The 110471-nt window shown below is 38.4% G+C and overlaps 2 long non-coding RNA genes and 1 pseudogene across 2 annotated transcripts; all 3 read right to left on the bottom strand.

Moving 5' to 3' along the window:
* Window positions 1–46749: 46749 nt before the first annotated feature.
* On the bottom strand, window positions 46750–104362 carry LOC143664489 (uncharacterized). The gene is made up of 3 exons (XR_013166443.1): window positions 104320–104362; window positions 88990–89126; window positions 46750–46843 (listed from the first exon to the last, which is right to left on the bottom strand). It is a non-coding gene; the product is annotated as an uncharacterized LOC143664489 (long non-coding RNA).
* On the bottom strand, window positions 79025–80211 carry LOC143664720 (histone-binding protein RBBP4 pseudogene; annotated as a pseudogene).
* Window positions 98528–102933, bottom strand: LOC143664488 (uncharacterized). Its single transcript, XR_013166442.1, has 3 exons — window positions 102656–102933; window positions 102393–102566; window positions 98528–98620 (listed from the first exon to the last, which is right to left on the bottom strand). It is a non-coding gene; the product is annotated as an uncharacterized LOC143664488 (long non-coding RNA).
* Window positions 104363–110471: the final 6109 nt, after the last annotated feature.

A 110471-nucleotide genomic window follows, 5' to 3' on the forward strand; every position in this document is an offset into this window, starting at 1 on the left:
TGTATTATTCAGTAAGGCATATATTTTTCGGCTCTTAAAAACACAGTCCAAGTTTAGAGCAGATTCAGACCTGGACCTGGATATGGGCCAGAACTACCCACTTTGATCGTTCATGGAAAGGAAGTCCTGATGAGCAGATGTGACAAAAAGGCTATTTTAGTTTTTAAGGAGAATTATCGTATAGGTCTAGCAAATAAGAAAGTACCCCCACCTTTTTTTTTTTTTTTAATTTCTTGCCTCATTAAGAGTGACAGATGGCCAATAATGAACATTTCCATTAGTCATCTAGTTACACATTTAGGAATAACCTATTTTGCTATAGATAGATAAAATTTAACTTTGAAAGAAGTCATGAATGAGCCATCTTATAGAAAGCAGTGAACTGCAAAATTAGGTAAGACGTGATTTTATGTTAATGAAAATATTTGAAAACTCTCTGAAACATTTCTTTAAATCTCTAAGTCACAAGGATTTCATTCATTCAATAATCAACAAATATCTACCATCTACTTCATTACTAGAACTGGAAGACAGTGGTGACCAAGACAGACAAGGTCCTCGCCTTTAAGAAGTTTAACCTCTAATGGGGGTGGGGAGTTGATGGTGGAGAAGTGGAGATATCCTGATAAACACAAAGAAGAAAATATAGCATATAAATGGACAGGGAAGTGACTGGGGGAGAGTGGGACACATAGATTAAGTGGCACAGGAAGTCCTTTTTGAAAAGGTGATATGTGTGTTTAATCCTGAATGATGAGAAAAATTCAGCCATGACATAAGCCAGGGAAAAGACTTCTGGAAAAAGAGACCATCAAATGAAAAGGCAATGAAGTAAGAAAAATGCCTGGCAAATCAACTGAAAGAAGGTCAGTGTGGCTAGCGTGAACTGTAGTCCAAGATAAAGGCAGAAAGGTAGGCCTGCCTACGTCACGTAAAGAACTTTTCTTTACATGGGGGCATTTGCACAGTAGAAGGGTAGATCTTTTTGGAACTCTAAATGAGGGGTTGGCAAATCACAACCCATGAGCTAAATCCAGCCCTTTGACTGTTCTTGTAAATAAAGTTTTCCAATAAAATGGGCACATCCATGCCCATTCATTTATATATCGTCTGTGACTGCTTTTGCACCCTAATGACTGAGTTCTGTAGTTGCTGCAGAGACCATAGAGTCTGTGAAGCTGAAAATATTTACTGTCTGGCCCTTTACAGAAAGCCTTGCTTTAGAGCATACATTCTTGATGGATTTGTAGATGTTGCATTTAGGTTATACAAAGCTGTCTATTATTTAACCTCCACTCTCTCAAAAGACCCTAGATGTTGTTTTTAAAATAGGAATATTTAAGAAAAGAAAAAGTTACCTTGAAATAGGCATCAGAATCACTTGCATTAGGTGAAATATATTACTCAGCCAAAGATTACTTAAGAGGAGCCCTTATCTTAAATAGCAAGAAGTCTATAGCATAAGTTTGTTTATTTTAGTGGTACAGCATTGTCATCAATGCTTACTACTATCCTTCTGATCAGCTGCTTCAGGGTGCAGGAGAGCTCACCCCTCATGGTAGCAAAAAGGCTTCATGGGTGCTAGGAACGAATTCAGGCTATATGAAGACATCTAGCAAAAGAATAGATTGAGGTTTCTCTCCCCCAGGTCTTTTGTTTCCCCCATGCCTTTTTATAGGGGAGAAAATTCCTTCATGGTCCACATCTGCTATCCTCTTATATCTCATTGGCTGGATTAGTCCATGTTTACATCAATATCTGATATGCACTTAAAATGATTGGTTATCATTTTGTTATCCGAGAATCTGCACACATAACCATGGAAAATGAACAGGTAGAAAAAGAGTTCTGCCAGCAAGGAAGGCAAACACTGCCTGCTCCAGGATGAGGTCTTTGTAAAACGAGCCTATGTCTCTCCAAGAGCACTCAGAGAATAAGGATGAAAGGCAGAGGTCAGCAGAGAAACAGAAACTGAGCAAATCTTCCCAAAGGGGCATGGAGGGTAATGGTGGAATATTGTCAACTGCATAGTTGTTCCTTAGATTTAATGCAAATACCATGCATTGCTCCTACAACAGGTTGAGTAATCATCACCACATGTGGATATCTTGATCTCAAGGCAACATTTACAATTTCTCTAGCTCACTTCAGGTTCCCAAGGAAATTCTTCCCAAACACATCTCTTGTAATTTGCATTCTTCACCTCTGCAGTTAGCTGGAAATCACAGCCATCTTAAGGGTTCTTTTTTTTTTTTTTTTTTTTTGGAGCGCACTCTTCCCCACACCCTGGGAAAAAAAGTACACTTGCTTCTTTGGCCTCATGTCTCTTCCACACATATTTATATAGTGTCTGGCACTTTGCCCTGGTGGAGCCTAAAGCTGGGTTCTGAGGTGGTTGAATTAGTAACATTGCTAATGACATTTTCTATGACATCGGTGAAGTTATGAAGAGACAAATGTTAAAGTCAGGGGAACTGAAACCCAGCAAAGGCTAGACCAGAGAGAGCTGTCTTGAGGACTTGGTCGTGCTGTATTAGATGAATTTACACAATACCTGTGTTTTTGTTTTATTTTGATTTTAATGGGAGCTCTTACAGCATCAGGAGAGTGACAGAAGTCCTGTGATAATTGTGGAAAATGACCAAGGCCAGCTCATTGGTTTTTAGAGCAAATCCCTCGGATTGAACTGATGTTTATAAAACTCAGTCCATGGCTTCAACTCCACAAAAAGCCAAAAATCTTATTTCTAGTCTATGGAGTCAGATTACTTATTTTTTTACTTCAGCAGGTGTCATACACACCTTCTTTCGTTCTTTTGTTCATTCATTTATTCCATAAGGAGAACGCTTATTGTATGCCAAGCATTACATTTGAGAAAATAAATGAATACAATACTTATGAGGCATACGCTCAAGCCCTCAAGGAATTCACAGTGCCATGGGAAGACTGGCATCTAAACACTAACTCTAACCTGGTGAAAAGAAGTTTAAAGGGCACAGGCAGACTTGGCTCATAAATAAGATGTGAGATTGAATGCCAGGTGGACTTTGAACCAATTACCCAGTTTCTCCAAGCCTCAGTTTCTTCATTTTTAAGTGGGGATACCACCAGGGCACATGCCACGGTTAGCATGAATACTGAAGGAGATAATGCCTGTGAAGTTCTTAGCCCAATACACTGTATATGTTAAGTAATCAATACCTGTTAGTTATCAATGTGCACCAGTGGGAGCATGGCAGTTATGTACACAGATGGCTTGAGAGCCAAGCTCTAACACCTTCTGTTTTGTGACCTTGAGCAAGTTACTTAACCTCTTTGCCTTAGGTTTCTCCTCTAACATGGAGATAACCCTTTAATTCATAGGGTTGTTTTAAGACTAAATGATGTAATGCATGTAAAATACTTGGCATGATGATTGACCGATAATAAGCTCTATAATTGTCAACTATCTTACGACAAGTGCTGCTGTTACTAAAACAACAAGGACAATGGGCACGCAATCTCTAGGGTCAGAAAACACTTTACCGAGAAGGTGACTCTTGCAAATGCGGGTCATAGGTTGTCAGGGGCAGAGGTCAAATCCGTCAGCCTCCCTGACTATGAAAACAATTCTGCACCTGTTTTGTGAATAGGGGATAAGTGGCATCTTGTTTGTGTAGTTCAGACAGGACATTAAATTATGGAAAATTTGAGAGTTGCTGCCTCTGTGTTTTCGTTGGATAGCGTAGGGTGTGGCCAGTCCAGGCTCCAGCCTCTCTCCTTCCTAAATGTGAGGTGCTCAGCATTTCCTGAAGTGTTCTGCTCAAGTTGTAGAAAACACGTTCAAAATCACTGTGGTGAGAACACAGCACTGACCGCTGCTGTCCTCCCTCTGATTTCCGAAGCGCGGCTTTACCCACAAAGCCCTGATTTTCATCTGCGGACAGCTCTGTGCTCTGGCAGTAATTCCAGGAAATGGGTGTGAAGAAAGCGAGTGGCTGTCAATCTGGATGCCATGAGGAAAGTACAAATCCTTGGGTGTTCCCCAGACCCTTCACGGCTGGAGGAAAAACAGTTTCCCTTTCCTGACCCTATTTTATGGCCATGCAGTGTTTTTTTTGCTTTTTTTTCTTTTGTTTTGTTTTGAATTAGAAATGTTCTGGGTTACAAAACAGTCATGCGTAAAATATAGGGTTCCCATATACCACCATCACCTTGCATTGATGTGGTACATTTGTTACAATTGATGATAGCGTGTGTGTATGTATGTGTGTGTATATATGTATTTTAACATGCACAGGCATCAGGAATTGAATGCAGATCTCTGGCATGGCAGGTGAGAATTCTGGATAGTGTATTTTTTATAATTGGACTATTAAAGTTCATGGTTTAGCTTAGGATTCTTGGTTTGAGTAGTGTAGTTCTATGGATTTTTTAAAAAATTTTATTCTGTTACTATATATGTGTGTGTATATATATGAAATATTTCCCCTTTTAATCATATTCTGTTTTATATATCTCAGTGCTGTTAATTGTGTTTGCAATGCTGTGTTATCATCACCACTATACATTATCAAAACATTTCCATTGTTTGAAATAGGAACACTATACATTTTAAGCCTTAATTTCCCATTCCCTACCCCCCACCCAAATCCCCTGGTAGTCTATATTCTAGATGCTGACTCTGTGAATTTGCTTATTCTAATTGTTTCTAATCAGTGAACTTATACGATACTTGTCATTTGTGTCTGGCTTATTTCACTCAACATGTTCTCTTTGAAGTTCATCCATATTGTCACATGTATCAATACTTCATTCCTTTTTATGGTTGAATAATATTCCACCGTATGTACATGGCACGTTTTATTTATTCATTCATTGGTTGATGGACACATGGGTTGCTTCCCTTTTTTGGTAACTGTAAATAACACCACTATGAACATCAGTGTGCATATATCCATTTGAGTCCCTACTTTCAATTCTTTTGGGTATATACCTGGTAGTGGGATTGCTGAATCATGTGGTAATTCTACACTTACCTTTCCGAGGAATAACCCAACTGTCTTCCACAGTAGTTGCACCATTTTACATTACCACCAGCAATGAAGAATGTCCTTATTTCTCCACATCCTCTCCAACTCTTGAAGTTTTCCATTATTTAACAGACGCCATTGTAATGGGTATGAAATGGTATCTCATTGTGGTTTTCATTTGCATTTCTCTAATGGCTAATGATATTCCATATCTTTTTACGTTCTTTTTGGATATTTGTATGTCTCTGTCTTTTTGTTAAATTGAAAAATTTCTTTATATATACTGGATATTAATCTTTTATTGGATATGTGGTAATCAAATATTTTCTTTCATTGTGTAGATTTCCTTTTTTTTTCATGAGAAAGTTCTTTGAGGCACAATTTAAAAAATTTTGATGAGGGCCCATTTATCTATTTTTTCTTCTGTTGCTTGTGCATTGGGTGTAAAGTCTAAGAAACCATTGTCTGACATGAGGTCGTGAAGATGCTTCCCTTCATTTTCTTCTAGAGGTTGATAGTTCTAGTTTTATATTTAGGTCTTTGATTCATTTTAAGTTGATTTTTGTATATGGTATGAGTTAGGATTCCTCCTTTCTTTCTGCAAACAGAGGTCTAGTTTTCCCAGCATCATTTGTTGAAGAGACTATTTTCTCCCAGTTGAGTGGTCTTTGACCCCTTGTCAAAAATTAGTTGGCCATAAATACGAAGGTTGATTTCTGAGCTCTCAATTCTATTCCCGTTGGTTGATATGTCTGTCCTTTGATAGTACCAGGGAAGGCTATGGGAATCAAACCCAGGTCTCCAGCTTGGCAGCCAAGAATTCTTGCTGTTTTGAATACCGTGGCTTTGTAATAAGTTTTTAAGGTTGGGAAGTCAGAGTCCTCCAACTTCATTCTTCTTTTTCAAGATGGTTTTAGCTATTCAGGGTCACTTACCTTCCCATATAAAATTAATGATTAGCTTTTCCATTTCTGCAAAGAAGGTTGTTGGATTTTGATTTGAGATTACATTGAATCTATAAATTGCTTTGGGTAGGATTGCCATCTTAATGATATTTTATCTTCCAATCCATGAACATGGAATATCCTTCCATTTGTGTAGGCCTTCTTTAATTTCTTTTAGCAATGATTTGTAGTTTTCTGTGTACAAGTACTTTACATCCTTGGTTAGATTTATTCCTAGGTATTTGATTCTTTTAGTTGCTGTTTTTTTCTTGATTTATCCTTCTAATTTCTCATTGCATATACAGAAACATTACTGATTTTGGGGTTTGATCTCGTGCCTGACCACTTTGCTAAATCATTTATTAGTGCTTGGAGCTTTGTTACAATTTTTCAGGATTTTTTTTGCATATAGGAGCATGTCATCTGCAAACAGGGAAAGTTTTACTTCTTCCTTTACAATTTGGATATCTTTTATTTCTTTGTCTTGTCCAATTTCTGTGGCTAGAACTTCCAGTGCAATGTCAAATAACAGTGGTGACAGCTGACATTCTTGTCTTGTGATCTTAGAGAGAAAGCCTTCAGTCTTTCACCTCTAGGTAGCCGTGGACTTTTCATACATGCTCTTTATCATGTTAAGGAAGCTTCCTTCTATTCCTAGTGTTCTAAGTGTTTTTATCAAGAAGAGTATTGGTATTTGGTCAAGTTAATTTTCTGCATTAATTGAGATGGTGATGTGTTTTCTTCCTTCATTCTGTTAATGTGGTGTATTACATTAATTTTCTTACGGTGAATCATCTTTGTACACTTGGGATAAATTGACTTGATCATTGATTGGTGCAGATTCTTTTAATGTGCTGTTTGGTTCAGTTTGCTAGCATTTTATTGACGATTATTGCATCTATATTCATAAGAGATACTGGCATGTAGTTTTCCTTTCTTGTGGTGTCTTTTATACTTGTTACCACTTATTTCTTTGTACATTTTATGTCCCCAAAACCGAGATTTATCATTACTTTGTATGCATTTGTATTTTAGAACCTACAGGTAGTAAGAAGTAGAGTTACATACCAAACAAAACAATGCAATAATACTGGCATTTATAATTACCCCAAAAGTTACCTTTACTGAAGATCTTTATTTTATATGCTTCTTTGAACTGCTATCTAGTGTCCTTTCCTTCCAGTCTGAAGAAATCCCTTTGGCATTGCTTATAGGGCTGGTCTAGTGCTGATGAACTCCCTCGGCTTTTGTTATCTGAGAATGTCTTAATTTCTCCCTCAATTTTGAGAGTGAGTCTCCCCAGATATAAAATTCTTGGCTGGCAGTGGCTTTCCTTCTGCCCTTTATTTCAACCCATTGCTTCCTTACCTCTGTGGTTTCTGATGAGGAATTGACCCTTAATCTAATTGGGATTCTCTTGTATGTAACATGTTGCTTTTTTCTTGCAGCTTTCAGAACTTTCTCCTTTTCCTTTGCATTCAGTAGTGTGATAATATATAATAGGTTGTACTTTTCTTCATATTTATCCTGTGTGGTGTTCTCAGAGCTTCATGGATATGCATACTCATGTCTTTCGCTAAGTTTGGGGAATTCCCTGTCATTATTTGACTATTTCTTCTGCCCTTTCCTCCTTCTTCTCCTTCTGAGATTCCCATAATGCATATATTCGTGTGCTTGATGGTGCTCTGTAGCTGTCTTGTGCTACCTTCACGTTTAATATTTCTGTTTTCTTTCTGGTCCTCAGCCTGATTCATTTCAAGCATCTAGTCTTCAAGCTCCCTGTAGCTTTCTTCTGGCAGTTCCAATCTACTCTTCAAACCCTCCTGGGCATTTTTCATTTCAGTTATTGTGGTCTTCAACTCCAGTCATTCTGTTTGATTGCTTTTTAAGATTTATTTTTATAAGGCTCTCATATTGCTTGTTCACTTTTTTCCTGATATCCTTTAATTCTTGATACGTAGTTTCCTTCATCTCCTTCAGCATTTTTAAGATAATTTTTTTAAAGGCCTCATTCAGCATGTTCACATTCTTGTCTTCTTTGTCGCTATTTTCTGCATTTTATCCTCTTCCTTTGATGGACCATCATTTTTTTTTTTTCTTTGCATGGGCAGGCACCAGGAATCGAACCCAGGTCTCCGGCATGGCAGGAGACATTTCTCTTTTCTTTATATGCCTTGTGCTCTTTTGTTGCGCAATATTTATTTTAACATGTTAATAACTGGATCTGCTCTCTAGGATGTCTGTTTCTTCTTTTCGTAACCGTGTGGTGATAAAGCAGAGGTGTTCCTATCAGGAGAGCAAATGCGGTGTGCCGGTTTTTTGCTGTCTTTCTGGGCGGGTGTCTGGTCCTGGGCTTTTGCTTGTTGACTATTTTGGAGCCCCCCTGTTCTCAGGAGTTTGATTGTCCCCTGTTTCCCAGGGGACACACCTTCCTCTCCCATGTATTTGAAACAAGCAGGCCTTTGCTTTAGGCTGAAAAAATCTGGGCTTGTAAATTCAGTTCATTGTCTCACATGGCTTAACAGGAGGCCAAATTCTGGGAGGAGGGTCAATCTTGGGAAGACATTCCCAAGTCAGTCTTTCCCAGCTAAAACAGGGTCAGGGACCCACAAAAGGGGTCCAAAGTGCCCTGTGGAAGGGGTCAGGGAGAGCGCCAAAAGCTTCTCTGATGGTTCCCCAAAGCTGGGCTTTCCTGGCCTGTCCAGCTAACGCAGCCCTTCAGCTGACTGACCCCACAGCCCTGTGGGAACATTGTGTCTTTAAATCTATCCTGCTTTGTCCCCGTCTGGGGAGGATTGAAACAATGGCTGTTGCTGCCTTTGTCTGGGGCCAGCTGAAACAATAGCTGCCCTGATAGCTGGGGCCCAGGGATCTGAATTTGCTAATCAAAAGCCATGATTAGTGATAGCCTGTGCCCATCCCTATTCCTGGAAAAGAGAGTCCCTTTTTGTCACCCATAGCTAGTCTGACCTGTGGGAGCCTGCTGCAAGAGTGGGGGATGGATACCTGTAGCCACTGTCCGTGAGAGCAACTTATACTTGTTTACTGTCATTTATCAGCCTCTACTTCCTGCTCTTCCCTGGATGCTGTGCAGAGTGCTTCTGGCTTCTGGAGATTCAAAACAGTTAAACAGTAAGGAACTGTCTGAAACAAGAGGTGTTTTGGTGAAAGGACTGAGAATTGAAGCTCCCTACTTTACCATCTTCCCCTGAAGTCCCAGTGTTCTTTTGGTACAATATCATCTTTTTTTTTTCTTAGTATATTCCTCTCCTCCTACTCTAAGTTCAAGTGCTTCAGCAGAGTTGAGTCCACTGTAAATAGCTTGCTTGGCATGGACATCTGGCCCAGGCCTGAGAACACTGCACTAGGCAATTCCTTTCTGCTAGCCCTGGTGATTGGTTTAGAGAAAAGCATAGGCTCTATTCAGGCCAACAAGTCAGATTGAGGATTCTAGTCCTCTTTTTAAGGATATCCTTCATCCTGGAAGGATGTCAGCCTGGGGCTTCCAGGGAGCACCAAGGCATACATGAGAATGAAAAAAGTCAGTGGAAAGAAGGAGAGAGAGATGTAGAAAAACAAGGCCTGGTGACGTTATGTAAGCCATTGAAGCCAGCCCAACCCCTAGACTTTTCAGTGACATGAGCCAATAAACTAACTTTTTTGTTTAAGCTAGTTTTGAGTTCAGTTTTCTATCTCTTATAATCCAGAGGAATGCTAATGCATTCAAAGACAGTGTCTAAGGTCCCAGCTGACACTTGTAGAAACTTAAAAAATGCACTCTGTTGAGTCACTGATAGGCTGACATCTCTTGCTTGGCCAAAACTTGCAGACTATAACAGAAAAACATCCAAAACCACTTTGTCAGCCCAAGAAGGAGTTCAAAGGAGCAGTGCCAAATACTCTGCTACCAATTAGAATCCTGGACAAGTGGTCAGTTGGTGACTTGTCTTTTGTGTCCCCATTTCTATCCTCATAAACAGCAGCCTTCCCAGGGATGATCTAGAGGGAAAAGGATCTGCACTGGTGTTGGCTCAAGTCAAGCATGTCCCTGGAAAGGAGAGTCTTTGGAATTAAGTTTTGTACCCAGAGAGCAAACTGTTTTCAGGAACCATATGCTGAGTTCCTTTGAAAAATGAAGAGTTACTCTCTTTATCCTCAAAGCCATACAGGGCTGTTCCCTATTGGGTTGAAACAAGAAAACAGTCTGGCTTTAAGCTTGTTTCTCAGATTACTTATCAGGTTGTTTATCCCCAATTTTCTTAACTTCAGAGCGTTACTCAATTTTAAGAGTATTTTTTTGGAGGCGGGGAAGAAGCAGCAGCAACAAAAACAACAGTGGCCACGTATTAAGCAACTGCTTTGTACTTGGCTTAAGCCAAGCGTGTCATATATAGTTCACACATTCACACACATGATCTTTATAAAGGCAGGTGTGACTATTAGTCCAATTTACAGATGAGAAAACAGAGCACAAGGGAAATCTAGCATCCTGTAGACTCAGAGATTTGACTCCCAAATCCTTAAACTCCACTCTACCTTCCCGCACATGCCTTTATAAGGTGAATCATAATGTCCATCATTTGTTTAGCATGATACTAACAAACACAAAGGTTACAAAACTCCCTGTTCTGTGACTAGGCTGTGGAGGAGGTTGGGGTTGTGGCTCTTTGGTCAATTGGGGTTTGGTTTTTATTTCTCCAATGCAACTGAAAGGTAACTGAGAGACAGACATATTTTGCTTTCTCCAGACTGGTAGGAGATTATACAGCCTAATGCACACAACAGGTACTAAATCAATGCTGATTAGCTGTCTGAGATAATTATGCAGAACTACAATCTCATGAATCCTGAATGTTGTTGATTATTAGAATAAAAGAGACATTTAAAAGACCCAACAGATAATTGGTTTAGGATTCTGGGCTCTATTTTTTTCCTGTCTTTAACCATGAAGCAATCTGGGACATGATTTTAGTCGTCTCAGAATGGAGAAGACTGGCTCCCAAACTTTGAATGCCATTCTTGGGACAGAAAAATAAATGAGAATACTTGGTTTAATTATTATGGATTAGTTAAGGAAAGGGGATGCAAATTGCTAAACCTATCTGATATACAGCATCAGCCCTGCCTAGCCATCACCTACCTTTTAACTTTATGAATGGCAGCACAATGATTCTTTTACAGATTTCAATGCCCAAACATTATTAAACATATAAAAGGCCAATAGACACACAAAAAAGTTGAAGACTGCAGTGGGATAAAGCTGCAAAAGCAAACAAAATGGGGCGGGGTGGGGGCAGCAGTTATGTAATGGGGGAAGGAATTATGTAGTGCTTAGCTTAATCTTGTTCTCTGCAAAAGTCACAGACTTACTGGGAAGCAAACAGCCAAGCCCTGTGCTGGCAGCAAACTCTTACTTCCTCTATCACTCAATGTGCACATCTGCTAAACAGGCCCCTGAGAAGTACCAGCCCACTGTCTCCCACCTTCTAGACTTCTATCTTTCCAGGTGTAGTTTTGGTTCCATAAACCAATGAAACTGAGGCTGGGAGAGGTTTACGCTGTGGTTCCCAAGCTGTGGAATATGGCTTCAGAGAGTGTGTAGTTTCATGGCCTCTCAGGATACATTTGTGGCTAAGGAGTATTTGCCATGCATATGTAGGAGCTCAGTTATACGTAGGTGTGATTATTTGGTTATATATACACGATGCTGTGCAGTTTTTTCTGTGTATCTGTGACGTATGATGATCTTTCAAAGACAGGTATTTGAAGAATGAAAAGCTAATGCTTTCCCCCTAGATACTGAGTTCTTAAGAATATTTGACCTGGTGCTTTTATGTTTTATGCTATGGATTTAAATTAAACAGAATGTTATCAACAGCTGCTCGTAGGTACATGTTTTAGTTTACTAATGCTGCCAGAATGCAACACACCAGAAACGGCTGGCTTCTAGAAAGGAGATTTATTTACTTACATTCACAGTTTCTCAGAGGAAAGGCAGCTGGCTTTCCTCTGGCTTTCTCCATCACATGGGAAGGCACATGGTGACACGATGTCTGCTGGCCTTCCCACTCAGCTTCTGGGTTCAAACAGCTTTCCCCAGGGCAATTCCTTTCTGTATCTCCAAACATTTGGGTCTGAGCTGGCTCTGAACGCTGAGCTGCATTGTGCTGGGCTATGCTGAGCTGCCGGGCTGTACTGAGCTATTTTTCTTTCTTCCGACCTCTCTTTGAAGCCTCCAGCTAATTAAATTAAACATTACTCATTGTGGAAGTCACTCTCCTTGGCCAACTACAGATGTAACCAGCTATGGATGAATTTCACATGCTGATGATTTAAGTCCACAACAACAGAACAACTGGGCACCATCACCTGAGCACATTGACATGTAAACCAAACTACTACAGTACATAACCCCTGACAAAGGAGACTGAGATTTGGGTGAAACCAGGCAACCTATTCTATTGATAGGCTCAGCTTCATTCAAAATTACAAAGGGATTGGGAGGGAGCATTTGAGAAATGCCAATATATCATGTGATGCTTTAGGTAAACTGCAAGCTCCATGAAGAGGGGAACCATAGGTGTCTAGAATGGGGATTGGCAGACTGTAGTCCATGGTCCAAGCCACTTGTTTCTGTATATCCTATAACCTCAGAATGATTTTAGCATTTTTAAATGGTTACATTTCATATGGTGATATAAATCTCTGCACAATAGCCTTGATTTTACTTCTTGGTCTGCAAAGCCTAAAATACTTACTATTTGGCCCTTTAAAAAAAGGTTTTCCAATCCTCTGGTTTAGGTCATCCTTTTCACTTCAGGGTCTAGCAGGATGCCTGATATAGGCATTAGGTTGAACCAAATATTTGTTGAGTTGAATTATCTGGAATTCACAATATTGACCAGGCAGTGATAGGTACTCTCCAGCTTAATGAATTTAGGAATGGATAAGACTGGCTTAGTCAACTAATTAAAATGGAAACTGTTAAGGGGTCATTCCGGGGTTGAGGTGTAACATGTTAGATTTCTGCAATGGTCTGTTACCTGTTCTTTGTTCTTTAGTCACTAATGTTTGATTTCTTGAAGTTAGAAGCTGTTGGTACCAGTTAGCATCTTGCTCAGGTTGCTACTTGCGGGTGTTGAATCCTGCTTCTCAAAGTAAGGATGGCAGATAGCCTCACCAAGGTGAAAAGCAGACACCTGAGCTCCAGCCCAGACCTTTTGAATTAGAACCTCAGTTTAACAAAATCTCCAGATGGTCTACATGCACATTAAATTTGGATGGCATTGGTTGTATCTCACGCTACATAGTTAAGATACGATCTGGGGTAGATGGTCCAACCCTCTCCCACATAGTCCAGGTAGCTGGGGTGAACTGACCCAGGTCCCAGCTGCAGAGGTGGCCTGTTTGGCCTGAGGGTGTCCTCATGCTCCTTGCCAGTGATTGCCTCAGGAAAGACCACATATCCCAATTTGATGAGTGACCAGGTTGGGGCAATGTTTCAATTGAGAAGTTTTCTGGAAGCTTCTGGGAAAGAGCTTTCAGATGGATGTTGCTGTGTGAATGAAAGGCCCAGAACTGCAGCAGATGAAGCCAACAGGTGAAAGGGCAGGGACAAGAGGGTTGCAGGGAAATAGCACTTCTGGGTCAAGGCAATCTGACCTCTGGTCCTGTGAAATGGGCCAGTGTGTTTTCTTGTTGTTTCAGCCTGTTTGAGATGCATTGTTGTATGGATTTAGTTTTTTATTTTACATCTTGCAGTCCAAAGTACCATGTTACAAGAGAGCATGTGGATTAGTACACATCCCTTATCACCGACTTTCAGACTCCAACTCTGAGCCCAGGGGCAGCTTGGGTGTCAGCCATGCCAATGCTAAGGTCAGTGCACCAATGCAGTAATCCTGAGCTCAGTCTGTTCCTCTCTGTACCTCCATCTGCTACTCTGAAAAATGAGGATAAGAGCCACTATTACCTCCTAGGATTGTTGCATGGATGGAAGTGGAGAATTTATGGAAAGCAATTATACATTCCTGGAACACAGTAGGTACCCAATAAATGTGAAAAAATAATCAAGGAAAGAAGAAGCTCCTGACTAAAGCCTGATACCTAGTGCTGGGAAAACTCAGGATATGAGTTGGCCCATGGTCACCTGACGCTTGGAAGTCAGGACACATGCCTGAAAAATGGACTAAAATGTGAGTTTGAGTTTTCAGTGCCAAAATAATGGTGTGGCTACCAAATGCTTTAGAAGAGGGGCTGACACCTTGAGCTTGGATTGTCAAGGAAGGCTTTTTAGAGGGCATAGGACATGGGCTGGGTCTATGACAAAAATGGTGACAAACTCAGATAACATTTTATTATTTTCATGATTTAAAAAATTTTGTAATACCTATGATTATGCCATATCCACACTTCTATTTATCTACATGTAACAAATGTTAAAAAGAGGACATTTTCTACCATATTGAAGAAAGTATACTTCCTTTATGCTATTTTTGTGTTTTAGAAATAAGAGAATGTGAAAGAAATTAAATGTATGTATTTCTACCTACCTTATCCCAAGAATTATTTTAAAAAAAACACCCATAATCCTACTTTCATAAATTAACCCTTTTCATTTTTCCATGTTTTCTTCTGGCCATTGTCCATTTGCATATACAGGTGTTTTTTTAAATCATTGTCTTAATATTTCATACAGATATATCTTATATTTTATTTCTTTCACTTTATACATTCACCATTGTTAATGTGACTAATAACCCTCTACTACCTTTTTATTCTGTGGCAGGCACTGGATAAGAATATTTATTTATTATTTATTTGCATGGGCAGGGTCCAGGAATTGAACCAGGACCCCAGCACAGCAGGAAAGAATTCAGCTACTAAGCCACCGTTGCCCACCCTGGACAGAATTTTAAAGACTTTATCTCATTTTGTCTTTAAAATAATCTGTGAAAAATATATATTCCCCATTTGCAGATAAAAAGATTGAGACTCAAATATTAAAAAAAAAAAGTGGTTATAGCTGGTAAGCGAGAAAGGTATGACGCCCCCACCCTGGTCCTATTCCAAAGTCAATCATTTACTACTAACCACTATTCCATACTTCAGCTTTCAACTCTGATGTTATTACTGTAATGCCGATATTATGCATTAGATTCAGAAGGAGAGGTTTTTTCCTGACAGCTTATTTTGCATTTGGAAACACTGTTAGAAACAGAAACATTTTCTTAGTATTCCTAATTATGAACTTACTCTAACCTACACAGGATTTTTGTTTGTTTTTTTAGAGCTCTAACACAACCTACACACCATTTTTGTTTGTTTGTTTTTTAAAACAGAGAAAAGATAACATTTTTATTAGCAGATGCAGATAGGGTTATATGGATCTTCTGGTGTTATCCATTGTTAAGTTCTGCTTTTTGGTAAACTGCAAAGTTTTATTACAGTATTAAATCACTTGGACCCACATGTTTTCCAAAGATGAAAAATAATGCTATTTTAAGACATTTTATTAAAAGCAATTGTCCTTTTTGAAGCCCATTTCTGTCTACTGTATTTTATAATGAATATTAAATTTATTTTGCTTTTCTTGTGCAAACACAAATAAGAAATGTTGCTCAGTCAAGTTAATTTCCAGGAATCTCTTTGGCACTTTGTGAATAAGCAGTTTCAAACCATGAGGATGGCATTTGGCAACTTACTGCTGAATTAGATAGCCAGAGATGAGAAGGTAGGTTTCTCCCAGGGACAATATAGCAGAGCCAACTTTTTTTAAATTAGTGGATGAAGGATAAAAAATTGTTATTATATCAGAGTGACACCCCAACCAAACATTCTGCTTTTCTACCAGTCAAATTCAGTCAGAAGAACCAGATCAGAAGTCTGCTATCCAGAGACAGAATCCTTGTCTTTATTTCTGTATGTAACTAAAACACTCACAACCAAATGGTACTGAAATGTCCTCTGGCATCCCTTTGGCTGGCTCTGGGGAGATTGGTGTTATTACCAAGTTTCCAGAGCAGAAAGTTTTCTATCTCAGAACTGTTAGACTGTTAGGCTAAATTCTGCCAAACATATTTAAATAAGCCCTGTTTAGAATACATTAACCTTAAGAACCAAAAGAATGAGTCAATAACATTTATTTGTTGCCCACTGTGTGCAGTTTCTAAGAGGGGGTGGAAAGGCACAATTAGAAGAGAACAAATGGTTTGTAGGTATGGAAAAATATTTCATAAATGAAAATGTCAGCTATCAAATTGCAGAGCTAAAAGAATTTTAGAAAAGCATTCCTCAAATTATGTTCTAGGAAACATGAGCTCTGTGAGTACATAATAAGTGCTCCAGAGTCAAATAAGTTTGAAAAATGCTGGGTTAACAGGTTTCTTCATACAGGACCTCATGATGCCTTTAACACACTAGAGTGCATTGAAAATCTCCAAGTATAGCACTGAACTTGCAGCATTTCCTATTTGGGGTCCTGCTTTGTGAAACACCAATTCACATTTAACAGAATTAGCATTTTACAGGCCAAATTTGGGAATAGCTTCCTAGAAATTAATTAGTTCCCTTTCATCATTTTATAAATGAAGAAAATGAAATAAAGTTACTTGTCTGAGCTCACACAGCTGATTAGTGGAGAGCCAGGGGCAAATCTGAGCTCTTCTCATTTTGAATCTAGTGTTCTCCAATAGGTCATTGCAAAATCCTGATTTCACAATATATGTGAGTGTGTATGTGTATTTAAGTGCTTGCTCCTCATCTCACTGAAATAATTATGTTCTCATATAATCACAGATTAGTAGAGTAGAAAAAGTTCGAGGATTTAGGAGATCTGAGCTCTGGCCTTGGATTTCTTTCTATCTCAGAATCATCTGTAAGCATTCTTATTCTCTTTGAGTCTCAGTTTCTGCAACAGCCTGATGGGAATATTATCATCTGTCTGATTGAATTGAAGCACCTAAAGTAGGGGCAGATGGGTTCAGATTATCTATAGCCTTGGTGAGCTCTGCTTGGAGATGAATCTTATTCCAAGTGCAACAAGGGTTTAACAAGGGCAGGGTCGTGAATTTACTCCGATTGGAAGCTCTTTCAGGAAAAGGGTCCATTGAATTCTTTCCCCACAGTGTCTGCTCCAATACCTTATACTCAGTAGAATTGACAAAATATGACAAGATAATGCCAGCATGAATAAATGCACAACTAAAACAGCTTTACCTTGCTGTACCTGCAAAACTATATATGGGGTACTAGAGGAGATACTATGAATGGCATTGCTGTATTATGAAAAGTATGTTTTACGAATAAGATTTGTCTCTTTCAAGTTCTATTTGGTATTGGAAATTGAAACTTGAGCATGTTTAAAAATAATTTGGGTCCTGAACTGCTTAGGCCCAGGAGGGTAATTAATAGTACTTAACAATGTAGTTAAAACTAATTTCATTTCCCTAAAGTGGATTGCTTTTCCAGTGACCTGGCTGGTTACCCATTTTATAGGTCTTCAGATGCAGAAGTATTGACTTTCCCAGGACTGGTTATAGAGTTGGTTTGTTACCTTATTTGAAGGACGGGAAAAATAAATTTACTGTCAGGAGTTTTGTAGAGTAATTAACTCCACTCTGCCTTTTCAAAATAAATATGCCAGCTTTAATTTCTTGTGCTGGTGGTTCAATTATATCCAAAAGTTCATGTAACCCTTCTTGGGAGATGAATTTATAGAAAGAGCTGTGATGTGAGTGTCAAACCTTGCCTTGCGTAATTCCACAGAGCTCAATTCCCCAGCTCTGTGTGGTTGGGAAGGCAGATAAAGAGAAAAGGTACAGAAGAGGGAATTTTTTTACTTTTGGTTGCTTTCAACACAATTTCTATGGGCAGTCATAACCATTTACAGCTAGAAATAGTAAAGACTCTAACAGTGGTTCTGGAGCTTCTAAAACACTCTTACAAATAATAAAAAAAAAAAGATGCAATAAGCACAAGCCTTTGGGAAAACTAACCATAAAGGGCACTGAAGCACATGCAAACATGCGCAGCTCTACCCTGCCAAGAGGACATTCTCTTTGAAGACTGAGGATCTTGTACTTCAACAAACCAACTTTACCAACAGGCCTCTGTACTGCAAGAAGCTTTCTTGTTAGACCACAATCTTTCATTGTCCTTTCAAGACATGATTAAATATTCTTCCAACATTTGTAAGATGTACTGCATTAAGTATAACAAAGAAAAAATAAACATGTTTCCAAAAACATTATAAAAAATAAGTATGTTACATAGTGGCTCACCATTGTTTTAGTTAAAGGGAAAAACCAGGGACAGGAAACTGATATTTTTAGATGTTTTCAATGATTTGGCCTAACCAGTATATTTGTCTTGTTTTGTTAATGCTCTAATTAAAGTCATGCTAAATTACCAAACACTGAAGCATCAAGGAAATGTGATCTACTAATTGTTTTCTTTGTATTTCTCCGTATTAACTTATGTGTTAGAATAAGATATCTAAATGGTTTATCTTTAGCCATATAATATGAATTTGTGATGAGAGAGAGAGAGAAAGACTTTCAACAATTAGTGCTTGGAATTCAGAATTGACTTGACTTTCTTTTTACAGAGTACTTCTCCTAAGGAATTCAAAGAACCTAATGCTGTTTATTCCTTAAGAATCTCAATTTATCTCTTGTTGGGTAGAAAATCCCTACTTGGGGAAAATGAGATAGAGGAACAGAAGGCTTCATGATGATGTGGCCTAGTTTTGCTGACTCTCCCAAGTTGCAGCTGGAGATGGGAGCAAAATTTTGAAACTGTCCTGGCTTCCTCCTGCTCTCCAGTTGACTGGGCTGGAAAATAGATGCTTAAGTGGAAGAAACATATGAGTATGGTCACTTAAATCAGGAATAAGACACAGATCTATCTCAAATGGTCAAGTTTGGATACAGAAGCTGATTAGAACCAGGACCAGAGTTACAAAAAGCATCATTCGTTTGTTCATTCATTTATCCTTTGTCTATTTAAACATAAAGGGAAACTACTATTTGCCAAGGAATTGGGCTTGGTGCTGGGGATCAGTGGTGTCCAAAAAAGACATGGACCCTGTTTGAAAAGTATTTATGGTAGATAGAACAACATATGCATAGACCAGAGGGATGTGTTATGCTGCAGGCATAAGACAAAGGCCCAAGATGAGAGGCTCAGGGAGAGGTGGGGTTGAGGCTGGGAGGCAGCAAAGGCAGAGCAGGTAGAGCTTGGAAGCTAAGGCAAGGAGGTGCAAGGAAGTAAAGTTCATGAATGGTTCCACCACTTTCTCTTCTGTACTTCTCCACCGCCATCCTACTGCTGAAGCCCTTATATTTTGTGCCTGCCAAGTGACCCTGTGTTCTTTGCCTTGGCATTATCTGAACCTGTCCTATCCCATTAAAGCAGACTGAGGGTCAGTAGTGCATAGTACAAGGGTATTGGCTCTGGAGTCAGACAGCCCTGGATTAACAAGTCCAGTGACCTTGGATAAACTGTTCAGCCTTTGCAATAGAACTTTATAGGGTTATTGAGAAGATTTAATAAGATAATGGCCATAACATGCTTAGTGTCTTGCTTGGAGTACATATATGCTCAATAAATGATGCTTGCTATTATTGTTTTCTGCTACCAGGGGAACCTTAGTCATTCATCTCCTAACACTGATAAATTAATATGCAATGGACCACTTTACAAATACTCTTGGGAGGAGAATTTTAAAATCAGGAGTAATGCCTAAACCCACAGAAATGATTATCCTTTGCTGGGTATGGCAGGGTAGAAGCAATTTTGTTGATCAAGATGGCGGCATAAAATGCTCTAAGGTGCCATTGCCCCACAGAATCTTTGACCAACTAGCAAATATAGGCAAATCCATCTTCCCCCCAAATTTAAGAACAGTTAAAGGGTTATAGTAACTGCATGAATGCTTCAAGAAAAGACAAGTTTAAAAATGGTGGGAGAAGCTCCTGTCATACTTGGTGGTCCCTTTTATACCTTCTTCCCAGTGCAGTGTGGACCCTGCCGGTGGCTCATTGTGGGGCCCTGTTCTGGAGGGCGCAGAGTAACTTCTACACGTACTCCGTGGTGCCTGCGTGTTGGTGCTAATGTATCAGTTGGCTGCCTGAAAGAATGAACCAGGAAGCTCACCTGTGGTTCACGCTAGCAGAACTTGCCCTGCAGGCAGAAATAGCTCTCCATCAGCTAAAGCTGTAAAAGAGACAACTGAATCAAAGTGGTTTGGGACAAAGTGTTACTGGCTTTAAGATACATAATTGAGCACCCAGGAAGTGGGGTTGGGGGGAAGTTTATCTCATAGGGAGTGGAGGGGATATTTGGATCACTGCACATGGAGGAATTCCTTAGGACACAAGACAGCACAAGTCCAGGACAAGACCCAGGTTCAAAAAAGATGGAGAGGACCATGCTACCTCACTTTCACCTGAAGCTGCTCTTCGCAGAAGGACTAACTCTGTAGAAGAACACCAACCAACACACAGCTTGTTCTTTTTACATTGATTTGTTTTTGTTATCTCCTGACATTAAAGGAAATCTATCCTATCATAGCTGAATACAAACTTAAGGAGCAGACCACATAGGGACATTAAAGTATGAGTGTGCACCAAAAGATTACAAGACAAAGAAACAGGAAATGATGGCTCATCCAAAGGTCTAAGACAAAAATTCAGAAACCATCAGTGAAGATCTGACTTTGGACTGACTGGAGAAAGACTTTAAAAAATGATCTTCAGTCTGCTCAAAGAGATAAGGGAAAACATGGAGAAAGAACTAAAGAATATTAGGAAAATAATGAATGAACAATATGAGAATCTCAATAAAGAGACAGAAATTTTAAATATGATCAGACAGAAGTAGTGCAGTTGAACACCACAATAAATGAAATGAAAAAGTCCCTAGTAGGTCAACAGTAGTTGGGAGCTGGCAGAAGAAATAATCCATGAACTCAAAGACAAGACAATTGAAATGATTTAGGCTGAAGAGCAGAAAGAAAAAAGAATGAAAAAGAAATGAACAGATTTGTGGGACACCATCAAATGTACCAATATATGCAGTATGCATTATGGTGTCTCAGAAGAAAGAGATGAAAAGGGGCAGAAGGAACATTCAAAGGAAACAATGGCAGAAAACTTCCCAGGTTTAATGCAAGACATGAAAATACATATTCAAGAAGCCAAATGAACCCAAACAGCATAAGCTCAAAGAGAACCATGCTCTGGCACACAATAGCCAAATAGTCTACTGCCAAGAACAAGGAGAGAATCCTGAAAGCTTTAAGAGAAAAGCAACGTGTCACACACAAGGGAATCCCAGTAAGATTAAGCTCTAATTTATCACCAGAAACCATGGAGTCAAGAAGGCAGGGGGAGGAAATATTTAAAGTGCTGAAAGAACATAATTGGCAACCAGGAATTTTATATCTGGCAACACTGCCTTTCAAAAAGGAGGGAGAGATTAAGACATTGCCAGATAAACTAAAGCATCATACAAACAATGCTAAAGAGACTTTTCAGACTCAAAGGAAAAATACTATGCATCTTCAATCCACTGTGTCAAGAAATAAAGACCTCCAGTAAGGGTAATCAAATGGCTAGTTATAAATGCTAATAATACTGTATTGAATTTTTTGGTGCATAACCCCAGTTTATACTTGTTACAGTTTTTAAAATGCAAACAAGCACAAATCTCTGGTTTGTTTACAATGTACAAAGATGTAACTTTTAACAAGTACAACCAAAAGGTAGGGGCCAGAGGGGTCTAGGAACAGTGTGTATAGTATTGACATAAAGTTGGTATCAAATCAGCTCATTCTTAAACAACCAAAAGGTCAAAGAAAAAATAACAAGAGAAATTAGGAAATATTTTGAGGCAAATGAAAATGAAAACACAAAATAACCAAAAGTATGAGATGCAGCAAAAGTAGTGCTGCGAGGGAAATTTATAGCTCTAAATGCTTACATTTAAAGAAAGAAAGTTTTCAAATCAGAGACCTAACTTCACAAATGGAGGATATAGATAAAAATTAAACCCAAAGTGAGCAAAAGGAAGAAACTAAAGAGTACAGTGGAGATAAATGGAGAACTAAAAACAACAGAAAGAATTAATGAGACCAAAATTTGGTTCTTTGAAAAGATCAAAAGAAATCAACAAATTTTATAGCTAGATAGAACAGCAAGACAGACAGACGGACGGAAAGAGAGAGAGTGAGAGAGAGAGTGAGAGAGAGAGCGAGAGAGAGAATGAGAATAAATGAATAATGATGATGATGCAGATAACTAAAATCAGAAATGAAAGGGGGACAGTACAACAAACTCCACAGAAATAAGAAGGATAAGAGACTACTATGAATAAATATATGAAAAAGTTAGAAGCATAGATGAAATGGACAAAATCCAAGAAACCCATACTACCTAAGGTGCCTTATGAAGAAATAAGATTTCAACAGACCAATAACAATAGATTAAATTAGTAAATGAAAACTTCCTAACAAAGAAAAATTCAGGACTAGGTAGCTTCACTGGAGAATTTTACCAAACATTCTAAGAATTAACACCAATCCTGCTCAAAATTTTCCAAAAAAATAATTTTACGAGTTGAGTATCACCGTAATACCAATCAGATAAATGCATCCTATTAAAAGAAAATTATAGACCAATATCCTTTATACATGTAGAGCAAAAATCCCAAACCAAATACCAGCAAACTGAATCCAACTACACATTAAAAGAATTATAAATCACCAAGTATGCAAGGGTGGCTTACCATAAAAATATCAATTAATGCTATATATCATATCAATACAATGAAGAGAAAAAAAGTACATATCATCTCAATTGAAAAGTTGAAATGGTATTTAACAAAATATAGCACCCCTTCTTGATAAAAATCACAGAACACCAGGAAAAGAAGGAAACTTCTTCAACATGATAAAGAACATATAAACTCTCCCACTGCTCACATCCTACTTAATGATAAAAGACTGCAAGCTTTCCCTCTAAAATCAGGAGCAAAACAGGGATGCCCACTATTACCACTGCTATTCTACATTATGCTGGAAGTTCTAGACAGAGCAATTAGGCAAGAAAAAGAAATAAAAGACATCCAGATTGAAAAGGAAGAGATCAAAAGTTTCCTTATTTGCTGATTACATGATCCTACATGTGGAAAGTCCTGAAAAATCCATAGCAAAGCTCCTAGAGCTAATAAATGAATTCAGCAAAGTAGCAGGTTCCAAGATCAACAGGCAAAAATCAGTAGTATTTCTATGCAAGGAACAATCTGAAGAGGAAATCAAGAAAAAAATCCATTTACAATAGCAACTAAAAGAATCAAATATCTAGGAATAAATATGACCAAGGATATAACGGACTTCTACATTGAAAAATACAAATAATTGCTAAATGAAATCAAAGTACTAGATTAATGGAAAGACATTCTATGTTCATCATAAGAAGACTAAATATTGTTATCAATTCTACCCAAAGTGATATACAGATACAACTCAATCCCAACCAAAATTCCAACAGTCTTCTTGACTGAAATGGAAAATTCAATAATCGAATTTACATGGGGGTGGTACAAAGGTGATTCAGTGGCAGAATTCTCTAAAACCATCTTGAAGTAGAAGAAGGAAGTTGGAGAAATCACATGTACCAATTTTAAAATGTATTACAAAGCTAGAGTAATCAAAACAGCATGGTACTGGTACAAGGAAAAACATTTAGACCAATGGAATAAAACTGAGAGTTCAGAAATATGAACTCTCACACATGGCCAATTGATTTTTATTATTATTATTAATATTATTTTTACATGGGCAGACACCAGGAACTGAACCTGGGTCTCCGGCATGGCAGGCGAGAACTCTGCCACTGAGCCACTATTGACCATCTAACCAATTGATTTTTGACAGGCATACCAAATTCAATGGAAAATCTATTCCATAAAAAGGAGTAACCTTCTGATGCACATGACAACCCGGTTGAACCCCCAAAACATCATATTCAGTGAATTATACCAGACATAAAAGGACAAACATTGTCTGATCTCAATGATATGAAATAATTAGAATAAGCAAATTCAAAGACTCAGAAACTGAAGAATAGGGAGTAGGGAATGTAGAGGGAATTTCAGTTTGAGGTGTTGCAAAAATGTTGGTATTGATGGTGGTGATGGCAGCACAACATTGTAAATGTAATCAGCACCACTGAATTATATATTTGAATGTGGCAAAAAAGGGAAATGTATTTGCAAATAGGTTAGCAGAAAAAAAATTAGAACCATAGGATTATTCAGTGCATTGAACCATAATTGAAACTAGAGACTCTGGTTTATAGTATAATTTTAACATTATCTCATCATTGGTAACAAGTTACTATCCTGATGCAAATTGTGCATTAATGTAGAGGGAAAACTGTGAAAACTGTTATGTATGGAACATGGAAACTATTTCCTATATGTTTTTTTACTAAATCTAGATTTCTCCAATTAAAATAAATTTTAGGGCAGGCCATGCTGTCTCAGTGACAGAGTTCTCGCCTGCCATACTGGAGACCTGGGTTTGATTCCCAGTGCCTGCCCATGCAAAAAAATAAAAATAAATTTTAAAGTAAGGGAGGCCAGTTGGAAAAAAGTCTTTCTTTTCTTCTAATGTGTTCAGGTGATAAGGTAATGTGTTAAGTGCTCTGTATATTCTAATTTAATTTCCACAATAAATCTGTGAGGTGTAGCCTCTACCACTATCTTTCTACAGGTGAGATAAGACCAGTAACTGGCTTTAGTCATTTAGCTATCACTGTAAGTAAGGATTTTTCTAGACTCTTCCCCAAATGAGACTTTTAGGGTAAGAGATCCCCGTGAATTAACTCATGGTATCTGCACATGTGTGTGCCACCTGACAAACAGAACATGCAATTCCAGTTGGAAATTTCCTTTTTAGGGAAGTAATAACTCACCCAGCTACAGAGTCTCCTTGAAATATTAAGCAGTTTACAGGTTTTCATGTCTGTCCCATTACCTGCTCTCTAGTCTTCCCAGACCTTTTGCTTTTTTCACCACCCTGGTCTGACTACCACCCAAACCCTTCCCCAAGAATCATGTGGCCCAAGAAATGTTTACTCTGAGAGTACTTAAGATCTTAAGTAGCTTTGAATTTAGCAAACAGAAATTTGAAAAATTTTACCCATGACTCCCAAACAAAAACACAGCTACACTTATAAAAAAAAAACAAAAAAAAACCCTGGCTCTCTGCAGGCTCATTCTACCTAGCTAGGGAGGAATATAGGAAGGTAAACAAACAAAGCCACTTCATCTTGGTTTCGGGCACAGAAAAGCAAAGCGAATAAAGGACAACAGTGACCTGAAATGTCCCCAGCGGTGAAAGACTTGGACATGAGTGCTGGTAGAGAAACAAGCGGCATATTTTGGGACCCAGATGAATTTCTGGGCACATAATAATGATTCCACATCAAGTGACCACCCTGAAAGTAATTGAAGATGGTAGAAGAGAAGAGAAAGATGATTTTCCTGTGTTTTGTCAAACCAGCCAGTGAATTCAAAGGGAGAGGAAGGGACTCGCCTGGAGTGGACCGGGGTGGGTGTGGGGAGTGACGGCGTAGGGTGGGGCTGGAAAGAAACAGGGGGAATATTAGTTTTAAAAAAGTGCACATTTGATTCAAGTATTTGGAGACTGTACAGGAGCAATGGTTAAATGCACGGTCAGGGTTTAAATCCTGGTCCCCCCCTCCTTACTAACTGGTGGACTCTGGATAAGCAACGACCTGAGATTCGCAGTTTCCTCAGTCTGTAAAATGGGAATAGTAATTGTATCTATGTCTTTGGGGGGTTGGATATAGCCCATAACAAACTATCTGACACAAGAGTAAGTGTCTCATAACTGTTACTGTTATATTATTTGCACATTAACCATTTGCAAGGCACTGGGGGAGGGCATTAAAGTGACAGAGGCAAGACCCCAACTCTGACCTTACAATCTAGTGGAGTTAAGACAGGTATGCAAATTCTGCCTTTGACTGTAGTTTTTAAGTTTCATAAAAGTTACAGATAGAAGAGTCAATAGAATTGCTCGAACAACAGTGCCAAAGAGATACTCACAAGCGTCTTTTCTTTATAAAGAATGGCCAGATAGCAGGACTTGCCATAGGATGCTCAGACTGATGGAGTACCTTCTTGGGCAAGGAGGTCAGAGAGAGAGAGCAACCCTATTCTTACTGGTTATCTTCTTACATTGTCTAGATTTGTACATGCGCATTTGTTTTTGTTTCTGGAGCTGGTTTAGGGTGGAGATAATTAGGTGCATGGATTTAGAATGACCAAAGTTGTCTGTTTCATGTCTCTAATATTAGGTTCCTAAGCAACAGCAAGCTGCTCTGGTCAGATATGACTTATTGGTGTATTGAATTCCTTCACATTATTGCTCAGACCCAATTTAAAATGTTGTTCAAATTATGTAAGAAGCTGGACCATGGATGAGCCCCATCTATGCCAAGATTCTAAGCTTTGATGAAAGTAGCAGCAACCAGAATCTCCATGAAGAATCACAAGGTTGTTGTCAAGGTCGTTAAAGCCCAAATTTGCAACTGGAACTCCTGCTGAAAGCACCTGGCCAGCTTAGGAGGCCATGTAAATTGGGAGAGACTTTTGTCCCCATTCCCTCTGAGTGCACTGGAGCGTAGCCCTAAGGGAAATCCTATTGACGCTCTTTTTCCACTGTTCCAGGGGCTGCTCGCATCTGTTGTTGTTAAATCTAGAGTTTCAGCTTTCCCATCACCTTTAACACTGTTGGTGTGATCATGACATTTTACAGCTGAAGGAAGGCTAGCCCCTTCAGGCAGCAGGGACACATGCCTGACACGATGAAAACCTGAACCCTGCAGGCATATTTGTTGGTCTTTTAAAAAATCTCTAGGTAGTACTTAACATAAAGGAGGAAACTTTTGCCTTTCTCTGCACACCTTTAATGGCTGGGTATTATGAGGTTAAGGCTAAGGTCAAAATTAAAGAATTAGATTTGTTTTCTCATTATAGGAATATGGGTTGCATCTCTTGATTCTTCTTCAAAATCTCTGATGGTACAAGTGCCATCTTCCAAACTTCTCTGGGCTGTATCAAGTCAGTTTTGGAAAACTCCTTTTCACAGACAAATTTGAGTCTCATTTAGGAGTTAGCAGAGCACAAAGCTTCAGAACATAGATGCTGGGAACTGTGCAGACCTGGGTTTGATCCCTGCACCCACCTCCTACTTACTCGCTCGGTGACCTCAGGCGAGGAGCTTACCTTCTACAAGCCTCATCTCCTTATCTGTAGGGAAAGTATAACACACTGCCTCTGTCTGGAAGGATTCTTTTGAGGCCTCAACAAGACCATAATTATAAAGTCTTTATCCCAGTGCCAAACATATAATAAACAATGACTACGTGGCAACAAATTATTTTACCATCACAAATGAAACCCAAACAAAGCCCATGAGCAGATCTGTACAGTCCCTTGGGAATTTCTTTAAGGCAATAAACACTTATTTCTGCAGTTTAGGATGCGATAATTAGATAAACAAATGTTTCCTGGAGAGAGAGAGAGAGTGCTCAGTAAAGCCTACATGATGTGTTTGAAAAATGCTCCTTATCAGGTGCACAAAAATTCACTAGGTTCAGAATGTCACTCTCATTTGAATTGTCCTTTCTTACAAAATTTCCATTTGAAAAGGCAATTTACTACAACTAGTGGATCATTCACAGGCTAGACTGGCAGAATAAGTCACCCAAGCCACCTGGACCTCTGTTTCTCTCTTTCCCTTTGTCCAGAAAAGCACCGATTACATCGCACGTGAAGAGGTTATTTACTCCTCAAAGTTTCATTCTGGGCTTGGGTAGACCTAGGTTCAAATTCCAGCTCCACAACCCACTGGCTGCATGATGGATGATTTTGAGCGTCAGTCTTATGCCTCTAGGGGCTCGGGAATTAAGTGGGGTACCTTCCTGATAGGGTTGCTGTAAGAATTAAATGGGAATGGGTGGAAAGTGGCCTGAGCACAATAGGAGCTCAGAAAATGATAGCTGGTCAAGGTGGTGATGGAAAGCATTCTCAAGCTTTTTGCTCTCAAGGCCTTTTTATTCTTTTAAATTACTAAGGACCCCAGAGAGCTTTAGTTCATGTGTGTTTCATCAATAGATACTCAACTTATTAGAAATTAATTGAGAAATTTTAAAAATATTTGTTTGAATTCATTAAATATAACAATAAGTCCTTTAAATGCTAACATATATTACATTTTTTGGGGGGGGGTACATGGTCTAGGAATCAAACCTGGGTCTCCCACATGAAAGGCAAGCATTCTAATAAATTACATTTTTAAGGAAAAATAACTATATTTTCTAAAACAAGAGAAAAAGGAGAGAAGAATGTATTGTTTAACATTTTCGCAAATCTCTTTAATACCCATCTTAATAGATAGCAGCACTATTCTTATATCTATTTCTGCTACAATCTGTTGCAATATCACACATCATGAAGCTCCTGGCAAACTCCACTTTACACTTAGGACAGAGTGAGAGTGACAAAAGGCAAATAATATCTTAGTATTTTAAAAATAGTTTTGATCTCATGGATTCCCTGAAAGAGTCTCAGGGACTCCCACAGTTTGAATACCACTGACTTAGAGCAGCTGTATCCAAAATGCTCTGCAGCAGTTGATACACAGGTCTATGTGGAAAAAAAGAGTGAGGCCAGTGCCTTAGAAAATGAGAGACCATCAAGTCCGAAAATGTTGTCAATCTGAGGCCCTTATTTCTGAAAATAAGGTTGTCCTCAAGTAGGAGTCGGAGGAAAGCAGGAGCTCAAATGCATCTTACAGAAGCAGGCAAGTCTGAACTATATTGTCAGAACAAATTAGAAACATTCCTGTGATGGCAGGAATATCCAGATATCACAGATTGCTGTTTCTGCCTCCTCCTCCTTCTCCACCACCACCTCCTCTACCTCACCCCAGAATGGCAGGAAAATGCCAAGTGGCTCCTTGGATTACCTGACACAAGGATGGTGCAGTTACATCCCACCAGAAGCATCAGGGGTACCATGGCTAAGAGTGTGGGTTTTTTGTGCTTACAGATCTGGGTTCAAATCCTGGATCTGCCACTTAGGAGCTACATGATCTTGGAGAAGTTAAATTTTCCGATTCTCAGAATCCTAATGTATATAATGGGGATAGTGGTGGAGTGAAAATGGCCACACTCTTTGCAGCCCCTCCAATCAAAAAAGTAAAGTCGAATTTCCCTAAAACTGGGCTGGTACTGTGTTTTGCTTTTTGACAGATAAAATATGGCTGAAACAACACTGGAAGACTTTTGAGCAAAATCTCGAGAAGCTTGGGATGAAACATTTCGTGGAGGGAGAGGCTCAGCCATTCCTGCTGAGGTCCCAAACACATTAATTTAGCCAGCCCCAGCCAGGCAGCTGCACAGGTGCAGCATAACCACCACCCTGTCAGCATAGTGTTAGGAGAGGTGACCATTTAGCTTAGGCCACTAAGCATTAGAGCAGTACGGAGGGTGATCAACTTGTCCCACTTTGCTTAGGACATTCTCAGTTTGAGCACCTAAAGGCCTGTATCCCAGGAAACCCCTCGGTTCTGGTTGATCACCCTGTTTGTAGCACAGCCTACAAACAACTGACTGAGAGATTAAGACACATGCAATTTAAAAAGAGATTAAGAATATATAACTCAGTGTTCCTGAGAGAATTAAGTAAAAAGAGGCAGTTGGAGGCCACACATGAAGCTCATAAAATGAAAGATTTTTTGTTTCTTGTCTTCAATTTACAAAATAACTCAAAATTTCTATAGCTAAAAAATGCTGGATCTGTTCTCTCTGTGACTATCATTGAGCTTCTCATTCAGGGGTTCTTATTGATTCAAATATGCTAGATAGCATTCTCTACTGGAAGAATGCTCCATTTCAAGCTGAGCACAAAGGTAGCAAGCTCCTGGGAAATCATGAACAAAAAGGGAAAGAAAACATTAGACTTAACTAAACTCAAACCGGCTGTGAGTTCCAAAACAGTATCACTGTTGACTATGGAAAACACTTAACATTATGTCATTCTGGGTGGGTCCAGAAATGGGCTTTTTTTTTTGGATAATATTTTTCTCCAGGGCCATATCTAGTAAAAACACAGTCCAAAGAAATGATCTGCAGGTATGCTAATACAACACCAGGAGAAGACAGCATTCTAGGAGCCATTGGGTACTAAAGTAGAAATCTTTAAAAATTCTATTTTAGAGCTATTGGGAAGAAAATGGGAGGTGGGGGTAGAACTTTTGTAAAAATCTGTAATTCATTAAATGACGGTGCAATCTTTTCCTCATGTCATAATTATTGGACCTAAAAATGTATTATAGTTGATCAAAAGATAACACATCTCTGTTCCTAACTTAAATTGCCTGTTATTCACACAGTTAAAGTAGCCTCCCCATCATAGAGGCCGAAAGAACTTCATACTGCCAAGAAAATGACCGTCCTGGACACCATTGAAGAATTCTGACTCTGCAAAAAACACATGTGAAATCATTTAGCAGACGGGCTGGCAAATATGTCAGTCTTGGAGAATTTAATCAAGAAGGTATTTCCTCCTGCAGACTTCTGACAGCCAGCAAGCCGAAAATGGGACCAGACACATATGTATGGCGTGTGTCTTCTTTGCACAGAAACACATCATGACAGTTGAGAAAGACATTTCTGTTGCTTTGCAAACAAGTAAATGCCCGATTCTTAAAAAGGATCAAACAAAGATTCAAGCAGCCAAGTATTAATTACCATTACCACTGCTTCTTGGAGGGAACAAGCAGATATAGAAAGAACAGAGATTTCAACTTTTTAAGCATGGAAGGCAAGTAGGACCCTACGTTGTTACTCAGTCTCTAAGAGCAATAGCCCCCCCTCCCTTTAGCACAGATTTGTATATTTGAGGATATGGATTGATGAATGGTCATTAATATCCATATCTGTATTCCTATCTTATATATCTATATCTGTATATATAGCTATCTATTTATCTATTATCTATATCTGTATCTCCTCTATCTCTATCTTTAATTTGATACTGTTAGAGCTCACTTCACCGGATACTGAAAAGTATAGCGGCTTTATTTTAGAATGCTAGATTCTCCCCAAACTTAACAAATTCTTCATTATCTTGGCAATCAGAAAGCCATTACAATTGCAACTGGGGACAGAGTTCAACATTAGAGAGCCAGGGGTTTAAATACTCATTATGATTTGCCATACCTTATTAGATGCAGTGCCAGGAGCTAAGTTATAGACTCACTGGAAAAGATTTTCTATCCATTTTCTAGACATTTTTAAGCTTTTGTAGAATTTCAACACTCATGTTAAAAATGAAATACTTCACAGTTGACTGGCATAAAGATATATACAAAGATATGTGAACAAAGAACACCAACCAAAAGTCTAAATTTCACAGGATAATGCTTAAAAAGAACTAAATGCAATAAAACAAAAGTATGGCGAAAATTATGCATTTAAAGAGAATAAAAAAGGGGAGTGGTATATATTTGAAAGTTGTAAATTTAATTATAAAAGTTTACCCAAGTAGCCACTCATGCCACTAATATGATAAAATATTAAAACCTTTCCCCCATTCCCATCTTGACTTGCCTGAATGAGGACCCTAGGCTTCTAAGTAGCATCCCTTTTCCTTACAATCTGTTCTTCTCATAGAAGAAAGATCTTTAACAACAACCCCAACAATTGGTTCCATTGGCTTTTCCACTAAACACTTCTCAATGGTTTTGCATGGTTTGGAATAAAAATCCAACACCTTACCTTGGCCTACAAACCTCTAGGTGACCTGACCCTGGCCCACCGTCTGGCTTGATGTCTAACATTCTGCCTCTTGCTTATTGTGTGCCAGTCACACAGCTGTCCTGGGTTGCTTCTGGAAAATATCAGAATGCATCTTTTTTAGGGCATTTAATGTTCCTCTTCCTACTGGAGAAGGGCACCCTTGGCTCTTGACATGACTACCTTGTCTCATCCTTCAAATGTAACCCAACCTCATCTTCCTGAGAGGCTGGACTGGCCACCTTAATTTAAGCCTCCTCCTAGCCACCACCCTTTCTTTATCACCTCACTCTTCTTTTCACCTCCATGACCAAAGTCTGAAGTTATTCTTTATTAGTTTGTTTGTTGCCTGTTTGCTGCTAGAAGGCAAGTGCTTTGGCAGTAGGTGCTCTGACGTGCCTGTTTGCTTCTGGATCTCCTGCACCCAGACGGTGCCTCTTTTAGTTTTTAAGAAATTGCTTTGATATCTAGAGAACTGACTGAAAGAGGGCAGAACTGGAGTAGGCAAAACAGTCAGGAGGCTACTGCAGTAACCTAGGAGACATATCATGGTGGCCAAGGTGGGGAGAATGAAAATAGAGAAATGTGGATGTTTAGGAGACAGAATCAGCCAGACTTCATAGTTGATTGGATATGGGAGATTTTAGGGTTGGTGTCAAGGTTTCACCCTTCATTGCATTCCTTTCTCCATGAGGATTATAGCTTAGGTTTTCAGTGTAACCACACTGCTAGTTGGCTGCAGCTGATGTGTTGAGGGAATGATGTACAACACATGATACCTATGCACAGGTCATATGTAGGAGCAATAAATGTCATTTTTCCTGGGGTCACCCTAGGCATTTAGAAAAATCAATTACCTCTAGAATTATCTAGTATGAACTCTGCCCAGTAGGAGTACCCAGCATTCAATAGTGGCCAATCCAATAAAATCTAGCTTTTCTGAAAGCACAAATGCTAGATGGAAAAGAGAGGGTAGCAATGCCCCAGAAGAGGTGAAGCCTCTGTCAGGGAGGCCAGATGCCTATTCCAGAGCTGAAAGTCAGTGACAGCCACTGTGAGGCTGAGGGACTCCCCACTCCTTGATCCCAGACATTCCTGAAGGCTACTTCCATCACTGACAGCCATTTAAGCTCATCTGTTCCTTACCATTAATGAGGTTAAGTGACAAAATTGCCACTCTAATGGAGCAGAAGTGTTAAACAGCTGGTATGTAGGCTTCATAAGGACGCAGATATCATCTATATAAGGGTGCACTGGGAAGATGATGATAAAGTACTTGGCCTTGGCTGGAAAGTCAAAGAAGTCAGGAAGACCAAAGACTTGACTTCATGCTATATTCAAGATGTCAAGTGACCATCCAATGTGGGGAGGAGGGAACAGAGAAATAAACTCTCCCCACGATCTGCAACAGGGAAGGAAATCCATAACCAAAGTATTGTTAAAACACATTTGCAAACCCTAGGCTTTTAAGATATTTTAAACTTAGAAAACAAATAGTAATTTTATAAATGATGTTAATGTTAAGACCTCATGGCTCAATATTCTAGAATCAATGTAAATTTCTCTTTTGCTTAATTCTTGGCTTTCAAAGGGCCATTTGTCTATAAATCATTGAATTTTACCTTCTCTCCCCACCTCTACATCTTTTTTGTTGAAAAAGAAGGAAGTTATGAAACCTCCAGGCATTTCCTTAATTAAGACTTAATTAAGACTGGGTAATAATGGGATTTAATCGATGCTTAATAAAGCAGTCTAAGGTTTCAAATCCAAGATACACTGTTTTGAGTAATTGAGAAAATACATTATATGCTCCCATACTCTAGCTTGTGGAGTTTATTTCATATAGCTGTCTTCCTAGAAAATGCTAGTAAGGCTCCAACTGCCTAGAAAGAGAAGCCCAGCACTGGGATGGAAGTTAGATTTTAATTCTACTGAAAGTGTAAAAGTTTTTTCAAAATGCTCCCTATACAAGGAGACTCCTTGACCATAACTCGATTCGCTAAGAGGCAGAAAACCTGAATGATAACCAGCAACTTAAAAAATTGGCAGCTCTAAGGATACAAGCTTAGACATTGAGAAAAGGAAATTAGATATTTAGTCCCAAGTACTGGTGACTGATACAACTTTCTATCCAAAGGTACACACACACACATACACACACAGAGATGTTATAATGAAAAGAAAACAAAAAAGAAAATGGTACAACAATAAATTGAATAGGTCCCCAGATTTTGGTAACCAATAAAAAATACTGCATTATTTTTTTACTGAAGAATCATTGGAATGGGCAGTACTGACATTTTCTCTCCTTTCTTTATCCCCTGTGATTTTTTCTTCCCTTAAATTAAAACTCACAGGAAAACAAAATCTCTGGCTAGCCTCTGAGGAACACTCTATTCATTTTTCCTCCTGACCTGGTTAGTCAGAACATCTTTCAAATGATTAGTTTTCAATTTTGCTCCACTGCCAGAGAGAAAGACCCCCAGATTAACGGCTGCGTTGATTGTTTATGCCTCTGAAAGCTATCTTTTTAAAAATTCAGTAATGCTACAAGAAATGCTGATCTTTGGAAAGGATTTATTTAATGGATTTTTTTTTTTAAATTAAGAGATTTGAAAACTTGCCAAAAGTGTGTTTAACATTCCACTTACAAGTTTGACTATCTAGAGAGCTTATATATGCGAGTTTTGTAATTTCTCAGTGCAATAAGCTTCAACCTTGGATTCTGAGACACTTGGGGATCTGGATGGAGCCCTAATTCTGGCTGAAATGGCGGGCCCATTTCCATTCCTTCCTGGCTTCCTCTTAATAATAAGTACTCCCCCCCATCACTTCCCCAAATGTCCTTCCTGGGTGTTTTTTTTCTCCCTCTGCTTTTGGAAGAGACACTGAAAAAACTCAAGAGAAAAGGTTCCTACAAACATTGGTTTGTTTGGCTGGCACAGAAGGGATGGGAATTTGCACAGAGCTTTTGTTGGGCAAGTTTCTCTTAGGTCTCTGCCAGTGAAGTTCCAGTGCTGTGCCTTAGATGGAGAAAGGTAACAACAGACTAGACTGCTATTTCTTCCATCCTACATTTATTGTAAAGCACTGCAGTATCTATTTGCAAGAGGGGAAGGACCCCATTAGAAATAAGCTCAAAGTCTCCCATTTTGAAATTAGCAAATATGATTATGTAGACTGTGGCTTTTTCATGATTGCAGCATACACAAATCATAGCTCACTGCAGACTAATGAACTATGTTCAGGGGTGAGAAGGAGAGTAACTTTCTCTGTTCTTATTGAGATTTGATTCCTATGGTTTATGCTATGGCAAATGAGATTTCATTAGATATGGAAGAATGCCATTTTTTAAAGTAGTACTGAATGTTCATTTTTCTCCATTTCAATCTTATTTCCTAAACTTTTTTTTATGAGTTCCTGAACTAGGCAGTCATACTCCTTCCCAAATGTCTCTTTGTAAATGCTTTGACCTACCTTGGTACACAAAAGAGGTATCAGTCTCCAATGGCATCTTATTTGAATGAAGTCCAGTGACAAGAAGAGAGAAGTCAAAAACCAAGAGCTTGTGGAATGCTAAACTGGTGAAGGCAGACGTAAAACTGATAGTCTGAGAATTAGTATCTAGTATTTGGAACCTAACATCCACCCCTAAAAGGATTCCTGGGTTTAGACCTGCTATTGGTGGGTCAGCACAGTCAAGATTGCTTCATATAACTGCAAAGTAAAGACTCAAACATTTTTCAGAGTAGCGGGGAATTGAAGTCATCACCTACAAGAAGCCATAACCAAAACACCGATCCCATGTTTCATGTAGATTACAATAGGGTTCATCTGCTTTGTCCCCTACCCCAAACCATGGCAGTTTTTCTAGAACCACTGCTTTGCCCTGTTGGCATTAATACACCTAGGGCCCTGATCACTTCCTTCCAAACACAATAGAAAATTCTGACATTTGCCATTTGAGTTTCATGTCTGTGACACCAAATTTATCTAATCTGTGGTCATATCTCAATAGACTCTACCTAAGGTCATTTCCCATTCTTGTTTCATATCTGTAGATTTGGAGTTTGCTATCCCCTTGACCCAACACATGAACTAGTTTTCCACCTCTTGTTCATTATGCCACCTCTCTCAGTTCCTTTTAAAATCTCAAGAACAAGTTCTTGCATGAAGCCTTCCTGGAACTATTGGTTCCATTTTTCAGGCCAGAAATAATAGCCTCTGGTTTACTTTCCTGGGCAATGCGCTCTTATGAATTCTGTGATTATGTTTCCTTGTATGGCGTGTCTCCTATTACACTGAAAACCCTTGAAAATCATCTTTAATGGATATTTAAGGTATCTGGTAGTGTACCACACTGGCTTGGGGCTGGGGCTGGGGAATTTTTGTGTGAACAATTTGTTCTTATGGAAAGAATTTGATCACCTTCACTGTTTAGAATGCCAGTTATAATAATAACAAAAAGCAGACAAACTTTTATTACTTTTATTATTGTTTTTAAATTCCTTCCAGACAATGTGCCCCCTGATGACCCACCACTAGGCCACCAGTGTTCAAGGAAACCCCAAATTGACCAACTTCTATTCAGAAACAAAACACTTCTGAAAATACCCCTTCCCTCAAAAAGGCACATATTTCCTGACCTAGTCAAAGATTTCAGAGACTATAGGAAAAAAGAGCAGAATTCTCTATGTACTCAAGTAATTGCAGCTACTCTTATGTGCACATGGACTTTCAATTGCAAAAGACACTTGCATGGCTTTCGTGCCCTAGATTTTTCCTTCTGTGTTAATACAAATGAAATAAAGAAACTAACAACTATTCTTAGAACCAAGTCTGTAGAACCTTACACTGGCCAAATGTGGTAGCTTTGCCTCCACTGTACTTAGCTGAATCTCTCTTTGGGCCCCCCACCTCATTTAAGTAAAACTAATTGCTATTAATAACAAATCAAGCTAAGCAAAAATAGTTTTTCTTTGCTTTTCTCTGGGGACGTTCCTGAGACCCAAAGCTCTCCACACACAAGGTTATGTCTCAGGGTTATTTGACAGCTTAACTCTACGATTTACCTTATTACTCAAAACACTTTCAAAAACTCAATGTCCTTCTCAGGTACTAGTTAGGGGAGGCCAAAGAGCACGGCTGTGTGTGCAGAGATGGGTATATGGGAGTCACTGGAATGTCAACACCATTCTTTTCAGATTCCATTAGCAGAACTCAATCACTCACCCCACCCAGCCACAATGGAGGCTACAAAATGTAGTTGAGCTGTCAGCCCGGGAAGAAGCAGAAACAGACACAGGTAACCAACCAGTCAGTGGTGTCTACAACACCATCAGGCTATAGGAGCCATGAAGGCAAAGCATGTTCAGTCTTACCACAGCTGAAACCTTGAGCCTGATATTGTGCCCCACATGTTGGAGATTCTTAGTAAATATTTACTGACTGGATGAGTGCAAAGGATTGTGTGGAAAAGAAGGAAAGGATTGGACCTGGAATAAAATTCAAAGACTTTAAGCAAATCATACCATTCATAAATTGATTGATCTGCTACAAAACCAAGAGGAGACTCAGCAGATCCCATGAATACTGAATTTTTATTATTTTGTTGAGAATTTTCAAATCAAGGACAATTTAAAGCAACTCACATAAAAATTGTTGTACCCTCTGTTAAGTTTTTAAATAGTGTAAAGTTTATACACCTCTATATATGTACACATAAGCTATTTGCATGCATATATGTATTGACAGAAAAAAAAAAAAGTTTTATGTGATTTCCAGAGACCAAGGACATGACATACAAACATGTACGGTGAATGAGCAGGGCCTAAATTCAAGATCTTGGTACAAGAGCCTCTGGAATAATTGGGAGAAAATATTCTGTGTGTTTTGAGCTTCCCTTGAAGGACCTTGCTATCGTATGTCATTCAGAAAGCCTAGCAACCAATCTATAAGCCATCAAGAATCAATCACAGCTAGGCAGTGACTGGCATTGTGTTCTAATTCTAAGCATTTCTACTTGTGCCAGAAAGGAACACCTATACAAAAGCTCTGGAAATGTGGTGAATTCTTTCATGTACAATATGAGAACCATGATGACTGATGGGTTATATTCTTAAGGTCACTAGACAACTGTAGATTAACAAACAAATATAATTATCACAAAGTAATAGACCTTAGCAAACCAGGGCACAGCAGACATGGATTGCTCCTACATGCCAAAGAAATGATTAAATCATTCCTCTTTCCATGCTCTTACATAAAGAGATGAAATACACACATTACAAGAAAAATTAAGTGATGGGTCCATCCTTTTATTCAAGAGTGTGCTGTTTTCTCTCCTGATGATGGACAGACTATATTATCCGAAGCATAATGTAGTTAAGTCACACAGCATCAAATCATTGCTTAGACAGGATGTTTCTGAACCATTTAACCTGATACTACTGAATAAAATGTATGTAATCATCAGGCACTTTTATAAGTCAATCAATCAATCACCAACGAAATGGCTCTTCACTTACCTCCAGAAAGTGCAGATTCTATTCATGACAGTTCATCAAGGTTGCTCAGTGGCTCCACGTGGATCTTGGAATCTAGATCAACAAATTCCTAGTTATTGGTTGTAGGACACATTTTGTATGTGGAAGTGAATTATGGGGAATGTAGCAATAACTTCAGGATTGAAACACTGCTCAGACCCAGGACCTAACCAGTAGGTTTAATTTACAATAAACCTTAAATAAGTGATTCGCAAGCTTTAGAGAGCATAAAAATCACCTGGGTTGTACATTAAAAATGGGAGTTCTGGTCTCCACTCCCAGAGTTTCTGATTTAGACCTGGGGTGGGGTGTGAGAATTTGCATTTTTAAGAAGTTCCTGGTTGATGCTGACGAGCAAGATTAACCTTTGAAAGCCAATGCATTAAATTAATAACCAATAAACCTGATTGAAGATCTTCCATATACCTAGGAATACAGGATGAAGTAGATTTTTTGCCCTTAAAGGATTGAGAATATTATCTACATCATTGCATTTTCACAGGGGTACCTGTCATCTTTACATTTATTAAAAATTTTACACTCTCTCCCCCATCAACAAAAGAAGCAAAAAAGTGAACTTACCCCTTCCTCATGTCCTTGCAGCAAAGATTCCTTGGAAGCTTCACCAAAAGAACTACGTACTTCTTCAGAAACTTTTTTCAGTTTTCATTACATTCAGGAGAAAATAGGCTCTTCTTCCGTGTCATGATGCTTTCAGCTAGTCTGTGAGAAGGGCAGCACTTTGCCACGTGCTCCCAGTGTAAGTAACAGAAATAAAACCATCAACTTCTTCTATCAGGGCTCCTCAATGTCCTCCCGATACTGGTCGAATCCGAGTAGGCCTTGTTGATCCCCAACAGTTAAACTCTAAATTAAAAGTTATGGCTATGCCCTAGAGATCATCTACCCGGGGTTAAATTCACTCTGCTTTGCTCGCATGGTACAGCAGGAAGGACTTCACTGAGGGTGCTCAGGAGGACATAACCTCCAGCAACTTCACCTGTTGACATCATTGCCTGGTCCCTCCGGAGTGAAATTGACAGCACCTGTGAAACCCTCCCATTTAGCAAGTGGGGAAATCAAGGCTTGAAGAAATTAAACATGCTTTTAGCTAGAGCTGGAACAGGGCTACCACCCACAGTTCAAAACTCCCTTTTTACCCTTTTTTTTTTCTGCTTTCCCTCCTTTGAGGGTGCTAACATCCAACTTAGGCAAGAATTTGACCAATATCATTCATCTTGCTCTCTCTTATACTTACGAACACAAATACCCCAGTCACTCACTTCAGCCGAGCAGACACTCCTTTCCTCTCTAACATCGTACCCTCCTTTGGTGTGTTTTGGAAGATGTTGAGACTCCACCTCCCATTTTTAGGTCTATGAAGAAAATATTATGTAAACGTGTCCAAGGTAAAAGAAGTAATTGGAGTACTAGCCTTGGAGTCAGCGACAGAAATGGTACAGTTTTTCACAGAGGCATTCTTTAAAAAACAAACAATAAGCAAAAAAATAAAAATGAAATTAAACTTGAAAGAAAAAGTCCACGGCCCAGTTTGGATTTGAAGACATCTTAAAACTGGAGGAGGCAAACCAAGATTCTCCTTGGCTTGCCTTAATTTAGTCTGCTTGAGCTAGTCTCCAAATTCCTTTCGTTATCATTTCAGGGAGAGCATTCACCTGTTTCAATTTGACCATGTTCTAACTCTTGACAGCCAAGCAAGGGACAGAGGCAGAAGAGCCAAAAGCAGTGAGTCTCAAAATTAAGCACATATAATAATCATCTGGGGAACTTGTTGAAGATGGAGAATCTTTAGCACCACCTGCAGAGGTTCCTGGTAGTTCTGAAATCTGCAAATTTCACCAGCACCTCCAGGTGATTCTGAAGCTGGTGGTCCTTTTGAGCACACTTAGGGAAATGCCTTGTGCTTTAAAGCAGTACTTCTCAAACTTTAGCGTAGTCCCCCCACCCCTGAAAATGGGCAGCTTATTAAAATGTATATTCTTGATTCAGTAGGTCTGAGGTGGAGCCTCTGATTCTGCATTTCTCACAAGTTTCCAGAAGATACTGAGGCTGCTGGTTCAGGAACTGCTCTTTGAGTAGCAAGGGTTCAACGCTCTGATGTGACACCAAGTCATGTTGCTTGGGTTCAAAATCAAGTGGGCTTTGCCTCTTAATGGATGATTTGCAATTTAACTTCTCGGGCCTTCACTATCTCCTCCACAAATGGGACGCACTACTAATACTTACCCACATGGTTGTTGTGAGGTTTCAACAAGATAATACATGTAAGGCTCTTAGTGCAGTGCCTGGCACATAGGGAAGCTTCACACATGTTACCTATTGTCACCATTCTTGGAAATTATGTTTTGATTCCTATGCTTGATATATGCACAAATCAGTAAGGAATTTGATAGCATCTCTGACTGGTCACTTAGATTCAAAGCCCTTTTCTCTCTACCTTCTTGTCTTTCTTTCCCTACAGAAAGCACATTCTGAACATGCCAAAATGGCCATTCTCTTCTCTCAAATCAGAGATTCTTGGATAGCAGTTAACTAATTGGCAATCTATGTATTGCCAATACATAGAAAAAGAACATGAATTTTTAAAATATCTTTATTGAGACATAATTAATATACTATAGAACTTGCCCATTTAAAGTGTACAATTTACTGTATTCTTAGATATGTACAGCTAGCACCACAATCAATTTTAGAACATTTTCATCACCTTAAAAAGAACTCCCCTCCACTGCATCCTTTAATACCACCCCCCACCCCTGCTTCCCCAACCCCACCCTTCTCCCAGTCCATTTACTTTCTATCCCTATAGATTTCCCTATTCTGGATTTTCATATGAATGGAATGATAGAATAAATGTTCTTCTTTCACCCAGCTTAATATTTTCAAGGTTCATTCCTATTAATAGCTAAATAACATTCCATTGAATGAACATACCACATTCTGTTTATCCATTCATTCAAACAATATTTGAGTTGTTTCCACCTTTTGGCTCGTATGAAAAATTATTAATGAATTATGAATAATACTGCTATAAACATTTGTATATAAGTTCCTATGTGAACATAGTTCCATTTCTCTTGGATATATAGAATACCAAGCTTTTGAGCTGTGCTCCTTAATGGATTACCAACTCCTTAAAGAGGTATTACATCTTCCTGGAAAAACAGAATTCTAGAATTTTTCCCTTAAAGCATCATTTACAGTTACAGGCTTCCACTAGCTCAGTTCTCTTCTGCAACCACCAAGAGTATTTTCCCTCAGAAATCAATAAAATTGCCTCCATTCCTGCCGGGTCAGCTAAGAGAAATCCCACTGGCAGTCCATCAGGTTCCAAGGTACAGATGTTGAAGAGGTGAGCCAAGGCTCAGACTGTTTCCCTCCTGGCCCTATTTGCTGTTACAGTACTGAGACAACACATTCACGACCTCCTGGAGTGTCACCTTTGCAATCCATAGGAGAGAGGCTAGGACGGCTAAACCACAGCCAGGCTGAGTCTGATCTTTTTCTTTAAATCAATGATTCTTACACCTTAGTCTACCAAAGGACCTTTTGAGATATTTTCAAAACTTGTAGATACCCAGTCCATATGTCACACAATGCACATAGAGTGGGTCTGGTAGGGGAACTAGAAATCTGTATTTTTTAACTGACATCCAAAATGACTCGGAACATGTGGTCCATTCTCTGAGAAGCAAAGCTTTTCAAAGAATTTGAAGGAGAGATGCTTGGAAATGGAACACCTGCCCTAACCTTAGTGTGAATCATTCAAATCCCTTGGGATGGTATCACTAGAAGGTACCATTTATAAGTGAGCAGTTATCAAGTGCCAGCACTTTGGGTATATTTGCCTTGACACAGCCGGGTTATTAGCAGTGACACCCTGCCAGAGCTGTGTGATGTCTTGGTTGGGGGAGTTTAAGCACCTTGCCTAAAGTTTTATAGTGACTTAGATCCAAAGCTGGAACTCAAACCCACATCTCTCTGACATTGAGTCCTATGGTGCAATAAAGCAGAACTTCACAAACTTTTGTGTGCATCCCAATCACCAGGACAGGTTGTTCAAAGGATGACTGGGCCCCATCCCCAGGGTGTCTGATTCAGTAGGTGACAGGTGGGCTTGAGAATTTGCTTTTCCAATGATTTCCTGACTGGTGCAGATGCTGCTGGAGTTTGAGAACCACTACTCTTTTAGGACTGTGAACCCATCTTTTTAACAATCCTAGTTGCGCACCCAGAACAATTTACAAAAGCTTTCTTTGTCCTTCAACTATTGCTCAGCCAATAAGTCCATGACAAATAGCCAATGAAGTTGCTGTTGAGCCAGTTCCTAAGTGTCTTCAGGTGTTTGAAATTGTCCTAAGCCATCCTCTCTCCTCAAGCTGAAAGAGCAATTCTCTCTTTGTGATGACTCTTTCCTTAGAGTTCTTATGCTCTACCTTTTCTTTCTCTGCTTTAAAACTATTTATTTGTTGTACTGTGCCTCTATTCCAGGTAAAAAAGGGTTAGTAAAATGCTTTCCAATTAGCTTCATGCCACCAGATGCTAGGAGAATGTCTTTTTCCTCTCAGTTTGGTGACAGCAGTCCACCTGAGGCTTGGTTGTGTCCTTCCATTATGTTAATGGACACTGATTTTCTCCTGGGATTTCCTGAATTTACTCATACCAGGGCAAGCACAAACTGCTTTGTCAGAAGGGCGTATTTTAGGGCCTGTACCCTGTCACCAGGTGCAGCTCCCTGTTTCTTCCCAAGGAATTTCAGTATGGCCTGCTGAACTAGTCCCACAGCAAGTGGAGAGAACACCAGCCAGCGTCAGGCTAGAAAGATGACTCTGTGACCTTGTGAAGTTTCATAAAGGATATGACAACAGTTCTCTTGGGCAAGCTAAGACAGTAACCTCAGAGCCATAAGTCCCCAGTGATTTCATCTGTTCTCTCCTCATATGCTGTGTACATTCTACAAATCTCCATCCCACCAATGAAGCCACACCTTTGAGGTCCCTCCTTTTGCAGGATTCAAACCACATTTTGATTCGGTGGATCCCGTAACAATACTTCCACTGGATAACATTTCTTCACTTCGTAGGCCACCAGTCTGGAACATGAAAACAATCCCTGTCTCTTGCAAACCTTCCTAATGTTCCTTTGGGGTTATGTAATGGAGTAATGGAGAGAAGACCTGGTGCAAAATCCTTCCTGCTACTTACCATAAGCAACGGCTGTCCACTCTGAAGGTCAGCGTTCCCGATTGTCAAACAGAGGTATTTACACCTACTGTGTGGGGCTGTGTCCAGGACGGAACGAGATATATTTCATGAAGGTGCCTGGAAGGTTTAGACTCTCATGGAATAGTAGAATCTGAGCAACCACTACACACCTAGCTTCATTTCTCTAATCTTTTTCTTTGAGGGAAAACAACATTTGTAAATGGAAACAAAATTTGACTTAGAATCAGCCAAGTTCAGAGTGTACATCAGCGGGAAGCAGTTGAGCTTAATGGCTAATGACATGAGTTCACATCCCTGTTCAGCTGTTTACTAATGGTGTGAACTTCATGAGGTAGTCCACGTTTCTAACTTTCAGGGTGGTTTTATTTATTTTTTCATAGCGTTGTTGAGAACACGCAAGTGTTTTGTATTAGGCTCGTAGCATGATAATGCATAGTACACACTCAATAAATGAGAGCTATTTATACTGATAACCATTTTTGGATCTCAGACCCTTGTGTGAATTTAATGAAAGTTGAGGCTCATCATCCCCCAAATATGCAAATATATATAAACCACAACATTTTATTGTTTTTATAATTTTGTGTTATAATTTCAGGGAGTTCCTGGATTTCCATGGGGTCCAATTTATGGAAATGGGCCCCTATTATATACGATATAAGGTGTTTTCCACGTATTATATGAGTGCTCCATCAGCACATGGACTGCGTTTTACTCAATCCTCAGGTGACAGGTTTATGGTCTTTCAAATGTACCCTTATGACCAACTGATTGTGAAACCCCAGTGCAGCCTGGAAGCCCCTTGGCCTTTGCAAATTTGGTCAAACTCAGCCTGGACCCCAATTACATGGCCTGTGAGAGGGCAAAGCTTTTCCTAAAAGTCCCTGTGGCATTGTCCCTCCTGTTTATCTCTGGTTCCTCTTGGCCTCTGCTGATCTGTTTCATCCAACTGTCTGCCGTGCCCTGCGACACCGTATATATAGAATTCACCTCCTTTACTGTTATTCACAAGAAATACACACTGAGCATTTTGTGATTTGGTGAACAGTTGATTGTGAGTCAGCTTTTCATTCTTTTGACCCCTTCATCCTGTGTCCCCTCTTCCTCTCTGGCGTACCGAAAGGATTTCTCCCTTTGCCTCATCCATAGCATTCATAGCTAGGCCTGTCAGGGTGTCACTTTCTGTCATCATTAATGCTTTTTTTTTTTTTCAAACAAACACAATTCCTTTCCTAAGAGAAATTTTGTGAGACAATTCCCCCCCTCTTATTCGATATAAATGAATGTCATTTGTGACTGTGGTGTCTCATTCTTTTTTATTTCCCCAGTGCCTGGACAGGAACCATCACATAGTAGAAGCATACCTATTGACTGAGGTAGGAATGAAAGGAGGCAGGCAATACCCAATCTGGTCTTGCATTGGATCATGACTGCATTAACTAGCTCAGAGATTATTATCTAAGGTACTTGTCGTTCTATTTATTACTGCTGAGTAGGGTTTACCCTATGTTCTTTAATATCTAGTATCTCAGAGTTTATTCCCAAATCAATTTCTAGCCTTAAAAATGGATTGATGCTGTGGTTCTTTCTTTTTCTTTCATGAAGAAAGGGACATTCATAATTCATTCCATAATTCCCTCACATGTAATTAATGAGCTCACAGGGCAACCTCAAGAAGCCAGAAGCAGCCTGGCTTTAGTTTTACTTTCTGAGTTGTTCTTCTTTCTATTAAATTTACCTCTCCTCAGTCAGGGCAAACATTATTTTGTGACCCTCTATCTCGGGGAGTCATTTTTACTTCCCACAATTTTTTTTCCCTAAAATAGTCATATCCTCAGTTCCTGTGAGTTATAATCTTCCTCAAGTGGCTTTTTTTATTTTCAGAAAGAATTCCCTGGCACCTGGGAATCCTCTGCATGGGGTTCTGGTTAAGCCTCACCCACTGGATTACCCTGTCACATTGGGGATCACCCTCAGATGGAGGAAGCCTTGGTGAATCAAACAAACCAAAAAGGAAGGAGACAGTTGAAAGAAGCCTGGGGCAACTTCTTGTTTTTCTGGGGGAAGGAACTTGATTTCAGCTTTATACAACTACACTCTTTCTGCATCAACCACAGGGTGGGGCTGAGAAAATGAAACAAGGGTCTTTTCATTATAAAGTTGGAGTAATATGTTCAGATAGGTAAACTGTTTTGACTCACCAAACCCATAGCCTGTAACATAATTACTTATACAGGATGTACATCTGTCCGTACTTTGTATGTTGTGTAAATCCTTTGCAGGAGGGTCAGGAATTTTCATTTCTGTATCTCAAGCACTTAGCAAGATGCTTATCACATAGTTAGAAGTCAAACTATTCCTTGAGTTGACTTGGATTGGTGAACACTTTCTTGAATATATGTAGGGCTGAGGACACGACAGTGGCTGGCTACTTTCAAGATGTAAAAACGAAAACTGCTTTCCAAGGTTGAAAGAGAATTTGAAATATGAAAGAGGATCCTCCTCAGAGCCCTTGGAAGATTTTGGTGGGAAGATGTCAGATTGAGTTTTTCTTTGTGTCAAACACTACACTACATGATAAAGGTTAAATGAAAAGAAGACTCAGTTCTGGACTCCCAGGGTTCCATAATCTAGAAGGGTAGAGAGAGAAGTAAACAGGTAATTCAAAATATATGATGAGATCATATGAATTTCCAGCAGAGAATTAAGAAAAGTTTTCTTAGTGGGCTAGCATTAAAATGATGTTTGTATTCACTTTAAAACTACTCACAAGATAATGTTATATTGAAAAGCACAATAAAAATTTTATATAAGGGCTGTGTTTAAAAAAAAAAGTTTCACTCTCCCAACTAAAACCCTTCAACATTTCCCCCTAAGGGATTAAAACTGACCTCCTTCAGTTGAAAATCCCCAAGACCCTCCTTTACTGGCCACTGCCTCCCTTTCCAAAGTCATTTCTCCCACGTATCCTTCCTGTCCGCACACTACATCACACCCAACTGAAACTCCTTCAGAGCAGAAACAATTCTGCTCCCTCATTAACATTATTTCAGGGTAAAAGTGAAAGAATGTGACAAAGGGAGTGAAATTGTAATTGCATTTTCCCCAGTCCAACGAACCATAAGGTCTTCAGGCTTTTTCATCACCCCACTCTACTTCTGCTCCTTTCATTGAGAAGTCCTTGGGTTTGAAGCATCCCTAAATGAGAGAAAATTTGAGACTAAGTTATTCAAAGAAAGTCTATTTTCCTTTTGTTCTTGAGCTCTATTTTTTTAACCCTGTGTATCTTTATAGCTCACCTTCAACTACAATTGGAAACAGACATGGTTTTCTCCTTGACTGGCTTGAGATCAAAGACAAATGGGGAAGGTTTGAGGATCTGGAAGAAGTTTGCTTACGTTTTTAACCACACTCTGCATTGTGCCAGCCTTTTTAGCACAGGCAGGTGTGAATGTGGTGAGGAGAACCCTACCACAACTGTAAACAGAACAGTGAGAAGCTCACTAACTAAGATGCTAACATACAGACTTACATCAAATTCCAGATTCCACAAAGCTCCCCTGACCCTCTGTTAGTGATAAAATAAATGTTCCTCCAAAGTAAGCCCCTCCTTTGCCTTTCAGAATCACCTCTGCCCTCTCGACCTCATTGAGCAGGACTGATAACTAAACACATCACACCACTGAGCTCCTTCAAATGAACATGGGCATGGACCATCATACTACTGTCCCTTTAACATTGGGAATTTGGTCAAGCCCCCATGCCCAGCGATAAATGTAGAATGTGAGTCAGGCACCCTGACTGACTCATCTTTGTGTCTTAGGACCAAGTAACATATCCAGCCAGAAGGCTATTAATCAGCTGGTCTGTTGCACAAGTAGCTGTGACACCAAACAAAAGGGTCACTTAAATGGCACTGCACATGTAAAAATACAGTAGCTTCTCAGGAAGCCTACTGTACATAGCCAGAGTGGCTGTTCTACAGAGCAGTTTGGAGAGACAGTGGGTGATGTACACTCACAGTAGACCACTGCCAAACAACGATCGAAAACCCATGGCCCCAATTCTCTGCAGGACTTCACTTGTGCAGTAGGGAGAAGGCAAGTTCGGGTCCAGAGTTAAATTGCTTGGCATGTTAGTGCCGCTACCAAGGTCTTCATTCCCTGCCTTGTCCCATGCAATTTCCTGCTTCTCTGCTAAATAAATCTGAGCAAATAAATATTTAGAAAATTTCTATTTAGATACATGTTAATTGTCAGCCTTTCTATAGTGCCAGCACATGTTTTGATCTCATCATGACAGCCAGATAGATGTGGGGGTTGGGGCATTCCATGTGAGAATGAGAATTATTCTCATTAATTCAGCCTGCTGAAGGGACACCAATAGGTGAAGAGTTCAAGAGTTAGGACAAACTTAAAGAATTAGGTTAGATTATTTTCAAATTCCCACTGTCAGGAACTGGTTGCGGGGTTAGAGGGGAAGAAGGGAAGGGGGAGGAGAAGCCATGTGTCTTAGAGAACCCTGTGAATGTCTTAATCAATAGATAGGACTCTTGTTCTCTTAGCGTTTTCAAAATTAGAAAGCAAATGGGACCTAAGCAGGGCTTGCAAACCACATGTTCTTTCCTACTAAAGGTGAGGAGATTCTCCAGACAGAAGAATGTTCAGAAGTTATGACTGGTGTGGGAAAGCATTAATATTGGGTAGGGCAATGTCTCAGAAGAGACTATAAATGATTAAGCTGGAAAGCAAAGGAGATCACATTAAGCACAGAGAAGAAATATAGTTCCTTTGGAAATTGTGAACACAGGTAGGAAAGAATCATGTTGATGGTTAAACATAAATTCCAACTGATTCATTACCCCACAATTAATGTGATTTGAAATATGTCTACTCAAAGGTGAAATATTTATTTTTGGAATAAAGGAGATAATAGCCTTATTTAAAAAAAAAAAAAAGCAAAGGAGAATTGATTTCTCCTCAAGTGCCTTCTATAGTTTTATTTAATTCTGTGTACAAAATGTTAGAGCAAACTCAACAGTATCTCATTGCCTATTTATCAATTCCTACTCATCCTTCAAATCCTACTTAGAGCCCGTTACCACTGACCAAAAAATTGTTTCCCACCCTCCCACCTTAGAGAGTCCACCTTTTCACACAGTGGCCACTCTTACCACATTGAGTTGTCCTGTATTAATCTGCCAGCTCTCCTCTTGGATAGGGAGTTCCTTGAGTCCAGGGATTGGTTTCATTTATCTCAGGGTCCTCACTGTAACCCACAGTTTGGTACAATGCAAATATTTGGTATATCTCTGCTTGATGAATAAACACACTTATCACAGTACAGTATTTATTCTGAAATTTATGGTGGCCATGAATAAATATTGCCATGATTTTCTTTCTGGCCTGCGGGTCATGGGTTACTCTCATCTAATTAAATTGCCTCATGGAAGACATCAGTGAGTTGAAATAATTCTCCCAAAGCTAGAGAACTTGTTTATGGTCCAGCCAGGACAGGACACAGGTATTCAAAGACATAGGTACTCTTATAACCGCCAAAGCCTGGTCTTCTTCTTTGTCCAAAGAGTGAGGATAATCATATCTGCCTGTGGGGTGGTAGTAAATGTTTAAAAAATAAGATACTCTAGGCCATCAGAAGGATGCAAATAATAGTCATATTGTTACTTGTCTTCAAGGTTCATCCATGCTATTGCATGAATCAGAACTTTATTCTTCTTCGATACTGAATAATATTCCATTGTATGTTTATACCACATTTTGTTTATCCATTCATTGGGTGATGGACAGTTGGGCTGCTTCCATCCTTTGGCAATTGTGAATAATGCTGCTATGAACATCAGTTTGCAAATATCTGTTTGAGTCCATGTTTTCAATTCTCAAAGTATATACCTAGTAGAGGGATTGCTGGGTCATATGATAATTCTAATACTTACTTTTCTGAGGAACTGCCAAACTGTCTTTCACAGCATCTGCACCATTTTAAATTCCCCCCAGCAATGAATGAGTACTCTTATTTCTCTACATTCTATCCCAAACTTAAAATTTTCTGCTTTTTTTAAAACAATAGTAGCCATTTTAGTGGATGTGAAATGGTATCTCCTTGCAGTTTTGATTTTCATTTGTCTTCTTGCAAAGTGATGTTGAGCACCTTTGCATGGGCTTTTAGCCATTTGTATATCCTCTTTGGAGAAATGTCTATTCTAGTCTTCTGGTTGTTGTCTTTGCATTGTTGAGTTTTAGGATTTGTTTATATTCTGTATATTAAACCCTTATCAGATATGTGTTTTCCAAGTATTTACTCCCATTGAGCAGTTGTCTTCACTTTCATGATAAAGTCCTTTGATGCACAAAAGTTTTAATTATGAGGAGGTCCCATTTATCTATATTTTATTTTGCTATTTTGGGTGTGTGCTGGCTTGAAAGGATGCATGTCCCCTAGAAAAGCCATGTTTTAATCTAAATACCATTTTGTAAAGGCAGAATAATCCCTATTCAATACTGTATGTAATTAGATCATCTCCCTGGAGATGTAACCCAATCAAGAGTGGTTATTAAGCTGGATTAGGGAGATGTGTCCCCACCCATTTGGGTGGGTCTTGATTAGTTTCTGAAGTCCTACAAAAGAGGAAACACTTTGGAGAATGGGAGATTCAGAGAGAGCAGATAATGCTGCAGCACTGTGAAGCAGAGAGTCCATCAGCCAGTGCTTTGGAGATGAAGAAGGAAAACGCCTCCTGAGGAGCTTCATGAAACAGGAAGCCAGGAGAGAAAGCTAGCAGATGGCGCCGTGCTTGCCATGAGCCTTTCCAGATGAGAGAGAGACCGTGACTGTGTTCACCATGTGTCTTCTCGGATGAGAGAGAGACCCTGGACTTCATCGGCCTCCTTGAACCAAGGTATCTTTCCCTGGATACCTTTGATTGGACATTTCTATAGACTTGTTTTAATTGGGACATTTTCTCAGCCTTAGAACTGTAGACTAGCAACTTATTAAATTCCCCTTTTTAAAAGCCATCCTGTTTCTGGTATATTGCATTCCGGCAGCTAGCAAACTAGAACAGGGTATAAAAAGTGTAGCCAATCATTGCCTGATAAAAGATCCTGAACATGCTTCCCTATATTTTCTTTTAGAAATTGTATAGTCCTGTTTCTTATATTTAGATCTTTGATCCATTTGGAGTTAGTTTTTGTATATGGTGTGCAATAGAAGTCCTCCTTCATTCTTTTGCATATGGATATCCAGTTATCCAGCACAATTTATTGAAAAGATGATTCTTTCCCAATTGAGTGGACTTGGCAGCCTTGTCAAAAATCAACTGGCAGGGTGCATGGGTAGTTCAGTGGTAGAATGCTCACCTTCCATGTGGGAAACTCAGGTTCGATTCCTGCCCCTGCAAAAAAATTCACTAACCATAGGTATGAGGGTCTATATCTGACCTTTCAATTTGATTTCATTGGTCTATATATCTACTCTTGTGCAAGTAGCATGCTGTTTTGACCACTGAAGCTTTAAAGTTAGGAAGGGTGAGTCCACCAACTTCTTTCTTTTTCAAGATGGTTTCACTATTCAAGACCACTCACCCTTCCAAATAATTTTGATAATTGGCTTTTCCATTTTTACAAAGTAGGCAAATGGAATTTTGATTGGTATTGACATGTATTTGTAAATCATCTGAGGAAGAATTGACGTCCTAACAATATTTAGTCTTCAAGTCCATCAGCAGGGAATGTCTTTCCATTTATTTTGATCTTTGATTTCTTTTAGCAAAGTTGTATAGTTTTCCATGAATAGTCCTTTACATTCTTGATTAGATTTATTTCTCGGTATTTGACTCCTTTAGTTGCTATTTATATAAAATATTTTTCTTGATTTCCTCCTCAGAGTGTTCATTACTAATATATAAAACACTTCTGATTTTTGTATGTTGATATTGTACTCTGTGCTTTGCTGACTTGTTCATCCTCTCTGTTTTTTGTTTTTTTTTTCCTATTCCTATTTCATCGATTTCTGCTCTAATCTTTGTTATTTCCTTCCTTTGGCTTGCTCTGGGGTTAGTTTTCTGTTCTTTTCCTTATTCTTTCAGGTGGGCAGTTAGGTCTCTGACTTTTGATCTTTCTTCTTTTTCAGTGTATTTAGGGCTATGAATTTCCCTCTCAGCACTGCCTTTGCTGTATCCCATAAGTTTTTATACATTTGATTCTCATTTTCATTCATCACAAGCTATTTACTGGTTTCTCTTATAGTTTCATCTTTGACTCACTGATCATTTAATAGTGTATTATGTCCATGTACTTGTGGATTTTCCCATTTCTTGCCTGTTATTGATATCTAGCCCCATAACATTATAGTCAGAGAAGATGATTTTTATAATTTCAATCTTCTAAAATTTACTGAGACTTGTGACCTAACTTGTGGGCTACCCTGGAGAATGGTCCATGCACACTTAAATAGAATGTATTTCCTGCTCTTTTGGGTTGCAATATTCTATATATGTCTATCAGGTCTAGTTCATTTATCATACCTTTCAAGTACTTTCTTTCCTTATTGATCTTCTGACTTGATATTCTATCTATTTTTGAGAGTGCTATATTGAAGTCTCCAGCTATTACTTAGATGTGTATATTTCTCCCTTCAGTTTTGCCAGTGTTTGTCTCATGTACTTTGGTTAGGTGCATAAATATTTATGATTGCTATTTCTTCTTGATGGGGTCACCCTTTTATTAACATACAGTATCCTTCTTTGTATCTTGCAACAGCTTTTGACTTAAAGTTTTCTTTGCCCTATATTAGTATAACCACTCTAGGTCTTTTTTTGGTTACTATTTGCATGGAATATCTTTTTCCAGCCTTTCACAATCAATCTGTTTGTGTCTTTGGGTCTTAGGTGAGTAACTTGTAAACAATGTATAGTTGGATCATGCTTTTTTCGTGCATGCCTTTATTTTATTGCTCATCTACCCATTAACTGAATAAAGGGAGTGTTAGTCACATGGTTTTTACAATTACATGGTCATATGATAAAAGATATATAGTAATATAATCATTATCAAAGATCAAGTCTATTGGATTCCAGTTAAAATTTTTCAGGTATTTCTTTCTGGCTATTCTGATATACTAGAACCAAAGAAAAATATTTGTATGAGTCAGGAGTCATAATCATTTGTTAAATCCCAGTTTCTCAGTTACACCTTATCCTTCTTATTTGATCATTCTCTCAATCTTCAGGGATAGCTGGGCAATGACCATTTCAGCTTCTTCATTCTGGAAAGGAGTGCTGATCTTATGGCGAAAAAGAATGAAACAGGTTGATGTTGTTGGAGAGACTGGTACCTCTGGTTTTCAGGGCTTATCTGCCATAGGAACAATCTGGAGGCCTTAAGTATCTGGGAAAAAACCCAACTAACTAAGCAAAATATTGATAGAGTCTTAGATATTCTTTAGAGTTTTCAGGAATACTGTTGTCTGGAGTTGGCGTGCTATGGCAATTTGTAATATCTGGCTGAAACTTGCATAAAAGTAACTTCCAGAATGAACCATCGTCTCTATTTGAAATCTCTTAGCCACTGAAACTTTATTTTAATTCATTTCTTTTCCCCCTGTTGGTCAAGAAGTCATTCTCAATCCCATGATTCCAGGGCCAGGTTCATCTCTGGGAGTCATGTCCCACATTGCCAGGGAGACTTACTGCCCTGGGAGTCATGTCAGGGTAGTGAGTTTATTTGCAGAGTTGGCAGAGAGAGGGTGACCATATCTGAGCAAAAAAAGGGGTTCTCTGGGAAGACTCTTAAGCAAAATTATAAACAGGTTTACCTTTTATTGTAGAAATAAGTTCCATATGGGCAAGCCTCACGACTGAGGACTTGGCTTTAAGGTGGGAGTTCCTAATGCTTGAGAGAAGATCAGGAATTCTGCTGGCGGTGGTTGTGGGGAAATCATGCTTTTTAAGTCCATTCTGTCAATCTGTATATTTTGATTGGGGAGTTTAATCCATTAACATTCAGTGTTATTACTCTAAAGGCAGTTCTTCAGCCATTTTGTCCTTTGGTTTTTATATGTCAAATCTTTTTTTTGCCACACCTTTTCTTTATTGCAATCTCTTTTTTTATATAGTTGATCTTTTGTTATGTGTCTGGCTGATACTTTTCTCAATTTTTCTGTATATTTTAAAAATACTTTGCATTTGTATTATATTATATTATATTATACATCTTAACTTGGGATTTCATTATATAACCTATATATAACCTATATCTATAAGCTTCTAATTTGAAAGGATATCAACTTAGCTTCAATGGCATACATTCTGCTCCCATATCCCTCTGTTTCCCCTCTTTGTGTTGTTTTTGTCTCACATCACCTGCTTATATTTTGCATGTCCACTGCCAGGAAATATGCCTTTATCTTGTTCAATTATATTCTGACTTTTATAGGAATTAAAGAGTAGATTTCTATATTGAGGATACAGCATTATTGGGTTTTGCAATTACTATTTTTGTTACCTTTATGGAAGATCTTCATTTCTTCACATTATTCCAAGCTCCTCCTACCTGTCTTTTCCTTTCAACCTGAAGAACTCCCTTTAGTAATTCATGTATGGCAAGTCTTCTGTGGACAAAGTCTCTCAGTTTCTGTTTATCTGTGAACTCTCCCTCACTTTTGAAGAACAGTTTAGCTGGATAAAGAATTTTAGTCTGCAGCTATGGCAGGAAGGCCCCAGGCTGTGCTGTCTCTGGCAGTTTCCAAGTTGTACAGGACCCAGCGAGGGAGAGGGGTCCTGACCGGAGCTCTGGAATGGAAATATCCTACCTGGACTTGGAGATTATTATTATTTTTTCTTTGATTCAGCATTTGTGGATTCCTTCTCCAGTCTCTATCTTCCACCAGAGTTTCAAGCACGTGGGATTGTCCTTTTATTAGTTGATTCTGAGGGAAGACTTTTCCAGGGGATGTCCTATGCACTGTGTTGATGATACCACAGAGGGATTTAGGTTTAACAACAACACTTATGAGAATGGGAAATGGCCTATCTTGAATGGGCTTATCTTGCACACAGAGACAAGCTATATAAAGTAAAGGTGTCAGGTGGTCAAGCTGTAAGGAAGAAAACAATGTGGGTAGATGAGGAATGACAAGTGAAACTACTCACAATATCTGAGTAGCAAGGGCAGCAGTGAGACTACAGGACTCTCCATTGCAACACCAGCAATTATTACTATTGGGGACTGCAGGCCAGTGTCAACATATCTTTTGTTTTTATTTTTATTTTTCTAGAATAAACACAGGGTTTTGTGTTACTTTTCCTGATTTTTGATATTGGCAACTAGTTCAATGAAAAAAATACAACGTGGATCAAATAAAATACATCTGTGGACCATATTTCATCTTTGGACCCTCAATTTGCATCTTCTGTCTTAAAATCTGAATGACATTCATTAATGTTCTGGATAAACTTGTCACACCAGGCCCCCAATTTCTAACTCTGGATGAAGTAATAGAGTGAAAAGAGACAAATTCTTCTCTTGTAGTCAATTATATCATTTTCATTTGAAGTAATAGCTTTGGCTACGGCCCAAGGGTTCACTTCTGGAAACCAGCACTCTCTTCTTGCCCTTGTTAATGTTTTTAACTAATCTTGATGGAAATTAAACTGGTTTGGAACACATTGAAATGGCTACTCAAGGGCCAGTCCCAGGGCTTTGTAGAGCCTTCCTTACGAAGTGGATCCTAAATTGAAATTTATTCTCTTTCCATTTCTTTTATCTAGACTTCTCAGAGTAGGATGAGGTGTGACCATTCGACACAGCATTTCATTTGGCTAACAGAATCGGTGAGATTAATCTGTTCAGTTAACAAATGAAAAACACTTCATGGCAACATTGTAAATATTGTTTGGAAACATATTTACACAGCTGTTAAGAAGAATTATTTCACATTTCAACCCTTACTCTTGCTCTATTCATTTATTTAGGCAACACTATTCATTGAATGTCTATAACGTATTGGGTGCTATTTTAGCTGCTGGGATACCGGGGAGACTAAAACAGACAAGGTCCCTAGACCCCTGTAAGTATAAATCAAATATACCATAGTACATTTGGTGCTGCTTCTAATACATACATTCAAGGTGGAAAAGGCAGACAAATATAAAACTCCAGTCTACCCTATGCTCAAAAGTTCAAGAAAAAGACTGCTGCCATCCTGGAGAGACAGAGAAAAGAAGCACAGAAAGACGGAAAGAAAAGGGCAGTCAAGAAGTGAGAGCAGTGAAGAGAGTGAATGTAAAGTACCTGCAGATACAGGTGAGCCTAGACAACTCTTCCAGCCAGGTGGTAAGAAACTCCTGGGCTTTCTTTCATTCATCTCTGGTTCTCAGCTCTGTCTTCCCCAAATAAAAAATTGATTTGCAGAAATGGCTACTTTTGTGAAGTTGAACTTATGGTTCACTGTGGTTGTATTAGGAACCAACCTTCCCAGGCTGAGTTGAGTGAAAATGCTGATTGGAATGAATTAGTCAGTAAAAAATGTCCGAGTATTATTAACAGCTTAGTTTTAAGAGGCAGTAAGGATTAAACATAAGACTGAGACATTCTGGATGGTGTTTGCTTACCTAAACATCTCCAGCAAAAGAAACTTGACAATCTGGGTTCAAATATAGTTTGGTAACTGTTGTGCTGCTTGACTTTATCTTTCATATCATGCTTTTTCTGAAAAATGCCCTTGGGGAAAATATCAATATTTTGGCTGAGATCATGAAAGCAAAACTGTTTTCAAGTCAAATTCCCCCATCAGCTGGCTCTCCCAAGGCAGATTGTAGTGTTTATCTCAATAAAGACCAAATTAAACAGTCCCATGTACTTCTGCAGGCAAGCCTTAAACTGCCAAAGCCAACAAGCAAGGAAACTTTTTTTTTTAAAGAATTGAGACATATTTCTCCCAGATTACAAAGAGACATTTGACCACAGCTTTTCTTGTTCCCCTACAACTCTGTCTGCTAATAGGGAAATAAAAAATTTTTAAGACCCAACTTTATCAGGTCTAAAAATTTTTATTTTTCTGTTTAGATATACACTCATGAACAAATCATTGAATGAATTATCCCGATAGCCTTGTCATAACTACAAATCAATTTCACTTGAAATTTCTAAATAATTGAGAACACCATGCTTTATTTTTGCTATTTTTGTTGAGATACTTTAGCTTTTGCTTTCATTTAGTATGCATTGTACTATTTTATAGAACCTAGAAAAATTTTTTTAATATATGGGATTCATGGTAAATGACAACATCTGAATACTAAAAGATGGCTTCAGAGTGATCATTCATTGAAATACTGATTTGAACCCTTGTGGCCCAGGTGCTGAACATGACATTGACGATACCGTGATGAATAAAAATGGAAGTGGCCCTTACCCTATGAAGTTCATAATCTGTATGGGAGTTAGACAATGGAGACATTGTGAATGAAGAAGTGTGGAACTTAAGGGAGCGTAAGGGAAGGAACCTAGACCGAGAGTCAGGATGTCTCCTCCAACAAACTTCTGCTGAGACTTAAGTGAATAGAGAAAGGAAGAGGGAAGTGGGTGAAGCCAGCCTGGATGTTGCAGCCCACGTGCCATCTGACTGCAGCTGTGTGAGAAACCCAAAGCAAGACTAACATAAAAGCCATAGAGTTGAGCCCAGTTGACTCACAGAATCATAAGCAATAATAAAATGGTTGTGGTTTCAAGCCATTCAGTTTTGGGACAATTTGTTATGCAGAAATAAATAACCAAAACACGAGAGCTTCTATTTAGCAAGTAAAAGTGATCTTTGTTGATAGTGGATCCTGATATTTTAAGGGCCCAGATTAGCCTAAACTTGGAAGCCCAGTATGACAATATATGTGGCCCCCAGACATCCATTTCAGGGGAAGGAACAGGGTCTGAGGGAGAAAGCTTTATGTGTAGGTGCCTGGATATAGGAAAATCTGGTGGTGAAGGCATGGAAATCTGGTGCTTCTTCCTCAAACAGTCTTTCTAACCTATGTCCAAGATCCCAAGAGGCTAAAAAAAATAAAATAAAATAAACAGAAACTGCCTCTTTATAATTCCTCAGCCACTTTTGCCTTATGGAGGTTGGAACGATATCTGCCATCAGAGCTAGCTCCCCAGTGATCTAAAATAGCTGGTCAAAAGTAGCCGCCAGCCATCAGACCACACATCCATGAAGTTTGGAGGACTACAGCCCACTTTCACACCAGCAAGCTGCACCTGAGCCCAGGCTGCTGTCCCCCTTGCTGTCTGCCATGCATCTGAGGGGTGGACAATGGTAGCTATTGCACTAGAGGCTGAAATTCATGAGTATTTAGTGAAAGTCACTGGTCTCTTCCCCAATCTCTTTCCTGGATGTTATATGCTATGCCACTAGAGTCAAGAGTTTCAAAATAGTTCATTCAGACTGTTTCTGCCAGTTTAACCATAGTTTTGGTGGAGGTAATGATTCTTGGAGTGTCCTACAATGTTATCTTCTCACAATCCTCCTGTATTAATTATATTTTAAACCAGACACTAATGATAACCAAATCAAAGTTATTATACTTAAGCAGAAGGAGGCTAAAAGTATATTAAGAACATCATCCAATAAAAAATTAATACCAGTGAGGAGGGCTTATACATGATATGTGTGTGAGAGTGTATGTGTATGGGGCGGGGGAGCTAGGGGCCAATGCATTTGTGTGACAGTCTGACCTCATCCAGGAGTCAAACTCTCCCTTTGTGAACTGGAAACTCAATGACCGTGAAACTATGAAATTGCTAGTTTTGGATTTTTTTTCATAATAAGCAGTTTAGTGGGCTACCATTTTATTGGGAATATGGTTTGCTTACCAAATTTTGGCATGTTACTAATTGGTCTTGGTCACAGAACCAACTGGCAATTTGGTCACCAATGGCAAGATATTATACAATCATAGAATATTAGAATTTCTTCCAACCCTTATTAATATTAGTATTCTTCACTTTATAAATAGACATACATACAATATTTTAATTATACCTTGTTATACTTTAAAAAAAGGTTATTTAAAGAATTGAGGAGAATTTAGGAAAATAACCTTGATATTATAAAATCTTCCTTTGTTGATTGCTGTGATCAAGAACAAAAGGGGCAGTGTGACCGTGGCTCAGCAGGTAGAATTCTATCCTGCCATGCTCGAGACCCAGGTTCGATTCCCGGTGCCTACCCATGCAAAAAAAAAAAAAAAAAACAGTACAAAAGGAAGAAAAATACACTTACGTTTCATATCTGCCTTTGGAAATTTCATAGCTTCCTTCTATAATTGGTTGAAATTGGCCCATAATTTCCCTAAAATGTCTTTTATCAATGTTAAAACATGATAATCTATCTAGCATGCTTGACAATTAGTATAAAGTAGCTATTTTAAGGACGTTTGCAGAGAACGCCATGCTGTAATCAAGGCCTATACTAATTTATAATAGGATGGTACTCATGATAGTTGGCAGAAAAAGGAGAACTGGCTAACACGCTGTATTTTTTTTTTTCTGGGAAAACTGTTTAAAATTATTTTAATAACTGGGCTCATTATTTCAATATAGCCAAATATCAAAATATTCAGCTGTGAATACAAATAACGTGTGGACTTTATGCTTCTATGGCCTTTAAGGATATGGAACACCACAGTCGTCTGGAACCAGATGAATCTCAAAAGCAGGTTTTAAAAATCGCTCATGAACTCTACTCACTAAAGACTTGAAATTTTCTATTTTAATATCACATAATATTGACCTAAATCTTCATTTCTTTTATTACTTGAGAAAAGTACTGTGTAGGTTAAAGTCAATTTTGACAGCTGGCTGGATCTTAAATATTTATAATTTCTCATGTCATGTGCAGATCTTCAATTATCATTACGCATATTTTCAATCTTCAGTTGAAGAACATCACTCTGCCACTTGGCACTTAGAGATGGAGGCTTTGAAATTGTAATTCATTATATTATTTCAAGTTTCCTGCTCTGTATCAATGGAGAAAGTCAGACCCAGACTGTTGAGAAATATTTAAGATTTTCCGTTTCTTTGTGTTTGAACAAAATTTTGGATATTTCCCTAATGTCTAAATTTTTGTGAGATTATTGAGATAATTCCAAGGGGAAAAGTGTTCAATGTCATGCAAATTTAATAATTCATAGCTTTATGGACATTCAACGCTTCTTAGAGATTCATAGTTTAATGAATAATAAAAATATGATCTACTTGTGAAGCAAACAAAACAAAAGTGAATTTCTAGCACTGAAATATCAAAAGAAATCTACACCACCTTAAAGGACTCTGGCACTTTATGCCTAGAAGCCGAATTTGGAAACTTCCAACAGCTTGACTCCAAATTGAACTCTGAAGTATTTCCACAGTTTCTTAGCAAACAGCTACAAAATAATATAGGAGCAGCTTGACCTCGGCACATATTAATACCAAACAAATGGGTATATTAGGAAAGGAAAAATAAAACAATTTTTAGTTTTCCAAATGCTTCAATAAAAAAGCTTCTAAAGTTTTTTGAAATAATTCTTTTTCTTTCCATTTGTTAATGCATTTTGGTTTACCTGAAATTTTCACTGAAAAGTGGGACAAATTAATAATAATTGATTCTCTAAGTCATTCTGAAATTCTTAATTAAAAATATTTAAATTTCTAACTATGCAATGTACCATTATGGTAGAAATAGAACCATCTAAATTATAGAAAGATTGTTACATTTTTTTGAAGAGGCAATGCTCTTCAGATAACTGGGGGAACTCCCTGGATAATCCCTAATTGAAGGAGTTCCTGCCAATGTCAGCTCTGCTTGGGCAATTCTCTGCTATTAGCATCCAGGAATTAGTGTTTACTTCCTCTAAAGGCTATACCACTAGGGGCTCAGTATGGAAAAGTGAATCAACTACTGTTTTAAAGTATGAAGACATATTAAGAAAAAATATAATTAGGGAAGTCCTGCATCCTCAATTTAAGACCAGGTCCAGTTTTTAGTTCAAACCGGAGCTCTGCTGTAACTTTGTGGTCATGGAGAAGTGACTTATCTCCCTGGATTTGCTCCATCCTTTCTGGGTTGATACCAGTCTCTGAGAATTCATCTGGACTCTGGCTTCTGTGTTCAGAATAGCATGTACCGAATTCTTCTTCCTCTGGCATATGATCATACTGTTTAGATGGTGAGTCATTCCAATTGGCTGCTCCAAACAGCTCTGGGACTTAATTTCTATTCACGAATCATCCTGTCTTTTGGGATCAACTGAACCAGTTTCTCCAAAAGTTTTAAACTTCAACTCGAGAACATTTATTGTTTGTGGATCCTCTATACAACAATGACTATCCTAGACATATAAATCTAAATAAATCTGGTTTCTGTAACACCTGAGGGTTACTGCCATGAAAACAAATAACTGCAGCACACCGTGCTAAGTGCTATTTATGAAGCTGCTGGGAAGTAACAAAGAGAATCATGAGCGATCAGACTCAAATATTGGGCTCTAGGGCTTACTTGCCTTTTGTGTTGCATAGGTTTTGTGATTTCTCTGAATTTCAGTTACTCCCTCTATAAAACTGGGATAATCACATCACACACCTAATTGAGTTATTGTGAAGTCTAAATAAGATGACAAAATAGGCCTCTCTTCATGGTGCTTAGTGTATAGGCATATGTCATTAGGGGTCAACTACTCTTACATTTATACTGAATAATACTTTTCAGTTATCTAAGTGTGTTTATTAGAAGATTTTAAAGCTGACTGACTGCAGAAATCATGCAGCCCAATCATAGACACCTCTATCAGTCAGGGTCTAAAGAGGAGGCAGAAATCCCATCAGCTATTTGAACAATTAGAATTTATCATAAAGAATTGCTAACTAGGTAAAAGTTGCCAACTAAGTAGCCAAAAGGATTAAAAAAAAAAAAAAAAGAAAGAAATCTTGAAGGCAGCAACTGCAGGATGCAGCTCAGGATGCAGCTACTACACCTAGGGCAGGACCATCAAAAAGAGTCCATTTTAGAAGCTTGGTGGAGGAGCCCCAGAGCTGACACTCAGACTTCTGAGAAGAGAAAACTGCTTAATCTTCTTTGAGCTCAGAGGACGGACTCCGTGGGGCTGGCACCCACCTCTGAGAAGGAGGTACCGGCCGGCTGGTGCTGGGAATGATGCTTTTGAAGACGATGCAATAAAGCTGGTTTTACATATGTTAGAAAAACAGAACACTGGATTCAGCAACTGCTATTGGAGTTGCTGCTGCTGCCCGCATGAAGAAGCTACTGCTGGGACAACACTTCCATGAATAGGAAGGAAAGAAAATGCTATCTAGCTTCCTGGTTCTAGTTCTTACCAGAGTTAGTTACATCTTGACCTGATGTGAGATTCAAGTCAACCCCACGTCCTTAAAGTAAATCCTCCATTCTTATTTAAGCCAACTAGAATCTCTATTAATTGAAGAGAATACGTCTTAACTAATACAAATCATGTGAGTCAGAGAAGCAAAGTACCATGTTGTTTGAATGCAGTGTGCTTTAGACCAGACCACATCCTCCACGTGACCACACATTTTTAAAAATCCATGCTAAATGTTAGAATTATCTTAGGGAATACTGATAAAGGTTTTGCCTATATAAATTCAGACATGACCCCAGACACTGGCCAGGTATTTTTCTTGGATTCACTGAGATGGCATCTCTGAATGTGCCATGCACATGAAGCGATCAGAATAGCAACAGCAATTTGGAAAGACTGACTCTGACTCTTGCCAACCATTAGTCCCACCTCATACTTTCAGGGCTCGTAAATGAAATCCTAATTTCTTAAAGAGAATGACAGCTCTCCTTAAAGTGAATGAGGTAACAAAATATGTTCATTTTGCATGTCAGGTTTGGTGGCATGGTTTCTTTCAGCTGATGCTTCAATGCATCTAACTGTCTTGGCATCACTATAGTCAAACCTTTCTGGTGCCAAAAATGCCTGGAAAAGCCTGTTGCATATGCATAGCAGTACAAGTGATGAACATTCATCTGGAAATTGTGAGTAGAAAAATAATGGGTCCCCTATAACCATCAAGGAGAATTATTTTGGATGATTTATTAGGTGGGACATGCTGCTCAACACAAAATCTGTTTGGCACTAATAGAGGTAATTGGAAGAGAAAGCAACTAACAATGTGAATTAGCAGCACAGTGTATTAGTTAATCATTTGTTTTCCTTCAGTTTCCTAATGCTTTTCTGGTAGAGATTTCTCTGAACTGCAGGGTATGTGTGGGTAAGGGATGGGAGAGAGAGACATAGAAAAGGAGGTTGAAGCTAAACTAAAATAAAATATTTGGCTTACAAGACAACGAGGGATATGCTTAACATAACTTTTCCCCTTCTGTTCTTTTGTGTGTCTGAATGTACTTGTGTCTTAATTTTGTAGCTATAGGCACATGCACTGATGTCAGTTCAAAACTTTTTATAGAGACCTTTGGTACCTGTATTAGAAAATGCATAGTTTATCATCATATTATTTGTATTTTCATGGTGCTGACTCATACCACTTGTTTAGGTTCTTCTGAGATTTAATCTTGCCTGGATATATTCTTCTAGAATACCTCAGTTCATTTTATAAGCCAATTCCTTTTCTTTTTGCATCCTACATTTCACTTAGGATTGGCATTTTTTTAAGCATTAGAGGAAAATGCAATGATGACAGAGAAAGCCTTTAATTGAATCTGGATGAACGGGTCCCATCATATTAGAAGTCTAAACTGTTTAAGTCTGAACATCATAGAAGTTGTACCAGTCTGGAGGCAAAGAATTTGTGGTGTTTATTAGGTTTAGTTCCTGATTTCATGTGATATGAGAGCACCTCTGAGCATTTCCTAGGTGCTCTTCTGGATCTACCCTACCCTAAAAACCTCAACCCCAGTTGTCAACTTGGTGTGTCACAGTAGATTCCGAGAGGGTGGTGGTTTACAGTTCAGGGTTCACAGCAGCAGGGCTCACAATTCTTCCCAACATACAGGCATAGACAATTTTGAAATTTCTCAACGTTAGTCTTGCCTCATTAGAATCCGTTTTTATAGTATCTTACTTTGGAACTGCCAACACAGGTTTTAAATTCAACAGTGATATAAAAGTTACCTTTCCATCTACCAAGTCTTTTGGCTTTCATTTATTTTTTCTTTGTTTAAGAAATTGTTTTCCTCTCATGCCAGAGATACATCTATTTGAGAAAATAAATATATAATGAAAAGAATTCCATTAGGTACTTTGGGTTCTGAATGGTCAATTTCCATCTCTCCTTACTTAGTTGGAAGAAAGGCTAAAATTCACTAACTTACTGGAAAGCAAAACAAAATAAAAACAAAAACATTCAGAAACTCCTTACGTAGCAAAATATATTGAATATAGTGATGGTGAACATGGAGCTAAAGATGCATAGGCTGAATCTTTCATTAATATAGGATGTCTTGGTTAAAATTCATCCAATTTGAGTGTTCATTTATTACTCCTCCTGTAATTGTTATAACTCTTAAGACTTTAATGAAATTTCCACCCATGATGTTGACGGGGTAGTTTTACTAATAAGGAAACACTAGAAGAATAAAATTCAAAGCTAAGAGTTTTGACTATTCAAGTACAGAAGCATATAAACATATTGCTTTACTTATATTAGTGCAAGCCAAGTACATTTGTAAACCTTAAATTTGCTTCAATTCAGAAGAGAACATTAAAAATATTCTGCTACTTAGTTTGTTTTCACATATCAAGACCAAAGAATTATTCTTAATTAAAACCTTAGCTTGCTAGTGATTTCCTGTGGTATGTATCTAGCATGTCTGCTAACTTTTTGCATGTCCTCTGAAGACATTGTTTACCATAACCTGCTCTTAAATGTGAGCTACATAATTTCAAGTAACACTAGATGTGAGGATTGGCCAGTGATATGGGTGGAGGAGAATCATCATTTTCATTTATCTAAACATTTTTCCTTCTTGGAAATGGATATACACCTTGATTTAAATTTTATTAATTGCTTTCCTTAAATTAAAATATATATATATAAATATATATGAATATTAGGAATGAAAATTAAGTGATTAGGTTCCCTTTTAACATTTCACAAATCTACTTATTTCTGTAACTCAATACAGGCACACTTCATTTTTTTCTGCTTCACTTTATTGTATTTCACTGATATCAGGTGTTTCTACAAATTGAAGATTTGTGGCAACCCTGCATTGAGAGTTTATCAACATCATTTTTCCAATAGCAGGCGCTCATTTCGTGTCTCTGTGTCACATTTTGGAAATTCTCACAATATTTTAGACTTTGTCATTATTATTACATTTATTATGGTGACCAGTGATTAGGGATCTTTGTTGTTATTATTGCAATTTGCCATATTAGATGGCAAACTTAACAAATGTGTGCATTCTGATTGTTCCATTGACAGGCCATTTCCATCCCTCTCCCTCTTCTTGGGCCTCCCTATTCCCTGAGATACAGTCATATTGAAATTAGGCCAGTTAAAAACTCTACAATGTCCTCTAAGTATCCAAGTAGAAGGAGGAGTCACACGTCTCTCATTAAATCAAAAGCTAAAGATGATTAAGCTTAGTGAGGAAGACAGGTCAAGAGCCAAGATAGGCTGAAATCTAGGCCTCTTGCACCAAACAGTTAGCCAAACTGTGAATGCAGATAAAGAGTTCTTGAAGGAAATTAATAGTGCTACTCCAGTGAACACAGGAATGATAAGAAAGTGAAATAGGCTTACTGCTGATATGAAAAAAATTTTAGTGGTCTGTATAGAAGATCAAACCAGCCACAACATTCCTTTAACCCAAAGCCTAATCCAGAACAAGGCCCTAACTCTCTTCAACTCTATGGAGAATGAGAGAGGCGAGGAAGCTGCAGAGTAAAAGTTTGAATCTAGCAGAGGTCGGTTCATGTGGTTTAAGGAAAGATTTCATCTCCGTAACATAAAAGTGCAAGGTAATGGGCCATGGTGGCTCAGCAGGCAAGAGTGCTTGCCTGCCATGCCAGAAGACCCGGGTTTGATTCCCGGTGCCTGCCCATGTAAAAAAAAAAAAAAAGAAAAAAAGTGCAAGGTAAAATCTAAGTTCTGATATAGTAGCCACAGCAAATTGTCCAGAAGATCTAGCTAAGATAATTGATGAAGGTGGCTACACTAAACAATAGATTTCCAGTGTAAACCAAACAGCCGTATATTGGAAGAAGCCATCAAGACTTAAATAGCTGGAGAGGAGAAGTCAATGCTTTGCTCCAAAGCTGGAGGACAGGCTGATTCTTCTTGGGCTAATGCAGCTGGTACTTTAAGTTGAAGCCATTGCTCATTTACCATTCAAAACTCCTGGATCCCCTAAGTGTTTTGCTAAATCAACTCTGTCTTTGCTCTAGAAATGGAAATACAATGCCTAGAAGAAAGTGTATCTGTTTACAACATTTTACCGAATATTTTAAGCCCACTACTGAGAACTTTTGCTTAAAAAAAGAAATTTCTTTCAAAATATTGCTGCATATTTATAATGCACCTGATCACGTAAGAGCTCAGATAGAGATGTACAATGAGACTAACGTTTTTGTGCCTGCTAATACAGCATCCATTCTACAGCCCATAGATCAAGGAGTAATTTTGACTTTCAAGTCTTATTTAAGAAATACATTTCATAAGGCTATAACGACCATAGATAATGATTCCTCTGATGGATCTGGGCAAAGTAAAAAGAAAACCTTCTGTAAGGCATTTACTTTTCTAGATAGCATTAAGAAAATTCATGATTCATGGGAGGAGGTCACAATGTCAACATTAATGGGAGTTTGGAAGTTGATTCAAATGACTTTGAAGACTTCAGTAAGGAATTAACTGCTAATGTGGTAGAAATGTCAACAGAACTAGAACTGGGAGTGGAGCTTGAATCACTACAATTTCATGATAAAAGTTTAACAGATGAGGAGTTGCTTCTGATGAATGAGCAAAGAAAGTAGTTTCTTGAGATAGAAACTACTGCTAGTGAAAATATTGCTGAAATGAAAACAAATGATTTTGAATATTATAAACTTAGTTGATAAGCAGAAGCAGGGTTTGAGAGACTGTAATTGTGAAAGAAATTCTACTTTGCGTTAAATACTATCAAAGAGCATCATGTGCTACAGAGAAATCATTTGTGAAAAGAAGAGTCAATGTGGTGAAATTTATTGTTGTCTTATTTAAAGAAATTGCCACAGTCACCCCATTCTTTGCAACGATTACACTGAACAATCAGCAGCCATCAAACATCGAGGCAAGACCCTCCATCAGCCAAAAGATTTCAACTTTCCAAAGGCTTAGATGATGGCTAACATTTTTAGCAATAAAGTCTTTTTAATTAAGGTATGTACCTTGTTTTTTTTTTTAGACATAATGCTAGTGTACACTTAATAGATATATAACTTTTATATGCACTTGGAAACCAAAAAAATTCATGTCACTCATTTTATTGAAGTAATCACTTCACTGGGGTGGTCTAGAACCAAACCTGCAACATCTCCAAAGTATGCCTGTGTCACTCTTCTATTTGTTGTGTATTCTGGGACTTAAAGCACAATTCATTATTGTAATGTAAATTATCTTTTTAGGACTATAGGTTTTCCTTTTCAAGAATTATTGTTTTTTTCCTGTTTTGTAATAATGTTTGAAATAATTATGTAAAGTTAATTCTATATTTCAATGGCATTAATGTTCCTTATTACTCGTTCTTGGGCTCTCTGTTTTGATCCATCTTTTGGTTAGTATATGTACACGTGCTGATCTCATTTTAATAATTTTACTTGTTATATGATGAATACTTCTGATCTGAAAATTTAGCTCTTCAACTCAGGAAGTATTTTTCTATTGTTTCTTTAACCTTTGCTTCTAACTTGCTAGCTTCTCTCTCATTTTCATCTGTGCATTTATCTGGGAGAGTGACTAAAAGTTTTCCTTTGTATAACTAATTCCATTTTCTACAATAGTGATTCTATTTCTTTATTGGTTATAATGCACTTTGAACTTTAGCTATCATCACATTAGCTTCTTCATATTTTTCACTCTCTACTTAGTTCTCTTTATTTCTCAATCTGTTGACTATCATCTCAGCTGTATTTTTTGCCTCAGAGGGTGTTTTATTGGATTTTATTGTGAGCACACAAAAGAATGTTTCTGAACTTTACATTTCACTGGTAATTTTATTTCAGATGATGCTCTTTCTCTACTTCTTGATTGCAATGTTGTCTTCCTTTATTATGCAGAATCTCTTTATAGATTCCATATTGTTTATCCATCCTTGAATGGGAGGACATTTATTTAATCTTGATATTGACTCTAATCAAGCAGATGGGCAGATCCCACATGGATCCTCATGATAAATCTCATCATGTTTAAAAAGTGTTAAGTGTTTAAGTTGGAGGGCTTGCTGGTACAAGCACCCATTATTAGTTTAGTTATCCCACAGCCTTTTGGGAATAGGGGGGATTTAAGGCTGTGAGCAGGTCCAGAAGAACCACTTTATCTCTGGACCATTTCTTCCCTGCTTTAGGTAAGGAAGTAGAACAAGGAGTCACCTTCCTATCTCTATTGCCCTGTCTTTCCTAGTTTACACTCCTTATCTACAGAGTGTATAAGTCTGCTCTCATTACTGCTTTCCATATTACTTAGGTGAGCTCCACTACATTAAGAAGATACCAGTCAGTCTAGACTTTTCCTTGGGTGAACTTGCCCTTACCCTTAACCTTCCCCAAACAGCTGCTTTGGAAAGTGTTTGATGTATGGTAGTGAAGCTGTTCCTAATAGTGAGTTCTCCATCTGTTCTACTTCCCACCTTTGCCTCCAATCCCCTACTCTTCCATTTGCAGGATGTGGGTTGGGTTCTGCCTATTTTCTTTAAAATTATTTGTTAAATTTCATCATGGAATTGCCTTCCTACAATTTTAAATAAAAAGATGCCTCCCACCAATAAAATAGACCATAAAATATCCTAGAAATATAGCTTTTGTAAATGACACATTTGATAATCAGTCTAACAACTTTGACAATAACATTGCTTGAAGAAATCCAATGTACTCATTCCTCAGTAGCAAATTTCAGGTGGCGTACACACTGGTAGTAGTAGTCATTGTTTCATGTTAGTGGATAGCTTCCTCCTCTTAAAGGAAAAATGACCCATGCAAACACTGCAAATGCCCAACATAGGGAGATTATCAGCATCTAATTACAAAGTCTGAGGAATTTTCAAAGCATGGCTGAGAAATGCTTGGAGTGGTGAAAAATTAAAATCCTAATCTCTTTCAGAGCAAACTTCCTCTCTTCAGGTCAAAACTATATACTCCAGGGATCATGAGTCGCTAAGCCTTCCTAACAAACTTTTAAGATCTACCCATTGCCCTGGAAAAACCCACTTGCTCAGCTCAAGAGGTCCCTTAATACCACTTGTTCTATAAACTCTTTAGAGTAAACTTCAATGCTCCAAACAGCCTGAATATGTGGATCTGAAACAATTAATTTCTCCTCTCCAATGCCTAATTTCCATAACATAAGTTTAAAAAAAGGATTAGTAAACAGACTATATAAGGAACGCCTTCATATCAATAATATAAAGACAAACAACCATACAAAAACACCATTGTGTAGCCTGTTACCTGTGGGTTTTTCATAGATGTACTTTATCATACTGAAGAAGTTTCCTTTTATTCCTAATCTTCTGAGTGTTTTCGTCAAGAAAGAATGCTGTCCCCTGGCAAGGTGGGAGAGAACTCCAGGGATGAGCCAAGACTCAGCATGATGGGATTGAGTAAGCCTTCTTGACCAAAAAGGGGAAGAGAGAAATGAGACAAAATAAAGTTTCAGTGGCTGAGAGATTAAAAATAGAATCGAGAGGTTATCCTGGAAGTTATTCTCATGCATTATATAGATATCCCTTTTTAGTTTATGGTATATTGGAGTGGCTGCAGGGAAACTTGTCAATTTTATTCATTTTTCCAAAGAAACAATTTTTGGATTCATTGATTCTCTCTATTGTGTTTACATTCTCTTTACTCCAATATTTAATTACTGCTTGATACTTGCTTTGGGTTTAGTTTCTCTCCTTTTACTTGGTCTTCTGGTTGTGAGGTTAGGTGTCTGATTTGAGGTCTTTCTTTTTAATGTAAGAATTTAGACCTATACATTTATCTCTTATCACTTCTTGTGCTGCATTCCATAAGTTGTGTTATTTTGATTTTTCATTTTCATTTGTCTCAAGAGATATCTAATTTCCCCTGTGATTTCTTTTTTGATTCATATATTGTTTAAGAGTGTGCTGTTTAACTTCCGCACACTTGTGAATTTTCAAGTTCTCCTTTTGTTAGTGATTTCTAGCTCCAGTCCATGTTGTTGAAGATACATCATCTGATCTTCATATTTTTTAATTTACTGAAAATTGTTTTGTGACTGCAACATATGATTTATCCTGGAGAACGACCTACATGCACTAGAGAAGAATGTGTATTCTGCTGCTGTTGGGCAAAGTGTTCTGTATGTGTCTGTTAGGTCCAGTTGCTTTATAGTATCACCAAAATCTTTTATATCCTTATTCATCATCTGTCTAGATCTTCTACTCATTATTGGAAGTGGCGTATCTATGTGTTCTACTGTTCATATAGAACCATCTACTTTTCCCTTCCAATGTGTCAATATTTTCTTCATATACTTTGTGGCTCTAACAATTGTTAGACATTCTTATGTCTTCCTGTTGAATTGACGCCTTTATAAGTATACAGTTGTTTTCTTTGTCCCCTGTAGTAGGTTTTTTTTTTTTAAACATAAGTCTATTTTATTTGCTATTAGTATAGCTCCCCAGATCATTTTTGGTTACTATTTGATTTGTCAATTTTTTCCATCCTTTCATTTCCAATCTATGTGTCTTTGAATTTAAGGTGAGTCTCATGCAAACAGCATGTAGTTAGGTCATGATTTTTTTTCTGGGGGGGGAGGGTACATGGTTCGGGAATCAAACCCGGGTCTCCCGCATGGAAGGCGAGCATTCTACCACTGAACCACCAGTGCACCCATGATTTTTTAATCTATTCTTCCACTCTCTGTCTTTTGACTGGAAAAATTAGCCTATTTATATTGAAAGGAGCTACTTATTATGCAGGGAACTTTTTTTTGCCATTTTGCTGTTTGGTCTTTGTAAGTTTTATACCTTTTTTCTCCATCAATTCTTCCATTAATACCTATTTTAATATTTATTCAATTATTTGTATTGTACCATTTGAGTCCCTTCTCACTTCTTTCTATATATATTTTCCATATATTTTCTTTATGGTTACAATGGGGCTTAAAAATAACATCCTGAATCTATAAAAATCACATTTAATTTGAAGCCAACTTACCTTCAATAGCTTACACATACAGTGTTCCTGTACCTCTCTGCCCCCACCATTTTAAAAATTGTTACTTTGTTACATATTATATCTTTATATATTGTATGTGTCAAACAACAGATTTGTAATTACTTTCTATGCATTTACAATTTATGACATGTAAGGAGTAAAGAATGGAATTACATACCCCTAAAATACAATACAATAGTACTGGTATTTATAATTATCCATCTGATTAACTTGACCAGTGATCTTTATTTCTTCATGCTGCTTTAATCCACTGTTTAGTGTCCTTTCCTTTCAGTCCGAAGAACTCCCTTTAGCACTGTTTGTAGGGTAGGCCTAGTGGTGAACAAACTCCCTCAACTTCAGTTTATGGAAATTCTAAATTCCTCCCTCGTTGTTGAAAGGCATTCTCACTGGCTATAAAATTCCAGGTTGGCAACTGTTTTCTTGCATCACTTCAAATACTTCGTCCCACCTTCTTCCTGCCGCCATGGTTTCGGATGAGAAATCAGTACTTAATCTCACTGTGACCCCCTTGTACCTTACAGGTTGCTTTTCCCTCACAGCTTTCAGAATCCTCACTTTGACCTTTGCATCAGACAGTCTGATTATTATGTTTCTTGGCATGATTCTCATCAGAGACATTCTGTTTAGTGTTTATCAGTATGTAATGACCATTGTGTTCCTCATAACTGACTTTAATTTAAAGTCTATTGTATCCAATATTAGTATAGTCACCCCAGCTCTCTCTCTTTTTTGGCGGGGTGGAGAGCTGGTGGTGCCTGATCCGGGAATCGAACCCCGTCTCCCACATGGAAGGCGGGCATTCTACCAGTGTACCACCCGCACACCCCACAGCTCCCTTTTGATTACTACTCTATGGTATACTCTTTTCCATCCTCTCACCTTCAATCTACTTGTGTCCTTGACTTTAAGGTGAATCTCTTGCAGATGGCCTTTAGTTAGGTCATGTGTTTTTTTGTTTTTTTTTCCATTCTGCCAATATCTGCCTTTTGACTGGGTTTTTCTCCATTTACATTTAAAGTCATTACTGATAATACAGGACTTTCTCCTGACATTTTGCTATTTAACCTCTGTAATTCTTATACTTTTTTGTCCTTCACTTCTATTGATGCCTACTTTATATTTATTTGCTTTTATGTGTTCTACCCTAATGAGTGCCCTCTCTTTTCTATCTGGATATATTTTCCATCTGTTTTCCTTGTGGTTATCATGGGGTTAAAATTTAACATTCTAAATACATAACAATCATATTTGGTTTGATACCAAATTAACTTCAATAGCATGCACATATACCTTTACTACACCACTCTGTTCCCCCACTATATATTTTTATCTGTTACTATTTGTATCTTCGTACATTGCATGTCCCAAACATAGATGTATCAACAGTTTTTATGCATTTTCATTTTAGCACCTGTTGGAAGTAAGGAGTGGAGTTACATATCAAACAATACAATAATACTTGCATTTATAATTACCCAAATGGTTACCTGTACTGAAGGTCTTAATTTCTTTATGCTGCTTTGAACAGTGTCTAGTGACCTTTCCTTTCAGTCTGAAGAAGTCTGTTTAGCATTGCTTGCAGGGCAGATCTAGCAGTTATGAACTGCCTCAGCTTTTGCCTATCTGTGAATGTCATAATCTGTTCCTTATTTTTTTCAGAGAGAACTTCACTAGATATAAAATTCTTAGCTGGCAGTCATTTTCTTTCAGCACTGTAAGTATTTTAACCACTGTCTTCTTGTCTCCATGGTCTCTGATGAGAAATCAGCACTCAATCTAATTGGGATTCCCTTGTACATAACATGTTGCTTTTCTCTTGTAGTTGTCTGAACTCTCTCCTTGTCCTTTGCATTCAATAGTGTGATCAGTATACATGATGGCATGTAGTTTTCTTCATGTTGATCCTGTTTGGTGTTCTCTGAGCTCCTTGGATGTGAATATTCATATCTTTTGCTAATTTTGGAAAGTTCCCTGTCATTATTTCTTTGCCCCTTCCTTTCTTCTCCTTTTGGGATTCCCAAAATGCATACATTTGTGTATTTGGTGGTTTCTTGGAGATGTCTTAGATATTTTTTACTTAAAAAGGTTTTTACGATCAGCAGCACTCTCAATTTTAGATAGTGTTCATTGGCCCGTAGTGACAAAGAACTGACAAACAGCTTCACCAACTATCAAATCAAAACTATGCCTTATAACTTGTCCCTCCCCCTCAATTAGATGCTCCTGGTATTGCTGTGGTACTGTTGATATCTTCCTGTGAACTACTGGCCATAGCATGCATTTTTAGTTTTCCTCCATACCTCTCTACTATTGACTCTTTGTCCACTATTGAGCCCTTTTTTTGTATGCTGTATAGCACAGCCACATTACATTCTTTTTTCATGTGAATATCCCATTATTGCAGCACCATTTGTTGAATTGTTTGTTTGTTTTGGGAAGTGCATGGGATGGAAATCGAACCTGGTCTCCTGCATGGCAGGCTAGAATTCCACCACTGAATTGCCCTCGCATCCCCAACTATTGAATGTCTGTAATAGTTCATGCAAGAACTTTTTTATAATTGTAGATTTATCAGTAGATACATGGCATTATTCAATTATATTCACCTTCAATATGTTAATGTCATTTATAACCCAACTAATTAGTTACTATCACTTCTATTCATTCCCTTGTATTTAGGTTCAATCTCTTTGGATAGCCTTTGCCCCATTTCTAGCTTTTGTGTACCTCTAGGTCTGCTATATTCTATAGTGTAACCTCTGAGGTTATGTTTACCAGAATCATAATAGTGAAATCATACAGCATCTATCCTTTTGTGTCCTCAAGGTCATCCACATTGTCATATGCTTTGGGACCTCATTTCCTCTTACTGCTGCATAATATTCCATCGTATGTATATATCACATTTTATTTGTCCATTTGTCTGTTGATGGGCACTTGGATTGTTTCCATCTTTTGGCAATTGTGAATAGTACTGTTATGAATATTGGTGTGCAAATGTCTGTTCGTGTTACTGCTTTCAGCTCTTGTGCATATATATCGAGTATTGGTATTGCCGGGTCATAGGACAACTCAATATTTAGTTTTATGAGGAACTGCCAAATTTTTCCACATCATTCTACATTCCCACCAACAATGAATAAAGTGTTCTGATTTCTCCACATCCTCGCCAACATTATTAGTTTTCTGTTTGTTTAAAAGCAGCCATTCTTATAGGTGTGAGGTGATATCTCATTGTCATCTTGATTTGCATTTCCCTTATAGCTAATGAAAGTGAGCATCTCTTCATGTGCTTTTAAGCCATCTGGAGTTGCTCTTCAGAAAAGTGTCTATTTATACCCTCTCCCCGTTTTATAATTCTTTTTTCTTTTGTAGTTGAGTTGAATAATTTATTTATGTACACAGAATATCAAGCCTTTATCTGATATGTAGTTTCCAAATATTTTTGCCCATTTTGTTGGCTGCCTGTTCACCTTGTTTGACTAAATCCTCTGAGGCACAGAAGCTCTTGGTCTTAAGGACTTTCCATTTTTCTATTTTTTTGTTCACTGCTTGTGTTTTATTTGTAAAGTTTAAGATGCCTCCTCCTATTATTAGGTCTTGAAGATGATTCCCCACATTTTCTTCTAGAAGTTTTAAGATATCGGTTCTTACATTTAGGTATTTAATCCATTTTGAATTAATTTTTGTATAGGATATAAGGTAGGGGCCTCTTTTATTCTATTAGCTATTGATATCCTATTCTTCATGCCCATTTATTGAAAAGACTATAATGTCCAAGTTTAGTGGTTTTGGGGGCCTTATCAAAAATCAATTGGCTATAAATTTGGTTGTCTATGTCCGCACTCTCAATTTGATTCCATTGGCTGATACTTCTATCTTTGTGTCAGTATCATACTGTTTTGATCACTGTGGCTTTATAGTAAGCTTTAAAGTCAGAAAATGATACTCCTTCCACTTTGCTCTTCTTCTTTTTTTTTTTTTTAGGATATCTTTAGCTATTCAGGATCTCTTTCCCTTTCAACTAAATTCGATAACTAGCTTTTCCAAGTCTTCAAAATAGGTTGTTGGGATTTTGATTGGTATTACATTGAATCTGCAGAACAATTTGTGTATAAATGACATCTTAACGACATTCAACCTTCCTCTCCATAAGCATGGAATCCCTTTCCATCTATTTAAGTCATTTTTAATTTCCTTTAGCAATGTTTTATAGTTTTCTATGTGAAAGTCCTTGACATCCCTGGTCAGGTTTATTCCTAGATACCTGATTCTTTGGGTCACTATTTTGAATAGATTTTTTTCCTAAATTGTCTCCTCAGATCATTGCCTGAGAAACATTACTGATTTTCTTACATTAATCTTGTAACTGTTTTCTGAATTTTTATCCTCTTCCTCTGGATGGGTCATCATTTCCTGTTTTGGTTTGTGTTGTGCTCTTTTGTTGCACACTATACATTTTAATATTGATACATGCTGACTCCTGGATTTGTTCCCTGCCTGTTCTGGTTTTGTAACCAGCTAGTGATGACGGAGCTTTTCTTGAGCTTCAGTCTTCCTACCAGGAAGGTCTGCCCAAGGCGGATGCAGTGTGCAGCACCTTCCCTGTCTTTCTGGGCCTCTGTCTAGACCTAGGCTTTTGCTTCTTGGTTGTTTTGGAGTTCCCGTTTGTGGAAGTTTGGTTGTCCCCTCTGTTTCCCAGGAGACAGAACTCCCTCTCCGGAATGTTTGAAGTTGGCCGACCTTTGTTCCAGACTGTCCACCTCTATGGATTTTTATGCTCATTTTGTTGTCTCAAGCTCCTTTCCACCTGGAGGTCAAGGTCTAAAGAAGAGCACATGGAGAAGACTTAGAGAAGTCAGTCTTTTCCAGCCAAAACTGTGCTAAGGATGCATGAACGGGGTACATGCACACTGGCTCCAATGTGCCCTGCGAGGAGATTAAGAGGAGTGCCAAGAGGTTCTCCGATGGCTTCCAAAGCTGAGCTTTCCTGCCTGCCCAGCAAATGTAGCCCTTCAGCTAACTGTCCCCTGCAGCCCTGAGGAAGTGCTGCATCTTTAATTCTCCACCACCTCTGCCCCTGTCCAGGGGGTTTAAACAATGGTTGCCCCTGCCTTTGTCCTGGGTAGATTGAAACAAATACTGCTTTCAGAGTTGGGTTTCCAATGTTCCAAATGCACTAATCAAGAGCCATGATCAATGATCAGCCATGCTCTGCCCTGTTCTTGAGGAAGAGTATTTTTGCATCCCTTTCTGTTATGAGTGAGCTAACCAGGGATTGGACTCCCCTGCAGCTTGCCACGAGTGTGGAGGATGGGTGCTGGTAGCTGTCACACCAGATCAATTTACTGTTCTTTTCTGTGATTTATCAGCCTTTTTCTTTCTCCACAAATGCTGTACAATATTCTTCTGGCCTCCAGAGCTTTAAAATAGTTGTTTCAGACAGTTCCTCACTGCTTAATAGCTGTATTGGTGGAAGAACAGAGTTCTGAAATTCCCTACTCCACCATCTTCCCCAGAAGTCTAAGGATCATTATTTTAAAAGTCTTTTCTTGGTATATTCAAACTCTGGTCTTCTCTATTGATGATTTCTGAATTATTATCCTTCATTTCGGATTACCCACAATTTCCTGTTTCTTTGTTAGTCTTGTAATCTTACGTTGTACAGTACATATCTTCCTATTTTTAAGTGTTATTTCTGGGATTTAGTCCCTGTGCTTTATGTTTCTTAAATTTGTATCTAGTTAGTATATGATAGAGATTTTGAGTTCCAGGAGTGACCAAAAATAAACAAACCAATGCCAATAAATAAAGCAAAACATACCTTTACAGTCTTTGCTAATTGGCTCTGCATTGTCTACTATTCTCCTCTTAAGATTAAGCCTCCCTTCGATAAGATCAGCTCAAGGTGAATGTGAAGTGCAGGGTCCTATTCATTTTTTCTGAGCTGTGTCTTGTCCTGGACTTGTGCTTGCTTGTGGCCTTAGGAATTGCCCCATTTATAGGAATTTGGATGCCCCTCTACTCACTATGCAATAGACTTTCTTCCTCTTGTTGGTGCTGTACTGTACTTCTTAAAGGAGCCAATACTCTTCCCTGTGCCATTCTGACTTAGTTGTTTCTAAGAGCCCTATAGCTGTCTGCAAGCTGCTTCTTGCCTGGACGGCAAGTTCTGGTTTGGTGAGCCAGAGAGGTGCCTCCTGGTTCAGACTGGCCCCAATATACAGGCAGTACGGCTTGCACATAGGGGCTGCTCTGCTCTTTCTGGAAAATGGCCAGGGACCCAAACGGCAGTGCAGTCTGGCTGGACACTGCACTGGGAGGGAGCAGGGAGAGGCACCAACAAGTGTGCCATGAGCTTCTCCTGCCATTTAGCAAAGCTCTGGTTTCTTGATTCATTTCTCGTCTGGTTACTGTAACACTTTAACTGTTTTCCAGAGTTCTGAGGATTTTTACCAGGTATTCAAAGATTCCGTGGAGGAATGGCACCCCGAAGTGCCTTAGGCTGTCATCTTGGTCAAACAGAAGGTTGCAATTTACGTTTTGATGGCATTTATTTAAACTACAAGTATTGCCCATAGTAACACTATATAGAATTTATAGGTACAGGTAAATACACATGCAGTAAAAGTTTATGAACATGGATCAGATGTATTCTATATTTAGGATGAGAGTTGCTTCTAGTTTCTGAGAGAGTTGTTGAGAATGAGTATATAGGCATTGTCAACTTTGTCTCTACTATCTGCTTATATTTTTTATAATGAAAAATATTGATGTAAACACTGCAAGTATTGTTCATGTTGAATAGGGGGTGCATCATGTTTGTGGTATTATCCTTTGTAAATGATGGCATTTTTTACATTAAAAGAATCTCAGACACATGCCCTCCACACCACTGTTCACCTGTAACCAAATACCCTGAGGGCCTTGTCGGCATTGGGGTACCTGAAAGATGAGAGGGGGATTTCCTTTTCCCTTCTGTCTTGGATGCTGCTTTGCTAGCATCTTTTTTATGTAGAAAAGCAATTTATTCCATTATAAGTACTTACACAGTCAGTCATGGGGAAGGGCAGGCCTGCTGGTGAAACAGGTCACACAAAAAGGGAAATGGCGTCAAACTAGTGGTCAAAAAAAAAAAAGTGCAAACTCTTATCCAGGGTTAATTTTAATTAGTATTAAAAACAAATATCAGCTATTGAATCATTCTTCTCAACTTACCTGGACAGTCTACCTGTGGTATAACTGTCAGGTAAAAACATACATCTTTACAACGTGGTGGTCCCAAGTTTAAAAAAACAACCATTTCACAGAAAAGAAAGAAATAACATAAAATAGCTCAATAAATATACTAAGGAGCAAAAATATATGGGGAAAGAGGAACATGTAACATAAAGTTTTTACTTAACTGAAGAAACTGAGAGACTAGTCTACACAGGAAAATGTGCATCCTGGAAAGTCAGATATGAACATTTTAGAGTAGGAGTCTATATGCTTGACTCTCTCCCCTATTTCCTGAATAAACACGTCTTGCTGTATTATACTTTGTGACTCAGACGCCCACACACGGTGGCTCTATTCCCTATCCACTCTAACATTAAATGAGTCTGAAAATTTGGGGAATTATAGTATAAGAAGGAAAATGACCACACACATATATTCCCCTTTCTGTGTCTACTTCAGAACTGGGTTTGACTCTAGAAAATTCCTGAAGAAAATTTAAATGTAAGTTTGTGGTTGGTTTTGCTGAATCAAGTCCCCCAGTTAATATCTAGAAGTTACCCAATGTCTGGGCTATTAGCGTTGTTGATGGTAAACAATAGAGGGATAACCGAACAAAATCTGCGCCTCAAAACCAGCATTAAATCACTCTCAGGATTGAGAGGGAAAAAGAGGAGTTTAAAATCATAAGTGCAGACCTATCTAGGGTCCTTGTCCACACTAACTTCACGGTTTTCACCATTATTAATGTTCTGAGCCATCTGCCACACTTGCATGATATTGTCCTCCGATACAGAACAAATCACCAAGGTTCATTGGGATTCCAGGAGAAATCAGATATCTTGGCAGTGTGACCACCATGAATAAAGAACAATTCTGTTGGCCCATCTTCTGGAGACTGTTCCCCTCCAAGTTTACTTAAATCTCAGATATTCAGCCAATGATCAGTATCACTAGAAGCCAAAACAGTTTCATTGTGAAGTGGCCACTGAACCTGGACTATTTTATCCTTATGTGATTCAAAGGAATGCAACTTGAGTTTGACATTTAAAAGTGAACTCACTATAAGGATTGAAAGAGAGGCAGTTCACTTCAGCAGTGTGAGCATCAACCGAGTGGCTTCGCTTGGAAGTATTGTTTGAATGAACATTCCAGATCATAAGTTTCTGTTTATCAGCAACTGATGCAAACAGAGACTCATGAAACAGATGTTAGGAAACATTTTCTACTACAGCTGTGTGCCCAGTAAAGACAGTCTTTGCGTCCACCATTTTTCCTTCCTTTGGAACGGCATTGATGTCCCATAACCCAAAAACTAAGTAAATGCACACTGAGACTTGCATTCCAAGAAAACAGTCTTCCACGAAGTCACAGTCTCAGTTGAACTCTCCAAAAGGGTCTCATTTAGAAGGGTGTTTCTTGTAGTAAAAAACAAGAACATCACTCACTGGATGGAGTCCTTGTTACAATGATGCAAGGGTTCTGGGGCATATAACTGGTCCTGTTCACTTCTCCTTCATAGTTGATCTTGATTTCTATTTCAATTTTTCCACTAACTGAGCCAAAACCTACAAATTCTCCTTTCTCACTGTGGTAGTGTGATGCATCAAATTTAGCAGCAGCAGCATCACTGCACACTGGCTATTACAAGATAGTTCTGTTCATCCAACATGTGTGTCCCCAGGAGAAGTCAATGAATGCTGAAATCTTTTCCTTCTGGTCTGGTTACATCTGGAAGCCACTGTGCAGTGAAGCTAGGCCACTCCAGGGCAAGGGTCGTGACCAAATCATAAAGAAAAGGGGTGCTGTTTTTCTATATTGTGTACTCCTCATTGATCATTCCTTCTTCCACTGCATTATCAAAGGCTGCTTCCTTTCTAGCCATGTCACTTCGCTAGTTCTTGATTTGGTCTAGACATGGCTTTTTGGCATCTGTATTCAACTGTGCAAAAGGTAAAAATACCTAAAAGGTAGTATTAGTCCATTTTCATGGGGGAAAAACTATTTCATAACTGTGATTCTTCCTACAATGATTTCAAAAATATATTTTGGGATATAGGTTAGAATATTCTCTAAGTATAAAACAAACCAAACTAGATATTTCTGTACTCAGACACTATTTCTATGTTTCATCTGCAACTTTAGCTGGTATTCTTAGGAGTGTATAAGTTCCTAAAATGTAGATTGTATTCACCCTGTTTTAAAATTCAATACCATTAGAGGTAGATACCAATTCCTCTGACTTTTCAAGCCTAATAATCTTATTTTTAACAGTTAATGCAAGAGTCCAAGTTTTATGAAAAATAAAATCCATGGGTAGAAATGCACTTCTTTGAATCTCACCAGAATTAACTGGAGTGTTTTACAGTGTTTTAAAAGAAGTGCTGCCTTGCTTAAGGCTGGACTGAAAACTGGGCATGAAGAAACTAGATCAATATGGAAGACATTTTAGCTCAGCTTGAAGTGCTATGGTGATTAGCAGAAATGGCTTTATCAGTTTCATTTACAATCTGGAAAAGAAACCTTTTGTGAAATCGATAGACGCCTAGCAGAGCCCATCAACTACAGCTCAAGGGTATATTTTCATTACTGTTACACAGCTTCATCCCTGGGGTGATTAGAAGGGACCAAAATTCCACAGCCCAGGACTTCATCCCAGCTAAATGCATCAAACTGGTTATTAGACATGATTATTATATGCAAGGGGAATCTTGGCATTATTTTGCATTATGGGGAAACAAATGAGGGACAAGTAACTTTTGGTTTTATTTTTACAGATAAACAGCTTAATATGTTATGAGAACATTTCAAATCTATCTCGACTCACTTTCAAGGACCAGCAGAAAGAGGAAAAGGACACAAAACATAATTACTTTTGCAATAATTGCACAATCACATCTGCTGCTAGAATACTTGGAGACGTTCAAACAGCTAATGTGAAGTAGGGAAGGAAGAAACCTTTTCCTGACTAGTGCTGTGTGGGGATTGCTGAGGAATAGCACAGAGAAAATACTTTTACCTGTGCAACACAGACCAAGGAGTGCTGAAATAAGACCCCTGTTCATCCTGCAAGTTATTTCTGTGCTAAAATGTTTAAATAAGAACAAGACCGAGAGTTCCTCTGGAATTCAGAGCAGAAACAGAGAATCTTTTAGTGCAGGCAGGCTGGAACTGTGTAGGTAGTCACATTCGAGAGAACAAAGTCCTCGACCAAGGAGGTTTGGCTCTGAAAGGAGTGGCAGGGTGGCTGGAGTCCGAAGACTCATACCTTTTAACTGGGAAATTCTGTTTATAGTTCTTTGGAAAGTTTGGATCCCTGTGGCCTGGCCTGGCCCAGCTAGGGAATTGTATTGTAGTGTAAACAAGCCACACGGGGCCCAGAGAGAATTTTTTCCTAACTAATTCAAATATACCCCAAGATATTTAATTGGGACTTTGGGGACCATATACATAACAGCCCACATCCCCCTCTGGGTTCAGACTCATTTGAGAAATAAATCACTGCAAATGAGATAGCTGGAGGTCAAATGTCAGCTTTTACTAAGGAAGCTGAATTTGGGCATAGCTTGGTTTTGCAAACACTGAGACTTTTCTCTCTAAATTAAACCCACCTACCCAGCCAGAGCACAGGCTTCCTTGCCAGAACTGCTGCTCAGCCTATGTGTGCTGGGGTGAGACTGCTCTACTACAGAGAGAATGCTGGGCCCCACTGCCCAGTCCTTTCTCCCCAACTCTCTCAAGTGTTCAGGAAAGAGGAAGAGCAAGGGAGCAGGGAGGGAGAGATCCATTTGTCTCTCCCACATTTTTTCCTGCCTAGGGGAATGTTTCTCTGTATGGAAATAGGAAAAGTGTTCAGCTGTCAACAATTGACTTTAAAATACTTCACCTTATGCAACGTGGTGGATCTGTTCATTTTAATCCACATTCCAGGGTTGAGATTTGTTAACCTACATAGAAATGAATACTTCAGAATTGCCAGGAGCACCCAAATCTCTACTCTAGGAAATTCTAAATTAGCATTTGTTGAGAACCAAGAATACTAGCCCAACCTCATCATTTACAGATGCAGACACAAGGGCCTAGTAAGCTCAACTTGCTTGGATCAGTGTTAGCTGACCACAGGGCTGGGGCCAGAAGCCAAGGCTCCTTCTCAATGGGCCAATGGCCTCCTTTTCGTTGATCCAATGTTTTTAGTTTGCATTTTTTTTTTTTGAGCGCTTACCAAATATCTACTACCATTCTAAGCAAATGTGCTTTCCCATTGACTCCTCACAAACACTATAAGGTTGATAATTACTATTCCTATTTAACAGAGAGAAAATTGATGTCTAAAGAGTAACTTGTCCAAGGTCACTCAACCAGTGCCTGTTAGAGCAAGGTAGAGCAAAGACTCAAACCAGATACTGGGGTTCAGGACCCATCCTTTGTCTTGCAGTACCCCTACAAGACCCATCCTCCTTCACAAAGTCAGTGCTGGAAAAGACCATTAGAGAAGATTATGACTAATCCTCTTATACTGCAGCAGGGGAAACAGGTCCAGAGCACAGAGGGGGCATCACTGCCCTTATTTTATAAAATGTAGGTGACCTTGCCCAAAGATGCTTCCTGATGGTGGGTTTGTGGATACTTCACAAAGGAAATAAACCAATTAGTCTCTTTCTCTTACTGGTACATCAAGCTGCATATGTAAGTGCCCAGTAAATTGCATAATGGAGCCTCTGGCTTCCCGGACTATTAACAATGAAGATCGGAACCATTTGGTTGGCTCACTTAACATGCTGTAGTTTCACTCACCAAGATGATTTTCAATTAAAAACTTATTAGCCAGGCAGAGAGATAATAAGGAAGACCAAATGCCAAATTGTGGCATTCTTTAATTACATTAAGAAGTCTCTGGTACCAAAGGCTATATAAAGTATTTTGATCTCTCTATAATGAACAATTAGTCCTCATTGAATTGTAATTAATTACAAGAATGCAGTGATCTCTGAAATAGTAGAGGTGGAAAATAAATAGACTATTTCCATTAAATAGGATTACTGGCAGCTTTAACAGTGAACTATATTGGGAGCTTCCAGAATTTTCAGTGTGTCTGTGTAGAGTCAATGAAGTGGATAATACAGTTAATTTGATTCATGTAGGATTTGTTAATCCTCATCCTCTTCCTACTTCTCTCACTCACAGACATACCACAGAAGCTTTGGGGGATATAATAGGGCTACCTGCAGATAATTGAAAGTAAAAAAATATGGCTATGACATGGTTCTTGAACCACTGATTTTTGCTGTATTGCTTTTCCAGAGGGTTGAGGGAGAAGTCATCAATAGAGAGCAAAATAATTAGTCTGGCAAACTAATACTTTTGATTATGCTGAGTTTTTTCCTCCAAGTCCCAAAGTTGAACTCAATCAAGCTAGGCTGGGCTACAGGAACAACTCTTTTTTCTGAGACTAGATAGGTTCAAGTGGCCTATAACTAAAGCAGGCTAAATATTTGCCTTTTTCTCTAAAGTTCAACACTCTGTTCCCATATTTGACCATTTCCATGCAGGTTTGGCAGGACCAGAGCATACCAGCCAGCAAATGCAGACTGGGAAAACCAGAAGCCAAAACAGGTAATCCATGGACTATAGCTGGTCCATTGTATTTGGCATGAACAATACTCAATTTAAAAAAAAAAAAATTTTGAACTCATTTTAAAATCAAGAAATTTTGCATATAACAGTTAGATTTTGGGTTCCCTTTAAAAGTCAGCAGATATCTGGCTGACTGGGCCCATGTTCCTACAGGAGACTGGAACTGAGTTGTAGCTGACCCTTTAGAAGAGGGATGGACTTCCAGTTTACAGTATCCCCTCTGCCCACCTCACCACCCATATGTTAACTGCCTGGCCCTGTGCTAAGCTTTGTAACCCCTGGCTGATCTAGATTGGTGGATACTCCTAAGAAGTACAACCTAGCAAAGAACCAGATGTTTCATATTATGGGTTGAATTGTGACCTCCCCAAGGTACACCCATGTCCTAACTCCCCGTCCTGTGAGTGTGACCCTATTTGCAAGTAGGCTCTTTAAAGATATGGATCGTTAGATGAGACCAAACTGGATGTGAAAGCTGAGATGCTCTCCAACCCCAGAACTAGCAGTCTAGGTTTGAGCAGCTCTGTTCCTTCTTTGGGAGAAGAGTGAAACAAAACATCACAACTGTCTTTAAAGAAGAGAAAGGACTTGGGTAAGATGGCCAGGAGCCTTGAACTTGCTAGAGGCCCACAGGTCGTGTAGAACCACTAGGCAATGAATGGTCCCTCATCAGTGTTCAGTAGTTAAAACGTATGCAAATGAGGTAGCTGCGATTTACTCAGGGTTCCCAGAGCAATTCATGCCCACTCCCATTGCTTCTGAGTAATGAACTTCATATCTGACTGGATGCTATTTCAAAAATGGCTTATAATTTATTCACATTGTCTTACAATAATTCCTTTTTGTATTAAAAGTGGAATAAGTAAAAGGATAAAATCTTTTGGACCAAATTCTTGTGCTGCAGAGTCAGCTCCTGCATTAAGGAACCTGGGTCATAGTCTCAGGTCTGCTATCAACTACTGTACGACTTGGCATAGTAACTTCCCCTCCCTGGGCCTCAGTATTCACATGTGTAAAAATAAGATGAGAACTAGGTGATCCTCAGATCTTTTTGCAGCTCTTATCTTTTCAGAGGCAAAGAATTGGGGATGTCTCTAAATTCAACACTAACACTTGGGTAGATATAAGTCTACTAGATTCCCTCTGGGTTTCTTTACTCAAGACCTATTCAGTTTGGTCACTGGATTAATTGAAAAAATAGTTAAAGAAATCATCATAAGTGATATGTACTGTAGATATTTTATTCTAACCCAACATACATAAAAATGTTCATTTGTTTCCCAATTTTTCATAGGACCAAAATATTTTCTTTGATTTTCGGTATGCTTACTGGGGTTACCCATTTGGAACTCTCTGTGATTTCTGGTTTTGATTTGTTTAAAAGGATGCAAGGATTTAAAACTCCTTGAAGAGCAATCTAATTAAAAAAAAAACTTTTAGAGTTTTATAATTTTGCAACATTATCTGACAACCTTCTCACCCACACCTAAACTTATGATAGCATTTCTTAATGGCTTACCTTTATCAAGTCTCCAAAGAAATCAACTCATTTATCACAGAGATAAACACTGTTTCTGCCTTCACATTTCATTGGGTTAGAGTATATTTAATTAAGTTACATAATTATAATAACATGTACAGTTGGCATAAACAGGTTTGGGAACAAGCACTCCAGAGGCCTGATAAGTATATATCTCAAATGGAGTGCAGGAGTGTACAGGAATAGGACATACCAGACGTGAGCAGTCAGCTGCTGAGGTACCAGTTAGTACACTTGGCTAATGAAAAGTAGTTAAGTGGAGGCTGATCAATAAAATTGCTAATTGTATGTTTCATCAGTTCAGGTTATTTGATTGCAATAAAAGAAATCAATTCTAACAAACTTATGCAAAGAAAGGAGTTAATTGGAAAGATTTGAAATGATGTATCAAATTGAAGAAAAAGCAGAATCTTAAGGAGATGGGGTGAAAGGAAGCTCTGGGCATCTTGGGAGTAGGCACTGGCTAGCAGTTTCTTTAGGGTGTCCTTATTGCCTGAATTGGCTCCAACTGTCTTACATCTGCATGTCACTCTGATCAAGATTAGAATATCCAGGAGAGGGACTCTGATTGTCTATGGATCACATGTACTGTCCCTCAACCAGGGTACAACTAGACACCTGTGATACACAGTCCCTCCAAGACTGTATGGACTGGGGACAGGTCATTCCCCAAAAGAAAACTGAGTGGCTATCGCTCGAGGAAGGGGAGTGGGTACACATGGTGGGCCTAGGTCTATAAGCGCGTGTGTTAAAAACACTAACTGGGTAAATTTACAGATGCAGAAGTGAATCCCGATTTTGGCAAGAAGAAGGGTTCGGGATGTTCAGAATACAGGGAGCCTCTCAGTTGTGGATTCCTGCTTTATGCTTTGATAATGTATTTTCCCAGCAATTCTCGAGGCCACTACTTTCTGAAGCATTGAGTGAAATGTGCCAAGTTCCTTAGCCATCCACAATCTTCCAGTTGAGATATAAGTGTGGAGGTCTAGATCTGGGTCCCAGCTTGCCACGGACCCTAGATTCTCCTTATATAAAATTAGGACGCCTTGCAGAAGGAATTTTTTGTCATTTCCATATGTGGATACATTTCCTTCCCCCAATAAATGTTGCTTTAATTCAGTAAAAGCAGATTTATCTCCAGATTGTTTATCAGAATTATTTTGCATGTCAGTAAAAAATAAAGTGAAAGTTATATTTTGGTTTGAATGGAACTGTATAAATATATAAATATGGTGCTGAAAGATAAATTAGGAATTTTAAGAAGCCAAAGGAAGGTTAAGTAATTTGCCATATGTCCAGGGTCTCACAGCTGGTTAGTATAGAGCAATGGTTGTGTGCGTTTGGAGTTGGTTTCCTAGAAGAGTTTCAAAAAAGGGAAGAGAAAAGGGTGGAAAAAATCAGACTTATACATGAGAAACTACAAGTAGGATAATGGTTAGCTGGTAAAGCTGAGAAGGAATAAGTGGCCCAGAACTTTGGGTCTTAACGACCTTCTTACTGGGCTCCTGGCATGGGAAGTTGAAGTGAGGATGTGTTTAGGCTCATTTGAAGAGGTGAGAAGTAAGAGCAAGATAACCAGGCTCTAAAAGGGGTCTGGCTCAACTTACACAATTTGGATAGGAGGAAAGCTGTACATTGGGTATGTAACATTTGACAGCACAGAGACCCTACCCACTAGTAAATATGACTCCTAAGTGATGTTCTGGAATCTGAGAGATTTGTAAACCCTCCTCCCTGGAGTTTGGAGGAGGTAGAAATCAGACAGGGTGTGGGAAGAGAGAAAAAGACTTACTTTCTTTACAGTGTTGACAGCTCAAATCACTATCATCTCCAGAGGGTACGTGCATTTTCAGAGATCCAAAGTTTAAACATTAAAGAACAAGGAGCTTATGACATTTCATCAATGAGTTAGGGAAAAGGATGATTCTGGGGAAGGGGATGGTTTTTACCACAGACCTGTGAACGAAACTGGCCTGAACTCATCTTTATGCATTTTAGTTTGTAAGTGGCTGGAATATACCAGAAACAGAACAGCTTTAAAAAAGGGAAGATGCAAGTTAACAGTTCTAAGGCTGTGAAAATATCCAAATTGAGGCAAGGCTATGAAAATGTCTAATTTAAGGCACCCAGGGAAAGGTACGTTGGTTTAAAAAGGTGATGATGCTCAGGTTTGTCTCTCAGCTGGAAAGGCACATGGCAATGTCTGCTAGCTTTCTCTCCAGGAATTTCCAATGGCTTCCTGGGGCTTTGTCCATTCTCTTGACTCTGCTGGTTTTGGTGGCTCTCATGGCTCTAAAGCTTTTTCCAAAATGATTCCCTCTTAAAAGGCTCCAGTAAGCAGCCCACCTTGAATGGGTGGAGACACATCTTCACGGAATCCATGTAATCAAAAGTCACCACCCACAAATGGGTGGGTCAGATCTCCATGGAAACAATAAAAAAGCTCCCATCCGGCAATACTGAATGAGGATTAAAGAACTTGGCTTTTATGGGGTACACCACAAATTCAAACCAGCACACAATGGCTTCCTAGACAACCTTTCCTTGCTGTCTTCATCTAAAAAGCATGGAGACAATTGGAGTGACCAATATCAATTTTATATTTATGATGAAAAATTTCGAGAAAGTATGCACACCTCGGCAGCCTTTTCTTCCTTTCTTTTTTCATTACCAACTTCCACTCCCATTACTTTTAAGATTTGCTCGTTAAAATCTGAGTCTTCCCCATCAGGGATGTTCTCCCTCTTGCCTGACATTCTTGCACTTACCATAAGCACTCCATGAAAGGATCTGCTTTCTTTTCCTGCCCCAGAAGTCCTTTTCTAGCATCTTAGGATTTTTCTTTTCCCCATGGAGACAAGGGTTTCTTACACTCTGGTGACTCAAAGACTATGCAAACAGAATAATGTTCTGTCCCCACCTCTCCCCCCAACTCCTGCAAAGATATTTGCTTCCTAATCTCAAGAACCTATGAATTTGCTACCTTTCATGTTAAAAGGGACTTTGTAGATGTGATTAAGTTGAGGAACTTGAGATGCAGCTATCATCCTGGATTAGGTGGGTGGGCCCAATGCAAACACTCAGGTCTTTAAAAATGGAAGAGGGAGGCAGAGGGCCACTCAACTACAGAAGAGGAGGTTGGAGTGATGTGATGTGAAGAGGACCTGACCTGCCATTGCTGCCTTTGAAGACAGAGGAAGCAGGCCATGAGCCAAGGAATTCAGGTAGCCTCTACATGCCAGAAAAGGCAAGGGAAGAGATTCTCGCCTAATATCCAGAAAAGAATGCAACCCTGCTGACACCTAGATTTTAGCCCAGTGAGACCTTTATCAGATTTCTGGCATCTGGATTGTTGGGTAATAATACTTGTTTTGTTTTAAGTCACCAGTTTTTGTGGTGAACTGCTACATAACAATACAAATGAATAAAATGATATTTCCATTTTCTCCATTGGGCAAGCAGCTCAAATAAATGTCCTGTAGTACTCACCCCGTCTTGCATCTGCTCAATCTCAGCCAATTTCCTCATTTATGTTGTTCTGTGCTATCCCATGCACATCATGACTTCTGCTTTAAAGTTTGCTTTTGAAGAGTTCTGCCTTCTGAGTTTGGGGAGACCACCTTCGCCTGCAGTTGGAATAAAGTCCAGTGACCCAAGTTGTGCATCGACTCTGCAACTGTGCACACCTTGCATATTTCACAAGCAGCAACAGACTGGTGAAGATTTGGCTTTTATGCCCTTCTTAGGGCACTGATCACAACATTTCCTTTCTCTCAGCTATGACTTTCACCCTCTACTATCTTTTGGAAAGTCCTATTTTCCCATTCTACTGCTTACAGAAAATCAGGCCTTATGTCTGCCCTGGTTGGGGAAAGAAGCCGGAACGTCCAATGAATGTTAAAGTCTGCAGAATTTTAGTGTATAAGGAAACTTTAAGAAGTACTAAGCAGCTAGTTAGGGTGGCTCAATAGGAATCTCGAGTAGTATCCTTGGTTCCTTACCTAAGCAATGGTGGTCCAGAGTCACTATTGCTCCAAGATTCAGCAAGCTCTAGACTTTCAATCTTAACTCAAGATTTATTAAATAAATTCTCCTGGTAATATTTTCTATACTCTTACACTGCTTGACTCTTCATCTAGTTCAGTGTTTTCCAAAGTATAGGATAGCTATGCATCCCACCTGGTGGCTTACGAGGTAATTTAAAGTGACTCATGGATAGGATGTTCAGCAACATTGAATCACACAGAAAGTTGCTGCCTTTGGAATTCTCTTTCAAGCCTTCTTTGTGTGCCAAGGTAAAAGCCTCTGTTTAGGTGTTTAGAACTGGCTAATCTGCTTTAGTTTTTAGCAAACACTAAAGGGAGGGCAGGATTCCTTAAGGCAACAGAATGTTTGCAACAGCTTGATTGAGGTATAATTGACACCCAATAAATTGCTTGTATTTAAAGTGTAAAGTTGAAGTTTTGACATATGCATACAGCCATAAAGCCAATCAAGATAATCAGCATACCCATTACCTCCAAAAAGTCTCATTGTGACCAACTGTGATACTTCCCACCACAAAATCTTTGTCTTGCCCCCCATACAACCAGAAAAGAGCTTCTTTCTGTGACTATAGATTAATTTTCATTTCCTAGAGATTTATTTAGATGAAATAATGCAGTGTATACTCTTTTTTTTTGTCTGGACATTTTCACTTAAAATATTTATTTAGAGATTCATCTATATTGTTGCTTTGGAGATTGGGATGTTGTTTTGAAATACATCCATTAGTATCAATTGTTCATTCCCTTTAATAGCTGGGTAGTATTCCATTACATGAATATATTACAATGTGCTTATTGGTTCACCTTTTGATGGACATTTAGATTGTTTCCAGTTTTTTACTATTACAAATAAAGCTACTATGAACATGTACAAGTTTTTTATTGTAGTATCTTCATATAAATTTTGACATCAAAGTTATTTTGACTATTTGAGAGGTCCTTTGCTTTTCCCCATATCTTTTAGAATCAGCTTGTCAATTTCTATAAAATGACTTGCTGGGAATTTGTCTGTACTGCATAAATCTATAGATCAATTTGGGGAGAATTGACACATTTACCAGGTTTTCTTGCAATCCAGGAGCAGCATAACCTCTCTGTTTAAAATTTTTTTTTTTTTGGCATGGGCTGGCTCCGGGAATCAAATCTGGGCTTCTGGCATGAGAGATGAGAACTCTGCCACTGAGCCACCATTGTACCACCTTCTGTTAAATTTTTAATTCCTTTCAGCAATGTTTTGTAGTTGTCAGTGCATATGTCTTTCACATGTTTATGCTTATTATGCATTTTTATGCTCTTGTGATACTGTTTTTAAATTTCAATTTCCAAAATTCATTACTACAATATATAAATGCAATTGAGTTTAGATATTGATTTTATATCCTGCAACTTCCTAACATTAGAAGTTTTTTGTAGATTCTATCAGATTTTTTATATAGATAATCATGTCATTTTGGAGAAAGACAGTTTTACATTTTTCTTTCCTTTCTGGATGCTGTTTTCTTTTTCTTACCTTTTTTACCATCTAGCCCTATTTCATGTTAAATAGAAGTGACAAGAGCAGAATCCTTGTCTTGTTGCTGATCTAAGTGGAAATCATCAGGTTTTCATCATTATGTTGTTTTAAGTATCAGATGATCTTTATCAGGTTGAGGACGCTCCATTATATTCCTAGTTTGCTGAGATTATTATATTTTGTATAAGGAATGGCTAGTGGGTCTTATCAAATGTTTTCTTTGCGTCTATTGAGATGCTCATATGGTTTTTATGTTTTAGTTTGCTCATATGGTGATTATATTGATTTTTTCAAATGGTAAACCAATCTTTTAATCCTGGAATAAACCTCATCTGGTCATGATAGATTATTTACTTTATGTATTGTTGGATTTAATATGCTAAAATTATGTTTAGAATTTTTTCATCTATATTCTTGGGGTTATTGGCCTGTAGTTTTCTTTTCTTGTGGTGAATTTAGTTTTGGTCTCAGGGTAACAATTCAGAGAATGGATTTTTGAGTATCAATTTTATGAAAGATTTTCATTCAGTTTGGAACTTTGTGAGAAGGTTTTTAACTACAAAATCAATTTCTTTAATAGATATATGACTATTCTGTTATCTATTTCTTCTTCAGTGAGCTTTGACAGTTTATTTGCCTTTTCTGGAGTTTATCCATTTCATCTAAGTAGTCAAATTTATTGGCATAAAGTTATTTACAGTATTCCTCATCTTCTTTTTAATATCTACAAAGTATGTGGTGATGTCACCTTTTTATTACTGATGTTGGTAATTTGTCTTTTCCACTTTTTCTTCATTCTGGCTGGAGGCCTAACAATGCTACTGATCTAAAAAAAAGCAACTTTGGGGTCCATTGATTTTTCTCTATTGTTTTTCTAGTTCATTAATTTCTTCTCTGCTCCTATTTTGCCTCCTTTCTGCATATTTTGCATTTATTTTTCTCTTATTTTCCTAGTATCATAAAGTGGAAGTGAAAGTCACTGATATTAGACCATTTTTCTTTGCCAATATAGATATTGAGCATTACAAATTTTCTCCTTTGGCATTATCCCAAACATTTTGATCCCCTTTGTTTTCCATTTCATTCATTTGTAGATATTTTCTAATTTCCCTTTTGACCTATGAGTTATTTAGTAGTGTATTCTTCAGTTTTCAAACACTTAGAAGATTTTTCAAAGCTGTCTCTGTAATTAATTTCTGTATCAATTCTACTGCTGTTGGATGGAGTGCTTTGCAAATGTCAATTAGATCAAGTTGCTTGATAATGTTCAAATCTATACACTTACTGGTTTTCTGGCTACTTGTATCAGTTAGTGAGGGATGGGTATTGAAAACTTTGGCTACAATTGTTTTTTTATTTCTCCTTTGCTTCATTTGAAGCATTGTATTAGGTATATAAATGTTAAGATTATTATATCCTTTTGATGAACTGACCCTTGTTATCATTGTGAATGATAATACTTTCTTGATCTTTGGTAATATTTCTTTGCTCTGAAATCTACTTTATCTGATATTAATTAGCTATCAGCTTTCTTTTGACTATTATTAAATATGTTATATATTTGCTATCCATTTGTCTTTAAACTATTCGTGTCTTTATATTTAAATGGATTTTTTGTAGGCAGCATACAGTTAAACCATTTACATTTAATGTCATTATTCATGTGGCTATATTTAAAGTTATCATGTTGCTATTTGTTTTTTATTTGCACCATCTGTTCTTTGTTTTCATTTTTCTCTTTTTACTTTCTTTTGATTTGAGTATTTTTTATGGCTTTCCATTTCATCTCCTTTGTTAGCTTATTAGTGATAATTCTTTGTTTTGCTAATTTAGCATTTGCGTTAGGATTTATAATGTATATCTTTAACTTTTCTCACTCTACCTTCAAGTGATATTATTTTACTGCACAAATCATATAAGAACCTTGCGATAGTATACTTCTGTTTCTCTCCTCCCTACTCTGTTATTGTTGTCTCACCTCTCATTTTTATAGATAACATAAACCCCATACTATGTTGCTATTATTTTTGTTTACATTTGGCTATCTTTTTTAAAATGTAAGTAATAAGAAAACATACTATTCTCCCATGTAGTTACCATACCCAGGTCTTTTCATTCCTTTACGTTAATCCACATTTCTAATTAGTATCATTTTTCTTCTTCCTGAAAGCCTTCTAGTAATATTTTTTGTAGAGCACATCTACTGGTGATGAGTTCTTTCAATTTTTTGTATGTCTGAAAAAGTCTTTGTTTTGCTTTCAGTTTGAAAGTTATTTTCCAATCACATGGGCTGATAGGTTGACAGTGCCTCTAGCACTTTAAAGGTTGTTCTTCACTGTCTTCTACCTTGCAGAGTTTCCAGCAAGAAATCTGCTGACATCCTTATCCTTGCTCCTCTCTAAGTATTGCTTTTTCCCCCTTTTGTTGCTTATAAGATTTCTTTTATTCCTAGTGTGTAGTAATTTGATTATGTTATGCTCTAGTGTAGTTTTTTTTTTTTTTTCACATGGGCAGGCACTGGGAATTGAACCCGGGTCCTCAGGTATGGAAGGCAAGATTCTTACCTGCTGAGCCACCGTGGCCCACCCTCTAGTGTAGTTTTGATTGAGCTTCTTAGATCTGTGGGTTTATAGATTTTCTCACATTTGGAAAATATTTGGCCATTATTTCTTCAATTTTTTTTTCTGTCCTGTCCCTCTCTCTCTTCTCCTTTAGGTATACTAAATACACATATGGTAGGCTGCTTAAATTTGTTCCACCACTCACAGATGTTCTTTTCATTTAAAAAAAAAAAATCTCTCTCTCTGTTTCAGGTAAATTCACTAATCTTTTCTTACACAATATCTAATCTGACATTAATCCCATTAGAATATTTTTCATCTTAGGCATTGTGGTTTTCATCTTAGAAACCACAATTTAGATCTTTTTTATTTTCTTTTAGCCTTTTTGTGACTTTTTGAAAATATGGAATACAGTCATAATAACTATTTCAATGTCCATGTCCATGTCTGCTAGTTCTAACACCTATGTCAATTCTGGGTCAGTTTTGATTTTTTTTATCCTTTTCACAGAAAGCATTTTCCTGCTTCGATGTATGCTAGTATATTTTGTTAATTATAAGATGTTGTGAAGTTTTACTTTGTTGGATGTTGGATATTTTTTGTATTCCTATAAGTATTCCTGAGCTTTGTTCTTAGCAACAGCGCAGTCCGGAATAGTTTGATCCTTTTGAATTTTGCTTTTAAGGTTGGTAATGGTACCAGAGCAGTGATCAGTCTAAAGCTAATTTTTCCCATTGCTAGGCAAGGTCCTTCTGGGTATTCTACCCAGTAACCCATGAATCATGAGGTTTCCCAGCCTGGCTGGTGGGAATAGACACTCCTGGCCCCGTGTGAGGTCCCAAGTACTTTCCCCTCTAATAACCCTTTTGGGTAGTTCTTTCTCCAACTACAGGTGGCCAATCAGTCCTCTGCTGAATACTTGAGGGAGACCCCGGGTCTATCTCTGGGGTGCTCTCTGTGTAACATTCTCTGTTCTCTCTCTCTGTCCTCTGAATTCTAACCACCTTGTTCTTTCTGGACTTTCTCCTCAAGTTAGGGGAATTCCCTGGGCTTTACCTAGGCTCCTTTTCCTGTACTGATGACGGGAAATGCTCTTAAGAGAGTAAACTGGGGCTATTAATCGTAGGGGTCACCTCAGTTTTTCCTTCTCTCAGGAATCACTGTCCTTTGTTGTCTAATACCCAGTGTCCATTTTTTTTTTTTTTTTGGTTGCTTCAGGGGGGTTAAATCTAGTCCCTGTTACATCTTGGCTGGAAGCAGAAATGTATAGCTAGAATTTAGTTATATCATTTTGTTTCAATATATTTATTTTTATGGTTACCATCTATTTATGAAAATTGACTTAACATTTGTAAAAGGTAATATAATTTCTCTTAAGCATATTGAAATGGAAAAAAGTGAGTTAATTTTAAGAAAAATATTTAGAACATAATAATAAAGTCAGAAAAGAGATATGCCAGAATGTATGGCATGTAAATAAAATTGCTTAAAAAATCAATATGACAAATATTGTGATAGTGGTAAGCAAATGATGGAAATTTTGGAGAGCAGTGCCTGGGCTTATCTGTACAATCTAGATAATGCTTGGTATTATCACCTACTCATCAGTACTTCACTGAAAAGTCTTGGTCCAAAATGTCTCTCTAGTTCAGATCCATTCGTGCTTCTGGCAGGTGCTGAGGATATCTAGAGTCCCAGATTTCACAAGATGTCCAGGTTTCATGGGGCCTCTCAGGAGGAAAAGAAGGAAATTCACAGTCTCCAGCAGATAAACCCTTTTTTAAGAAATGATGTTTACTCCACTCCTCTTCCACCCAGCGTAGGATGTATGGGGTTTTGTCAAGGAAGGTTGTGAAACTTGGGAATAGATGTACAGTCCTAGACTGAAAGTAGGTATTTTATTTGTTTCGGTTTCCTTTTTCTTGCTCCTGTAAAAGTCTGGTCAAAGTCAGAGAAAGGAAAGTTGGCGTTAGGAAGACATTATCTAACCTGTCTCCTCTGTGGCTCTTCATCTATGTAAGGTTAGTGAAATCTTTCAGGTTATCGCCAGCCTGCCAGCCTTTGTCTACAGCTTGTCTTGGCATGCATTCCTTTCTCCATTCTCCTCCACGAGTATGACCAGATCTGAACATTTATATGAAGATGATAAATAGTTCCACACAAAGTTTTGAGTCTTGATGTTTCTAATTATAAAACACAAGCTAATGGCATCTGCTTCCTTTTGTCTCCTCCCTACCCCTGAAATGTAATAGTCAAAATTGGAACCATGGACTGCTGGGCTGCTTTGCCCACCACTGCACACCCAGCAGCTAACTAAGGTCCTGGTACAGAATAGGTATTCCCTAAATATTTATGGAAGGAGAGTAGGTAGGGAAAAAAGAAAGAGGGAAGAATAGAAGGACGCAAAAAAGGATGATACCAAGGAATATATTCCAAGGGGGCAATTGAGCATCCCCAGCTAGAATGTGAGCTCCGTGAAAACCTTGTCTGTACCGCATCACTGAGCACCCTGCTGGTGCATCATGGTGAATGAATGGGGACAAATACAGTCCTTGCCTTCTCTATCTAATAAGAATGATGCTAAAAGTATTCATGCAACAATTGTAATTACTGTTGTGATAAACATGTCCAGAGAAAAACACAGTCTCAGAGGAAAGAGAATAATGTACAGAAACTAACTTATTTTGTGGTCATCAGGGACAATTTCCCTGAGGAAGTGACTACCGATCGAGCTGAGACCTGAAAGATGAATAACAGCTGGCCAGGAGGAAAGTTGGGGGATTCAGAGAAAATGCTCACTCAGTTCTGCCCCAGCTTTCTTTGTATTTTTGCCAATTTGAAATTCCATAAAGCTCAACATTGCCCAATCCAATATATTTTACTTGTGATTTCTTTCTCACATCAGAAGAGCACCATCAACATATTACCCACTCAAACAATACATATGTGTATAGCTGTGTCATTTCTATGCTTATCAGTCACATTTCTCAAAAGGAAGAATCAAGAGTCTGCTAGATTTGATAGAAAAAAAAATTACTTTTGGGGATATTTTCTCATGAGATGAAAAGCTAACACAGAAAGTTTTCTTTCAGCCTTCACGGACTCCTTGTGTCCTAAAGTCCTTCGATACTGGAACCGTCTGTGCTTGGCTCTGCAAAAACCATCCTCTTTGAAGAAAAGACCCTAAGGAAGCATGAAGACCTAGCCATGGCTCCACAGGCTTATGGGGAAAGTAGTGAAAGTGGCTGAATGTACACGTGAGCTCAGCGGGGTGCAGGCGTCATTATTGTTGTCACCCAAATATTTTATCGAGTCATGCAAGGCTCTACATGATTTCATGCCTGTCTACCTGTCCTAACTCATGTTCCTATTTTCTTTCACCACAACCCATGCCACCCCTGCACCCTTGTTAACTAGCTTACAGCAATACCAGCCTCCTGTCTGTTCTTCAAACAGGCCAGGCACCTCCTGTTATGGGCCATGACACTTGCCATGTGCTCTGCTCAGCTTGCACTTCCCCACGTCATAACCAGCTTCTCCTCATCATTAAGTGCAGATGCAGATACAGCCTCTTCCAAAAGGCCCTCCCTGGCACACTCAAGGAAATATTTTCTTATTTTATTTGATTAATTAACTTCTCTGACTCTCCTTCTAGAATGTAAGCTCTTGGAGGGCAGGGATATTGCCTATTATTCTGAAATGTTTCAGTGCTTTACATGTTTCAGTGCTCAATAAAGATTTTTAAATAAATGAACTAATATTGAGATGTCATGCGACGTAGGGGGAAGGAAATGTATAGGCTAAATAATTCTGTAAGAATTGGGGGAGCTATTTGGCTTGCCATGACTTAGAAAAAGAAACAGTCCGTTGATTTTTAACTTTTTAGTTTGATGACAGTTCTCACTAAATAAAACCGGGACTGCATGCTCTCATTTAAATGGCTGACGTACATCAGCTTTTGTTGGCACAATTGCTTTCATGGACATGGCAAATAAGACAGCTGTGACCCCTGAGAGACTGGCTCGTCTAATTGACGAAAACAAAAATTGCTGTTCTGCTTCTATCCGCAGGCTGCGTGTGTGGAGAAAACCTAAATTTGCCTCTAGCCTTGATATAAACTCATCTGTCTGCCATTTGCCTGGTACATTTGAAAGTACTGTTCTCATAGCCAGCCTGCCCTGTAATGATTAATCAAACTTGCTGTTCCTAATGTTGTCAGAACTATGTCCCCACAATAATATGCAAACAAACTTCTGCAGAAGTCAATAATTATGCAGGTTTATCAGCCTAGAAGGTCAGCATATATTATAGAGTAGACAGCTTGGGCTGATTAGAAATCTCAAACACTGATAGCAACTTGAACATCTATTATTGTTTAAGACAAAACAAAACGCAGCTCTCTCTCCTACGGTTTATTCCGTGAGGACACTATCAGAGAGATTACATCAGATTGCCTAGAATCGCAGGCTTTGTAAGCATTCGCCTAAATGTACTTGTGTTTTTCATCACAAAGAAGTCCTGACTCCAAAACCAGCTGTGCTGCAAGACAGGAACGGCAGAGGAAAGAAGGCAGCGATTCCTCTGACGTCTGAACCCCCCAATAAGGCCAAAGCAGGGCGGGTGAGGGGGGCAGGGATCCTGGGTTTGGGTTGGGTTCCTAGAACTGAGAGGCTGTGGGGCCCGATGCAGGCTTCCTCATCCCTCCCAGCCTCAGTTCCCTGACTGGTCAATAAGGAAAATAACATCCATCGGCCAGGTTGTCGTGAGGCTTGGCTAGTGCAAATGAATGTGGACTCAGGAGAATTCCTAGAGAAGTTCCCACGTCTATTATGAAGTCTGCATTGAACCCTCACTAGCCCATGGCCATAGGGCTTAAAATTAATTGCATCCATCTCCCATAGGCACCTCACCTGCATTTTCACCAAACAGAAACTTGGGTTTTTTTGCCTTCTTGGGAAAGATCATTCTGTGTCATCTGTGTGGTCTCTGCAGTCCCCCATCTGTTGAACACAAGAGTGAAAATCTTGCTCCATGTCCCTTCTCAGCAGGGGTAACACAATCACCCATTATCTAAGTGCCCAACTGTTCATATGTTTCACACTCCCTTTTCTTTAGAACCTCAGGCAGCTATTAAATTTTCACTTCCTAATCAACCTCATGTCTCTTTCCCTGAGGACTGGTAGGAGAGGTTTTTTACCCCCCTCCCTGTGAATTAAGCTGGGTCCCTTATTAAATTTTCTGCTGCTGAATGAGGAAATCAACAAGAGAGAAGGTGATGTCAAATGTACATGCTCCCCATTCTTTCTGGTTGGCCCTAAGTGGGAAGTACAACTAGATTTATTTTGGAATTATATTTTATTAAGAGAAAATTAGTGGTCTGTATAGTTTCATACATATTTGGAAAAAAAATTCAAGTGATGGTAGTTCATGATCATTCAAGTAGTTAAGAAGCTAGTTTTGCCAACAGTGAAAATACCAATCGAGACCTGAAGGACCCGGGATCGTCATAGGGTAGAAAAGGAGGGAGGACAGAAAGTTAGGTACAAGGTAGATGGAGCAACATGTCTTTGTAAACCGTGACTGCTTTATGTCCTGCCTTGCAGGAGTGAAAGAAGGTTTTCTGCAGTGATTTATTTTCAATGCCTCCCCTGCCCCTGGCCCTTACAACAGAGGCACAAATTCTGTTGCTCCCTTGAACATTTTAAGATTGGGCCCAGCCTGGCAGTTTCCAATAATTATAGCCGGGTACTGAACAAAGCGCTCTCCACTTAAGATCCACTCGAGCCTCATAATATCCCTGTGAAGTGGCACATTCAGTATCCCATTTTCCAGAGGGGCAAATGGAGTTTAAGGGTAAAAGAGCCATGCACTCGATTGACAGCTGGGAAGTGGTGGGGATGGAATTCCAGCCAGGTCTGACAGACAACGGAGTCTGCTCCGTTAAGTGTTATTCTGTGAGTTCTCCCCTAAGAAAACTTATTTTCTTCCCACACCCCTTTTAAAGATTAGCTTGGGTGCTGCCTCCCACAGTAAGTAAATATTTGTTATGCAAAACTTGGATATCTCTCCTTCTGTTAAATATTTGGTATCTGTTACTACCCAATATTTTTTCTCTTTCTGCAAGATCCATATTATATTTAGGGTTCTAATATTCTATTTGATGCTTTATCTCAGCCAGTTTAACACTTTACCACATATAGCCATTCACCCATCCACCCATCCATTTGTTCTCCAACATTCCTTGATAAGCATGTATTGGCCTTCTAGGAGTCCCCAGGCACTGAGCGAGGGGCTCAGAATAAATGATAACCAAAACAGTCATTATCCCTAACTTCATGGAATTTATTATCAAGCAGGAGTAACAGAAATTAACCAAACTACCACACAAATATTGTGACAAATGCTATAAAGAAGTGCAGGGAGTTGTGAGCGCACATACTAGGGGGTTCTGGTTTCATCTGTGGGAGTCGGAGAAGGTCTCCCTGGGGAAGGACTGTGTGAGCTGAGGGCCGAAGGATGAGCAGCCATCAGTGACTGCAGCTTACTACGCGCCCGGCTTTCTTCTCAGCTCTTTTCATGTAGTAACTCATTTAAACCTCAAAACAACCTCCCCTATTATTTCACAGACCTGTGCTCTGAACCACTGCCTCATGCCTCCTGTAGGAGTGAAGAAGAGGGGACAGCACTCTGGAGAGGAGGACTAGCAGGTGCACAGGAGTTTGAGGCTGAGGCACAGGAGTAATGTATGAAAAAGCCAGAGCAGTGGGGAGGGTCAGCGCTGAGGACTTTGGCATTATGTCTAGGAGATCTGAGAAATCTCCATGTTCTCTTTTGGAAGCGAAGGGCGTGGCATGCTTGAATTAGTGCTTTAAAAGATCTCTTTGGCTCCTGTGTGGACACTGGAACATAGGAGGGCAGGGTGACACGGGGAGAACCTTTGGGAGACTGCTGTGGTCCTCCGGAGAGCAATAATTTTGGCTTGGTCTTGGGCTCTGGAAATGGAAACAAATGGCTGGATGCATGGATCTGTGGCTAGTCCATATTCAATTCTAGCTGTATGTGCAAAGTCACATGTGCTTATACAGTAATAGTCTACACATCTATCTTCACTCTGAGGAGCTTGAATCTGGGATGCAAATTCACATGGAATATGCTTTATACTCTTCAGTCATAAATTTTCCCGTTGAGAAAGTTTGGGAGGCGTTGTTTCTTATCATCGTTGATTCCCTGGGGTCCTGAAGATTGGGACACTTGATAGTTAACTGCAGGCAGCAGTGCCAAGTCCCTTGGCAAACTGGTGTTAAGTTCCCTGACATTGACACTGGAAGTCAAGAAAACCTCAATTCAGTAGGCCCATGCATTTTGTGCAGATTTAAAAACAACAACAAAAAACTCTCATCAATCCACTAAGCTCTGAGTAGAGGTTCAAAGAGCGATTTCTAAAGATTTTGAGACTAGGAAGTAAAGTTCTCATTGTGATAATAGGCCCATGAACGTGGAAGAGCCACGTGGATCCAATATGTATTGAGCTAATCATGAGATTTTAAAAATAAATGGAAAACTGCTAGGGGCCAAATGTTCTTGTTTGCAAAGATTAAAGAATTTTAGCAGGGAATGGAATTTTTTTCTTTTGAATCGGGTAAGGAAGGAAAATCTCTATAGTCTCTTTTTCTATATATATAGCTATATTATGTGTACTTACATGCATATGCACAAGATGAAGCAGACAATTATGGTATTCATCTACCTAATTATTATATCCAAAAGAAAGATCGAATCGGGGACTTGAGAGGCAAAACATGTTTTTGGTTTTTGGGAGGTGGGGGGAATGTTTGAATTTGAATAATTGAACAAAGATCTCTTAAATCCATTCATATTTGGGGGCTGAAAGAATATTATTAATACAACATGGAAGCTGGGAGTGGGGTTTCTGGATTTGCACATTTTCACATACGAGGCTCGGAGAGTTTAGATAGAATCAAGTGTTTGCTTCATGTCACCCCCAACGCCATGGCCAGAGGTCACTGAAGAGTCTTGCAAAGTGGTAGCTTCCTATGAGGGCAGAGCTGGAATGAGCTATCCCCTGGGAGAAGCCCCTGCCTGAAGCAGGGTGTCTGTGGGTAGAGTCCCTCTGTAGCCTGCCCTCCTGAGAACGTGTGAGTAGGGCCGAGGCTGTGGCTTCATTTCAGGGTCTGAAGGTACTGGAGATTCAGTAAGCAGTGGAAAGAGCTGAAAGTAACCAGGCTTCTTGGCAATCATTTGGCTGGACCTCAATACGCAGGTGTATATTTTGAGTGGGTTTGCTTATAAAGTCATCTTCACTTCCCTCCCGCCCTCACTTCCTCCCTCAATCTGTATTTATGAAATGCCTCTGTGTGGCACACTTTGGTAGTTCTGCTGAAGGAATCAAGGCAATAAGCCAGACAGTCAAGCCAAAAACAAAACAAAACAAAACTATTCCTAGAAAAGAGAAGAGGATAGTTTCTGAGCCAGGTTTTAATAATGGTAAGACAAAATTCAGTTAATTGAGGCAAATGTGGTTTGTAGGTCTGTTTGACTTAATTAGCTGAAATGACGTCCTTATTGCTTATTGATTCTGGGGTGGGGGACCCCAAAACCATCAGATATTCCTACCCTGAGTGGTTTGGGGCAAGTTGTTTCACCTCTTGGTTTCTTAGTTTTCTCAATCATAAAATTTAAAAAAATTCTGAGAGTGAATGAAATGATACATGAAACTGCTTCGCACAGAGAGAACCCCCAGTTAGAACTTACCATTGGTTTTATTAAGATGGGATTTGAGCTGGACCTTATAAGAATGAGAGGAAAGGTAGGAGGGGATTCCAGGGAAATAACATTTGTTATATGTTTACTCTGTGTCCATGTAGTCACCAAAAAGGCTCGTCCCCTCTCTCTGTAGACCATGGCACCAATGTGCTCTCCTTGCCCCTGGAATGAGATGAATGGGGTTGCCTTAGCCCCCAAGGTCAGATGGAGACCCACCGCCCAGCAAGACAGACTCCCTGGCTTCCTCCTACCCAGTCAGCCTGAAGTCCTGCCTCCCTGCTTCTTAGCCTCATTTTAAGGTCATCCAAGGCTCTCTGCTCTCTCTGCACCAAGAGAATGAAGAGGTCACAGGAATAACTTTCTAAACCCACGTATGAGCATGGAAATTGTGGTGTTCTTGAATCAAGTAATGAAAGCATGTTTATAGAGACCACACACAGTAAGCCAGAAAGAAATGTCCGTGACGTTGGCATAACAGCTGGGAAAAGAGGTGGCCTAACCCCAAAAGATCAGACTTCTGTTGGCCCTCTCTTCCTTCTATGATCCAGAAATGGATCTCCATAGAGACGGAATGTCCAGAGAAAACAAAAGGAGTGACCAGTTAAGAAGAAAACTATTTCTTGGCACCTGTGTACTTACTTTATTCTAACAGCATGCTTTTCTGATCAATTTAATAAATTCCCATTTCTCTTATAAAAGAACGCAGGCACATTGCTTTACAGGCAGCAGCCAATGGGGCATTAATGAACATACTTCTCAAGAAGAAGAAAGAAGATGATAAATAGAAAATCCCTATGAAGCGAGACCTCGCCCAGGATCTGTACCTTCATGGACTTCCTGGGTATATATACCCAGTAATGTGAGTTAACACTCACATTTCCAGGTAGGTGTGATTATCTAATTTCACAGATTAGAAAACAGACCCAGGGGGTGAATGAACATCACTGAAGCATCTAGTTAGTAAAGATGCAGCAGGAGCCAAAGCTTAGGTCTAACATCCTTTTCACTATCCTATGTTCCATCCATATGGATGGAACAATTGGCTTTTAATCAGGGTCTACCTTTCCTTCAAATCTGAGAAAACATTATCTATAAGCTATATATATATATATTTTAGATAGTTAAAGCTAGTGTGGCTTCTTTGTACTGTTTTAGTTTTTGTGATGATACAAGGAACGTGTGACCAAACAGAGAGCTTCTGGATGACACATTCTATTGGGTGTTTCCATACACATATGGATCAGTTTACTTCTTTCCCATTTATTCACTTACTCATTCACTGGGTTTGGCATTGAATTTATTTGTCTATTTATTTATTTATTTTTGTATGCTGTATGGCAGGGGTCACATTTCATTCTTCTGCCGTGTGAGTATCCCCTTATTACAGCACCATTTATTGAATTATTGTTTTGTTTTGGTTTATTTTGTTTGCTTTATTGGCTTTGGTTTATTTTGTTTGGGAAGTTCATGAGCTGAGAACCGAACCTGGGTCTCCCACATGGCAGGTGAGAATTCTACCACTGAACTACCTTTGCACCCCCCAGCATTGAATTTAATCCTCTACACCTATCATGTACAGATTTGGAGCCATCCTTCAATTTACCAGTGTCCCATAATCTTCCTCGGTAGCCACTTCACAAGCTGTTCTATTAAATGTGCTCCTGACATTATGCTCAATCATTATGCTAATGCAGGCAAAAGATCTCCCCAGGGACAGCGAGTGAACATGAGGTAAGAAACAAGTGCTTTGATGGGAAAAATTATTTCCAGAACTCATTTCTTTGTTCCTTTTCTTCCTGTTTAAAAAAGAGAGAGACAACCTCCAGGCAAACAAACAAACAACCAATCAAAAACAAACACAAGTTTCAGCATAAGGATGACCTCCAAAGACTTTCATAGATTTCAAAGTACTCACCTACTTTCTATCTCTCAGCCTCCCCTTACAGCACTGTGTTAGAATGCTCATGATGGTTTAGTCTCTGGTATAGGTGATGAGTTAATCTCTTAAAGGGAAGTTAGTGTGCCTCCCTCCTATTGTGCACCAAAGATCTCAATGTAACTTTTCCTGTAGTTTCTACTTAGACAGTCAATTCAATTTACTGCCTTATTTAATCAAAATGGACTTTTCAAAACTTCCATATTCTTGCCTTTTCATTCCTCCACCATTCTTGGTCTAAATTTAAACTTTCATATATACCTACTTTATTTGGCCTTTGAAGAGTGACTTGTAAACCTCTTTTGATGAACTGTCTATTCTCACTTTGATGTTTTTTCAAAAGCAAAGGTTCTACAACATTGTTTTTTCAAACAAGATTAGGAGAAGAATGTGAAAAACGTGGAAATATTTCAAACTGTATATACTCTTATACATAGTCCCTGTATGAATTTAATACATTATTTATTTATTTGTTTGTTTATATATGCCAGACAGTATGCTAAGGTTTAGGGATAAATTAATGAACAAGAGGATAGGATACAGTGCCTCCGATTCTCAATTTTGGATGAGAATGTGATTACGCAATCAAGTGTTACCTACCTTTAGGAATATGAAATCATATATCATTTCCTTTCTCTGCTACAAGACCAAGATGTGGCTATATACAGTATATAGTTCTGGATGTCAATAATTAATATTTAATGAATCTTTGTTGAATGAGAACATAAAGGAATAAAGAGCTGGAAAATAAAGGACTCTCTGGAAAACATCAGTTAAAATGACCTAGAGTAGGAATTTTGGTGAATACATAGATAAGTAATGTAGCATTCAAGTAAGAAAATATTGAGACCAAGAGATTAGGATTGGTGTTTTTAAAACAATGAAGGGACAATGGTTTTCACTAACTTGTGGACTTCTAGAAGAAGGTAAATTAAACTACTGAGGGAACAGGAAATTATTTTTAGAACAGAGAAACAGGAAATAATACTTTATATACTTTCTTGGCAATTTACAGCACCACTACTCAAAAGTTGATATGGCATTTCCATATAAATAAAGCTGTGGAGTTAGTCACTATTAGGCCTGCCCTATAAGCAATGATAAATGAAATTCTTAAGAGTAAAAGAAAATGACAGTAGACAGTTGATTGAAATGACATAAAGAAATAAAGACCCCCAGTAAAGGAACCATGTGGGTAATTCTAAGTGCCAGTACTAATGTATTATATTTTTTGGTGTGCAGTTTATAATAATTAAAGGTCCTAAAATGCAAATACAAAAAAAGATAAATATATGATTTTAACATACGATGTATAAAAATATAATTTATAACAAGTATAACAAAAAAAGGTGGGGGAGGAAAGATATAGGAAGAATGTAAGTATATGTTATTGGTCTAAGTTAGTATTGAATCAAACATGATTGCTATAGATTTCAGGTGTTAAATATTAGCCCCATGGTAACCACAAGGAAAATATATGAAGAATGTCTACAGAAAGAAATAAGCAGTATACAAAATAGAACAGCACAAATCAAATAAATAAGAAAGTAGGGATTAATGGAAGTATTGAAGGTCAAAATGGTATATTTTAAAAGGAAAAACAGAAAAATGGCAGAAGAATGCTCTGCATTATAAGTAGTTACTTTATATGTAAATGAACTCAATATTCCAGTCAAAAGAAAGAGATTGGCAGAATCGATAAAGAAGCACGGCCTAACTATATGCTGTTTACAAGAAAATCACCTTACATTCAACGACATAAGTAGGATGAAAGAGAAAAGATAGAAAAAAATACACAAGCAAGTAGTGACCAAAAGAGAGCTGGCATAGCTATATTAGTATCTGTTGAAATAGACTTTAAAAACTGTTAGGAGGTACAAGAAGACCATTATATATGATAAATGTTCAATTCAACAAGAGGGCAGAATGATTATAAATATATATGTACCCAATATACGAAGAAAATATTGACAGATTTGAAGGTAGGAATACATTAACAGTGGGTTTTACACTAATAGTAGAAGACCTCAATACACCACTTTTGTAGTGGACAGAACATCCAGACAGAAGACCAGTAAGGAAATGGAAGACTTGAATGATATTATAAACCTACTAGACCTAACAGAAATATCTAGAACCCTTCACCCCAAAACAGAAGAATACATCTCCAACTCTAGTGAACACGGATAATTCTCCAGGAGAGACCATATGTTAGATCACAAAATAAGTAACTGTGAGTTCAACTATACTGAAATCATACAATATATCTTCTCTGACCAAAATGGAATGAAGCTAGAAATCAATAACAGAGAAAGAAGTGGAAAATTCATAAATATGAGAAAATCAAACAATGTACTCTTAAGCACCAATGAATCAAAGAAGAAATTACACGGGAAATTAGGAAGTAGCTTGAGGCAAAGGAAAAGGAAAATGCGTCATACCAAAACTTATGGAAAGCACCAGAGAGGGGGAATTTACAGCATTAAATGCCTACATTGAAAAAGAATAAAGATATTAAATCCAAAAGTGAACATGCAACTGTAGCATCTAGCAAAAGAAGAGCAAGCTAAGCTGAAAGCGAGCAGAAAGAAGAAATAACAGAGATCAGAGCAAGACAAATAAAAGAGTATTAAAAAATAGAATCAACAAAACCAAATACTGGTTCTTTAAAAAGAACAATAAAATTAACAAACATTTAACTATACTGACAAAGAAAAAAGAAAGAGAACAGAAATAACTAAAATCAGAAATAAAAGGGAGGGGCAAGACTATCAACCCTACAGAAACAAAAAGGATAATAAAGGGATACCATGAACCACTATATGCCAACAAATTAGGTAACTTAGATAAATTCCTAGAAACACATAAATTACCTAAATTGATTCAAGAAGAAATAGAAGATCTCAACAGACCCCAAAATAGTAAAAGTATTGAATCGGTAATCAAAAAACTCCCAACAATGAAAACCTCAGGATCAGGTGGCTTTACCAGTGAATTTCACAAACTATTCCAAGAAGAATTGATACCAATCCTCCTCAACCAATTACAAAAAATGAAGAGGAGGGAAAATTTGCTAATTCATTCTATATGATTTACACAATAGCCATATAAAAACACCAAAGAAACAAAAATCACAGACTAATATTCCTTAAGAATGTAGTTGCAAAACTCCTCAACAAAATACCAGCAAACTGAATCAAACAGAAAATTAAAAGAATTATACAGCTTGATCAAGTGGGATTTATTTCAGGACATGATAGTGGTTCAACATAAAATCAATTAATGTAATAAGACCACATTAATGGAACAAAGGAAGAAAAAGCACATGATTTCTTAACTGACACTGAAAAGGTATTTGACAAAATCCAGCACCCCTTTTTATAAAACACTTAGAAAACTAGGAATGGAAGGAAATTTCCCTAAAATGATGAAGGGCATATATGAAAAACCCACAGCTAATGCCATACTCAACAGTGAAAGACTGAAAGTTTTTGCTCTAAGACTAGGAAAAAGTCAAGGACGCCCATTGTCACCACTGTTATTCAACAGTGTATTGGAAGATCCAGCCAGAGCAATTAGCAAGAAAAGAAATAAAAGATACCCAAAATTGGAAAGAAAGAAGTAAAACTTTCCCTATTTACAGATGACATGATCCTATATGCAGAAAATCTTGAAAAACTACAGGAAAACTACTAAAGCTAATAAACAAATTCATCAAATTGACAGGGTATAAGATCAATAAGCAAAAACTAGGAGTGTTTTTATACAATCTGATAAATAATCAGGTGAGGAAACCAAGAACAAAATTCCATTTACTATAGCAACTTAAATAATTAAATATCTAGGAATAAATCTAACCAAGGATGTATAGGACTTAAACACACACACACAAATACAAAACACTGATAAAAGAAAGAAGAGAAGACCTAAATAAATGGAAGGAAATTCTGTGTTCATGGATTGGGAGACCAAATATTAAGATGTCAATTCTACCCAAAGTGATTTACATATTCAAAATAATCCCATCACGCTCTTTGCAGAAATGGAAAAGTCAATCACCAAATTTAAATGGAAAAATAAGGGACCCCAAATAGTTAAAGCCATCTTGAAAAGAAAGATTAAGTTTGAGGGTACAGACTTCCTGATCTTTAAACTTATTTAAAAGCCATACTAATCAAGATAGCATGGTATTGGCTCAAGGACAGATATAAACTAATATAATTAAGATTGAGAATACAGAAATCAACCATTACATCTATGTCCAATTGATTTTTGGCAAGGGTCCTAAGTCCACTCAATTGGGAAGGAACAGTATCTGAACAAATGGTGCTGGGAAAACTGTATGTCCATATGCAAAGAATGAAGGTGGAGCTATACCTCATACCATGTACAACATTAACTCACAGTAAATCAAAGACTCAAATATACAAATCAGAACTACAATACTCCTAGAAGAAAACACAGGGAAGCATCTTCAGTCCTTCTGTAAGGGAATATTTTCCTACATTTACATGCAAAGCCTGAGAACCAGTGGAAGAAATGGGAGGAAGACAGGAAAGAGGGGGAAGACTTCTCTGAGGAAGTGAGAGCTTGGAAAGGGAGGGTTTCTAGGGCTAAGGGAGACTGTGGGCTGGATAGGGATGCCTGACTCCATTTCCTCCTGCAGTGGTTGCCCAACCCTCTCACACAGGACATGATGAAAGACGGGTTTTCTTTGCTCTGTAAGATGAGCAGTGGGCTGGCTTATGCTTATGTTAAGCTGGAAGTCAAAGAGAGGTGTGTTTGTGAGGGACCAGAAGATTGTGAGAATTGTAGGGTTCTGTTTCCTTTCCCACCTTCATTCCTGTTTTTGTTTGTTTGTTTGTTTGGCTGAGAGTTTGGAGCTCTTATTCTGGCTTCGTTGGGGGGAAGGATAGAATTTATTTTTCAGGAGCTCTGAGCCTCTGTGCATCAGAGCTACAAAATTAAAACTTTTGTGCATGAAGAGACTTTACTATGAAAGTAAGAAGACAACATACACAATGAGAGAAAATATTTGGAAACCACATATCCAATAAGGGTTTAACATCCAGAATATATAAAGAAATTCTACAACTCAATAAAAAAGACAAACAACCAATAGAAAAATGGCAAAGAACTTGAATATGCACTTCTTCAAAGAGGATAGACAAATGGCCAAAAAGCATATGAAAAGGTTCCCAACATCATTTGTTTTTAGGGAACAGCAAATCAAACCACAATGAGATACCATTTCAAAACCACTATAATGGCTACTATTTGAAAAAAATGTGAACAAGTATTAGAGAGAGTGTAGTAGGAACCCTTGCTCATTACTGGTGGGGATGTAAAATTGTGCCATCATTGTGGAAGACAGTTTTTTGGTTCTTCAGAAAGACCTGACAATCCCACTTTTAGGTACCTACCCCTCAAATTATCAAAAGCAGGGACTTGAATAGATATTAGCACACCAATATTTATGGATGCATTATTCACAATTGCCAAAAGATGGAAGCAATCCAATTGTCCATCAACTGATGAATGGATAAACAAAATGTGTTATATACAAAAAAAAAATGGAATATTATTCAGCTGGATGAGTTCTGATACATATGACAATATGGTGAACCTCGAAGACATTATGTGGAGTAAAATAAACCAAACATAAAAGGACAGATATAGGATGATCTTGCTGAAATGAAATAATCAGAATTGGCAAATTCATTGAGTCAGAAACTAGAGTACATGCTATCAGGTCTTGGGTTAGGGGTAAAAAATGGGAATCATTGTTTGTGGTACAGAGTTTCTATTTGGCATCATATAAAAGTTTTGGTAATGGATAGTGGTAATGGTAGCACAACATTATGATGTAATTAATAGCAGTGACATATAGCTGTATGTGGTAAAAGGGGAAATTTTTGTGTGTATTTATGTTACAGAAAAAAATTAACCTATGTATTTCCAAAACAAAAAATTTCAACACATGGTACTGCAATAACAGGATACTCACACGGAAAAGGAATGAAATGTGACTTCCACCAAATAGCATACAAAATAAAAAATTAAAAAATAAATGAACAATGAAATAAAGTAACAACAGCATAGGATGTACAACTCAAATAATGAATCCTAAT

The sequence above is a fragment of the Tamandua tetradactyla genome, chromosome 20 (genome assembly GCF_023851605.1).
Source record: "Tamandua tetradactyla isolate mTamTet1 chromosome 20, mTamTet1.pri, whole genome shotgun sequence".
Taxonomy (NCBI): domain Eukaryota; kingdom Metazoa; phylum Chordata; class Mammalia; order Pilosa; family Myrmecophagidae; genus Tamandua; species Tamandua tetradactyla.